Below are 141277 nucleotides of genomic sequence, written 5' to 3'. Positions count from 1 at the left end.
GACAGGAAAACATTGCAGCAGCAATCCTTCAGTTTGACATTCATATGATTCCACTGAAAAGGTGTCTCAGAAAATCTTTCTGTCAACGTCATGCCCTGTGACAGATATTCTTCACATCAACGTTAACTGTTCTTCAAAACAGATAACAAACCCTTGAGCAGACTTCCTGAGCTGATAGTAAGCAAGTGTGGGCAGCCACACACACCTCACCATGGTTACCAACACCTTACTACAAGAGAAAGAGTAGCCGACAGAATGCAATCTATTGCCATGGCACCCAGCACTGGGGTGACGGGAATCTAGACCTGAACACACATTTTACACAATTTTATTTTCAACCTTACCATTCACAGAGACGTCCTTCAGGATTCACTAGCAGTTCCTCCCAGTGCCAGTTCAGCATAGCTTCTCACAGGATGCATCCTTTTGTCTTGGTGTAAGCAGTGACTGTGATCAGAACAGAGGAGGGACTTACCATGCTCCACACAGCGGAGATGGCAGGTAGAGTGAGCAGCGGCAGCAGGGCTAGAGGAATCCCCCAGTAGCGTGTCTATCTGTGCATGACTGTGTGTGTGTGTGTGTGTGAGTGAGTGAGAGAGAGAGAGACAGAGAGATAGAAACAGAGAGTGCGCGTGCATGCATGCGTGTGTAGAGTCAGGGCTGGTACAGCAGATGCGGACAGCGCTTACCAATGCAGATGGAGAGGGACGAGAGAAGGATGAGAGTAGAAAAAGAGGAGGGGACAGCAGTGTGTGCGAGTGTGTGTGTGTGTGTGTCAAAGAGAGAGAGAAATAGTCAGATATCAGAAGAGCGGTAGGGTCTCTTGCAGGAGCCTTGCAGCATGACATCATGGGCTGCTCCTGCAAAACGGTAGGCTTGTGGGGGTGGGCTAGGCTAGCCTGGGGGAAGGGGGCGGAGAGTCTTCAAGCAACGCTGTGTGCGTTTGTGTGCTGCCGACCACAAGATGATTATAGTGTAGCCGATTACTGCAGACGGTGTTGTCATGGTGAATGCTACTGGGACTGTATGTGTGTCTGGGTCTGTATATATGTGTGTGTGTGTGTATGCATGCACTTGTACTCATACATATCTCTCTACAATAAATGAATATTGTATTTCTATGCTTCACATCAGAGATAATCCCATAAGCTTTCACTGATCAATAAATATTGTGCATACTGTATTTTTTGTTCATATTTGATTGTGCTAGCTGGTAACTCTTACTGTAGTTTTTGCTTTACTGAAGACCAGACCATCCAATGCGATATAGCAGGGATCTGCAACCTCTTGATATGCAGTCAAATGCTACTACTGAGCAACATCCAACTTTCGACTTGGTAGAGTTAAGATTTCAAGTTCTTTCAAATAAATCATAGTTTACCAACATCACAGACCTTCATGAGTGCCCCAAGAGATGTCTCAGTCTTTCCCATTATAACCAAATAACTTTGGTTATAATGGGAAATTAACCCTAAATAACCACCTAGCTAGCAACACATTTTTGTTGTCATGATGTTAGTTTGTTAAATTGACCTTATATTTCTTCCATTTACACATGCCAAGTAAAGCATCTTTGAATACAACCCGCACCTTCCACCAAGTTTGACAAAGAGCAAGCTGACAACCTGTTAGGAAAGCAATGACATTTCAGGTGAATCATACACAGATTTAGCTGTCTCTGACACACTAACTCTCCAACCGGGAGGAAAGCCCTGGCTTTTCTCCGACAGCAAGGATCACCTGTCTTTGGTTAGTGTCAAACCTCAGAGAGAGAGAGATGCATAGATACAGAGAGAACACAGAACAAGAGCAAAAGAGAGTTAGCAGGAAACCATGACAGCCATTTTTACATGTTTCCTCTCTCTGTATTGATCTGCAACCGGCTCTTGTCAGTCTAAAAAAGAGATAGAAATAAGGCAGAAACAAGGCACAAAAAAAGAGAGAGAGAAAATAATGTCCTCACATGGCTCTAATAATCCTGTTCGAGATTTTCAAAATAATGCATAGCCTTCTGGGCCTGACAGGATGTATCACCAAGCCACATCCTCAGCCCATATTACTGTCATATTTTTCAGAAGAGATAGGCTGTTTCTGTGTTTAGAACTATATTACTGCACAAGAGCCCATTGGCCTTTGTTTAGGACCGAACAGGTTTAAACACATGACTTCGATCAGCACATTAGCAATAAATTGTTGTACCCTAAAGTAATGAGTGAATGATGAGTTTACTCTCTTCAGTCTGGTTTTGTTGTCATGCTGTTGTCAGAACTGAGGCCATGTACTGTATGTGTCTCCTACCAAGATCCCCATTAGATATCATAGGATTGCCTTTTAGAGATGCAATCTTAGCCAATTATTTTTGTGAACTGACATCAAACGAATGTTGATCTCACCCATGATCTGCTCGTTAACTTCCACATGAGAGAAGTTGACTTCAAATCTTCCATCTTTTATGTGGTGGACTGTCAGGACCCCGATCACAGGAAAAACTACAACTCCCTGTGGCCTTTGTGTCATAACCTCGATGGCAAAGCCAGATGTGAATCATTCGTGCATCGTACACAATATATAATACATACTGGGTCCTTAGATAAATGTCTTGCAAGGCGTAAATGCAGATTGAGAGAAAATGAAGAACATGTTTGAGGGATCAGTAACACATTATGCCAAGAGGTTTTGTATCAAAAGGAAAAAATACCAGACAGAATTTGATTGGACTACACTAATTTAAATCGAAAAATTGTAACAACATAGCAACCACATATTTTGTATATTTTTTTACATATTTATTTTCATAAAGTGGGCACATTTTGGACTAGATTGCTTATTATGCGTAAGTTTCCTTCTTGGACCAATCATCAATCCTTTGGAAAAACAGGATCCTGCCTTGATAGGAAGGGGTCGTATCTTGAGTCAACACTGTGACGGAGTTCCCAGGCTCTGAAAACTAAGAGGCAATTAACCCTGCTGACGCCAATGAGAGTGACCAACTTCGAGAGAAAATAGACACGTTCTGCTAACTGGTCAACCTGTGTGGTAGAGTGAGGTTCAGTTACAGCATATGATATGCAGTATATGGAGTTTCTACTTATCAGTGTTCTACTACTATAAGTACAGCAATGACTTCATAGGGACATGCCAAGATAATAATCTTTTGACATTCTTTTCATAAAGTTTTTGTCAAGACACAACAAGTAATATGATGTGAGTGAAGTTAAATTACTGATGTGTTGCAGTTTCAACAATTCAACTAGAGCGGCACCGATTTTCAGACAGTTGGGTAAAATGATATTGTGACAGGGCCAGAGAACTCACTGACCTTTCTTCTGAGTACATGAAAAATATTTCTCAGCATACAGTGAGTGAAACTTGGAGACTTCTCTCTCTTTCGTATTCTACAGAAACTTCCCACCACCAGTTCCTCTTTTTCCCCCTCCCCAAAGGTTCTATAGAGCAGATTAACGCACAAAGGTGTCCACTACCATCCCCGGTAACCCCATCATCCCACAATCCCTTTCTCTCACCACAGTGTACTGTTTCTCTGTTGCCGTGGCAACTCTGTGGCCGGGTTCCTCTCTCCGTACACTGGCTGTTCTGTTCGTCCCCCAGGCTGCTTGGAAGGGGATTCACTGCTGTGAAAGACGACTCCATCTGCCTCCTCTCTCTTCCCAGTCGTACACCTGCACAGCCACAACAAGGGAATGGGAAGGGCTCAAATGCGGCAGAGAGGGCTTTTTGGAAACCCCACCAGAGACCCACAGGTCTGTTTCATAAAAGGTTTGGTTACATCTCCAGGGTCTATTAAAGTCATATATGGTATTTTCAGCAACTAAGAGGTAAAGTCTGACCAAGAAGTCAGTGTCTTTGGTTTAATTTTCAGCAAATAAAATAGGTTGGTCTTGTGACCTTGAACAAACCTTTTTGGGCTAAAACTGAACTAGCTAATTCAAATCTAACAGCTTTGTATTCAGTTCATTCAAGTGTCACATCAACTTTGTTAATTAGTGTATCTGTATGCAGACAAAGTCAATTAATAAAAATTGCTACTCTAACTTTAATTATTTTGTCAAGGTCAGCCATAAGATAGATTGTCCTCAGTAAATGCCAGGATCATGCATTCTGGGTAATATCAAAAGTGTCCAGTCTGCAAATTATTTTGTAATCTCCTCCATGGAAGGCAAATACACTACAATACCGACTAAGCTAGTCCTTCCTGGTGTTGCTTCTAAAAGCTGTAGGGTTCAGTCTTTACTTATGGAATATTGTCATACAATCCATATGTCCTTTAACTGTAATCAAAATCTAGTATGTTCAAACAGTAGTTGATATTAAGCTACCAGCTGTTTCTACTCTGTCTTATTTAGTTGGGCCAAAAACATTGTACATTGCAATATTCAGACCAGGGGCCCTATCCCACATTGTGCAGCAACTGATTTAATGAAGTGTCAGGAGAATGGCCATCACTGTCTCTTCATGCCTATAACTCATTGGCTTTAATTGCCTAGTTTGCCTTATAAGAACTTTTTCTTATTGGTGTTTTTCTTGCTGGAAACAGACAGTTCTCCTCAGGCAGAACGAATTGTTCTGGTTTTAACAAGATCACACAGTCTACCAGAGATCTCCCTTGGTCACGTTCTTCAGGACCATAAGAGGAGCCTAGCCCAAGCAGATGCAAGAAGGAGTGTTTCATCTGAAGGAGAGGGAGAGAGATGGAACAGGATGTTTGGACCTAAATCAACCACACAATAGTCCTCTGGGAAACTGGGGAAAAGACAAAACATGGACTTTCCTGACTGAAACAACTGTTCAACTTTCCTTGGTAATTTAGTAACTTTACTTTTAATACTATAGGTCAAACTTTTGTCTCTTGAAAAATGCTGCTGAAAAGTATCCATAGAAGAATATGTCAAACCTCAGTTATGTATACATTGTATTTATTGCTCTCTATTTTTAGTGTTTTTTTTTAATCTTTGTTTCAGAATTTCTCATACAATTCTATCCACAACATACTGTAAGAATCGGAAGGTTCCCCTTTTACGGATTACGAGAGGCTAGGCTGCCCCTGATCCACCTATATTATACAGCTGATTGCCTTAAGCCTGGCGAACTCCAGTTTATTCCTAAGGCCTCTCTGCGCCAACACTGCAGCAGATGAAGGGTGATCAGGTCAGCTGGATTCTCTGTCCTCAGACCCTCAAGAGGAGTGCAGCTAGTCAGGTGTAAGACAAGATGAAGTTGAAGGGATTTATGGCAGCATTTTGCTGATGGAGGCCGTCTTTTTCTTGTAAACAGGTTGAATAAGGTTGCAAGGCTGGGAATGCTTGGCTATCAGTTGAATCTTGTAGCAACACGTTTTTAAAGCGTGAATACTAATATTAGCCTATGAACATTTTCATGGTGACTGAGAAAAGATACTTGCTCCCTTAAACTAAGTTCTTTACAAACCTGAAACCATGACTGAGAGAGTAGGTTGGCACATTTTCACACCCACGTTTTGAACCCCCAATCTCTGAATGCTGTAGCATTCAGTCACCCCAACCTTTTAGCTGCTATGTATAGGACAACTCCCCTACTCCTAACCAATAACAAGAGGGATGTTTTCAAGTCAACTGGAAATGCAGTCAAGACCTTGCGGGTCTCCATAATTGGCTGTGTCGAATCTGTCAGGGTCAGTGTTAAATGTCAGCATGGTCACATTGGTTTTAGTCTGAGTGTGAAGGGCATAAACTCTCAAGAACTAATAAGACCTGTCAGCCCACTGCAGACCCCTATTCATAGCGCTATGGGGTAAGGCCTAACGATTGATTGGCTTATTGTAACCAATGTGATGTCAAGGGGTGCCCACAGCGGATACCCCTGATGCATTTCAAAGACGCATTGTGCACGGGGCTGTCCGAGGCTGAATATACACCCTCCTCATCCCAGCAGACGAGACCCTATACACACCAACAGGGAGAGGAAACAGATTCAGATGTCTGGGGCTGGCTGTGATTCTTGATTTTTTCGTGTGTGTGCGGTTGATCGGTTTCCCGTGATGTCAGCCATCTGAGAGTTCTCATGTGGATGAGGTCAACTTCCTCCTGGCTAAGCATGAACAGAGCTCCGTGTTCAACCAGGGTATCGGACGTTCTAGAGTTCCCTCTCAAGGCTGCATGTTCCGAATCACTGCATGACTTATATGGTAACCGTGGGAGAGAGAGAACATGGACACACTGGTGGAAATGAGTCCTGTCATTTGGGATGAAAACATACAGAGATTTACATTACATTTGCGAAAGATTATGCACCCTGTAATGGTGTTCATCCTTGCGGATAGGCCTCAGGTGAAATTGAATGATTAAGTAATAGACAGGATGTTTGAATTCTGCCAGGAGTCATAGCAAATTCCAAAAAAAACACTGTATCACACAGTAAAATCTAAAAACAAGGCTGTGAAAGTAAACTATTTGATCAGATTTTGCTCTACAAACATGACCTGATCAGCACATTTACATGAACTTCAATGTGTTGCTGTAGGCTTGAGAAAGCAAAATGTTTGCATCAATGCTTTGAAGCCCATCGTAAAATAATATGAAAGAATAAACATTTATTTTGACTCCTTCATCATTGACTAAAGGAAAATGGGCAGAAACATGCAACAACAAATTCAAATTGCAGTTGCACTGTCTTTTAAAGCATTATGGTTGTGACTTTTGAGGCTACATTTCCAGTGTTGGTGTTATCCATGTACTGTGGAAACAGATGGGGCCATTACAAAACAATTGGAGTTACAGCTCTAAGAACTGAAAGAGGCTTTTACGGTAACATGTTTCTGGGAATGGTGTTAAAGGGAGGAAAGCATTGGACTGAAAAAGTATTGTTTCTGAAACATAGGCTGTCTGTATTCGAACACAAAGACACAGCCAGCATCTGCACTGCATGTTCTCCTCCTAATCCACACCCAGTCCTCAAGGAAGGCATACAAAAACAAGAGGACATTGTGGTTATTATTCATCTATAAAGAATTGATATATCAACTTTTAATTTCTACACAATCACATTGCCTCAGAGAGCTGTTGCAAGTGTTAACATCTTTTTTTGTGTGCATTTGGACCAGGCCTACTGTTGGATCAACTCAACAGCTATCAAGCTGCAGGTGAAAGATGAGAAAAATGTGAGAGGGACACATGAACATCTGAGAGAGCGATGGAGAAAATTAGAAAATGAGACAGTCTGTGTTAATGTGTGTGTGTTAGTGAGTGTGTGTTAATCTGTGTGGGAGAGAGAGAGAGAGAGAGAGAGAGAGAGAGAGAGAGAGAGAGAGAGAGAGAGAGAGAGAGAGAGAGAGAGAGAGAGAGAGAGAGAGGGGGAGAGCATATAATGAACAATCCTTGCTCTGACTGGTTGTTATTGAACAGAAAGAGTCACTCTAGCCCAACCCCAATGAGTGTTTGATTCCAGATGTAAAATGATGATGCACTGGATGCACAGGAAATGAATAGTTTTGGTCATGACATGGGGACTGTACAGTATATCACTGGACGTTGATGCCAAAAGTTATTAACTTGTCCCTTAACCACTTTGTTAAGTTAAGTTTTATGAGAAGCTTGTCACATTAAACAGATTTGTTTATCCATACTAAAACTGAATTAAGAAGAGTAAAGACATTAGCTTCTCTGCTTTCTATAACATTTACATTTAGTCATTTAGCAGACGCTCTTATCCAGAGCGCCTTACAGTAAGTACAGGGACATTCTCCCCTCGGCAAGTAGGGTGAAGTGCTTTGCCCAAGGACACAACGTTATTTGGCACGGCCCGGGAATTGAACCAACAACCTTCTGATTAATAGCCCGACTCCCTAACCGCTCAGCCATCTGACCCCGATAAGTCAAAACAGCCTCCTTGCTTATGTAACAGTGCACAACTGACTACAAACATCTGGCCTTGATTTTATAGTAGCCCTCAAAGCTCAAAAACACATGTAACATGCACACCGTACACCAATGGTGGTGTGTCTGAATATAATTGTCAAGGGGCCACCAGTGACAGACTCTGTGATCACACAGGAACACCTCTGCTGTTTTTACTGTAATACAAGTCTGCACCAATCAGAGTTGTCTGTTTAATGAACGCAAATGCAATGACGGGGAAATCAAACGTGACTGTGAAACACTGTGGTTTTCATAGAATACGCTTCCTGTGACATCACAGGAAGTGGGGCATCAAAGTGGATCAAGAAAAAAGATAATGGCTTCATAATGCCTAGCCACTGTCCACAGTAAAAGGAAACGTGGTTGTCAGGGGCCTTCTAATGGGTACAACTGATTGACAAAGGGAATAATGACTCATTGGCTGAATACAACAGAACACTGAGGCCACAATCATCTTTTGACCCACAGGATCAGATGTCCTACTATAATGAGATTTAACTCATATCTGATACCTCCTACTCTCCAATGCCCTTATGAGACACCCTGTTTGAATGTTGCCGATCAACTAATGAAGAAAAAAACAGCCATTGTTGTATTCCAATGGTCCAGGATTAATGAAAATTTAAATTAAACTGATGAGGTCAAACTCTTTCAAGGAACATTCAATTAAAACATTTATATTTCTGTTGTCCTTTTGGCTTTTCCTCTGCTCGCTCAAACATGTTCTGCGAAGAATAGGACAAGAAAGAACTGGACTAGAGAGACTAAATAAATATTTTTCCAGAAAACATGTTTTTTTTCTATATCCAGCTACTGTAGATGATGGTATCTTTCAGCTGCATGTAGCAAATCCCAGAGTTTTTCTCTGAAACTATGCTCCCATGGGCATGAGGTGGGCCTGTCATGAGACACTCCAAGGTTCCACCTCATATTTTCGGCTATGGTGTGTTGCACTTTTCTTCTGGAACACTGCACCTGACTCCTGCAGCTCAACACAAGCTCTTCAATCTCATAGACTCATAAAAAATAGAATATCAAAGGTCCTTGGAAGATTTAACTATTTCCTGTCAACACACATCCACTAGTATATTGTACCACCATATACCTGAAGTTTCTTATGTGCTGCATACATTGTTCTTTGATAAAAATTTGCCTTTTAATTTAGATTTCATGTACATTTTAACAGGTTTAATAGCTTTACAGTAAAAGAATAGAGAAAGATAGTGTATCATAAAGTCATTATTAAAGCTGGGTTAGGTAGGTTGGTAGGTAGAGAGACAGATAGTCCGTCCAATCATTAGTTGGCATAACCAATCCTTTGGGTACGGCCAAAGGATTGGTTGTGTTTATTACAGTCTTACGACGCCCACAGATGTCGGATTGATTTAATTTTACCGTCAAACCTTTATATGTATTGGTTGCCATCAAGATGTGAAGTGTATTTAGGGAACAACAACATTAGATGCCCTGCCTTTAATACAGATTTTCTAAGAATTTAAACAACGTAAACATTTTACTGAAAGCATACTAGTAAATTAAAACTTGAGTCTTAAATTGGATGTCTCATGTTAAATAAAAAATAATAAAGTCCCTTTTTTGGAAGTACAGAGAGAAAGAGTCCAAAAGAGATGTACTTTCCCTACTCAAAAGAAAGTTCCACATCAAACAAAAGCAATGCCTGCACTGGGCTCACCTCAGGCAGTAAACAGTCTCTCTTCAAAGAGAGGGGGAGAGACCAAACAGGTGCTCAGCTTATGTTCTGTCATCCAATGAATCACTATGTTTCTATCAAAGCTGTAGACAGATATCCACCCTCCACTGTTGCAAGAACCAATCCTGTTTCTTTCCCCTGTCGAACAAGACTCATAAGTAAGCTGCCCACGGATCAGAGAAACCACAGTGACTCCACAAGACTCAATTGCAACAAGGAGAAGAGTTGAAGTCCTTTTGGTTTTTAAACATTTTCAAGTAAGGTTTTATACTGTGCATAGCACTTCAAAGCCACTTTGATTGCCGTTAGAGTCCTCTTTCTGTCCTCTGTCCCTTAGGACATGGCTTGATGTCTCAGCTTTAATTCATAAGACTTCAAAGGAACTGTCTTTCCCCAATCTAACTGACACATTTAAAAAATGTCTCCCACTACTCATCATAATGCAACTTCTTACTAAAAACCCACTCTCTGTTCTATGGGGAGAATTTTTTTGCAGCTCTGAAACGATCCCCACGACCAATACTTTTTTGTATGACAGTAATTGCTTTGAACTCTGTTACCTCGAGGCTTGATTGGTCAAATGAGTCAGTAAACATAATGGGCATGTACACTACTCATTACCAATCTGTTCAAGGAAAGAAAAAAATGTACTAAAAAGTTCTATTTAGTGATCAGGGTACCGAGGCGACAGAGAAAAGGTGCCATGTGAACAATGAAGTGCATAGAGTTTCTCCTGTTAGTGCTGATTACAAACTACCGCTTTCAAGGAAACTGACAGGTCAATGCTATTGTTCAAATCCTTGTAATGAGGATTTCCTTCACAGACATGGGGCCAGTTTCTTTATGGTAGAAAAACACATTAGCCAATAGCCATATACAGTTCACTGAAGCTCCATCAGAAAGTGGAGCAACCAACTTAGATAACTGTCTTTTGTTGAAAGCCTGACAATGTGGCTTAAAGAAACCAGGAAATCCAAAGCAGATTAAGGTGAGATATGTAGAAAATGTGTTCCAATCATGGTATATTTTCTGTTTAAGCGCTAGGAAATACTGTATGATGTCATGTCCTGAGTGACAATAAAAGTATTCACTGGTCTGTATTGTCCTGATGATGACCCTGTGTACTAAGTACAATTACGTAAATGACTGCAACTATAAAGACCCACTGTTGACTGCCTGTGGTTTCCAGAGTGTGTGATATTCCTGAACACACTCCTGAAATACTTCTACCCTTTCCTGTCAGTGTGGGGCTCCATGCAGGTGGACACTGTAGGAGTTGGATGCCATTGTGTTACAGTAATTACTGCTCTCACAGTAAGGGGGGTGGAGGCGGGGGGGGGGGGGGGCACTGTGGTTATTTTAAGCTCTCTCTAATGGTTGTGGGATTCTTAAACCATCCTGAACTCCCCTATGGAATTCACACAACAGTCCTATAGGTCACACACACACACACTTGGCCTGCAACCCTTGAAATGTACGTATTATGAGCAGTAACACAGACTACAGACAGACAGACAGACAGACAGACAGACAGACAGACACACACAGATAGACAGATAGACAGATAGACAGATAGACAGATACATAGATAGATAGCATACAGCTGGCTTCTTTGGGGACTTGATGAGTAGCAAGCATGTGAACTTCAGCTGCCCCAAACACGCCCCGCACATCCCTGGAAAAAACACAGAGGCCTGTAGAGGACGCATGAGGTAATATTGTTACACCCTAATAAAACAAGCCTGCAGCTGAGAGAGGCAGTGCATGAACCAGTATTATGAATAGCAAACACAGCCAGGCAAACAGCTCTGTCAATCAACACTGTTCATCTGTATGTCCGAATTAGAGTCAGGTGGCTGAGCGGTGAGGGAATCGGGCTAGTAATCCGAAGGTTTCCAGTTCGATTCCTGGCCGTGCCAACTGACGTTGTGTCCTTGGGCAAGGCACTTCACCCTACTTGCCTCGGGGGAATGCCTGTACTTACTGTAAGTCGCTCTGGATAAGAGCGTCTGCTAAATGACTAAATGTAAATGATTCCAAAGTCCAGGTTTGTTCTTTATGACACATCTCAGCGAAATCCATAACTTATGCATTGAGTATTAGCGTTTTAGTCATTGCCGCTCTTTGTCCTCCTGAGACTGTTTAAGTCTCGGCCTACAGGAGAGATAGGGGGAGGTCTGGTACCAGGGCCAGACCAACGGTAAAGGTCACGGCAGTCTAGAACTTTAACCCTAACCGTAGCCCGGGCCCTAAACCCCAACCCTAAAAACAGGTTCAGGGTTGGGCTGTGGCTAACCTTAACCCCCCCTTTAATTTTTGTTACGTATATCTTAGCATCAAATGATTCTTACTGCATATCGAAGGGGACTACTATGAGTAACCACAGTAGGTTTCAGGCATCTCACACTTTCCTAGTCAAAGTTAGCAGGGGGTGCAATTCCTGGCAAGGCCCAACATAGCCCTGCCCAGAAATGCACACCCCCTAAAATGTATTTTCTGTAAATCCCGGCCAGTACCCAGCTAGCTTTCAGTTAGGGTAGCTGATAGTGGTAGTGCTTGAGATGTGGAAGGTGGAGTGTTCAATCCCAGGTGCCAACAAATGTTGGCCTATAGTAACATTTTGCGGTGTGTCTGTATCTTGGCACAAGAGGTCACATATTTTGATGGCGGTCGTCAGGTTGAATTTTTTTTCTTTCAATTTTTTGGGGGAAGGAAAGTAAAAAAAAACGGTAAAGGTCACAGAAGTCTAGAACTCTGACCTTAACCTGGGCCCTTAAACTACATATTCCCTAAAATCATCTCAAATACCACACTCACTATAACACCTTACAGGATGACATGAAACCGCCTGGACTTTACCATAATACAGACACTTACAGTTAATGATGATCATTACATTTAAATGCTGGACCATGGCCCAGCAATCTTTTCATTCAGATCAATGCATTTCCAAATAGAGGACAGAATTTAATGGCATGTTCAGCTGCCAAGTCTACCTTCTCATAATATATTTACTGAAAAAGCAAGTGCAGCCAAAGTGAAGTACAGGGTGATGAGGCGGATCTTAATCATGGTCTAGACAGCAGGGCAAATGTGCTCGCCTACACAGCTATCCGCAGGGACATGTCTATTTGTGCTTTAATTTTTTTTTATAAAAGGCAAACAAAAACATTTAATGTTTGTGAAAAGTCAGAAAATTTGTCAGATGTGAGACATGGCCGAGAGGAGAGCGGGATGTTGTTGTCTTGTAGTTTGGATGTGGCCGCAACGTTTGACTGCAATTTTCAAACCAATTGTCGTTAATTATTAAAATGAGACACAGCTATCACCATCAGATCCATAAACCTCACATATATAACTGTAAGACAAAGGGAAGGTTTTAGACAGATTTATTTGATTTTGTTAAAACATTTTAGCATGTTAATGTTGTTTGTAAATTATTTGCCATCATGCAGTATTGGATCAAATATAAACATTGTGAGTTAACAAGGGCTTTAAGTAGACAATTATTTGCAAGAAAATTATATAACCAAGGTCATAACTGTGCATCACATAATACTATGCTTAACCGATGAAAGGACAATTGTCTGGTACTGTACAGTATGTCCTCACTCTTACAATTTCTGGATACCCTTGAATTGGTTGCAAAATGATCAATAAAGTCTCAGACTGCACCAAGTTGACTGATATCAGATATTGACATTCTCTACACACTTGAACCACTCACAATTGTAGGGCATCGGTCTGTCTTGATAAAATAAAAACACCTGTCAATCATACTGCCAATACTTTTATGCTATTTCACTGGTAACCTTACATCTGGAATAATACCAACTTTAATGATTGCTATAGAGATTTACTTTTGCTGTAACACGATGCTTATGACAACACAAGAAACTCAACACAAGGTCAAAGGTAACATTTAAAAATAAACTGACTCAATTGTCTCATTCACACAAGTCTTCATTCTGGCCTGCTTGTTGAATTTGCCACAAGAGTACGCAACATGCATAGAGCTTTTGTGCCCTCTGGTGTCTCTTCTATGAACTGGTACATTTAAGAATTTGGTCAAATTGATTTTTGGTAAAATGGTATTAGATTTGACAGTATATCTACAGTTATAATAGGAATATTGACTAAGGTGGATTTAATACTACTGTTACAGGTGTGTTTGTGACCATTTGTGTGTCTGTTGTTGGTGTGTTTCAGATGTTAAAAGTCCATAATTTGCGGTGCTAATGAAAAATGCCGTCTGCACCTTTAAGTGTCTGTACCATTATGTTAAAAAAGAAAATCTGTGCATGTGTGTGCATGTGTGGGTACATACAACGATATGCCAGAAAGATGTACATTTGTGTAAATCCTACACAGTGATATTATATATATATAAAAATAACATTACAAAACAGTTCTACCTTAGGTTGGTGTATTCTACATTTTTGTCGACACAAATTGAATGAGCGAATTAGAATTCCTGTGGTCTGGGCCTTGCCCAATCTCTCCTGACCTGACATTTTGTAGGCAAAATAAACATAGCGCCATCTAGTGGTACTCTACTATTTGCGGCTGGGACAGATACTGTAAATCGTGAAAAATATCGCTATCAAAACCATTGCTATCATAATATCATAAGTTAGACGTTATTATGGTAGTATGTGTTTCTGAACTATTCTGTATTCTGTTTACAGATATACAATAAATTATACGTATCTGTTATGTAAAAAAAAAAATCCAGATTAAAAAAACGAGTTGTTTGTTTTAATTTATAGTTGAAAATGTAGGCCTAAGTAAAAAAGACAGAGTGCTCTAACTAAACAGCATTCCTGTTTTACTTCTGGCAGTAAGGAGGAGCTCACTTGTTTATTCATTCACGTCACCCCTCTTTCATTCCCTTCTTCCTTCCTTCCTTCCTGCTACACACAACGGGGACCCACCGTTGCAAACTGTTTTTTTAATATAAGAAATTACAATAATTACTTCGCCACCATACACCGCTTTTGGAACCAGGTGAGTTGTAGATTTTATGATAGGTGGAAATAGAGACCGAATGCACCACCGGCCGGCGAAGCGAGTGTGTTTTCTATCGTAGCTAACTTAACCAAATTCCTAACTAGCTACAGCACCGAACATATTTATGAATGCACCGCTATTTTTTCAATCCATTGACGTTTGTGTTTCGTGATATTGGTGACGGTTTATGATCGCATTGTGAACAATTGCCCATCTAGGTCAGTACTAGAGTCAAAATGTCGCCTTTTCTTACTTCCACATTCTCTCATGCCACAAACAGATGGCGTCGCGAGGGGGATGGAGAGAATGAAAAAGAGACGCATAAAGGAGTAGGCTACCACAGGCCACACTCGTCCGCCTCTCTCCATCACCAAAATATGCCCTCTATGCGACTAAGAGGCCGAGCTCAAGCAGTCTTCTGTAGGCCCGTCTTGAACAAAGTTTTCTGTCAAGTTGTCGACCTTTTTAAAGATACAGCGCATGTTCAGAGGAATAGACTTAATGACCAACCGATTGAACAAATCTGCTGCTCTATAACGACTGTTTCATGATTGCTTTTTGGTAGGTAGTTATTAAACATGTTATAACATAGGTGGGGGTGGGGGGTGGGGGGTGGGGGGGCTGCCTCGCATTGTACCAAAACGTTGCCAGCAAATAATGCTTGTGCTGCTTGGTTGAATGAAGACTGATATGCGTCACTGTCTGTCCAGCTACATATTACAGCCGTTGTAGCCCAGAGCTCAGTGTCATAAGGTTGTACCCGGGACTTCTGTACTTGAGTCCAGCTAAATGTTTTATTAGGATATCCATAGAGCTCAAAACCAGTATTAGTGAATGGAATCATGACCACACCAGGCATGTGAAAACAACTAAAGTGGAATACAAATTCCGATGAGGAAAAATTGAATGTACAAATTAAGGTATTTTTGGCCCTCAGTTTGTTTACAGGTCTTAGAATTCTGAAGTTGTCTCCTCCTAGGTTTTGGATGTGAGCTGCAGATATGTCCAGGTGCCTCAACAATTCAATGCCACTAAACACATTATTTGCATCAAGTGTTGTTATATTATTATACTGCAGTGTACTATTCTGAAAAGCTTGAAAACAAATTAATGCTCTGCTTGGTGTGTAATTTGCAATATCATTTTGGGCAAAGGGATTGAAGGAGTGCACTATGGCATCAGCAGTTTGTTGTGCTTTGCATAGAAGGCAGGGTTAAAGGGACTATGACGATTCTAGAATGATGGCCAGAGTTAGGGGCCTGTTGGTCAGTCATGCTGAACGAAACCTAGATGAATTATAGCAGATTTGTTTGTAAGCACACAAAGTATGTAAGCAAGTATTTTATAGCAGTTGTGTTGATAGGCTATCTGAAAAACACAATTGTTGGTAAGTTAGGTGAAAAACCTTAAGTGTGTCTGTGTGCTATGCTGATGTAAAATCTCTTGTTTTGCTGGTCTGGCTTAATAGCTTCTAAAAGGCTTTTGCGGGTCGAGGTCGTTATTCTAGGTTGTCTTGGCAAGTGGTCTCAATCCCTCCAAATCCAGCCAGATGTAGGCCTGCCCTGGATGGTAAATCCTTGGCTAAACTCACTATCTACCATGTCTGGGGAATTGTAGGACAATGTTGGTGTTGCTGTACCTTCAATGTTGATTTTAGCTGTTTGCACCAAGTGTTTTATCATTTGTTGCTGCTCTCTGTCCTGAAATGATGACCTACCTGAATGATCTGGCGCTGAGGCACGTATTACAACTGTACTAACACTGATTTGAAATCTCATAAATAGCCTAATGCGTTTTTCTGTGTAGGCCCTCTAAAAATCTCAAAAGAAAATAAGTGTATAGTTTACAGCATAATATCACACTGCACAACTTCTAGACTATGCTTATGTTACCTTTCAAGGTACAAGTATTGTCTACATGTCTATTCAGGTAACTTTTTTTTTTGCTGAATGTCTGGAAATGTCATGCTTACCCTACCACCATTGTAGCTAGCTTGCTCTCTATCTATCTCTCTCTCTTTCTCTCTGTCTCTGTCAATGACTGCTCTTTTTGTCATGGCTCTGTGTCACCCTTGTGGAACTGTTATTGTAGCATCATCACAATGGTCCCACTGGGGGATGTTTGTTGAGCAAGTACCAACAGTAGATGTTGTTATCTGGACTGTTAGCTAAGGCTACTAGATACCGTAATTTAGACTAGGCTACATCTTCTGGTGAATGACCGCATCCTAATTGACACTGTAAAACCCAAAATACTTTCAGTGTTGTTTTTAGTTTAGTTTTATTAGCCTATGGTATGTCAGTGCCCCATGCTGCTATGTGGGATGTGTAGGATAATTGTGACAGCTGCCTGACTTAATATCAACTAGCTCAGTCTGTAATTGAGAAGTTGAAATGGATAGGTTTAATAACTAAGGGCTACATAAGAAACAACAAGTTCTATAAGTTTAAGTGTTGCAGGATAGGCTAGCTAGGACTGTGGGAGGACCGAACACAGCTAAATGTCCCAAGTCAGTGTCAGTTGAGATGGAGAAGTTGCTGTGTTCAGATAGTGTCATATGAACTGGGGGAGAAATGGAGTGAAAGAAAAGGGTGTAGCCATGGAAACATGAATAAGGAGTGATGGAAGATATGGGGAAAGCAGAGCTGAGAGAAATAGCTTTTATTACGTTAAATAGTATTCATTACACAATTGGTTATTTTGATTAGGCTACACTTAGCCTTTAGCAGTGTCTAGCTGAACAAGCTAACTGAAACAGTGGGTTCATGGACTGGGTGACCGGGATCTAAAGGTCAAGGTGGAAGGGCCTGTGTTTGGATTCCCCTCTGAGACACATTACAATCAGGGTTGTGAATTAAGTCGGTGACATCTTCAACCATTCATTTGAGGTTAAATGTTCTACTCTACCAATTCTGTGGGACTTAGTCTCATGTCTAGCCTATATTCATTGACATCAGACTATGTCTGATTTGTAATGTTTAGCATAGTAAATCTAAGGCATAGTATACCTCACGGTCCCCCTTTCGGTTTGAGCTTGAAACAGCACTGAACATAGACTACACCTGAAGGATGTTTCTTGACACCAGAACCTTGTCTATGGAAAGTACAGACTGTGTCGATCACCCTATTTTTATTTTTGAATTCAGGAACTAGAGAATGCTTTATTGGTTAATACATGGGTTAAAACCAATTGTAGTATTGTTAGTGTATTAAGCTGTTTTTGTTACAGCCATGTTTGTGTAACCACATTTTGTAGAGCTAGCGATTTCTATTGCCTCTCTCTCTTTTTCTCCCTCCCTCCCTCCCTCCCTCCCTCCCTCCCTCCCTCCCTCCCTCCCTCCCTCCCTCCCTCCCTCCCTCCCTCCCTCCCTCCCTCCCTCCCTCCCTCCCTCCCTCCCTCCCTCCCTCCCTCCCTCTCTTTTTCTCTCTGTCTCTCTCTCTCTTTCCCCTCCCCCTCTTCTTTCTGTTCCTCTTTCCTCTCTCTCTCTTTCATTCCCCCTCCCTCCCCCTCTCCATTCCCCTCCCCCCTCTCTCTTCCTCTCTATAGCTCTCTATCTTTTTTTCTCTCTTTTTTTTCTCTCTCTTGCTCTCGGTTTCCATCTCACTCTTCCCCTCCCTTCTCTCTTTCTGTCTGTCTCTCTCTCTCTGTCTTGCTCTTTCCCTCCCTCTTTTGCTCTCTCTCTCCTCCCTCCCCCCTCTCTTTTCTCCCTCCCTCCTCTCTCTCACGTTGCACCCTGCCCCTCCTTCTCTCTTTCTCTCTCTCTCACGTTGCTCCCTGCCCCCATCTCCTCTCTCTCTCTTTCTCTCTCTCTCTCTCTAGCTCTCTCGCGCTCTCTCTACCGTTCTCCCCTCCCCCACTGCTGCTGCCTCTCATTTTCTCTCTCTTTTCTCTCTCTCTCACTCCACCATTTCACTCACTCACTCCCCCTCCCCTCCCTGTTCTCTTTATCTCCTCCCCTCCCTCCCCCCTCAATCCCTCTTTCATTCCATGCAATCATCTGTTCTCTCTCCCTCTTTCTCTCTCTATCTCTCTCTCTCTCTCTCTCTCTCTCTCTCTCTCTCTCTCTCTCTCTTTCTTTCTCTCTCTCTCTCTCTCTCTCTCTGTGCTTCCTCTATTACGCCCCCATTTTGTCCTCTCTAGCTTATCCTCCCTGCTTTCCTCTTTCCTCCATGTTCTCTCTATCCTGTTGTTTTACAAACTCAAAATATTCATGATAAACTTTCTTTACACATATTTACAATTTCATGAGACATTGGTTTTGATAAAACGTTTTATGGAATGTTACACATTTCAGCTTTTAAATGAATTCATATAAATGGAACAATTGCCAATGTCATTTGGCATCCAACTATACCCCCAAAAGGTTGAATACCCTATTTGTGTATGTATATACATTTTGTCCCACAAACCCACTGCATTGATGTCTTGGTGATGTTACATGATAGAGGTTGTTGTTTACATGGCAATGGTAAATTTATTCAATTGGTATCTAGTAATAGACTATCACAAAAGAGGAGTCATACCTCCAGGAATGTAAACTACGTGAACCAGGTGATTGCCTCCACACCCAGGTTCACAGACAAATGACATATTTGGACAGTTTCCGTCTTCTATCTGACATCAGCTGGGAGGATTCTACAGATCCCTCACATACTCACAGGTTTGAGATCCTGCCCCGTCTCTGGGGGCTTGAAAACAAAGATGGCCGCCCTGTTTTTGAGTTCACACTTTGACACCTGACAGCCATGCCTTTTGTATGTTTTGGTTTTAAACCAATGCGCTCAGACTGCATTGAAGTTCAAACGGATTCCAGGAAGACCAACTTACTTACCTTAATGTTGTAGTCATTTTTAAGGTTCAGTTTCACCGTGGAACAGCATCCTGAAGAACTGAACGTTTATTTGGTCTGTCTCTCACAGACAACCTATACGTGGCTGCTGTTTGAAATGACCGCAATCAAGGGTTTTACTCAAGGCCAGAGCACGCTAATAAATGTATGGCAGTGTCTCTCCAAAGGTGCTTGGCGAAACCTGCACCTGAGGCAATGGTTGGGCTTGGAGTATTACTGGCCTTGGTTTGAGTTCTGGTAGGTCCTTTCCACACACCTGCTCGTAACCTTGGATGCTAATCCACCATGGTTGACATGATGGAAGGGTGACACGAGACAGAGGTTATGTCCACCTCCAAACAGGCTTCTGAAGAGCCCAGATAGGTGTTTCTGTGGCCCACACAACACTACTCTTGTGTCTGTCATGTGTATGTGACCTTTCGGCGCTCAGGGGTACGACTGACTGGTTATCAAATGTTTCTCAAATAACGTTGTTGTCTGGTTGGCTCTTCTGAAGAAACAGGAAGGTGGCGGAAAATTAGGCCTAGTCTATATACATCAGTCAGCATCTTAATTGGGCCTTTGTATATTTAATTCACTTGAACATGTTGACAATGAATTTGGTGCATCGTTAAGAGTTGCCGAAGATAAACACACAGGTCGAATGCTTACCTCTTTCTGGTTTGGATATAATCTCAATGTTCTCTTTTCACTCTGCCTCTGTCTGTTTTCATTCTATCCTCCATTTCTTCTTGTTCTTTTTTTACCGCATTCTGTTCCTCTCTTCCCATCCCCCCCCTCTCTTTCTCTCTCGCCCTTTCTCTCTCTCTCTCTCTCTCTCTCTCTCTCTCTCTCTCTCTCTCTCTCCCTCTCTCCCTTTTTTTCAGTGTTCTTTCCTTCCCTTCCCCCTTCTCTGCCGTCTCTCCCTCCACCTCTCTCTCTTTCTTCTCTCCTCCATTTGCTCCTCTCCTTGTCAGTCACCTTCTATATCTCTTTCTCTCTTCCCCTTCCCTCTCTCAGCTCTCTTGCCATATACTTGTATCCAAGTCTGCATGAAATAATCTCTCTGTACTTTCATGTTCTCATAACCCTATCTTCATCAACTTGAAATATGAGAGAGACTGAAAAGAGAGAGAGAGGGGGGGGAGATGTGGAGAGTGGGGGGAAGGGGGGGGTGCTGGGGGGAGAAAATAAATGATGAAGGGAGAGGAAGAAGCATAGAGCAATTGAAGGCTAGGTGGCAGAGGAATATTTATACAAAGATGGACACTGTGTTGATTGCGACTCCCGTGTTTCTGTATTGTTGTGTTTGCAGCTTTTGAGATACTGATCTATTGCTTGACTTTCAAACAGCCTATTTGCATGATATACCTTTGTTTGTAATGGATTCTGTGTACTCTACATGTGTATTCTGTGGCTCTAGATATATACATTTATGAGTGATGTTTACATGTGGGTGTTTGCATATGTTTGTATGAGCACAAGTGTAGGTTTTACCACAGTCACTACTGAAACCGTCTGAGGGGGGAGGAGCTACAGGGCCCGCCCCCCTCTCCTCGCATAAATAGGAGCAGAACACAGCTCTCTCTCACTCACTCGCATTGAAGAATGAGATCCTTAAAGCACCTGAAACATCACAACAGGAGGAATGTGGTGAGTTTCTTGGCATGGTAGCAGTGGTATTCACCCATGGCATGTTAAGTGGTAGTTTAGTTATTATCATAGATAAGCATTAAGAGTTGAGAAAGGACAAAACGCTCCTTAACAATTCTTTGAAATGTATCTGACAAAGTTGTCGTTAATATGTTTGCCTACCTTGTAGGTAAGACTTTTCTTGCTTTAACACGTTATCAGTCCCAACAGCTTTCGGCTCTTTCAACTCTCTGTTCCTGTTTCTCTCTTGTCTCTTTCACTTCATCATTTAATCTTTCATTTTGTCTGCCTTTCATTTTGTCATTCTCTCTCTCTCTCTCTCTCTCTCTCTCTCTCTCTCTCTCTCTCTCTCTCTCTCTCTCTCTCTCTCTCTCTGTTTCCCTCTCCCCTTCTCGCTTTCTCTCTCTGTCTCTCTCTCCCCTTCTCGCTTTCTCTCTCTGTCTCTCTCTCTCTGTTTCTTACTGCCTCTCCCTCTCTCCCCCTCCCTTTTCGTTTCTCTCTTTCTCTTGCTCTCTTTTGCTCACTGCCATGCTCTCCCCCTCCCGCCTCTCTCATCCTCTCACTCTCTCACTCTGCCCTCCCTTTTTCTCTCTCCCTTCCTCCCTCCCTCTCTACCCCTCCCTCTCTTTTTCTCCCTCCCTCACCAGTGTCTTTCTCTTTTCTCTCTCTGCCTCTCTCCCTCCCCCTCTCCCCCTCCCCTCCCCCTCCTCTCCTTATCTCTCCCTCACTCTCCTCTCCCTCCACCTCTCTTTCATTTTTCTTTTTTTCTCTCACCCCTCCCCTTTTCTATTCTCTCATCCTGCTCTCTCATTCTCCCTCTCTGTTTTTGCCTCTCTTTCTCTCTCCCCCTCTCTCTCATATTCTCTCCCCCTCTCTTATATTCTATTCTCTGTCTATTGTGCTCACTCATTTTCTCTCTTGCACTCTCTCTCTCTCTATCTCTCTCTCTCTCTCTCTCTCCCTCTGTCTCTCTCTGTCTCTCTCTCTATGTCTCTTGCCCTGTCTCTCTCTCTGTTCTCTTTTTCTCTGACTGTGAGTGAGTGAATGAGTGAGTGAGTATACCATCAAGTATACCCCCCCCCCCACATCCACTGCCTCCCATTGGTGCACTAAACAGAGAGGATTAGGATGTGGTTTCTTGTAGTTTTTATTATTTCTGCGATCTGAGATGTATTCTTCATCCACAGTTCTAGTCCATCCACAGTCAGCATCTGAAAGTGTTGCCCAGCAGACTTCCTATAGATGTTCACCTAAAGAACTGACAGGTGCAGTTAGTCTCTCCTGACATCCAGCTTAACTGTGAAAGAGAGCATTTGGAAGTAGGTGAATCGGTGGTCGACTGAATGAAACATTCTGATAGAAGGACAGCTAAGATCTACTTCATCTGTGTACATAAAGGACACATCTCTAATTAATTTCTACAGACTGGGTACTTTATTTGGGATGCTGGTATCACCAGCCATAGATATTCAAGGCTTACTTTTGACATCAGAATTGTTTTTGCATTTAATGTATTTATTAGTATTTTGTTTTTAAGCATGTTGTCTCCTTATAAAGCAGTGATAATAAGAGTATTAGTGAGGGTGAGATTGCTAAGGGGGATGTTTGATGGCTTCTGCCTTTTCCCTCTTCCTAAATTTGACTCTCGTTATTGATGGCCTCTGAACACAAAGCTTCAAAATAGGCTGAAATAACAGTAAGCGCTTGCTGTGCCAAAGAAGTCTTCCTGTACATATGCATACGTCTTTTCCCCTACAATTGCCTAGGATGAGAGAGAGAGACAATCCTGGAATCCCTTTGCTGTTGACACCTAGGCCTAATTTGCCAGAATACATTCGATTGTGAAGACGGCCTAATTGCTCCCCTGCAGTGATGACTGACTGTGTGCGTGTGTGTGTTTCAGGAGGAGGCGAGCCGGCGCCTGGATAGATGTGAGCCCAAGGTGATGGCCAGGCAGGTGGACGCGGGCACACAGACAGACCCCGTAGTAGTGCTGTCTCTGGCCCAGGCCGCTGTTCTGGGTCTCATATCACAGAATGAAGTATTTGGTGCCACTATTGCCCCCAACGGATTCTACACTGGAGAGCCCAAAGAATCGCCCGCACCCCCAGTAGACGGAGTCGACTACGAATACGCAGACCAATTAATAGGGGCCAACGGAGACTATCTCGGAGACAACATAGGAGAAGAAGGCCACATGCAGCCCAGTTGCAGCCAGAGGAGGTGGCAGGGGCCTCCCCCAGACGGAAAAATGGTAGGGCCTGACCGCCATCCAGGAGTCCACATAGACGGATCGTCCCATGTTAAAGGGGAGGTGGTGAACTCCGGCCTGACGTCCTGTGTTCACATGCTGAATAACCTTGCTCCCAGAGGAGGGCTGGTGCAAGTGGACCCGGCGACCCTAAGAGGCGCCCACAAAAACTGCTCAGAGTGTGAGAGGGACGCGCAAACCCAGCAGGCAAACGCTCATCCACACGCTCCGGCGCAGGTGAGCCACCGAGCAGAGACGGCACACCGGGGTGCGCAGGGGCACCACCGGGGCATGGGGCCCAGCCGAGGGCGGGTGGAAAACGAGGAGGTGGAGCACGGGAACAGCATGATGAAGCCCGGTCAGGAGGAGGAGATGAGCAGCTACTTCCAGTCGTCCGAGGTGGGGAGCTACGACTCCGGAGAGATGGGCATGGCAGGAGACTACGACGAGAACAGCCAGGGCATGATGTGGAGCGAGGGCGTGGAGGCGAACGGGAGCGGAGCCAGTGTAGCACCTCCTCCTCACCGGCGCCACGGCGGCCGGAGGGTCGACCGCCTGGACATTAACATCCAGATCGACGAGTCCTACTGCGTGGACGTTGGGGACGGCCTGAAACGCTGGAAGTGCCGCATGTGCGACAAGTCGTACACGTCCAAGTACAACCTGGTTACCCACATCCTGGGCCACAACGGCATCAAGCCGCACGCATGCCCCCACTGTGGCAAGCTCTTCAAGCAGCCCAGCCACCTCCAGACCCACCTGCTCACCCACCAGGGCACCAGGCCTCACAAGTGCACCGTCTGCAAGAAAGGCTTCACCCAGACCAGCCACCTGAAGAGGCACATGCTGCAACACTCGGACGTCAAGCCCTACAGCTGCCGCTTCTGCCGCCGAGGCTTCGCCTACCCCAGCGAGCTGCGGGCCCACGAGGTGAAACACGAGCGCGGCCGCTGTCACGTCTGCTCGCAGTGCGGCATGGAGTTCCCCACGTACGCCCACCTCAAGCGCCACCAGACCAGCCACCAGGGGCCCCACACCTTTCAGTGCACCGAGTGCAACAAGTCATTTGCATACCGTAGCCAGCTGCAAAACCATCTCCTGAAGCACCAGAGCCCAAGGCCTTACACCTGCTCCCAGTGCGGCCTGGAGTTTGTGCAGCTCCACCACCTCCGGCAGCACTCGCTCACTCATAAGGTACTGACACCGCCGGACATCGCTCCCATTCAGACTCAATGACTGCTGTGGCCACACAGTGTAATGTAATGTGTTGTACATAGTCTGTAGACTGTTAGGTTTGTTTATGACATGAATTACAGTGGCGAGCGACCAAAAAAACAAAAAAAACGGGAGCGCCAAATGGAAGGCAACACTTCAATTGTCCAATGGGCTTCCTTTGTTCATCTTCTGTCCTTCATCTCCAGTCATCTAAGTGAACTGGACAGGTAAGACCACATGCCCTGACAGTCCTCCGCCATCTCCCTTCCTTATATGTCTGTTGTCTGGCCAATCCAGACGAAGATACGGACATGAAGAGAGGAAGGCGACCAAATACCATTTGAGATTTTGTATCTGCCGTCTGTTCCCCGTGTTACATTAGGACCTTCTTAAGTGGAAAGTTAGTCCTCCTTGTCATGTCCTTCATGAAAATGAGATGAAATCATCCCTACCTAGCTGAGACAAAAGACAAATACACGAGTCTTGTAGTAATTTCCAGCAGTCCACAACATGAAACAGTGTATAGAATGTGGGCTTCTAGCTTTATGAGTGCTTAAAAATCTAAAAGGAGCCAACGATAAACCCAGTGCAGTGAGAGTGTTCTCCTTTGTGGTGATTATTTGTCTGGCAGTGAGACTGGCAGTCACTGCTCCTCCTGGTGGTGGTTTAGGGAAATGGTTTGAGAACATACAGTGGGTGGAGTGACAGCTGGACTGATGTCTGGCAGGATTGGTAGTCAAAATAAGAAAATATATGAGTCTTTGATCTTCATAAACTAGACAACACAAACAAAATATATAATTAATCCGTTATTTTTTCTATTAACTACACCTGTTATTTTGTCCTAAATGTGAAATTAATTTGCAGCTGTATTTGGTGTTTGATCCCCCCTCCTGATTGACCTTTTTTATATTTGTGTTTGTCAGGGCATGAAAGGGCACAAGTGTGATGTGTGTTCACGTGAGTTCACGCTGTCTGCCAACCTGAAGAGACACATGCTGATTCATAACAGCATCCGGCCCTTCCAGTGTCACGTCTGCTTCAAGAGCTTCATCCAAAAGCAGACCCTAAAAACCCACATGATCGTCCATCTACCGGTCAAACCATTCAAATGCAAGGTGAGGTCAAATGTAACTCCAGGGACATTGATAGTGTTGAAGTGGTATCCATGTTTCTTATATACTATTATTCTTCATTAGACCAATACTCTGTTCTTATTGGTCCAGAGAAGTTCTAAGAAGTCCGCAAAACTGTTTGCAGACTTCTGAAAGTTCGCAGAGGTCTGCAAACGTTTTTACGGACCTAGCAACGGTTGCCTTGGAGATTTTGACAACAGGGCGTCTGCTTTTTCGTTTTTCTGCCAGATTTTTGTTGTAGTATATAAGAAACCAAATATACACTATGGTCTCGGTCACATTTACATTTAGCAGATGCTCTTATCCAGAGCGACTTACAGTAATTACAGGGACATTCTCCTGAGGCAAGTAGGGTGAAGTGCCTTGCCCAAGGACACACTGTCATTTGTCACGGCCGGGAATCGAACCAGCGACCTTCTGATTACTAGCTCGCTCAGCCACTTGACTCTCTCCCGGTCAACAAACGTTTTAACAAATCTCTGCTTACTAAGGCGTTTGCAGACCTGACGAAAAGTCTATATTTGCAGTTTATGTCTGTTAGAGACACTCAGAAAATAGATAAAGTGTCCTTTATTGTTTTCCAGGTGTGTGGAAAGTCCTTTAACAGAATGTACAACCTCCTGGGCCACATGCACCTCCATGCTGGCAGCAAACCCTTCAAGTGCCCTTACTGCTCCAGCAAGTTCAACCTGAAGGGCAACCTTAGCCGACACATGAAGGTCAAGCATGGCATGGATGTCTCACCAGATGGCCCAGGTGAGGTTTACTATCCTTGTTTTATTCACGTGCCTATCCATCTATACACTATTAGGTGTGGTTTTGCAGGGGGTTGTTCTTCTCACTGCCAGATTCAGTGCTGCTTAGTAAATGCTTTGTTTATATTTTTTTTTACAGATAACCTTCCTGAAATGGAAGGCCAGGGGCAATACTCAGAGGACAACTTTGGCTTTGCATCACCTGACAGTATGGACAATAGCGGCTCTCAAAACCTTACTAAACTTACTACAGCCAACATGGATGACATGGAGGAGTATTATAACTTTGGGAAGGACACTAGCAGCTACACTACACCCTAAGTAGTGTATTCTGGATTCAGAGAACTTGGAATTTACGAGACAAAATGGCTACCCTGGCAGTAAGACAATGGGTGGGTTTCAGCCCCCTCCAAGAGCCAGAACTAATGGACCCAAATTGGGGGTGGGGGGGGGGGGGGGGGGTTAGGCTCAAGAAGATGCACTTCAAGGGAGCCATTTGGGTTTGTCTCTGATGGGAGCGACTGTGAGACTGTTGACTGTCTGGTGGCTCTATAAATAAACGGACCACCATTTCACTGAACAGTTTGAAAGGACAGTCCAACCTGTACCTTGATATGTTGTGTTCTATGTATCGAGTACTTAACATGAAAAAAGTTAATGGTTTTGCGGAGCCATCCTACTTAAATTTGATGTGCTAGAAGTTTGTTTACCATTTCATTATTCACCAAAATGTATGCCCTTATATTTTTTATTGAAGAAAGTGCCAGATAGTATTTTCAACAAAACCTACACCCTCTGAAAGATATTTAGACACGTACTATATGTGTGTATCAGATACAAAGTCACAACATATTCAGTCATAGATTTGAATGCTTCTCTTACTCAAAACGTCCTAATAGGTAAGTAGTCACCTTCATGAGCCAGGAACAGAAGGAGCCTGTTAGTGCACATGACATAGGTTTTGTGAGCTGATGTCAGGGCTCCACTTACCAAAGTTGCTATTGCTTCATGTTGGTTACTACTACAACCACTGTCAGCTGACATGTGAAGCTCTCCTACTGTACAAACAACATTGCATTGTTCAGTGTTCACCACCACACCTTTCTTCACTTGATTTAGCTATACATTAATCCTCCCTGTAGTGGAAATACTGTGCTAGTTTTTGAATACTTACTGATTACAATGCACTTTTCATCAAAAGATTTTCAGTGAAAATGTTCTTCGAGGTGACCCTGAGAGAACTTGGCCTTTAAGGAAAAGAGGAGCGGGCATCAAGTGTATCCCAGCCACCCTTATGGCAATATTCCTTTATAAAGACAGTTCTGCCTTTTTCAATAGACTTACCTGCGGTTTTAATTATCTTGAACTTTCTTGTTGGTAAAAACAAATGGTAACTGAGCCATTTGGAGGGAGAATGAGTGGTATGTTTGTTTCAGTTACAGCACTATGTTTCCGTTTTGGGGAGACACCTTACTCCCCCTGACCTGCCATGCAGGTCAGCCTTGATATGCACACTAAACATGAGAAATGGTATACTAGTCTTTTTGGAATGAGGAATATCAAACTGAAAACCTCATAGAAATCGTTATTTAATAAAGGTTCTCTAGTTTAAATGGCTCGAGTTTGTGTCTGCATAATTATTTTCTACTTCATGTAATTGTGTATGTGTTGGTATGTCTGTGCCTCTCAAACATTCAGCCGTGCAAAATTAGTGCTGGTAGTAATTTCTGACAAGATTATGACAAAATAGCCCCACCTGCTGTTTAGATTTGTATATAACACTATGGATAAGCTGTCATCCGAAACAAGTAAACCAGGTCGCGATGGCCTTCAGTGTGCCCCCTTCTGGTGAACTGACTTCCAGAACATAAACGTAGCAGTGAGCATCAACAATGAACAGTGACATGTTTTTGTTATGTTGGTTCATTAGTCTTAGCTTTAACTTTGAATTGAAACTTTGACAGAATTTAATGACTATGAGGTTAGTGCAGAAATTGAATGTGAGCATATTACTACACACAGCTGATTAACTGTTTAGAATCAGAAACAAAAGAAATTCAACTAAAACTATTTAAATATAAAATATTACAAATATTGAAACTCCAGTCCTCTTTTACATTTAGAGCACCACAAGTCTTTGTGTCCTTTACTCCCTTTTAGTTGCTTTTTATCTAACTGTAACCTGGCTTTTCTGTTTTTCAGCTTTAAAAGTAGTTTGCAATGTGCAATATGTTTTGTTGGTTGATCATTGGCCTGGTGCTACACTCAAAAGATTTTCTTGTTAATAATGAACCAAAAACTGATTTGGGCATGCCAAGTATTTTTCATGAGCCTCAACCCACCCACATTACATAGCACGTACACTGCTATGTTTCCCATGTCACATTCTAACACCACTATCCAAAGTCAAATGCGAAGCCTAGTATTTGTATATAAACAGCTCTTATGTCAAAACAGGTCTTATACACCTGCTCAATGAAACGGCTGTGGTAATTTCCACAAATAATTGTACCCTAAAATGAAGGCAAATACAAAAGGTGTTAGAATTTCTAATTAGTTCATCTAAAATGGAAGACAAGTCCCCCTTTCCACCCTATAGTCATGGTGGCATAAGGTAGAAATAGACTCATTGGTAAGTGAACAGAGAGGTACATATATGATGTACATGACGCTAGATCACATGTAGCGTCCAGTCTTATCTAAAGACACACCTACTAAAACATGTGGGGTTAGCAGTCCAAAGGTGTATGATTCAACTTGCAGCAAACGTTTTCAGCTATCCAGCTAGAGACACAATCATGTGACAAATACAAAAGCTGAACTTTCAAACTTGATAACGCATTAATTCATAATGTTGTTCATACAGCATTTATTTGGAATGAGTAACTAGTTGAACATACAAGAATTAAACTTCATCGTAATGGTCTTTCAAGTTAACTCAACAGTTAATACAAAAAATACAGTATTGGACAAGTATGTTTTTACAAAACACCTTTAGTAAAAGAGAAGGCAGAGGAGCACCAAAACACTATCTGACTCTTCAAGTATCAAATGGCACAAACATTGTTCCTTCAAAACAGGATACAAATATTCCTGCAAATGTGGAGTAGAAATGAGGTACAAAACTGCAGACGGATTTTCTTTTAATTTTTTTACTTTCCCAGTGCTTTGTCCAGGTTGGTCTTTATGACATCCAGGAAGTCAGATGTGTTGACATAATGTTCATTGAGCTTGCAGCTGCAAAGACACAGAAATACAGTTTATTTAGAAACTAACCACCGTTTATTGTAACTTGTTTAACTGCATGCTCTTATGGTTCTTCCCTTTGGGGCTTATTTGGTTTTCCACAATGTATGCTTCATGTTTTGGCTGCCCGCAATGTTCGGGGCTATCTCGTTGTTATGATCAGTGACCTATGCACTTTTGTAAAGCTCTCTCTTGGAAGTCGCTTTGGATAAAAGCGTCTGTTAAATGCATAAATGTAAATGTTTACCAATAACTTGGGTCTACACACTACATGTTGAATTGGTAAGTCAGGAGTTCCCAAACTTCACATAAATCAAAGATTTTTAAATGAGAAAGTCACAGCCTCAGCATATTTTTTGCAGCATGAATAACAGTTGAGCCACATTCTCATTTTGAAAGACTTTGTAAGAATTATATACAAATTGAAGAATGCAACAACATTTTCTGCTATACATCAGCCATGGATCCAAACACATTCAAGGTTCATGTTCTGTTTTCAACCATTTGAGGCCATTATTATACTTTTTTTAAATTTCAGAAACTTTCAATGACCGTGGGAACCCTGGGTCACTGAGTAGCATTCTAAAACTAAAAAACTCACTTGGCAAGGCCATGGATGCAGCCTGCAAGGTCCTTGGTCATCACACCACTCTCCACAGTCTCCACACACACCCTCTCCAAAGTCTTAGAGAATCTGGAGGAGAACATAGAACAATCAGTGTTTGTTTAATGTTTACTGTCCCCGCTTTGTAAAAAGGCAGTTACGCAACTGTGCTGTAGTTGAAAATGAGTATCTCCAGTCATCACTTTATTAAGTCAGGGTTTCCATCCAGCTTCCCTCTGTGCTCAAGACCCCTTGTCCAAGCAAAGATGCTGGCAATTGGGTTGGTGCTAGTGGGCCGTCCCTGGAATAGAATTAGAAAAGCATTCAGAAATGGTTAGAATTGCGTGTCAAAACCATCCGGCAGTGTTGACTGGGCCTTACCCTCTGGTGCTCGCGGAAGTGCCTGGTCACCGTGCCGTGGGCCGCCTCGGCCTCGATGGTCTTGCCATCTGGACACACTAGCACTGAGGTCATCAGGCCCAGGGAGCCAAAGCCTACAGACGTGTAGAGTAAAACAAGACTAAATCAATACCTTGTAGCAGATCCAATCCCATGGTAAATCAAGTTCATAAAGGAGGTAGAGGGTAAGTCCACAGTGTTTATGATGTGAGTAACGGAGTGATGTGCAGTGGATCCATGACAGGTTATAGAGTGGACGTGGCCGCCAATTAAGGCATTCGGCACTTTGAAATTCAGAGACAACAAGTGGGTAAATCTGCGTAACTTCTGAGGTTAAGCTTGATGGCCTTCTGCCTCACCCTGAGCAAGAATGTCTGACTGAACGTCTCCATCATAGTTCTTGCATGCCCACACAAAACCTCCGGAGGATTTGAGGACCTGGGCAACCATGTCATCAATTAGGCGGTGCTCATACCAGATCTTCAGGCTGTCAAACTCTGGTTTGTAGTTCCTGCAGGAAACGGTCTATTTTAACATTATACTCGGTTCACATGGTAGTGGGCTTTAAGTGAAGTATATTATCACGCAAGTCTTACGCCTCAAAGATTTCTTGGAAGATGTCTTTGAACCTCCCATCGTAAGCCTTGAGAATTGTGTTCTTGGTGCTCATGTAGAGAGGCCACTTCTTCTGGATAGCATACTGGAAGCAGCTGTGGGCAAATCCACTGATGGACTAGAGAAACAAAAAAGTAAGTAAACTGTGACCTGACTGACAGCTGTAATGACATTGATTGGCAGCACCTGTAATTAACATCCAATAAGACCACGCTCACCTCATCAGTGTTGTACATGCCCATTCCACAGCCACCAGAGGGGAAATCATACACCTCCCACTCTTTCCCTTTGCTTCCATCACTTGGGGTGAACACCATTTTAAACTTTCCAGGCTGGGTAATAACAAAGTCTGTGGCCTTGTACTGTACAAAGAAATGAAGTCAAATACAGGCACCTGGCATTCTTCAAGAATCATCAACATCCTCAAATAGTATGCGCATAGTGTTGAAGTTAATCTGCTGAATGCTGCCAAGCATCAAGTGACCAACAGTTCTCGGGCTCCAAGTTTAGAATCAGAATCAGAAAGGGATTTATTCGCCATGAAAGTTTGCACAGACAAGGAATTTGCTTTGGCAGGAAGGTGCATACAATAAACATATACCTAAAATTTAAATATGTGGACTAACTATACTAAGGGTACATAAACTAGCAGTACTAAGTAAGTATTAATACAAGCTTGCAGGCAAGAACAGTGTTGCAAAATAGTGAATGAACACAGTCTTTCGTGTAGCATGAAAAGAGCCCTATCTGGCTTTCCCAGATATGACCCTCAACTAAGGGTTGTAAATCAGGTGCTAGCTCGTACTGTTCCTTTTCACTCCCAACTCAGGAGAAGTTATCAGTAAACCTAAATAGTCACAGTCCTTAAAATGTATACATCTTTGTCCTACTTCAACACAATCTATAAATCGTATAACTGACACTTTTTTATACAATGGCAGAGGCCTACACGTTCCAATCTAGGTTACATCATTCCAATCAAACCTCTAAGTATATACTTATACAAATCATCATAACAGGGTTATATTCACTGTATGCACTCATTTACCTTTTAACCATCTCAAATAAACAGAAGTATAATTGCAGGGCCAATTTGGTCATTCCCCAACAATAGCTGACTTATCTACAGTACCTGATCACCAAAAGCATGTCTGCCAATTGTGATAGGCTGCGTCCAACCGGGTACAAGACGGGGTATGTTCTTGCAGATGATAGGCTCACGGAAGACAGTGCCTCCCAAAATGTTCCGGATGGTTCCATTGGGGCTCTTCCACATGTTTTTCAGCTTGAACTCTGAGGATATGCATTAAGATTCATGTTGAGAAGGGATGCACAATTTTATTTGACATCAATCTTTTGCCAGCATGGTGGCCAGACAACATACCCTCCATTCTGTCCTCGTCAGGGGTGATGGTGGCACACTTGACTGCCACGTTGTATTGTTTGGTGGCAAGTGCAGAGTCAATCGTGACCTGATCATTAGTCTGGTCACGATATGGCAGTCCCAGATCATAGTATTTCAGCTCCACATCAACATTAGAGAGGATAAGCTGTAGAAGCACATCGCAAAGTAAATAAGTAAAAAAGAAAAGATGCCTATAAATATTTTTCTAGGCCTACCCAAAAACATAGTTTTTTGTCTACGCCCCTGGGTGTAGATGCAACATAATTACAACTGGGCTCAACATGAATAAGATCCTGATAGTTGTAAGTTAGGGTACCTTCTCTTTGATGAACTCCCATATGATGCGTGTCATCTCATCTCCATCCATCTCCACCACGGGCTGGTCAACCTTGATACGTTTAGTAGCATCTATAATGATTCAATATGAGATTTTGACGTGCAAAATATTAAGAATATTCTGATTAGGATGTTAGGGAAGGGAAAAAGGGCATAAACCATTTTTCTACATATCTCATAGTCTACAACTACATTTGTCATAACTTGTCCAACCAGTCAATTATACGAAAAGAATGGCGCACCACACCTTACATCTGCCCATTCCCTTCCTTGTGCCAGTTTGACAGGCATCGATATCCTTTACCCTCTGCCAGTTTCTACGTTTGTTTAACTACTTGGTCACGCTGCCCAGTAGGAAAAACACAAGCTTGACAAACTGTTAGTTACCTTTCCCGATGTCTACTTGTCCTCACGTGTGACTGTCTGGAGTAAACCGTACGCTAAATGTGCATTCTAAATGCTTGTCAAGCTTATTAGATAACAGCCTTGAGTTAAATGTGGCTTGTTAGTGAAAAATAGGACTGCCTTAATTGTATGGTTGTTGTTTTTGGAATGGTTCGCCTGGCTAATGTATCATAATATAACGCCACGCACCATAGTGTACGTGCCACGCATCATATTGATAGCTATCTGACCCATCTGCTACCTTCTAATGTTTGGCTCAATATAACGATAGCTTTCTGACATTTTCAAAACAAAAGCAGAAGACATTATTAAGCTCATTCAAACAAACTAGCTGAACACAAACTACCCTACGTGCAACATGATTCAGTTGACTCACAGTTCCTCTGTTGTACATTTTGGTAAACTACTGCAGGCGCGAGCACTGCGGGATTTTCCGACAGTGAAGCGGCAGCACATCTTGAGATGGAGCAAAGAGCCCTCAGGTACCCTGCCATGGTCGACTGCAACTGTTTTCGGACACCGCTGAACTAGATTGGCCACTTTATAAATGAGTTAACAACTAACCGGTGAATAAAAGAGGTTACAAAAATATATGGGCGGTTATAATTCACACCACGTCAGCGTCTACACAAACGGAAATTCTCATGGCCAATCAGTTACATGCTTTCGACATTCATGCATTTCTCGTGCTCTTTCACGTTGATGTCCCAATTAGTAGGCTATTATTTAAGTTAAAGTTTTTACGTTTCCAGTAACCTTGTTTTGTTTTTTTGTTTAACTGACATGACTGGGAATTTCCTTATCTGATAGTAAACCGTTGAATTGCCAAAACTTTACAAATAAATATACTACCGACTCAACTCGAGCCCTATGAAGGTAGGCGTGGCTGACTGCCTCAAATCTCCTCGTATGCTATATCCCCCTCTACAGGAACATGGGAATATACAGTGTATTAAGTAGATACGTCAATAGCCATAGAGACGTTGTACTGGGACAATTTTATATGACTTTTAAGGCCACTACGTGTTATTTTATTGGGACTGGAATGTTTTAGTGAGAAGGGAGGCATGAAATGTTGCATCTGCTACCACTTGATGGGGTCATGTAGATTACACACACACACACTGAAGTTGTTCAGTTTATAATGTGGTCTGAACATTTTAAGGTTGTAAATTGTCATCATAGGTACTGTGTCAGTTTTGGATAAAGGATTTCTGTCATAGAGTTTCTAAATAAAAAATCAAATAAAAAGTACTTTCAGTAAACATTTTATGGCTTCGGAAATCTGATGTGAATTAAAAAAATAATACAGACCATTCAAAAAAGGATAATAAAGCACATTTAACAAATACTGGTACTAAGAAAAACATACAAGTATGTATGTATGTATGTATGTAACAGCAAAACAAAAACTATATCTTGTATTTAATTGCACTTACAAACCCCTGATCAGGTTATGATGCTATCATGTACATTAAGTGTATGTTCAAAAGATTCCAAAGTAACAAAATGCAAAGATTGCACATAAATTAACATAATCAAGTGAAACATAAAACAGCATCATATAGCACTGAAAAATAAACAAGCCAGACATCGCTCTTTGGTAACTAATCATGTGCCACAATTTTTTCTGAAATAGTTCAAACTAATTTTACATAATGGGTAAAAAAGACAAAAACCAGCTGAGAACCCATTAAGTGCATCTACAATGATGTGCTCTAAGAGTTGCATTTTTTTAGGGGATGAGAATTCACAACTGTATCGTACTACAGATATCCTTATCAAGTAGTTTTGTAGAACCATTCAGATTGCTTTAACGGTTTCAGGACCATATAGTTCAAAGGAGGATGGCCAAGTGACTAAGTGGGGGCTGCCACAGTGCCTTTTTTGTCACCGAAGAAACTTTTAAGCATCAGGACTTGCCCGATGCTGACTGCAAATAGAATGAAGGTCTCTCCAATGGACCAGTAGCTCACTCGTTCATGAAGGTCTTCTGCCCGGATACGGTCATGTGCCTCCCGTAGCCTGTACCACTTTTGAGAGTCAGACACCACCTTAAGAATTTCATGGATAGAGAGGCACGCTGACTCCATCTGAAATATAGATTGTTTTGAGAAAATGTAACTTTTTTCTAATATGAAGCATTAGAGAGCCTTTGAGCATTACATATGAAACCTGGCAACGCTTAACGGACAGTTGTTCTGAAGTTTACCTGGGTCAGTGCTGTGTCTTTTCTTGGGAGAAATTGCCTTTCATCCCCTGCCCGGAAGTCCATGTAAACTATTTTGTGGGCAAATGTGGAGAATTCATTGCTGAAGCAGACTTTGTAAACACCTTTCATGGTTGTGGTGTGAGAAAAACTGTCATATTGCTTCTTCCTATCCTGATAGAGGACATTGCTCAAAGGATCTGTGACAAAGCAGTCCACATCATAATTTCCCCCTGCAATTACCTAAAGAGGAAGGGAGAAAAGTATTAGGAATATAAGTCAACCAGGGTGTTCAATCCTTCATGTAGGCTACGTGTTTAAACCTTGTCTAGACAAAAATCGAACTAAAATCAACCACGCTAAAAATGAATATGACTCCAAACAGCGTTATCTAAAATCACTTACTTGAAAGTCCATGTCAAATCTCACGCCAATCTCAAGTTCTTCATAGAAACATTGCTTTTCGTTGTCCGGTAATTCAAACGTTAACTCTGTGCTACAAACAAAGATAACATGTAACATCAAACTGCAAAGTCCAAGGTAACGCATGATGCAGCTAAATAATAGGAGAGCAAAACTTTAAAATATTTACTGTCACAATTACAAGGTACACCGTTTTAGGAGACAGAATTATTCCTTGCAGTGAATGTGACATACGAGGCTCAAAAACTTTTCTGACATCAACCTCAACTGACGTGGCATGGTATTAAACCCCTTCCGGGTCACGGTGCTTCTTCATAATGTAAATAAGTGAGCCTGGTTGACGCGAACGCTGACGTTGACTCACAGCAAAGAATTCTTATGTAATGTTTCTACTTTTTCTATTGTATAGTAAAATTGCTATTAATGAAAACATTGATTCATAAAATTAAAAAAATAAGTTAAAAATGTATTACAAAAAGACTCACAGCACAGGGACAACTACCGTGGGAGGGACTTGACCATAGCCTCGACAGTTTACTATGAAAGTTCAGTGGTGACTGCAGTCACAGATAGCGGTTTGAGAGGTAGGCTAATGCATTACTGTTTGAGAGAGTGTACCTGTAAATTGACAAATGGCCATGTCTGCATTTCACGGAATCCTATATGTTTACAGCGTTATGTAATGTTAAAGTTTAGATTCAAGTTGTTGAGATGTTACGATGCAGAGCCTGTGCTAGATAAGTCGTTCAGTGGTCAGTTTACTTGTTTTCCTATTTAAACAGAAGAACATCCAAATCAAGGCCTATATAATATTAAATATGCAGAACGTGATGGATTTAAAGCAGTTTGCGGAGGAACATGCCACTGGTCTTGCAGTCGCCCTTATCGCAGGTAAATCTAACTTTGTAAGCTACAGCCTGTATTAGTACATCAAATGTAGGTTGGACGTTTGAAGATCTGGATTTGTAATTATTTTTTTCAATTATCTGACAGGAGTGAGCATTGTGGCCTTGCGCAGATGGAAGGCCGGGGGAATGTGCAGGAGCAAGGCCAGGCTGGATGGCAAAACAGTCCTGATTACAGGGGCCAACACTGGCATTGGGAAAGAGACAGCCTTGGACATGGCCCGCAGAGGTGAAACCTTGCGAATTCCCCCAAAGTTGTTCTTTGTAAATCCCCACAAAGAAGTGTTTACTGCTGGTACCCTAACTGCATGCTTGCATGTGTATAGGGGCCAGAGTGCTCCTGGCCTGCAGAGACATGACCAGAGCCAACAAGGCAGCAGACGAGATCAGGAAGAAGACCGGTAATGGGAACGTGGTGGTAAAACATCTGGACCTAACCTCACTGCAGTCAGTCAGGGAGCTGGCCAAAGATATCCTGGAGAACGAGGACAGGCTTGACATCCTTATCAACAATGCAGGTGCAGTACAGTACCACGATTTAGCCATGGCCGTAATCATAATATTTATATTAAAATCTGGTCAAAATGTCCCCCCCAGTATATTGATATAAAAATATAAATACAAATATAATTGTGCTACGCTACAACAGGCAAACACGCACACTTTCCGAAATAAGCATTAAAAAAGATATTCATCCCCCCCAATGTTGATTCCATGGCTACAGCCTTGCATTTAGCAAATAGCCTTGATGTCCAGGAAAGTCCAAAAAAAGTCTTATTGTTCTGTATACTGTGGACTCTTGTTTTTCCAATCCGTTAAATTCAGGAATCATGATGTGCCCCAAATGGAAGACTGTGGATGGCTTTGAGATGCAGTTTGGTGTAAACCACCTTGGACACTTCCTTTTGACCAACTGCCTCTTGGATGTCCTGAAGAAATCCACTCCCAGTCGGGTTGTTAACGTGTCTAGTCTGGCCCACGAGACAGGTAAAGGGGATTCATGTAAATTCACTAAGAGTTAACAGACCAACCTTAAAAAAAGCATGACAATTTGGTCTGAAAATGTTATTTTAGCTCAAGATTTTTTTATTATTATTTCTTTATTTATGAACTGTTAATCATTGCATGTTAGCTTGTTTGATGATAATACAAAACCGTTTTTACAGGCAAGATCCATTTCGATGACATTAACCTTGACAAAGACTATGACCCTCATGTAAGCTACCTTCAGAGCAAGCTAGCCAACGTTCTCTTCAGTAGAGCGTTAGCAGCCAAACTAAACGGTGGGTTTAACTATATAAATATTTGAGCCCAGACTAAATACGATATTTGAGGTCTCTTAACTTTGTGTATTTTGTTATTTTATGGCGACTTCTCCACAGGTACGGGTGTAACTGTGTACAGCCTTCACCCTGGCATCATCCGTACGGAGCTGGGCCGTCACTTTTTCCCCACCCTAGCCCTGTGGAAGAGGATCTTGGCTGTGCCATTAATTGCACTCATGAAGACGCCCTGGGAAGGGGCTCAGACCACCATTTTTTGTGCTGTGGATGAGAGCCAAGCAAACGTCACTGGCCTGTACTACAGGTCAGTGCATTAGCACTAAATGTTTGTGAAAGGGAATCCCTTCTGTGACACCATTATTAGGGGAATGTCCTTTCTTAAAAAAAACAAAAACACATTTTGAGGTGTTTTTCTCAAACCCTTATTGACCAACAGTAACGAAAACTGATTTAGTTCCTTTTTAATCATGTTTCAAAAGGTGACGTCCTACTCCCCCAAAAAATCCTTCACGTTTTAGAATGAGCAGCTGAAAAAGTTTAGAGTCCGTTGTGTACAGATTTGATTTAATTGATCCTCTTCTCTCTGTGTTACCCCGGGCAGTGACTGCGCCCCTAAAGAGGCCGCCCCACAGGGCCGGGATGACGGAGCTGCAACCCGACTGTGGGATCTCAGTGCCTCCATGGTGGGCTTAGCCTGATGGAGTCACTCCACCCATATCCTCAAATAGGTAAAGCTACTGGCACTATTGCAAGCAAGTTTGGATATTTTAGGATCTAAATAAGCATGTTATCAGTGCATGGCTGAAAGAACCACTTATGATATCATTGAATGATGAGATATTGGTTGCTCCATTTATATTGCTAAAGGAAAGACTTCTCTATGGTTCTCTGTATCTACAGCTTGCTCTTTGTATAACCTACCAGTATAATGTTTCCTGATCCAGTGGGTTGGATGTCAAACATGCAGTGAAACATGATAAAATACCACTACTGGTATGTTTATATTCTAGTTGTAATCCAGTGGTAGGATCATCGTTGGATACCTTTAATTTGGAATACATTATTCTTTAATAGTGATATTTTCTAAGATAATTCTTGTATTTTCTCATAATTGATATCAGTTAACAGTTGTTTTTTCTCATGAACATATTCTGTTTTATCTAATAAAGGACAATAAAAAATGCATATGAAACATGGTGGTAGAATCACAATTTTGGAGATAGGTTTGCATGCTCTTCATTGGGTATCTCTTTATTATTTCTCCATACAGTTTACCACCATGTTAAAAATTTGATATCCATTGTTATCACAGATTTTCTCAATCATAGGATGAACCCACCTTCAACTGGACTTAAATGTTTTAAGTCTATTAACAGAAACACCACTTATCCTCTTTTTAGTCAAAAAGTCATAACATTTGTGGCACACACAAAGTTTGTCTTTTTCACATCATTGTTTTGGCCACAGACCATTTAACACTGTGGTATAAAATCACAAAGAGATTGACTTAGGTTTGATCACTTGAAAACTACAATAACCCATCCTGCTAAATGCAAGTTTCAGTTTGAATTTGAATGATAAAGAAAAAAAGTTGGATGAAAATTAACTTTAAAAATTAAAATAGTACCATCTTGTGTACAGTAAAGTTACTGCAACCTGAATTATATTTGTGGACAAAGTTACATCAGATAGTTAAGCAACTTGAATACAGTAAAGATCCATTCTTTATATCGTTCATAACTTGCATCAAGTCAATCATAATAGTGTTTCAATTATGTCCAGTTCTGTATTAAAACATATCTTTGCACATTCTTGTAGAGTGGAACATGACATATTTCAAATGTATTAACAACCTCTAATGACCAACCAGTAGGTAAGGTCAATGACTATGTTCTATTCCCAGGTAGATATGACTTACCTTGTTACGTGTTCTCATTCCCTTGTTCATTTGTACAAAACTCATAGCTTAATAATCAATTACACTTTGTTTGTACAAAATATCTCTGAATGGCCTGTAATCCAACTGTCTTGACTTAGTTACATAATGTAACACACAAATTCAGTCAATGACAGTAAAACAGAAATATAGTTAATTTGGTTCTTTCAGTATTATCTACAGTACATTTCTCTACCTGTGCCTGAATGCGACCGAATACAGGACTACAGTCTGACCCAAAGCTTTTCCAGTTGTGTTCATAGCATGTAGTTAATGTCAGACACATGCCCTTATCAGTTCTCCGTCCAACGAATACGGAATCGATAGCTGGGCTGGAAAAGTGATAAGGAGATGTGAGCGACCATAGGTTCAACAAAAGCAACAGCCCTAGCAGACTGATGGTTACTTTAGTGAGACTCCAATTTGCCCTCCAAAGAGCCAGTCTCACAATGTCCATAAAATCCTACGTATTGCCTAAAACTATTGTCCCATTGCATGAGCAAATAAGATATGTCCATTCCTATCAATCTCTGCAAATGTCTTTGGAAAAAGTCCCTTTGTGACTTTTTCAATAAATTCTGTTCTGCTCCATCCTCAGGAAGGTGTGCAGAATGAGGCAAAAAAGACTTAGGTCTGGATCCGTTGCTTGCAGGGAGCAGTGACCAAGGTTGGGACCCACTCAGTAACCCCTCACGGTTTGACTGCCTACCTTTTGAGACACACCCCATTGATGAGTTTTATTTCACTGCAACCCCGCCTGGCTCAGAACAATCTCTTGGCTGTCATTGGTTCAAAATTAGAACTCACCATTCCTGCCCCCTGGGGCCTGTGGATTTAAGCCAAATAGTTGTCTTGCCTGTCAATCACAGAGAGGTCGGCCAGTAGTATTAGAGAGGCCAGGCTTGGTGGGCGGGTTCCACACAGGTGTGGCTTAGAAGCACATTCCAAAATGAACATACCTGTCAGCTCTGCTCGTGTTCCAGAACAGAGAGACCTTCTCTGGGACTCACCCCCCCCCCCCCCCCCCCCCCCCCCCCGCCCTGTTTAAATGGGTTCCATTGGAAAGCAGGGCATCAGTCAAATTCCAGTTCTATTGAGCTGTTACATATCCAGATGTGGTATGAACGAGCTTCACTTTGCTGTGAGAAAACTGGCAGTGAGGCTACCTTTGATATTTTCAATGCTACAAAATACCTTCAAAAATACTCTCCTTCGAAACTCCTCTTTATTTTTTGTAAGAATAAGACCATTAGGTCATAATATTTGATATTGTCCTGCAAATACGGTACAAGCTCATTGACCATAATTTGTGCTTCTCTACCCAGTTTTAATGAAGAAACAGATGTTCACAGTAGGAAAAACATTATGTTCTCCCATTACATACAGTGACTTAAAGGACAGATACAGGCAGTGGCATGTGCATTTTCCCTCCCAGCAACTCTGCTCAGATCATCTACGCCTGCTTGCTCACTCTGGAAATAAAAAAGAATGTTTGTGAAGTGGATGTTTGTGTTAGCACGAAAAATGTTTCTGCTTTCTGTGTCTCTCTCTGACTACAGAGGTGAGTGAGTGAGCCTGAGGCAGGTGTGGGAATGCAGGTTTGCTGCATTCATGGGACGAGGAGCAGCCGCTGTTCTCACTACCTGTGTGGACGAGTACAAACATGCAGAGAGCTGAATCAGAGCAGCCACAGTGACTAAGCTCCTCTAAGTCATCAGTCTCTAACTCACTGCTCTGCTTTTGGAATAAGAGGGTTCAGGGCATGAAACTCATTTGTCTTGATAGATTTGAGGTGGGGCTAAACTGTAGAAAGCAAAAGATCATTGCGTACTATTCTTTATTTGCCACAGGGAAACACAGTTCCTTTGTTGCGGTCTTCACATGTAAAGGATAGCCCCAGTTTTATGTTTTTTGTTGAGGCTTGAGGGCTTTTCATTGGCCAGTGTGTAAAAGAAGGGTTTGTCACTAAGGTAAAGGTGCTCAGGGTTTCTGATCAGTGAGCAGTTAGAAGCATGTGGCAAAAGCAGGCAGGTCTTTCCTGAGGAGCTCAGTCCAGAGCAGTGAGCGTGTGCTAAGCCGGGCGGACAGCCGACTCAGCACCTCCCCTGCTGTCTGTGTGTTCAGTCAACAGCATCTTTATCCCTGGCGACAGAACACCACCCCGGGGCCTGAACATCCCTCCCGGCCTTCAACAAATCCCCACTGTGGCCCTGAAATTCTCATGGACCATCCTGATCCACAGTAAATACGCCCTTTACGGGAAGAGCAAGTATCAGAAGTGCAGATTGTATAGCAGTGTTGTGGATGTGTTGTCCTTCTTGGTTTTTGGTTATTGTTAGGTACTACGCCAGATCAAGACCGTATGAAATTATTGTCAAAAAAACAAACAGCTAAAGAGTTCTATGCACGGCAATATAGATCAAGTGATATTATTTTTTATTGTTAAAACATTTAAACTCCACTATTGATCCAGGAGGGGCCTTGCTGCCAGGCCCATGTGTAGCCATGTGACTCGACCTCCTTCCGCCTGGCTTGACATGTTGCTCTTGATATTCTGTGATGTCTTAGCATGCCATTGTCAGAGGAAAGGCCATAGTCGTCTCGACTGGCTTTGTGGACGATTATTTAGTTGAGTTCTTCCTGTCTGTGTGAAAGTCTGGCACTATGCAAACAGGGATCATCGCCTCTTTATCCAGTTCCGGCGTTCCTCCGCACATCAGACGACAGGGCCACTCATGTGGACCAGAGGAGATCTGCTAAAACATCTTCTGTCGCTCGCTGGCCCAGGCACCGGGATTAACCCAGCTACATTCCCAGCTCTCTCTGTCTCTCCCTCCCACCCTCCTTCCTGAGTATTTGCCAATAAATAGTTTTAAATTAACCAGAGAGATGGGAAAATGTGTTTTTGTAATTAACTACTCCTGATGGTTCATACTTTGGATTATATAAAGGCTTAGTGTAGCATGTGGCTATTGAAAAGACCCGGTTGATTCTGTGGAGCATGTTGTTGACATTGTATTATTTTATAACACCTTCTTTATCCTCGCATCCTACGTAAAGTGTTTGTCCTGTGTTTGTCCAATAATTACGCACCCATAGTGAAGAGCGGCTCTCCACCCAGAGTGTGTGTGTATCTGTACGGTTGTGTTGCCTGTGGGAGGTGATGTAAGGGGGCATAATGTAAGAGGAAATCCATCTCCCCTCAGAAAATGCTCTCGCTAATTGTGAAATGATGAAAGGCAAATGTGTGGGAGAGACACGGGGGACTCTTAATTTCCGATTCACTCACTGCTCTTATAAGGAAAAGGGAAATAGCAGTGAATCTGGGGAGTCAGGTGGCTGAGCGGTTAGAGAATCGGGCTAGTAATCAGAAGGTCGCTGGTTCAATTCTCGTGTCAAATGACATTGTGTCCTTGGGCAAGGCACTTCACCCTACTTGCCTCGGGGGGAATGTCCCTGTACTTACTGTAAGTCGTTCTGGATAAGAGCGTCTGCTAAATGACTAAATGTACTAAATGTAAATGTACAATCTGAGAAGGCTTGAGGAGGATGACTTGTGTTATGTATGTTTGTGTGTTGTAGGGTGTGTGTGTGTGTGTGTGTTTGAGTGTGAGAGAAACGGGGGGAGAGCAGTGCATGCGAGCAGACACTATCAGACATCCTTGCATGTGCACTCCTCTGTAATTGCAGTTGGGCATGTATTGTATGTCACGTGTTCATGGGTTTGTTTCTGTTCATTCATCACAATTAACACAATGAACTGGAGAGAGAACTACTAACTAACTAATGTCCCTTGCTGCCTCCCACCGCATGACAGCCCAGGTAGTCAACATATGATCCATGGATTCTTGGTACTTCCAGACCACCCCCAATCCATTTCGGCACACTGAATAGCACTCAGTTGCCATGGACACAGATCATGTGGGGTTTTGAATAATGTGTCCATGACAACAAACTAAAGCTCTCAGTTTATGTGTTTGAGGCTGCGAGTGTGCGTGTGTGTGTCTGTGTCTGTGTGCGTGTGTGCACCTGTGTGTGCATGTGTGTGTCTTTGTGTTCTTTTGCATGTATAATATAAGCCTTGACAGAAAGAGAGAAAAAGAATGTTCTTTACTGCTCTGTACTGTGTGCCATCTGAAAAAAAGGGGCTGCATTAATGGTTAGTGCAGCACAGAGTTGGAAAGATGAGAAGCGGCTCTGGGAGGCCTCTAGTGTAGGAGCTGCTGTTGTACTGCGCTACACCCCTGTTGTCCACTGAAGAATGAAATGTGATCATGGAGCGCTGCCAGTACACATCAGGACCCAGCACTTGAATTGGTAAGGCAATGGACTGAGACATCTCACAACCGTCAACAGCACACTCTTACCACTAGAGGCCCCCACCACCACCACCCCTCCAACCCCCTCACCTCCACCACCACACAGACTTGTGGACCAGCTTGCATTTATGAAAGACAAGAGGTTGGCTATATGATTCTTTAAATAATTACATTGTGAACTGATTCGGTGCAATTCCCCTGAGATCCTCTGTCATTTTATGCTTATAGAAACACCTCAAAATAGATTTTCTGAAGCAATTTCTTTGTTTACCCTAGTGTAATTCATCGTTTGCAGTGTGAAGAATGACTCTTTCTGTCCACCAGAGGGTGCTGTCTTTCAAATAACCTGCCGACACAATTTGTTAGCGTTGCTAACTTCTCTGTATTTTGAGTATCCATGCAAGGATTTATTTATTTGCCAGGGATTCAAGATCCTGTGAGAATATAGTCATGCAGTAGAATACATACATAGACGTACATCATATGCTTTAATGTATTCTTTTAAACTATACTTTGATTTAAAGAAGGTTCAGTTTTAGGCTGAAATATTTGTTGTGCTTAAAATAACTGTTGTATACATTAGTCTTAAAAAGCTGTGGCTGTTGACTAATGCTCGAGTGAGTTTTATATTTGCTCATTACAATTTGGGGGTGATGATAATGGCGTATTATGCATGTATTGCTCCATATAACATGTTGAATTTAGTCTTACAATAGGAAATAGCTTAAAGCAAAATAAGGAATAATTTAAAAGCTTCATTGCAACATGCCCTCAGAAATAATCTGTTTATACTGGCAAATTAGTCATCTCATACATTGTTAAAATTGTGGTGCTTGGTGTGTGTTAATCTGAGTTTTTAGCACCTATGACTTCATTTCCACTGAAAGAGAGACAAATGGCCTATTACTACATATGGGTATGACTATAACGAGGACATGTGTTATATTACCGTCACTTTTTGTTTGTATAAAAAAAAGAGCTTGCTTTTACATCGTCTTGGTAGCTGGGAAAGAGATTCGACAAAGCAGATTCTAAACCAAACGTTCCAGCCTGGTTTTGGGATCCAGACAGTGACACGGCTGATGTAGAAGCACAGAGGACATCTAGAAGAGTCTAAGCTGGTCAGGTTTCTTTTCCTCCGCAAGAAACGTCGGCCCTCAGTGCGCCGCCGTCTCTCAGAGGGTGCGTGTGTTGTTGTGCACTGCGGGCGGCGAGCGCAGGCTCTCTTGCAGCTTTGAGTCTAAGCGAGGCAGACTGTGAGAGGGTTATTAGTCCCTTCTCCTTCCTCAGGGCATGGCAAAGGCAACTGTGGCGAGACTGAGACACAAATAGATTTTCTAAATATGGGGGCCTCCAATAAAGAGAAAATGCAGATTATAATATTGGGCTTTTGAATCAAACATGTTGGGTGAAGAAACAAAAAGAATCCGGGACGAATCGAACCATAGGTGACATTTTCAGGATGTGTCTGTGTGTCTGTCTGTGCTTGTATGGATTTCCATTTTGTGAAGCCACTTTCCTTAGCTGGCCCACATTTAGACTGAATTGGTTTTAATTTGATTAGTTTGTAGATTGTGTTAAACAATATGTGATGCCTGTCCATTCACAAATACTTTGAAAGACCGTGGATGACAAGAGACGGTGGACCAATCTGCCTCCATCCTGGAGTGAATCTAAATGTCAGGGAGGCACATGGCGGAGCAATGACTTGCAGGGTTGGAGAGGGGCAGAGGAGGGGGTAGGTGAGAAAAGAGGGCTTTGATTATTAGCTGAGAAACAGGGGTGTTTGTAGTACTCTCACTAAAGCTTGTGACATCTCAGCCGTATGTTGGGGTCTACTTTGGCAACCCTGAAGTCAGGCAGAGGAGCTGTCATTCAACGACGTTACACTGTCGGGGAAGTCTGTGAGGGTTACGAATCCCTGCTATTCTTGCAGATTTCATTGTACTTACATCGTCATGATCCTGCATTTGACTGCGCTCTCCTCCTTCCTCGTTCTCCATCCAGGAGGTGGGAATCTGTCACAACAGATGTTGACTAAACGCTCAGTGGTCTCGGGCGAAGCCGTCCTCTGACCGTCAGCGACATCTGAAAATGCGGCAGCCTTGTGTTCAAGGACAGTGCGCTTCTCTGTCTGATTATGACACTTCCCCTTTCATTAATATGCTTAACCTCCAGCTTGGGTATATGTCATTTGCATGGCATTAGCATATATCTGAGGCCCAGCCATTTGTAGCTGCAGAGAATGGGGGTGGCGGGGTTTTCGGAATGGCACCTGTTAGGCAAGGGGACAGATGCTGCTCCGGCAGGTTCAGAGTGGGGCCAGCAGGGGACAGAGTGGGGACTGAGCGGATGATTAACATTGATGAATCCACTTCCCTTCGGGTCGCTCCCTTCTCGATTAAACTTGTTTGTAGTATTCTTCAAACGTGGATGAGTGGAAACGGCCTGTACTTTTGCTCTTGATACTGCTGATATCTGTCCGTATTGATATGAAGCAGTGATGCATGTACTGTAAAGGAAACTTGTAGGATTTCAGTGGGATTATCTCTTCAGGGCTAGCTGACATAGGATAACAAGTCATGCTGATTCTGTTTGTGTAACAGTGCTGATCGTGGCTAGATGTACAGTTATTTTCTAGCATGCCGGACCTGCTAAGCAGTTTTCTTTCAACTCTCCTAAAATGAAGCCTTACTGGTAAAATTAGACATCAGCAGAGACACACTTGAAAGTCCCTGGAGGATAACAAAATGTTCACTTCTTGTTGTGTCTGCACATCTCACTGTCCAATTGTTGTGATGACTGTGTAGTGTGTACCATCATATGTTGCGCCATCATAAATAATGACAATCATTTTATAACAAAGTGACATCTGACAGGATGGAAAAATGAAAAGTGTGGGAAGCCCAAGACACAGTTTTTCTGTCTAAGCAATTGCTTTAAAATAACTTTGTTTTCCTCTACATCAAGAGCTTAACCTTCCAACAGTATTCAGGCCAAGATAATACAAAATCCTCTCCATCATTTTCAAACAGTGACGTTTTTTCAATTCAGTGACTGCTTTGAGCAAAAGGTCTGACTCACGATTCAGCAGTGCGCTCCTGTGTTTGTGTTCGTTTTGACCATGAGGTAACGTGTGGGCGGTGGGGTTGGGTTGAACCCAATCACAGGCTCACAGTGGCAGTCTGGTGGGCCTGTGTTGGTTGGGTGGAGGATGCTGCAGCCAGGTGGTGACCCTGCATGCAGTATCTGGCACATGGCACTCTGCCCAGGGCTGGGGGCCAGGGCCACAGCCAAATCTCTGAGTAGCAGACTCTGAGGCCACACAGCCACTCACAAAAACAAGACTGGAAATATGGACACTGTCATTTTTTTGTACTGTCATCCTCACCACGACACAAAACAGTAAACACTTCACTTATTTTTGTGTATCTTCGCTGTGTGCCGACTTATGATAGAGATTAGAAAACCCTTGCTCTACCATGTGTGGATTTGTCTATCTCAGCCAAATAAAACACTCAAAATAATGGCATGCTGTTTAAAATTGAGCTGGATGGTACGATCCGCTATTATTAGATCAAATCAACCATAATGTTGCAATAGCACTTACCTATGTGTTTGTGTGAGTTTCTGTGTGTGTTTGTGTGTCTATGTACACACGTGTATGTGTGAAATGCTACATATGTATACACGCATGTCAAGAACTTCTGTCAGTGAATTCCTATTGTATCGTGCCCAGAATGATCAGACAAGCTGCGGCTTCTGTTCCCCCATCTTGCCTTCCGACTGGATCTATGAGAGAATCATACCCCAAAATAGGACGCTGCTGTGACATCATGATATTACTTTCTCAAGCAAAAAGCTTGATTTGTTATGCATGGTCGAGTCTGATAGAATGGGGCAAATTTCAACTGGCCAGAGCCTGCATCCCTTCATGTGGTGCAGTGTGCCTATCTCAGCATGGCATGACTTGGCATCACAGAGAGAGGCAGTATGATGATACCCGGCCTCTCTCTTTCATTCAGAAGATTACGTGACAAACAAACCGACTGGGAACTGTTAAAGGCGCACACAGAAGTTTGTGCATTGAACCTAACAAAAACTGCGATAACATCTTGTAGCACTTGCCCTTTCAAAATATTTTTTTCAGTTCCTCATAGTCTTCCCCGTTTTCAGCAATTGTATATTTATGATCGACAAAATATCACAGAGCTGGAATTTAATTGATGTGGCCCAAGATGATTTCAGTACATTGACATAATGATTGTGATCCATGCATTGCTGGTACCAACTGCTTGTTGGCATTTCATAGGGAAATGTCAGAGTGACAACAAGGCTCGCCTCCCACCCTTCTTTGCGTCTGAGCTCCATCCCTGTTGACTGACAGGCTCTCTAATGGGCCTTGACTCCCGAAAATCGGCCTGGTTGAAGGGACACAGCCAGATACAGGGACCGGCCCCTTGCCACAGGAACACCAGCAGCAGTCCGGGCTCCAGTGAGCTTACCTTACATTACATTTACATTTATGCATTTAGCAGACGCTTTTATCCAAAGCGACTTCCAAGAGAGAGCTTTACAAAAGAGCATAGGTCACTGATCATAACAACGAGATAGCCCCAAACATTGCGAGCAGCCAAAACATGAAGCATACATTGTGGAAAACCAAATAAGTGCCAAAGGGAAGAACCATAAGAGCATGCAGTTAAACAAGTTACAATTGAACAACATGAAACTCCCCACAAGAGTGCAAGAGTGTACCTGTAGAAAAAACAATCAACAGTAAAATATTTCACAGCGAGTACAAGAATTTGAAACAGTTACAACTAACCAACAAGAGCAACAAGTCTCTCAATACAAGTCATTGTGATCCTGGAGGAAACTAACATCCGATCCAGCCAAGCATTCCTAAGTGCCGTTGTACTCCCGGAACAAGTGCATCTTGAGCCTTAAAACACCTCTCTGTCACTAGCTTTAAACATTGGTGCTCTGTCTGGCCAATACCAGACCATGGCAGTGCCAGAGTAATGTCAATGATATTGTCACACATCTGATAGAATACCTTTTCTTTTTTATAAACATGACAATACAGTGCATGTCACAACCATGGGTGTGGGGGCTCTATTTCATCGTTTTAATTAGTCTTTTAACCTACCATAAGGAGCTGGTATTTGTGAATATAAAGAATATATTCCAAAACTGTAATGTTTCACTGAAGTCATAACAAATACTCTGTTGCAAGGCAAGAGAACACTCTTGCTACATATTATGCCACAAATGGGACTAGAATCACCTGCTAGCACCATTCTCATCTAGTGTCACCTCAGTTACCTTCACTTCATCCATACCTTAATGAAACAACAAACGGGGTGCTGTGATCCAACTAAGGGATCCCACTGAGGGTTATCTTGGTACAATGATCTCCCCTACCGCTTTCTGCACAAGAGAATCAACTATTGTTTGTCCTCGCCCCATATGCTAATCCCAGGTTAATTATGGTCCAAACTTAATGAGCGCCTCGCCTTTCCCCCTCTGATATGTAAATGTATGAGCTGTGCTGGGAGGAGACTGCTCTGCTCTCTGTGCGACAGGCAAGCTCCTGGTGTGACCAGAGCAAGTGTGTGTGTGTGTGTGGGGGGGGGGGGAATTAGGCAATGGAGCTAAAGTCCTGTAATGTCTACTTTGAAGCTGGGGGGGGGGGGGGGGGGGGGGGCACAAAAAAAAGATAATAATGCCAAATTATTACTGCAATGCAGCTCTCTCTCCTTCTCTGTCTTCCCCCTTTTCTTCCACTTTACACACCCATACATTTCCTCTGTTCTTTCCTTAAATATCCACCAATAACCATTTCTCATTCCCTAAGGTTTACCCACAATTCAATCCTAAAGAGAAATTGAGAATTCTAGAATAATGACTTACTGAATCCCCAAGGGCATCCTTCCTATAAAATATTGGAAGATACCAAAACCTTGAAAACCTGACGAAAGAGGACATTTATCATTGTAATCTAAATCTTCAACTATCCAGATTTAACATCTCAAAGACAAGGAAGAATAGAATAGCCCAACACCAGATGCACCTGTGTCTCAAGACAGTTGTAATTCCATGTCATTTTATGTTGACCTATTTTATGACAGCATATTTTCAGACTGAACAATTAAAGTTAGGCTGTATTCCTTAAGTGAGAACGTAGGCCGAGCCTCCAGCAGTGCACTCACATGCCTCCTCCTCCCTACACGAGATGTAGGGGTTGGGGGAGGGGGGATCTACAGGAGGTGCGGATCCTCTCAGCTACTACAGAGATGTAAAAAAAAAAAATGCTGATTCAAACACTTGGCTTACTAAGCCTACTACTCCACGCTACTCAACTGCAACAGTGTTAAGACATCGAAATCTCACCTATTGTATGCATGCAAGAACCATCTAAAAGCAAACCTGAAGTAAAAATAACATGGACTTTCAAAGCAGACCAGTCCAGAATCAGTGCTGGCAGCAGGCATACAAGCTATAGCATTGGCAAATGCAGGTATAGATAAACATTACAAGTAATTAAACGAGTCACTAAACTTACATTATTGTAGATCATTGGCGAAACGAATAGAAAATGACAGCTTTATCTCGGTTGATAACGCTGACAGGGGAGAGCAGAGTGTCAGAGATGAGTTTGTTTACTGGTTTATTGGGTCTTGATCGTATCAAATTAAGGAAACATGTGATCATTGTTCCCTCTTTAAAATCTAAATGCATGCTTTTGCATTGGCATTTGATATGTGACACTCCATCTTAACTTTCAAACGGATCTCGTCTTATTAACCCTGATGCTGTGACCCCCTCGTCTTGATAGTTAGTGGCTCTGTCCAAGGTTCTGAAATCTGTGTCTCCTGGGGTACGTCACATGATTGCGCTTCCTCCCTTAGCGCGAGCAAGATGCGGTGTGCGGGCACTTCAGTCATCACCATGAACAATTCGGGTCAATGGAAAAGCGCTTTCAAGACATCGTCCGGTTTAGCACACGCTGAGATTATGGAATTTGTTGTTTAGGACCATTTCTTTCTCGGCTTTGCAGATTGTAGATTGTTAGTCTCTTTCCTTTTTTCACTTGAGCATGGCAGCTGTGGATGGGCACACAGGAGTGCTACTGAATGCTGCCCAACAAGTCGGAGACTGTTAGGAGGGTGAGGTGCTAAGAACATGTAAGCATCTGCAAACATTTCCTCTGGTTGGAATCAAAGCAAAAATGCAGAAAGGAATGCGACTTAATGATGGCCATATCACCTATCTGGCTCTCCTGGCAAAGAAGGATGGCACGAGAAGAGGTTGCCTGAGTAAGAAAAGCTCAGATAACACAAAATGGCATGCCAAGTGGTTCGCTTTGTTGCAGAATATGTTGTTTTATTTCGAGAATGACTCGAGCTCGCGCCCCTCAGGACTATACCTGTTGGAGGGATGCGTTTGCGACAGAGCGCCGTCACCTAAACCGTCTCTATCAGCGAAGGAATGCTTAGAGAAGCAGGTAAGACTGACATTACAAGGAGTTAAGTTTAATCATTCTAAACGTGTTTTTGAGATAATGTATTGTCTAAAGGCTGAGAAGCATAATTGTGCATGATGGGTACCCGTTTTACACAACGGTTGCCATTCTAATAACTATGCATTGCTAAAGACGGTAAAAACTCATGACACTTCCTGTATTATTTCCATGTCTTGAAAATAAAGTTGAAAAGCCTTAACTAACTACAGTTGTAGCTGCTTATCACGTCAACAACTGGCCAAGGATACTTTGATTGCAGTTTACTTGGCGTTCAGTGTTACGTAATAACAATGTTATCTTTTCATTAGCACATTCATTGGTGAACTTCACACAGTAGGCTATTACTTTTAATACAATTAAGATACATTGCTGTCACAGACACCACAGAGTTGCATGAAAATCAAAATTTAGAAAAAAGACGAACAAGTTCTTGTGGTCTGTAGTTTTACGTCCAATTTGACATTTGAAATGTATGTTTTCTTTCTTTGCATAATCTTCTAAGCACATGAGCACGCTTACGAGTGATATGACAAGGGAAATCAAAAACTTAAACACTATCCAAACTTCGTGAGTCGCCATCTTGTGGATAAGACATGCCCCATCGCTGTCCGTTTGACGTATTGATTTAATTCCTCGTGCTGATATTAATAGCATCCTACCTTGGCAACTGCGTCTCCTCGGTTTATAGTCGCTTGCTTCGTTAAATATCCCTTTCATTATCAGAACCACGCTAACCAGAAGCCAAGCAGACCAACTATGGTCATCCCTTTGTTTTCAAACCATACGACTAAAAAGGACATGCGATCTTAGGCCTTTATAAACGTCTGAGTTCCTCGTGATTAGTGAAAACATAAACCTTTATCAAGATTGCATAACTAGAAATCGCCTGAAGATGACCAAAATACACAACATTCAAAGTATCAATAAATAACTTTAGGATAAGTGGTGCCGAAAACCTTTCTACACGAACAATTAAATCGTCAGGAAAGTCACTGCTCACAATAGATGCAGAAGCTGCCAAATAGCCAAATGCTGCATGGGACCGCAGTCACCTTCCCAAATCTACGCGGATGGCTGAAGTCTGCTCAAGACAAAATATCCCAGATTTGCAGTAATGTGAAATAATTTGACACATTTCCTCAGGGAAATCACCACACTTTTCAATCCCTCACCCACATTGCTAGAATACTAGTTTTCATATATTTTACAGTGCTAGAAAAAAGAAAAAAAACAACATCACAACATGTTTATATAAAAAGTGAATCCATTACCAGGGCTACAGCTTTGTTTAACAAAGTGAATTCCATTCACTATATTGACAAGTGCAAGTCGGTGTGGCCTGTAAATGATTGCATTGAGTGATGAGAAGCTTTGATTAACTGTTGATTATGCAGTGGTTCTGATGGGTGGTTTCAGTCCTCTGCCACATTCATGCTGTTCCAAAATTATGATCCTCAGACATAAGAATGGGTGAAGTAAGCCTTTAGTTCTGGCAGAAAGGGAACACTTGCATCTCGATGTATCAGGAAGCATTTTTTTGGGGTTCTGTTGCTTCTGCTGTTGCCATGGAGAGAAGTCTTTAGTTTTGTCATTGCAGTCTTTAAAACAATGATTTCGTCTTTCCTAATTTGATGTTGCTGTCCAATGTGATGAAACAGGCATCTTTTGATTGAGGCAAAAAAAATCCTACCTTTTGTTGATTACTTTTGGCTTCAGTGATTGCTTAAGCTAACACAATAGAGTGAAGTATGGATGTTGTCATTCACTCTGATGCATCACTTTGTTGTGACTCTGACTAGATTCATAGCTCTGTATTAACTTTGTAGGCTTATGATTTGTTCATGTCTTTTTATTTCTGCCACGAATAAACTGTGTGAAAAGCTAGTCCGTAGATACTTTGCCGTGTAAACTGAAAATGCAGGTATCTACACCAGCACATCAATTCATGTCAAATGCGTCCACTGGCAATCTAATTTGCTATCTGGAATCACAAACAAAGCACAAACAAAACTACAAACAAAATGTCATATGATCATCTGAACAGTATTGAAAATGACAGCCATTGATGCAGCTTGTTTTTACTTCTCATTTTAACAGTGAAATCAATTGTTTTTAGAGAAAATATGTTACACTGATTCTTTGGTACCCTACTTAGTTTTTTTCTGCTCAGTATGCTTTGCCTTGACACAAAAGGATTTCCTTGTCAATAGGATTACCTTTTTTATACAAACAATATGTTTATAGATTTTTCAATAATAACAAAAACAATGTATAGAACAACAATACATCTGGAGACAAAGAAAGGGAAAGTAAAACACATAGTGCATATAGTATGTACCTACACTACGTATACACACAGTCATATGTAATATCAAGCATTGTTTTGGAAAGGCTCAGTCAGAATGACAAGGAACGTAGATCAATAAATATATAAAGACATAGAAAACATAAAGAAAAATAGGTTAACCTTTTGAAGTGACTGTGTGGTGTTTGTCTGTGTCTGTGTGTGTGTGTGTGTGTGTGTGTGTGTGTGTGTGTGTGTGTGTGTGTGTAAAATGGATGCATTATGTGTGTGTGGTTGTGTGTGCAAGTTTGAATGAACATAACATGATTGCTACATTGTATGTTCCTCCATGTCTCAGTGGGTGCAATCCATCAATCCAGACAACTGCTAAAAAGTTTAAATGAGGACACAAGTCATCAATCATCTGCAGCACATGGCACATGCCCCAAGGAAAGTGAAATAACACACAAACAGTAATTATAGTATTAAAAAAAGTAATAACATTGGATATTTTTGATGAATCTATGTTGGTCTTTCAAGCTGTTTTCTATCAATTCTACAGTAAATGTTGACACAATATCTATGAAGTCAGTGACTGGTTGATGGTGCAATGGTGTGGGTTTGTTTGTGTTGCCTGTTGTTTTTAATCAGACGGTGTAGGGGTAGACACTGAATGTAAATCCCAGACCAGTGGTCTGTCCCTGACCAGCCAGCCACAGAAAACCACAAGAGTAATGGCCAGTCTGCTGGATCTTATCTGTGTGTGTGACACGGTGAGGGACAACACAGAGAATGGATGCCAAGCCAACTGCCACCTCACCTCACACGGCTAGGGCTTTTTATAGCCCAGGGTTTTTCTTTCTTTCTTTCTCTCTCTCTCTCTCTCTCTCTCTCTCTCTCTCTCTCTCTCTCTCTCTCTCTCTCTCTCTCTCTCTCTCTCTCTCTCTCTCTCTCTCTCTCTCTCTCTCTCTCTCTCTCTCTCTCTCTCTCTCTCTCTCTCTCTCTCTCTATCTATCTATCTATCTATCTCTCTCCCCCCCCCCCCTCTCTCTCTTCTCTCTCTGTCTCGTTCACACCCCCAGTCCCTATCTCATTTCTTATTGTATTCTTTGAGTGTTCCACTTTTAAAATGTTCTTATTCCCTATTTTAAAAGAGCTGCATTTAAGCCCACAGTTACTATGGCAACCCCTATTTGCATCTGAAAAAGTGTGTTTGAAGGGCCAACAAAATGTGCAACATGGCTTGGCATTGTGCTTCGCTTAGCAAATACTCTGCATTTGTTCAGAGATGCATTTTAATGGGGGTGGTGGTGGTGGTGGGGGGGGGGGGCAGCATTTAATAAAGGATGATATGTTCACTATCTGAAAATCAGAACAAGTGGAAACGATTGATGGGCTGTGATGTTTCTCTCCAACAGATAATGTCTCTGGCACATATAGACTTCTGCACGCTAAAAATAGCTCCCTAAAAGGCTTGACACATCAATTCACAGGAAGCATAGATGGAAACAAATTATTGACAAACTGTGTTATGCTGCTTATCAGGAAACATGGAACATTACCTCTCACACACAGCTGATTGGCTGCTTAAATCCAATTTAATCTAACATGTTGGATTAATACAATGTGAACCCAAGTAAATATTATGTTATTTATAGTGTTTAGGAGGCTGCCTCGCAAAGCTAATATTTAAGATTAGCGAGAGTGTCGTTGATGTTGACTGGTGGAAAGGCAAGAGGGCGTAGAGTTGGGTGATTGTGCTTGTGACTATGTGGAGACAGAATATAGCCAAGCAATCGCAGCAAACATGGTACTGCTCGCACCGAGACAGAGGTGAGTTGCCAGGTAACAGATGGAACATACAGACGGTATGTAATGAATCTCCCAGGACTTCATCTGCTGATGGCTCCTCTCCCAGGAGATCAGTGTTGATCTCCACACATCCTCACCTGTTTGACCTAGAAAATATCCTGTCTTGACCTTTTGTGCCCCTACGAAACGTTCTTTTTAGGTAAAGACTGCAGCAAAATGGAACATTATGCAACGGACTAACGCAAAACAACACTGTAATCCCTCCCATGCTTCCTTTATATTGGGCTGAACCATATCTAGCAAAAACACAGTTGAGCCACTCGTGTGGAGGCTGTATTTGCGAGGGTTTTCTACGAGGTTAACGATGCTCCTGTATGCCTGTGTTTCAGTACTACTTCACGGTCACTTTCAACCATGACAACCAGAAGGCCCTGGAGCTAAGGACAGAGGATGTGAAGGACTGTGATGAGTGGGTGGCAGCAATAACACAGGCCAGGTACCCTGGTGACCCATAACCCTCACCTCTGACACCTGAGTTCTTACTAAAACACAAGGACGATGCCTTTACTGAGAGCAAGAGGCTAAGCAAGGTTACAATAGTTGAGAAATACCATTGTTGTTAGTGTCAGGCACAACCATTGAAACACAGTTAAAATATATTGATTTCTCAGATTAATTAATAATCTTGTTGATTTGTGATCACTCAAAGACAGGGCCATTTAATGAAGCAGGGTTTTATTCAAACCCCCCCGATTTACAGTATTTTAATGTGCAGAGTGTAATGTACAGAATTACCATTCATGTTTTAGAGCCAGATAATACACAGATTTTGCTGAAGGTTCATAGTATTTTGCAAAATCTTGCGATGTGTGTGTGGCTTGGTGTTGGTTTGCTTATAGAGCCTCTATCTGGCCAAACACACATTGATTTTGAAGTCTGGCTTTGCTTTGATAATCCCATCATGAGCCATGTGTACTAATGAGGTGCTTACCGTGTGTGTATTGTGTGTGTGTGTGTGTAGTTACAGGAACCTGGCTACTGAACATGAAACCCTCATGCAGAAGTATCTCCACCTACTCCAAATAGTGGAGACAGAGAAAACAGTTGCCAAGCAACTTCGACAACAGATAGAGGACGGTGAAATTGAGATTGAGCGTTTAAAATCTGAGGTAACTTCTATTGTAATTTAATGCTACTCTGTGTATTTGTATATAAATATCACGCGAGGGCATGTTAGAACATGTGTGTGAACATCTTTTAAATACAGTTGAGTTCTGAGGGAGACTGGAAGCACGATATGTACTGTCTGGTTGAAACCTGTTGAAACCTATAGGAAACCTTACAAATTCAGTGTTGAATGTTATGTTATGTAAACCAGATCAAATACTTTCCCTTCTCTTTAATGTGCTAATGAAGAGCACCAAATGAAACGTTGTGCTCAATATGCATGAATCAGGTCCTATTGTACCTGCTGTAGCCTTCTCCAGAGTATTATAATGAACAGTCTCTGTCCTTACATAAGCCATGGAAAAATTTAAGACAGCAGCGCCTGCCACTTATTAGCTCCTAGATTCAGCTTGGTAATGGCTTAAGGCCTACTGGTTGTCTAGAATGTCATTTGTACATAATTGTTTTGCCCGAAATGTTCTCTTTACATTTTTCGATTTACAATTAAACTGTTATTTTGACAAATTGCAGTGCCAGACATGATGTCTCTCGTTATTTTACGGAAAGACTTGAGTGTGTTTTGATGGCTTTGGTTAGATTGCTGGACTGCTCAAGGACAATGAAAAGATCCAGTCGAGCCCAGAGGTTCCCCCTAGTGATGACGACACTGAAATCAAGAAGATCAAAAAGGTACATTTTGGTCACCACAGCGTCCACAGCATGCTCATAATCACCACCTGTTAAACCACCTGGTTAAACCACCTGTTAAACCACCTGGTTAAACCACCTGGTTAAACCACCTGTTAAACCACCTGTTAAACCACCTGGTTAAACCACCTGGTTAAACCACCTGTTAAACCACCTGGTTAAACCACCTGTTAAACCACCTGTTAAACCACCTGGTTAAACATACGTTAGTCTGATGGGCGAGAAGGTTTACAAGTACAATCAGTGAATATTATTCAGCAATATACATATCAGCAATATGTATCAGTAAACGATACATATAAACAATACATATAAACAATACATATAAACGATACATATCACCTACAGCAATGCAAACGTCTCATAGACTTGACCAGTCAACCTCCAATCTGGATGATGTTTTCAACCTTTGCTGTTGCTTTGCCCTTGTTTACCTGGGCAGGTCCAGAGCTTCCTGCGAGGCTGGATCTGCAGGAGGAAATGGAAGACCATCATCCAGGACTACATCCGCTCTCCCCACGCTGAGAGCATGAGGAAGAGGAACCAGGTGGTGTTCAGCATGCTGGAGGCAGAGGCCGAGTACGTCCAGCAGCTCCACATTCTGGTCAACAACTTCCTGCGGCCCCTCCGCATGGCCGCCAGCTCTAAGAAGCCACCCATCACCCACGATGATGTCAGCAGCATATTCCTTAATAGGTTGGTGAAACTTACTAAGACAAGTCATTTTGGAGTGATTCGTAAAGTTTAAAAGTTTTAAACCTAATTGTCCAGAGAGTTCCAATGATTTCCCCCCTTTTGTTCTCTCTGCAGTGAGACCATCATGTTTCTCCATCAAATATTCTACCAGGGTCTAAAGGCCAGAATAGCCAGCTGGCCAACTCTTGTTCTGGGTAAGAACTCTGTGTACTGTATGATGGCTGAGAATTTGTCCAAAGTACAAGTTACTCTGAGACTTTTAGCTCAAACTAAATAATAAACTGTCTGATAAGCAGTCCAATTTAATTTACCAATAATTGCACTACCTATTTTCCAGAAAATCCCACAAGTTAAAAGCAAATAGAAATATTCCCCAATATAAAATATATATAATCCACAATCAGACAAAATATTTGTTAAATATGTGTTTCTATGAGAGATGAGGAGATTGTTGGACAGTAATCTGATGGAGGGCCTCTCGTCTCCACAGCTGATCTGTTTGACATCCTGCTTCCCATGCTGAACATCTACCAGGAGTTTGTGCGTAACCACCAGTACAGCCTGCAGATCCTGGCCCACTGCAAACAGAACCGGGACTTTGACAAACTGCTCAAGCAGTATGAAGCCAAGCCTGACTGTGAGGAGAGGACCCTGGAGACTTTCCTCACCTACCCCATGTTCCAGGTGAGAGCACTGAAGCACTAGTGTAGCCTGGCTGTAGTAAAGTGATTCACTGCACTGTGTAGTGTCATCATACACTTACTCTGTATTCTTGGAAATCGTTGACTTTGGTCTGTGTGCTAACAATTAGTTTGGGGATACTCTATACGTGAAATCTATAAATTCTCAGTGAAGTCCAGGAGAGGGAGATGTGTTAACACATGTGTGTCTCCCTGACCAGATACCTCGCTACATCCTGACCCTGCATGAACTCCTGGCCCATACACCCCATGAGCACGTAGAAAGGACCAGTCTGGACTATGCCAAGTCTAAACTGGAGGAACTTTCCAGGTACAACATAACTCTCCATTGCTAAAGATTGAAAGTGCAGTACAGTAAAAATAATGGAGCGCTGATTTGATAAAGTATTCAAAAGCTTTACTTTTCCTGTACACATGACAAATTCAAAGTACCTAAAGATGCGTACTATTGTCACCTCAGGATCATGCACGATGAGGTGAGTGAGACCGAGAACATCCGGAAGAACCTGGCCATCGAGCGGATGATCGTGGAGGGCTGTGAGGTGCTGCTGGACACCAGCCAGACCTTTGTCAGACAAGGTGAGGCCAGAGGAACCGCCAGGCCACTGAGACACCATCGCTACAGGGTTCTTTTGATCTACGCTGGTGACCAACGTTGTGTGATGGAAGCTCATCTCAATGCATGTGTGTGTGTGTGTGTGTGTGTGTGTGTGCAGGCTCCCTCATCCAAGTGCCCATGAGTGAGAAGGGGAAGATCACCAGAGGGAGACTGGGCTCTCTGTCTCTGAAGAAGGAGGGAGAAAGACAGTGTTTCCTCTTCTCCAAACATCTCATCATCTGCACCAGGGGCTCTGGAGGGAAGCTGCACCTCACTAAGGTACAGTCATCTACATACAGCGGGTATTCACAAGGCTAGAAAGTTCATGTGTCAATGTAAGATTTTCTCTCCTGTCCCACCCTTCCACCCAGAATGGAGTTGTCTCCCTCATAGACTGCACGCTGATGGAGGAGCCAGAGGGAACAGATGATGAGAGTAAGTCAAAAGTATTTTCTTTGTAAAAATGTTTTACTGTTGTTGTATGGAGGACATTAACAACAGTGACATTGTACCATAGACAACAAAGTAAAAATAACATAAACATCCTCTGGTCACAGCCAAACCGGAGAAAAGTGGCCAGGATACAGAACACATGGACTTTAAGGTCATCGTGGAGCCTAAAGACAGCCAGTCCTTCACTGTCATTCTGGTTGCATCGTCACGGCAGGAAAAATCGGCCTGGACAAGTGACATCAGCCAGGCATGTCCGGATACATCGCTTCACCCGCTCAATTTGCGTCTTGACTTGTGTCACCCAGCTAATGATGAGCTAGGCGTAGCATCCCTTCCTTTGTGTGCTAACAGCGTGTGCCTTCTCTTTTGTCACGCAGTGCATCGACAACATCCGTTGCAATGGGCTGATGATGAATGCGTTTGAGGAGAACAGCAAGGTTACAGTGCCCCAGATGATTAAGTAAGAGCCAGACACTAACGCAGTAGAAGCTCTCATAAATCCTTTCAATATTTCTGGATAATGAAATGAATAAGACTTTATTTATATAGCACATTTCATACAAGAATTGCAGTTCAAGGTGCTTTAATGCGCTATATAAATAAAGTCTTATTGTAATTAAATTAGACTTGTTGGTTAAAATGACGCGTAAATCCATGTGTTCACACCCGTGCGTGTTGGGGTGTGTCTCTCCCAGGTCCGACACCAGCTTGTACTGCGACGACGTGGACATCCGCTTCAGTAAGATGATGAACTCCTGCAAGGTGCTGCAGATCCGCTACGCCAGCGTGGAGCGTCTGCTGGAGAGGCTGACCGACCTTCGCTTCCTCTCCATCGACTTCCTCAACACCTTCCTGCACTCCTACCGCGTGTTCACCAGCGCTGACGTGGTGCTCGACAAACTCATCACCATCTACAAGAAGCCCATCAGTGCCATACCTGCTCGGTGAGAGCCGGAAAGCATTCTGTCTGGGTTCTGCCAGGGTTCCCCCGGGTTCCTCAGTGAGGCTACTAGGATTAAGCTGGAAATGTACATATCTTGCAAGCTATTTGTGTATTTGTTCTTTCTTGGGAGTTTACCTGAATCACTAGAATCCTTTATAGAATAGTTTGACACACAAGGAGAAGTGTAAACATGTGATCTAGACATACGATCCAGCTGATTTGTCAGCTTGTGGTTTATTTGGAGAGCTTTGAAGAATACTGTACTGTATGTGTCTACAAATGATAGGGCCTGTGTGTTTTCAGATTCTCCGTAACTGGCCCACTATGCTATCATATCCTCAGAGAGTGAGAGGGGGATAGGGGGAGAGAGGGGGAGAGTAGAGGTGGGAGGGGAGACAGAGAGAGGTCACACAGTTGATTCACTTCTGTGTGTTCTACTCGCCACCATCGTAATTGGGCCCTGCACTCGTTTTTTTCTCACTGTCTTTTTCTCAGTCTCTCGCTTTCTTTTTCTCTCCCCCAAAGACCCCTCCCCTTTTACTTTATCAATCTCTCACGCATGCACACCAGTGTGTACATACACACTCCTTCTCTCTTTCTCTCTTGCTTTATTTCACTCGCTTTATCTCTCTTTCCCGCTCTCCTTTTCTTTCTCTCTTTCTCTCTCTTTGCCCTCGTCTGACCATCCCTCTCTCCGCTGCACCGTCACCATAGCAACCAATCACTCTGCTGCAGGACCCCACCCTCTCCCTCTCTCCCTCTTTCCCTCTCTCCTTCTCTCCCATCGTCTGCAGAGGCTCTACAGTATTAAATATTGATGGCGGTGCTTTGCGCCCAGACCCCCCTCTCCTCTCCTCTGTGATTCAACCGAGGAGGAGACACAACATGGCCGCCGCCACTGCTGCAAACGCCACACAGGGCTGGAGGCTCCCCGTTCGCCCACTCCCAGCAGCCCCCACTGTGGTGGAATCCATTCCTGCCCTCTTCCTCTCCCCCCACCCCCCACCCCCACCCCTCTTTTGAGCTCGAGCTCGGTTGCTATCTCTCTCTGTCTCTCTCTCCACCTCTTTCCCCTCTCCCTCTCTCGGTGTCTCAGTGGGCCTCCCCTGGGCTGGTTGCTGTTGGCAGCACCCGTGCCTCCCACACTGTCACTTGACACACTATTTATAGGCCTTCAGAGGGGGTGGCTCTCACTGCTAGGAGGAGGCTGTCTTAAACAATGTAGCTTAAACAAAAGAGGCAGAAGCTCCCATAGAGCCTCCGTTGTGAACACGCTCCCGCGTTCTAACGCCACAGCCCCGTGATTCTTCTCGCAGTGTCTCCTATTTTTGTCTAAGCGACGACTCCACACAGCAAACCCCCCACTCTTCTGCATCCTCGTGTCCTGTGTCGATCCGCGTTTAAAACAAGCACTATTGTTGATGTCGATTTCTCTCTCTCTCTCGTTCTCCTCCTCCTCCTTCTCCTCCTCCACCAAGGTCCCTGGAGCTGTTCTTCGCCAGCAGCCAGAACAACAAACTCCTGTACGGAGAGCCTCCCAAGTCCCCACGCGCTAGCCGCAAGTTCTCCTCCCCTCCCCCGCTCTCCATTACCAAGAACTCGTCGCCCAACCGTCGACGCAAGCTCTCCCTGAACATCCCCATCATCACAGGGGGCAAGGCTCTGGACCTGGCTGCGCTAAGCTGCTCCCCCAACGGCTATGCAGGCATGCACTCCACCATGTCCCCCTTCAGTAAGACCACGCTGGACATCAACAAGCTGTATGTGTCCAGCACCATGGCCAGCAAGATCCCAGACGAGGGGGAGACCAAGGCCGACGGCAAGGCAGAGGAGGCCATCTTGAACAAACAAGGTCCGAGCTGCTTTGAGGAAACACCAGTAGGAGTCTGGTTGTAAGATGTTATGGGGTCACTTAATGGCTTATATTGTGTGTGTGTGTGTGTGTTCAGATTTGTCAGTGAGGGAGGAGTGTGACGTGGATCCTACCCAGAGTGACGAGGCTGAGACTGAGATGTCACCCCCCAAGTCCCCCACTACACCCAAAAATGTAAAGTCCAAAAACTCAGGTGTGTATATGTTTACGTATCATAATCATAATACGTATAATACACATAATACGCATAATATGTACCATAATATCAACATACGTTCCCCATTTCACAATACTCTTTAATGATGTAATCTAATCGATATAAAACTCAAAATGTTTTGGATAAAAAAATCAACCAAGCCATGAAGTGCACATCTTCGTAGATGTATCTATATTTATATCACTTTGTATTAAAGTTTTTGTTAGTTTGTCACTGTGTAAAACCACACCCCCAGCTAGTGTGCAGGGATGGGCCCAGTAGTCAAGCAGAGTTCATCTTCAGTGCTCACTTTCACAGTGCTGGATACAAGGGATGCCAGTGCTTTTTGTGAGTAGGAGGAAGGAAACCTTGTACCTTAGCAACCATGTGCGTGTTTCTCTACGCCGCCCCCGGTGTAAGGAAGGCAGGCAGGCGGGCAGGGAGGCAGGCGGCCAGGGAGGCAGACGGGCAGGGAGGCAGACGGGCAGGGAGGCAGGCAGGCACGGCACACTGGCAGGCTGGGCAGGCAGACAGGTGGGCAAGCCGGCAGGCAGACAGACAGGCAGTCAGGCAGGTGGACCTGCAAGCAGGTAGGCAGACATGCAGTCAGGCAGACATGCAGTCAGGCAGACATGCAGGCATGTGAGTGGGCAGGCATGCCGGCAGGTGGGCATGCATCATGCAGACAAACAGGCAAACAAGCAGGAAAACAGAGGTGGTTAAGCCTTCTGGATTCTGGTCAGACAGGAAGGTAGGCATATAGGCAGAAAGACAGATAGACAGGAAAGAATACTGGAGTGCAGTTCTAGCTGAGGGGGACACGCGATGCTAAGGTTCACAGAGTATTGAGTGTATTGAGTCGTGCACTCCCTACACCCCCTCTCCATTGTTAGCGTGTATATGCCTGCGTGGACTGCTCCTCCTCAGTTCCACCCACTCCTGCTCTGTACATAGGAGACAAGGACAAAATGCTGCATTGTGAGGCGGAGAGCAGGATCACATCACCTTTCATGTACGGGAAAAGAGAGAGGAGATTTCACGGACAGTTGAAATCTCAAGCAGGCTGTTGTCTTGAAATGTCATCCTCCAACTATCCTGTACAATAGTTCTTCACAATCTCTTTAGAAGTTGAGGGTATGGCAGCATTATCAATACTGCACATGTTTTCAGTGGAGATATGGGAATGCATATGACTATAGTGAAGGTGCGATGTATTTTTCTTGGATCTGTGCTGCTCTCTAGTGGCCATGACTTATAATTATATAATTATAATGACTGATCATTTTCAACATTTATAGGCCAAATATTATTGTTTCCAAAGACATTGTATTGTTATCCCCCACCGTGGATGGAATTGTGTGTGTGTGTGTGGGGGGGGGAGGGGGGAGATATCGGTCTGCCTGTGTTTGTTAGTACGTCACATTGCAATGTTTACTTTGTGCCACAAGGGGGCAGTCATTTTGGCTACAAGTCTGAAATAAAAGTCTAAAAGCATCAAGCTGCAATATAAAGGCAGTTTTTTGTAAAGATTGTTCACATGTTTTGTACTGTGTTCCATCCCCCAGAGTTCTCTCTGTTTTCTTTCAACAATGGGATGGTTGTGTCATCGTGCCGGGAGCTGGACAACAACCGCAGCGCTCTCTCTGCTGCCTCCGCCTTCGCCATCGCCACCGCCGGCGCCAACGAGGGCACACCCACCAAGGAGAAGTACCGCCGCATGTCCTTGGCCAGCACAGGTTAGCGACTGTTCCGCTCCCTGTTCAAAACCTCGGCCTTCCAGAACCACTGTCTCTATATTGCACATGTACAAGGGCGTTGATTGATGTCATGTTTTTTATCTTGGCCGTAGGCTTTCCTACAGACCAGAGGAATGGGGACAAGGAGTTTGTCATCCGGAGGGCTGCCACCAACCGGGTCCTGAACGTGTTGCGCCACTGGGTGTCCAAACACTCCCAGGTACACTGAACACAGACTGTGAACACCTAACATCATCAGTGTACTGTAACAATGCAGCATGGTTTAGCTTTCACTTTTAGAAACCAAAAACTCAAGTACAAGTACAAAGCGTTTGACAACTCTTTACTCCTTTTAACAACATAAACCTCAGTGTGCTGTGCATTTTTCATGGATCCTCAATGAAAGAAAGCAGCCATGCATGATTAATCAATAAACTCCTGGATCTAAGGGCTTTATGTCTCTGATACAATCCAAGACTGATACAATCCAAGACTGATGTCTAACATGTTGTCGTTTTGTTTCTACAGGACTTTGAGCTCAACACTGATCTCAAGCTAAAGGTCATCAGCTTCCTGGAGGAAGTGATGCATGACCCCGAGCTCCTGACCCAGGAGAGGAAGGCTGCTGCCAACATCATCAGGTTTGACCCAACACAACTAGAATATGCCAACCTTTACACTTTCAGCTGGACTATTTCCTTTCAAAGTTCGTGAATGTCTTTGTTTTGTGTGAAGAACGCTGACACAGGAGGACCCGGGAGACAATCAGATCACTCTGGAGGCGGTGACCCAGATGGTAAGGTTAAAGAGGCAGTTGGTTCAGAGTGATAATCTTATAACCAAGATAGACGTTTGGCTCTGACAGTGTGTGTGTGTGTGTGTGTTGTGTTTCTCCCAGGCTGAGGGCAGTAAGACAGAACCGTTTGAGAGCCACTCGGCCCTGGAGATTGCTGAGCAACTCACATTGCTGGACCACCTGGTCTTCAAGGTCATCCCCTACGAGTGAGTGTGAAGTGGAGACAACACACCGGGGCTGCCGACTGTCACGCATCGGCCATGAGACGCACGGATTCCAACCAGTTCACACGCTCTCACGCCACACCTTGTATTTCTCACGCTGAGAAGGCAACGGCAACCAAGTAGTCCTGCTAACGTTGTAAACAGTAATGGACGAGGGGCAGGCACATGGAGTGTGCGCGAACACCTGTGAAAGCTCACCTCGGGGGGGGGTCTGGGGGGGGGGGGTCTGGGGGGGGGGGGGGGGGTCTGGGGGGGGGTTGCTTTGTACGCAACAAAATTTGGGCTGGCCCCACCAACTTTCACTCCAAGGTTGTTGATTTTTTAGTTGGCAGCCCTGACATACACATTAACGCCCCATGTACACACACAACATACAACGGGGGTATTGTGTCAATTGTGTCAAACTGATCAGCCGGGCAGATAACTTGCTTGGATATGTCGCATATCCTGCTGTCTGGAATACTCCCAATAACAATCCATGAGGTTAGGTTGCCGTTGACTTGTTTTTTAAAGTGCCTCATCCTGTACTCCACAGAGAGTTCTTCGGCCAAGGCTGGATGAAGAACGACAAGAACGAGAGGACTCCATACATCATGAAAACCACCAAGCATTTCAATGATGTAGGCACCCATTTACCTCAACCAAAAATCACCTCCAATTCGTATTCTATCTCGATTCCACATGAATACATTCTTATTTGCAGATTAGTAACCTGATTGCCACTGAGATCCTGAGATGGGATGATGTGAACATGCGGGTGACGATCATGGAGAAGTGGGTGGCAGTGGCCGATATCTGTCGCTGTCTCCATAACTACAACGCGGTGTTGGAGATCACGTCCTCCCTCAACCGCAGCTCCATATTCCGTCTGAAAAAGACCTGGCTCAAGGTCTCTAAGCAGGTAGACATACTTGGCAGACTTGCAAAACCTACAGTTGTGATCCGTGGTGTGATGACAAGCCTTTGAAATATTGCTTTAAAGGGAAAGGGCCTTTATGTTGGACCTGTCCTATATTCCTGTTGACATACTGTTTTACTTCTAGACCAAGACAGTGATTGACAAGCTACAGAAGCTGGTGTCATCCGAGGGGAGATTTAAAAACTTGAGAGAAGCTTTAAAAAAGTAAGTATGTTAGCAGCACGTTTAGTGTTCTTTCATGTGTGTGTGTGTGTGTGTGTGAGTTTATGTGTGTGTGAGTTTATGTGTGTGTGTGTGTGTGTGTGTGTGTGTGTGTGTGTGTGTGTGTGTGTGTGTGTGTGTGTGTGTGTGTGTGTGGATCAGTTCTGACCATCTCTGTGACCTGTTCCTCAGCTGTGACCCTCCGTGTGTTCCTTACCTGGGCATGTACCTAACTGATCTGGCTTTCATCGAAGAGGGGACACCCAACTACACTGAGGACAGTCTTGTCAACTTCTCCAAGATGAGAATGGTAATCCATGTTCCTTCATGATACAATAACCAGTTGTACAGTGCTCCTCATAATATGACTACAGACTGTTCAACTCTGTACTGTTCTATACTGAGTGTGTTTATATATTTTCTCTGCAGATATCTCACATTATCAGAGAGATACGTCAGTTTCAGCAAACAGCCTATAAGATTGATCATCAACCAAAGGTAATACAGTATGTTATGTTCAACTGTTTAAAGTTTACGGTAACTGCACATCAGGTTTGGGACTGATACTGTAAATTGACCAATTCTTTCTCTCTCACCTCAGGCGGTGCAGTATTTGCTGGACAGCAGTGCTGTCTTGGATGAAGAGAGCCTATATGAAGCGTCTCTAAGAATTGAGCCCAAAACATCTTCTTGAAGTGGGCCCTGCTCTCTTCAAAGCCTATGGACTGTACAGGGACATAGTGTACATAGATGACTATTTGTATTAGATTATGTTAGAATGTGTCCCAATAGTGTGTGTTCCCCAAAGGACTTGTGTATAGAGTCGTTATTAGACATTCAGTAGAAGGCTAGCAAGATTTTATTTCTACAGTTACACACTACTTTCTATGTTATTTCCTGTATTATGTCTTAATTCATCTTATGATGTTATTTTTCAACCATAGATAAAACAATACATCAACATCAGAGTACAATATATCAACAAAATGTGAAATATATATGTATCTAAATGGAATGTTCAGTGGGGTTCCCCGTTCATGAGAATCGTGGGACACAAAGAGTATAATTATGATAATCAAATCCCACATTGTTGCTTATGCTACAACCAAGAGAGAATTCCTTAATATCTTTGTATCATACGTTATGACATCAGATGTAGCCGTTTGGATTCATCCAGTACAAAGTAAACACGTGATGCTAACATGAGTCACAAGTAGGTTGCGATTATGTTGCTTTGCAACCAGCAAATGTGGCTTCATAGCGGGTGTCTTATTATATCCTATTGGACAAGATGACTTTGAAATGTAGGCAATGTATGTAGCAAATATAATCAATTGAATCAAACCACTTAAGGAGCCAGAATGCCCACATGTCACTGATATAATGATGACAATGGCCATGGTTTATTTTCTCTTTACAGTGCATTGTGGTTTATGCCTTATCACAATCAAATTACAATAACTTAATAAGACTATATCACATATATGTAAAATATTTTGTCCTACACTTTGCCAATGACGCTGAGATGTGCTGTGTACAATATTGTGTACAGGCAGTTTAATGCATTTCCTAATGTGTAATGTGTTGAAAGCATATCCCTAACGATTTGTTATCAAAATGTTCCAACTCTTTTATGTGTATGATATTATATAACACAAATGTTAAAGACAACTTATAAGTGTAACACATACTGTATCCTGTCTATATAATTGTTTTAGCAGGAATATAGTAATATTGTGCTTATTCTTTAAATATTTCTATGTATTTTTTACAAAGCTTTGTATAGAAAAAACACCCAAAGCTCAAGTGGCAGGCATGTGCCACTTTCACGTCTTATCCAAACTATATAGAACAGTATGTGTAGGCCTACTGTATTGAATTCCCACTCATGCACATGTGAACATTATTTAACACAGACGCGTAACATGGTTGCAATGAGCAATACCCAGTGGTATGACAATTATATTTCAGTCCTATTTTAACAGCTTGAGAAGTATTTCCAGTTTTGTATAAAACTGTTTTCTTTCCTGGTTACCTCTTGTTAATAAATCTATTCTATCTCAGGGGGAGACGTATTTTCAAGTGTGTCAATCTATTGTGTCTGTGTGTGTCTATTGTTATCACAGGCAACGTTTGGGTAACAGTTTGGTCTACGACATCGCTTTCATAACTGACTGACATAACAAAAGGAGTTGGATCTCCATGTCATGTGATTCATAACGTGCTTTCGAAAGCATTAAATAAGTATGGCGCTGTTGAGCGCCACGTTGTTTACGCTTGCTTTTTTTAATGTGGCAAATTTGACTCCTTTGAATTTACCTGAAGGTAGGCACATTTCAGAAAATTATATTTCTCGTTGCATTACGTAGCTGACCTGCATGGAAGCTCGGAAGGGTATCACGTGACCCCTGTGCAGCTCTTGTTTTGATAACTTCGTAAAATCATCAGATAATTTGCTCTGAAAGGACAGGTTTTGTTATATTTTACTCTTCACTTCACACAAAGCGCCACATCTAATTGTTTTGTGCTTCTTGCAGATGAATATCGGTTCAAAGAATGGATGTTACAGGTTTGCAGTAGGCTTGTTTTTATGAGCCACAATTATAGGCTACATTTGTTATGTTAAATATTAGGCCTATGTATAACATGAATCTATAGCTTGCCTTTTACACTATTAACAACAGTATTTTAACACTACTTTCCACGTACAGTACAATAGAGCCTATGACTTAGAAGACTATTACCATCGGCTGCAGATATTCACCGAAAATAAGCGAAAAATCGACCGTCATAATGCACTGAAGAACTCTTTTAAAAGTACATAAACATAGCAATTGCAAACATTTGACTATTCCCTATTCATATATGTTAAGTTTTAAACATTTTTTTTATTTGAACTCTTAGTGGGATTGAATCAGTTCTCTGACATGACCTTTTCTGAATTCAGGAAGACCTTTCTTTTGACAGAGCCACAGGTATGTGCGCGAATTTTTATTGAAACTAAAGTCATTTAGATTAAACTAATGGTTTTGATCCAAGCTGAGACCAAGCAATGAGTAGCCAGTGTTTGTATTCATCAGAACTGCTCAGCCACGAAAGGGAGTCATATCAGTGGCAATGGGCCTTACCCTGACTTTGTGGACTGGAGAGCAAGGGGAAACTTTGTGACCCCTGTAAAGAGCCAAGTACGTTGAATCACTTCTCTTTCATATATTTAACAAATGTATGGACTTGTTTAACACACTCAGAAATGAACAGCAGTAATTGGTTTTACTGATATGAAATGTTCTATTCTAAATCCCGTCAGGGTCACTGTGGAAGTTGCTGGACCTTCTCCACCACAGGATGCTTGGAGTCTGTGACAGCTATTGCCACTGGAAAACTTCCACTTCTGGTGAGATTTATACAATATTGACTCACCACTGCACTGTTCTTTGGTTCTGAGGAATACAGTGGCCAATTTTTTACTTCATATAGTCCCCTATTTACAAGATAATTGAGCCACACACAAACAGACAGTCAGAGAGTCCTGCCTTTACAGTTAGATGTAATGGACATTCTACACATCAATAGAATGGTTTGTTTGCTCTCACCAAAAGTATACACATCCTTCACAAGTACAGATACTAATGTTTAAAAAGTACTGACTACACCTTTTCACTCAAGTTAGAGTATAGTAGAGTCCTCATCAAGTACTCAACAAGGATGCAAACCTATTTTGATTATGAAAATATTAGTTCAACTTGAAAGGAGAGGAGAGAGGAGGAGAGGAGAACAGATAAGCCTAAAACAGAGTAAAGCAGATTAGAGCAGAGTACAATAGAGTATAGTAGAGTCCCTATCAAGTCTGCCTTGCTCCATGGTAACTTTGTAGACTAGCTTACGTTTGTTGTGCGTGATAGCCAGGAAATGAAAAAAGGTGCGCAATGACAATAAATAATATTGCTCATGCCACCAAATACAGATTAAAACTAAAGTAACGAGCCTGGCTTGAAAATGGAAAAAAGAAAACAAAGAAAGATGAAAAGATAAGTAAAAGATATGTCTAAAGAATTTAAGGAGTGAAAGTAAAAAGTTGTCAGAAAAACAAATAGTGAAGTAAAGTACTGATACCAGACACATCTACGTAACCCTTGTGTTATCTTCGGGTCATTCTGACCCATCAGTCATTGTGACCCACTGTCGTATTGCGACAACTTTACCGCATACAAAAACAAAGTGAATAATTTTCTTTTAACCGTTGGGCTGTCTCAGACCCCCCACATTGCGAAGGTTAAAAGAACATTATTTGTATTTGTTTTTGTATTGGGTAAAATTGGGTAAACACAACGATGGTTCGTTATGAACCTTTGGGTCATGTGACCCGAAGGCAGCACAAGGTTATTAAGTACAGTACAGTAACAAAGTATTTGTACTTTATTACTTTCTACCTGCTCACCATTATGTGCCCGCTGCATGGTGATTGGAGGTGCTTTTACAGTACGATAAAGATTTCCATTTCCATTATCATTTCAGTCGGAGCAGCAACTGATTGATTGTGCCCAAGACTTCAACAACCATGGATGCCTGGGGTTTGTGACACTTAAGACATGTTAATATGATCAGCCCTTTCTATATTAAATTTTTACTTGGACAATCTGACACAATGATTGCAATACATATGATGTGCTTTTTTCAGTGGACTCCCGAGTCAGGCATTTGAGTACATTAAATACAGCAATGGACTTATGACTGAAGATGACTATCCCTACGTAGGGCATGTATGTAATTTGTGTCATCCATGTGAACCTTCTATTTGAATTTTGTTTTTGGATAATATACTTAAGCCATTTTCATGTATTTTCAACCTGAAGGACAAGCTTTGCAATTTCAAGCCCGAGTTGGCAGCTGCTTTTGTGAAAGACGTTGTCAACATAACAAGTGTGAGTATGATCTGATTGTCCCACAGCTTTTATCTGCAATACACACCACAGCCTTTCATTATTTTGTTCATTTACTTTTTCATTTTGCCACTTTGCCAATCGCAGTATGATGAAAAAGGCATGGTCGATGCTGTGGCCACACTCAATCCGGTCAGCTTTGGCTATGAAGTTACGTCTGACTTTATCCACTACAAGGAGGGTGTTTACAGCAGGTTGTTAACATTTTCTGTCTTTGCTTTAATCAACTGTGTTTCAAGCAAAGTTAACATGAGGCTTTCTTACTTAATATTACAGGTCACCTTTTGTGTAGTTAGTATTCCATGGTCTAAAGTCATTACTATTTCTCCTGTTACTTTTCCAGTACTAAGTGTAAGAACACTACAGACATGGTGAACCATGCAGTGCTGGCTGTGGGATACGGTGAGGAAGATGGCACCCCATACTGGATCGTGAAAAACTCATGGGGATCAACCTGGGGAATGGATGGGTAAATAGACTAGCCTACTTCTGTTTAGGTTTGGGATGATGTGATTATAAAAAGGACTTATGTCCGGTGGTCATTCTGTAGTACATCACTCTAGCAAGCAGGCTTGTCACGGTTTTGTAACCTGTTTCTTAAGAAAAACATTATATGTGAATACATTCAGATTTTTCTTCTCCTGTTCCTTCCTCAGATATTTTAAAATTGAACGTGGGAAGAACATGTGTGGACTGGCAGCTTGCTCCTCTTATCCAGTGCCCTTGGTGTGATCAGTGATGAAGAAAGTGTTTTGTCTGTCTCTTCATAAACGGAGTGACTAAGTTCAGTTGAGTTCTGGATTTTAATAAGTATTTATCAATCTGCAGATTGGGAGAAAAAACCAGACCTCTGACCATAAATGACAACACCAGACTTAAGTCTCAATCATGTCAATCATGGCCGGAGGACCATCTTTTATAGGGCACAAGAATGTAAACACAGATAGTGACAGTCAGGCAGTTATGACGTTACATCAGTCTCAGAGAAAGATTCACAGCTCCCAACACATGACAACTCTCAGACTAGAGAGATCATAGTTGGAGCCCTCCTTGTCAAGGGACGTTTACCCAGTACTTTCTCCTGACCCCGAACATCTATTAACCCTGACACATAGACACAATCTACTCTTATTAATAGCAAGCTCACATGAGAACATACTAACTAGTATCCAATGACTAGTTCTATTGATTAGTGAATAATGTAATCACACAGGAAATCCCAATTTCTTCCACATCAGTATCTCAAAGAACATAGTGTGCTGAACTCAGGAAAGATCTGTCCAATAAGATACACACTGAGTGAAAAAGACATGGTACAGTAGGGCCTACATAATTGTAACTGCAACTTTTCTTAGACTTTGTTAAAGGTATAATGTAAGATATTTTCTGTAAAATAAAAGTTTGATCCCTTATAAACATATTGTGTAAGCTATTAAAGACCTCAGAGAGTGGTTTAGCAACACAGACAGCTCAGTGCCAGGGGAATGACGAAATCTCCTCTACGGGGAGTCAGATGCCTAAGCGGTTAGGGAATCGGGCTATTACTCAGAAGGTTGCCGGTTCGATTCCACCTGTGGAAAATTACGTTGTGTCCTTGGGCAAGGCACTTCACCCTACTTGCCTCTGGGGGGGAATGTCCCTGTACTTACTTGCTAAATGACTAAATGTAAATGTCTAATATTGGAGCCTCCCTTACTTTCCAATCAATTATTGTGTTCTAGCCAATTGTCTTCGGCAAAGTGTGGCTTATTCATTGGTTTATTTTGTGAAGCCACTGTCTTTGAAAAGCTGGTTCGAACTTAATGAATGTATTAATTACAAGTGTGATTGTGCTCGACATGTTCTCCAAGCTCAGGTTATTTAAAGGGACAGTTACACGTCAGATGCTCTGAAATCCGTTTTGGGACCTGGATGGCCTGTACAACACAGTGTTTACACCAGTTCTCAACAGACACAGCAACATATAAATCAAGGGACACAAAACTAAACTTATTACAGGTCAACATGATACGTCACACAATGCCTACTACTACTTAAGATCCAAATGATTTGAAAACACTGGAAATGTATTACTTTTTCTAGCAAAGGTACAGGATTGGGCATGTATTGAGTTTCTGACACCAGCATAATTTGTGAGTAGGCAATATGCTGATACATTTTATGCTTTTCATGCTTCATATGTCAGGGATTGATTACCGTAATAGTTTGATCTACATAAGCCTGTCTACTGTAGACTAGGTGGTTACGTGAAATGTTCGAGATGTCCTGGATGACGTTCATGTCCATCCAATCACTTTTGTGTTTAGGCTACAAAATTCTCACGCCCATTGATAGTTGTGATCTCGCCACAACAAAAAGGTTCGCTAGCTCCCAGTCAACAGAAGCTACCGTCAAGACTACATAACTTTCGTGTGACTGTATAATGCTGTGAAGCCTTTGTTTCTCACAAATTATACATAAAAAAATCATGAACCATATTAAGGAAATGACTCCACCTGCGGACAATGATGATGTTGGTGGACTCCGACGTTCTACAAGAAATAAGGCAAGAATGAAGCTTACAATTTTCGCTCCAACGACTGAAGTATTTACACGAAGGAGAATGAAGTACAGCTCCAAAGACAATAATAAAGCAACTAAAAGAAAGGTAAGTTTATGAAACCTGTTTAAGATGGCGAATTGCTCCAAAGTCTGACAACAATCTAAACTTACATTTTTACCTCACCATTTAAAAAAGGTGACGCATGTGGACTCCTATATTGAAAACAGCGATGCCGTAAGTCATTCTGTAAATATTAAATAGGCCAACACAAAGTTTGATTTCTTATAGGTGAGCTATATTGATTAATGATCTGTTCATTATAGGGCCGACCTATAGGTCTGTCATCTTATGAACTCGAACGATTAGAAAACATTCGACAAAACCAAGCTTTTCTGTCTACCATCAAACTGTTTGAGGTATGTAAAAGAAAATGGGCTAGTATATTATTAGTATTTCATTGATCCATGCAAGAAAATGTCCTATTCACAATTCTAGAGATGTAATTGACCAAGTCATGTTTTTCCCATTCAAAGGCAAGAGAGGACCTGAATCAGACAGCCACACCAAAACCCTCACAGAGAGGACGCAAGAGGTGGGTTGGCTGTATGTTGGTGTGTGCTATGTCCCTGTGTAGTGTCACTTTAATGATTAGTTCCACACTGTGCAAGATAAAATGGCATATAGTCATGGCAGGTTTGGCTAACATGAGCATTCACCATTTGACATTCACACTAAGGAATCCTGTGTGCAGCAATTCAAAGAGCTCTGTGAGAGAAGTCTTGCCTCCACGCAAGTCCCTGCGCCTACAGAACAAAGATGCTGAGTCACTCTTGCTGCCCCCAAAAAGGCATGCAATGACGTCCAGTTATAAAGTAAGTGACTGACAGTCAACTCATATCTGCTGTTAAAATAGTGCAACTTAACAAATGACATTTAATTGGAAGCCTTTTACACATTGTAAAACCTTATTAAACCTGCATTAGAAGCCTTCACCAACTCAGAAACCAGAGGGTCCTATCCTAATGGTCCCACTTACCCAGGAGGACTGGAGCCCGCTACCCCCAGAGCTAATAAAGCTGTGGACTGAGGTGGGAATTCATTTGTTATCACATGAAGCCAAGTTTATCTCCAACTTGCTACTTGGTCTGTGTAATGATGTTGCTGTATCCTCTCATTGGTTAGGTCTCGGTAACAGAAGAAAAGCAGGCGTTGGATCTGAAAGGGTAAGTTCACAAATACTGAATGGGATTTATTTGGTACTGCGCTTGCTCTGCATGACATTGTGTATATTCATTAGCTTCTTTTTTTCTTGCGATATTGTTGAGTCAATTATCCCTTATGTGTCCACCTCTAGCTAGTTCAACAAACTGATAAAAAATAAAGGATGTCATTATGACAGACGGTAATGTGGTCCTAGGTACAGTGATGCTCTGAAACGCTTGCGGACGGACAAGGCTCGAGTGGTGAAGGTGGTAAAGGATCGGATTTTCTCTGCAGCCTTCCATCCTTGCAACAGCCGCCTGCTCTTGGCTGCAGGAGATAAGTCGGGTCATCTGGGACTGTGGAGTCCTGTAAGCTTCCCTCTCCATGACCCTTTAGTTGTGTATGCCGTCTGAGGGCATCGATAGTGCCATGTTAAAGTTACAAGCTGGGCATGGTAGAATAATGGTGATCATATGTGGTGTTGTACGTCTAATGCTCTCCAGGACTGTGACTGGGGAGGTGATGGCGTGCTCCTCTTTGAGCCCCACCTGCGTCCGGTCAGCTGCATGGCCTTTTCCGCATCGTCCGACCTGCTGAGTCTCAGCTATGACGGCACGCTACGCAGCACCGACGTAGAGAAGGCGGTTTTTGATGACGTACGCTGGGACTGGGCTCGCCGTTGCGTCTTGTTTTAACGTTCCTTCTCCGCATTCACATTGGTATGCCTCCTCGCTTCCTCCACCTAGGTGTATCGCGTCAGGAAAGGATTACATACCTTCGACTTTCTGTCTCGTGACTGCTCCACGCTAGTCGTTGGTGAATGGAATGGGGATGTCGCAATTGTTGACAGGCGGACACCCGGGTAACTTACTACTTAACTTATTTATTTGTTTTCTCTTGTTTGAACCTGGATTTAAGTTGCTCATCTAATGGGATAAATCTGGATGTTTATATTTACACAGAACTTCTTACGAATCCCTCCGTACGCTGGATTCTAAGACGATTCGCTGTGTCAGTGTCCATCCTGTTCACAAACAGTACTTTGTGGTAGCTGAGAACTGGTATTGTATTACATAAGCATGGAAGATCCTCTTGAAGGGCGGGGCAGAATTCCGGTGTTCAGGACATTTCTAAGTCAACGTTTCACGTTGACTCCATTCAGGCACGTGAGCATTTACGACGCCCGCTTCTTGAAAAGCGACTCGATCCAGGCGGTCTCTCAGCTGCACGGTCACCCACTCAGCATCTCCAGTGCCTACTTCTCCCCCAACACGGGGAACAGAGTTCTCACCTGCAGCTTCGACAACAAGATCAGGTGAAGCTGTCTAATCTTAGTTCATGCTCCTATCTATAATAGCAAAAATGGTACTAATTGCTGTAGGACTGGCCTGGTTGCATTCAAATGTGTGTTTGATTGTATTCAGGCATAATATGTATCCTTCTTTTTTTAAAGGGTGTATGACACTTCCATTATCACCTCCAATGCTCCACTTCTGACCTCGATCAAGTACAGTAAATCCGTCCACTTGCATAAACTTCCTCTCGGGCTCAGGTTCTAAACACCAGGGTTATGTATCGTTACAATGAAAGGGTGTATATTTGTTTGTCTGTTTGTAGACATGACATGCAATCAGCGTGCTGGCTGAGCAAGGCATCCTGGGACCCGAAGCAGGAGGACTGCTTTCTCGTGGGAAGCATGGAGAGACCGTTTAAGGTGCAGGTTTTCCACGAGACCGGCCAACTCCAGCACTCTTTAAGGGACAAGGAGAACCTGACCACCATGCAGTCTGTCACAATGTTCCACCCCAGCAGGAATGCTGTTCTTGGGGGCAACTCTTCTGGACGCCTTCATCTCTTCACTGACTGAGAAAACCAGAGCCGCTGTTCTGGATTAAAAAACACGAAAGTGTTTGTGGAACTTATTGTTCAATGAATTTGTTCGCATTTATTGTTTTCATTAACCATTGTGAATTCAGTTTTTTTATTCGTATACTTATATATTAAATAAATATGAAGTTTTCACTTTGTTGTGATTTCAGTTTAGTTGTGATAATAAAGGAAACTGGGGTGTGCTACAGTGTCTTATCGCTAGATGGCAGTGTTGCAACTTGTACCAGTACGGTATCCAGTAAAAAAAAAAAAATACATGAAAGAAGAGCCTGGCATGTACAGCAATTTAAGAATATATTATATTTATTGATAAATCAATTGGATACACCAGTTTTCAATCTGATTAGAAACAATGCAGTCTTAGTTGAGGGTAACAAATGTAGAATACGTGCTTATAGGATCATCTGTGGGACAGGATCAAATCTCCGAGTCACAGCACTTGGCTGTAATTGACTGTCATAAATAGTGGATTCATTGCAACGCACATCCAAATCACATGTAAATACACTACCACTGGGTGGGGTGGTGCCACAGGTCAACTACTCTGCAGTAACACACACAGGTCATCTGATGTCATAGGAAGTTACATTTAACTCATCTGTGGCACTGATGGAATATAGGCAACCTGGAACGCCACTTAAGAGACATGCACTGATCGGCAAGTTCATCGGGAGAACATGACAAACACCTCACTTGTATTACCATTGGGTCTTTGGAAAGATATATTTGGGAGGGGGGAATCAAACCATCCATGTATGACCATATATATTTAAAGTTTTCTATATTGATATTATTGCTAAATTATTGTCAAAAATATTTTGTCATATACATGAACACAGAATGGTACATAGCCAGAACTATACAAATATTAATCTGTTGCTTTGTCATTCTTCCACAGTTTCAAACAAATAACTTGATCTACATCCATCGGGAATCAACTAAAATCTTTAGAAAGGAGAAAAGTACTTAGAAATATTAGCTAAACTCAGAGTAACCACCGTAAGGTAAAAAGGGATTTCTATTCAAACTAAATGTTAAATGTCTTATTTAATTGATATGTCCAAACGATTTATTGCATTGATGAAATCAATTCTGGATGTTACCAGTATCTGATTTCATAGCAACATGTGGAACATGTTGGAGGACATGTTTTAAGTCTGTAGCTCCACTGTCGTTAGATGAAGACCATCAGACTACAGAGGAATCTTTGGTAGACATACAGTAGCAGGACAATGTCATAGCAGACATACAGAAGGTAGGCCCACTAGGAGTGAAGTGCAATGTGAACATGATAATGACTGAAAACCTCAAAGATTTTAACCTCATATTTCTGCAATTGTCCATCTGGTCCACAGTGCAGAAAATGTATAATTACATTTCCAATGATAAAAAATAACATATCAATTGTTTAAAATATGTTATAAAAGAAAACCTTTCTACATATTAGGAGACACTACATTGTACAAAATAAGCCAGCATGATTTCAACATTATTTAGCATTTATAAATAATCTAATGCACCCCAGGTTTCAATAATCTAATTTGAGAAAACAAACAGTCAACAAGTGTTCTGAAGCACAACTTATTTCTTTTCTTATACTATGGGAAATTAACATTATTAAACACTTTATTTGAGGGTAAACTTTAGGAAAGTAAAAACAACTTGTATCAAATACCCAATCTTGGTTTCCAGTGTTACAGTATTGCACATCTAGTAAAAAGGTCTATGGTATCCAATGTAAAGAATAACAGCAAGCACTCCGCTTCTCTACAACTACATTTCTATGTCACAAAACCCACACTTTTACATCTAAGGTAATTTATATTTTGTAAAAGTTTGTTTCAAAACTGATTGCTCATCTTCAAACATTGATTTGAATTATTAATAACTGTTTTATTTCTGATGTTTGAAAATCTTCAAATACAGTACAACAGTTATATTTGTCTTTACTAAGGCTTAGATTATGATTTGACGCTTGTTCACTAGACAGTATTAGCAGTGACAGCATGAACAGATTTGCATGACCATGGTTGAATTGGTGGAACCTAGAAAGAGCATAAACCATTAGTCACATTTATTAGAAAAATATTTTTTGAACAAGCCATCTTGCGTGACAGTTTCTACATTCAAAAATTATCCTTCTGTTAAAATCCTTTCCACCTCTTCTCTGACTCCAGACCATTACTGTACAGTACATCCATTGGTGGTGGTGTGTATTCTAATAAATAGCAGCTTTAATTATGTTAGTTTTCTGCAATGTAATGACTATCATGAAAGTTTATGGAGGTAAAATAGAAAAGGACCTTTCTCTCTCTTTCACACCTCAACTCTTCTAACTCGACATGTACCAGTCCTCTTCTCCGCTCAGTGCTCAACACATGCCTCATGCAATGATGAATTATATTAATCAATAGAAAATAAAGGCAACTGTTTTCCGTGATTGAATGTGTTTCTCCTTCAAGTCAATGTAGACTTTGTGACCCTGTTGCCTTGGCTTTGTGTAAAAAAAAAAGTTCCTTGTGATGACCTGAAATTCCAAAGTAAAACATGAGCATTGGAAATGTCCTCATTGTGATGGTTCGAACAGGAAGCTCTTCTTCTGAGCCCACGCAGGGGGAGGTCCTTGGCTTGTGAAAGGAGGTGCATCATGGGAGAAACTAGGTTCATGTTTAGATCAGATCTTCCCTCCCTCCTTCCATCCTTCATTCCTTCCTTCGGTCCTCCCCTTTCTCAATTCCCTTGATGATGTCCTCTTTACGGTTTTGTCTTTTTTTTTTTTTACTTTATGTCTCCCTCTCTCACTTGGTTACAAGGAACCCTCCCATCCAACGGAACTGACATGCAAACCATCTCCGGAGAGGACAGAAGTACTCAAAATGGAATTGCTGGAATTCAGGTGTCTTACGAATGTCCCTCAGGAAGGCAATGTCAAGGTCTGACTCTGTTAGCATGATGAGGAGAAGCAACAGGGCGAACAGCAGTCCTATCGTGACCAAAAACAGACGTAACACACTCAGGATGAACTTATTGAGCTCCTCCACATCGCTAGGGGGTGCTGACCTGGTCCTCCCCAGCCGCAGCACCCTGCCGTCAGGGCCAAACTCGGCCACCTGACCGCCCAGTGGTGTGCCAGCCTCCGACTCCCTCTCCTCCTCGATGCTGCAGGGGGCGCCATTGAGCTGACGCGCCACGGCCTGTTCCATGCTGTGCTCACCCACCGGCGTGGGAAGAACACTGTCCGAGGGGCTGTAGGCCTCGTCAGAGATGACCGACGAGCCTGCCGCCTCGCTGCTGTCCACCGCTTGGCTGCGGGAGCGTGGCATAAAGGAGTCGCCATGGGAGACGGAGCGAACTGGTGTGGAGTGGGCGCTGTCTCGCAGGGACTCCAGGCCTGGCAGGAGGAAGAGGAGAAGCAGGCCATTCAGATACAGATATCAGATGAACATAACCTTGAGACCAGCATGACCACTGAGGTTTTACACACAGTGATAGACAGAAATCACATGCGGACATCAAACCAGATGTTTGAGGTGTTTTAAAGGCACGAACAGAATTGGACCACTGTAAAACATCCATCCAGACGCAGCACTACGACACCCCTAATCCATCAATGCAAGCTGAGAACCAAAGCAGACTGTCTTCATGTTTACTTGAGACGTCATCATGTCACATAATACCTGCTTAGGCTAAATACTTCTGTCTAGCCTCTCGTGCCCCCCCCCCCCCCCCCCCCACAAACCCCCGCAGTGAAACATTAACACACAACATGAGAAGAAGTCCCTGAAGTATCACTCTTAGTCAAGTCCCTCTCCAGCCTAATGACTTTCAAAGCTGGACTTGAGTTGAGTGAAAGTCAAACACAGAGATTTGCTTGCTCCGTGTGACTGAGGTGATAAACCAAATCCAATCCAGTCCTTCTGAAGTGTAGTCCTTTACCTGCAGAGCTGTCTGGCCGTCTGTAGCCTTGCCCAGGACTGTGAAACTGAGGTGTGACACCAAATCTGGAGGAGGCTCTGGAGGTCTCCCCGGGGCCCCTGGGGAGGGCTGGGAGCAGAGGCATCATCCCCAGAGCCTTCCCCAGCAGCCTGGGCCCCAACGACAGCACGCGTACCTTCACATCCCGGTAGCAGTGGTTGATCATGCACAGGTGTACGTTTACCGTGGTCTTGATTCTGATCAGGCACTTCACCATGGTGGCGGTTCGAGGTGGCAAGCGAGCTCTACGCCCCGCAGTGACCTTGCCAATGTCCTACCACCCAACCCCTCTCTCTTTCTCTGTCTCCCTGTCCTTGTCGGAAGCTTTCTGGCTGTCTGGCTAGCAGGCTGTCCGTCCTGTGACTCCAGGCTTCTGTTGTCCCTCAGTCAGGCTGGCTGGCAGGGTCAGTTTCAGGGTCCTGGGAGCAGGAATGTGGTCTACTTGTGGCCAAGTGGTTACCTACCCTCCCATTGCTGACGTCCCTGACATACATGGAGAGGCCCTGACAGGGGGGCTATTTTCAGATAGGATATTATTATCTCTGCAGATACCAATGCCGACAGGGCAATAGGAGAGCACAAGAGGTGGTTTGAATGTTTGACAGCGGGGTATCAGAGTACAATGAGATGTCGTATGATGCCACATACATTGTGTTAAAGACGGGCAAGTTCACCATACTGCACCTCACCCACAGAGCAGGATGTAACTGAAACCTTAGAGTTGACAGCTATTCACTTAAAATGACAATTACTGCCCTTTAGAAACACAGGGACTCTCTCCTGCAGTAACTGCCTCAGCATGACTACTTAAAGGAGAGTAAGAATGACACAGAGGAAGATAGATGGGTGGCTGCTGCACCTCACTGTATGTGTGTGTGTGTGTCGGTATTGTCTGACTCAGTGTGGAAGACTACTGACGGGGAACGTGAATGACAAACACAACTGTGGCTCTGTTCTCATGGAAAGGCACTCAGGTTACTTCACACGGCGAGAAGTGTGCATCTGTCAGTCTGCGTGCGCGTCTGTTTGTGCACATCAAGCAGTGTTAAAAGCCCCAAGAATAGAGCTAATGTAGGGCTCTTATCCACACAGATACAAAGCATGTCAGATATCTTTGATTCGGCTTAGTGAAATGATCCCCAACTATTCACATGATCTAAGCATAGAGCCTTTAGCACTGGCTCACATCAGTGGGTTTATCTACACAATATATATAACCTTGAGGTCCAAATGACAGACTGTTTGTGCGTGTGTGTCAATGTGTGTCAGTGCGTGTTTTACCCTCCATGATGGAGATGTGCACAGCTCTCCGTCTGGTCCTGGGGACACTGGTCAGTCTGGGCCCATGCGTGATAGACGGACAGCTCCTACTGGGGACCAGACCAGCCCTGGGGACACACAAGCACACGGAAACATGTCTCACGACTGGGTCTCGACCGAGTAACCCAGCAGGTTGACGCCTACTGAAGTGTCAATAGATTAGCAAGTCTCACCTGTGAATTTCAGGTGGCTCCCGTTTGATTTTGGCACTTTGCTCCATCACTTCTTTGGCGACCCTGCCACTGAGAGGAAGATGCGGTGAACTCAATAAACCGTCGAAAATGCTCAAAATCAAACCCCATTACCTCAGTGAGCCATATCTATCCGCTCTAATATCATACCTGTATCTAAAACGACTTCCCTTGAAAAACAGATTACTGCTGGAGACAGTTCGAACCTGGCTGGACTTCTCCAACCTGCAGGCAATCAAAAAAAAATGCCGGGTTGGTGTAAGGGAGAGATCATACACTCTTATGATGAAGATCAACTTCCACACCATGGATATATGAGTTGGCTGGCGTGACTCACTTATAGAAGGCCTGGTGTTCCACCCCACACTTCCACAGGTGCTTACAGGCCTCCGGTGTGGGGGCGAAGTATGTCAAAATGATCTTCTTGTCCTGTTGTTCAAAGAACAGATCATGAGTCTCAGAAGCGGCTGTGTTTCTGCCATTTGTAGAGTGTGAACCTACATCTGATCAAAATCCTTCTTCAGTCATGTCTGGTTACCTTCTCTATTTAGGGCTACATCACACTCCCAGCCCCCCAAGGCAGGCCTTTCATGCATAAAACAAGGCCGCAATAATTTTTTGCCCGGCAAGGGAAAAAGAAAGCCGCATAAATAATGCACGCACCCACCTCTTTCTGATTTGCATATATATGGAATGTCTTGGCCTCAAACTTCAGTTTAGTCACCTCGTCCCTGGACAGGAGAGAAGGCCCCAGTTAGAGAGGTGAACACAGAGATGGGAGGTATGATCGATTAACGCTCATTTGTAAGCTGTCAGTCCAGGGCAGAACACTGCAGGATGCATAGGATTAGGAAGTGTGTTTTGTGCATTTTATGAATGTCTCAAAAAATACTGAGAAAAGGTCTTCACCAGCACATATACTGTCAATTCATATGACAGTAAGATATTGTACATAGTTAGGTAACTGATAAATATCTCTGATGGTGAAAGATAACCAGGCACCTGGCATGCTGCTTGATGGAGGCAAACAGACGAGACAGAAAACAACACAGCCATTTAGTAAAGAGGGTGTACGGAGTGTGTGTGTGTGTGTGTGTGTGTGGGGGGGGCATTTGAGACTATTAATCTGTACTAACCACTTGAGGAAATGGACTCTCCTGTTTCCCTGGAGCACAGTAAAGCCAAAGGGAGTGAAGGCCAGAAAGGCGGGGTTGCCCGACACATCCTGATAAACATCAGGGGAATTGTGTCAGCATTTGATACGAGCTACTACAAGACTGACCAAGAGCTAATGTACAGTACATTACAGATAATGGCTTCCTCTTGTCCTGGCATGGCTACCTTGCATGGGTGAGGGTCCACACCAAACGTCTCCAACATCTGAGCCTTCTGCAGGAAGTTCAGCTCTGAGGTCTCTGGACTCTGTCCTCTGGAGGAAACACAACTTTTCATCAACCTGTCCCCTGGGGCCCATTATATAAAACATATTTGCAAAGAATATAGTGACACTGTATTCACAGGGGGGCCAGGAACACCACACCACTAGAGGGTAGTAGAGTACAGGAAATATACTGTCTGCATGTGATGTTCCGTCAGTGATCTATCTGGACTTTTTGTAGGTTAAAAATAATGCCTAATAGCAAAGAGAAAGAAAATGAGAAGAAGAATGAGAGAGAGAAAAATCTAATGACACAGCAGTATCAGAAAACACACACACACACACACCCTTATATTTCAAATACACTGCATATCATATCAAGACCCAGAACTAGACGGATAAAACATTGCTAGAAATAGAATAGTCAGCATATCAAGTGGCTATGGAATTGAATATCTGTGGTCCTGAATACCTATTTATTCATATCGTATATAATTTCGTTAAACAAAGACGACCTTGGGAAACTATGTGCTTTAGATTTTATTGAAGCATGTTAGTATTTCTTCTATAACTCTTTCCTGTTTGATATGTTACCTGGTATCTATTGTAAAATGCATAAAGTACCATGTGGTCATTAATCCCAAGGAAACCAGTACCAGCAGATAAAAGCAACTAATTTCTAATCTTTTCTCCTGAAACCTTGAGGAGTTTGAAATCAGGCATTGGAGATGACGGCCAATTTAGCGTGGACAAGAAAAGGGTGTGGCGACCGTAGAAGCTGGTTGTTGTATTGAACAGGGAAAAAACCCCACAGAGGTGTCACCTTACATCAGTTCTGTCTTGTGGATGTCCGAGATCCTTCTCTCCAGTTTCTCCGAATGCTTGGGGAAGAACTGGAACTTGGAGCTGTAGCCCTCGGGGTGCTTCCCCGGGTCATAGTCGCCGATCTCCGCTGGGAGAGCAAGGACACAACACACACGACTTAAGGAAGGCAGCAGGAGACAGTTTGGAACTCTAGTCATCTTCACTAGTGGCAGAGGTGAGTCTACTCGTTGTGAAGGGCTTTGGGCGGTAGATGTTAAACAGGTTCAATGTATCTATCTTATTACTTTGAAATACTAAGTCATTTGTATGGATCCTGTTGTCACGGCAGCAGAGCCTCCGCACCGTTGCTTAGCCAAGATGTTTCAGCTCAGCTTTTTACGCAGCGGCAGCAGCAGCAGCATTGAGATTCTGGTAGAGCCTCAGACAACAAGCTGGGTGTGAAAAGGGGAGCCTGTCCTCCACAGAGAACTGCCACCTGAATGCCAATGAGCCTGCTGCCTGCTCACCGTCCCTGCCTGCTGTCTCTCTACCCTGTCTACGCAGCCTGCTGTGTCTCATGCCTACCTGCCTCTTGTCCTCGTCTGCCTCTCCTGCCTATCTGTCTCGCCTGCCTGCCTGCCTCTCTGGCCTGCCTGCCTCTCCTGCTTGCCTGCCTTTCCTACTTGCCTCTATTGCTTCTTCTTCCTACACACTTGCTTGCCGGCTACGGTGGCTGAAGTCTACACAGCAGGCCTGGGCTCTCCACTGCACAGCCCTCAGATGTGATCCACACCACCACAACGCTGGCCTAATATACTGACAGATGTTCGTTATGAGCCTGCAAGGTCATCCGAGGTTACTGAGGGAAGCTTATGGATGCCAAGGACTTGGTATGATACCCTCGGGCGTGAGAGGGAAGAGTGGGCGTGGGGGTTGTGGTGAAAGAAGAGGAGGGGAGAGGAGAACAGAGAAGCTTAAAACAGAGCAGAGTACAATAGAGTATAGTAGAGTCCTCATCAAGTACTCATCAATGATGCAAACCTATTTTTGACAAAAAAAAGAAAATATGTTTTCAACCTTTTGAAAAAATATAGTTGTTGAACCTTTCTAAACCTTTAGCCAAACGTTTTAAAAATATATATTTTTTCAACCTTTTTTATAAGAGGGGAGAGAGGAGGTGTGCTGCTACTCCTAGGTGCTTGCCTTGAAGTATGTAGGCAGCCAACATGGCAGCATCGGATGTCTTGCACAGGAGGCGGCCATGATACAGATCCCTCTTGATCTGCAGGAAGACGAGATATCTGCACAGGAACACAACATCATCAATGACTCACAGGACATACAGTGCAAATATTTGATCAAACGGCAAAGCAAAGAAAACAAACAACTCCTAACAAAACCATTTGTTGTTTTCTTTCATCAACACTGCTTCCCTCATTGAAATGGATATCTAGAAACCCTAGAGGTTCTTCCTTCAGTATAGCATTCCCTCTGGGTACGCTCTCAACAGCATAACACTACTCATACTAACAATACTCATGTATAAGTTGGTGCGCCTAAAGTTGAGAAGATTTCTGACGCAGAGTGTTTGAGAAAGGTACACGGGAGAGAGCCTAAGGCTGAGCACTGGGGAGTACGTGTGAGTTTGAGCTCCTGCCTCTGGCCTCGGGGCCCTGGAGACCAGGAGTCCTTTTGGAACAACACAAGTACAGTAAAACAACACAAAGGAAAGGACGTCTCCTCTATTCAATCATGTACCTCATCACTCTACTCCAAGAAGGATGAATTCCCCTCACCAAAACAAATCACCTGCCAGGGAGGCAGCTTCCTAGATGTTATGAACACATCTTAAATTAATCTTACATTTACATTTAGCAGACGCTTTTATCCAGAGCGACTTACAGTAAGTACAGGGACATTCTCCCCGAGGCAAGTAGGGTGAAGTGCCTTGCCCAAGGACACAACGTCATTTGGCACGGCTGGGAATCAAACTGGCAACCTTCAGATTACTAGCCCGACTCTCTAACTGCTCAGCCACCTGACTCCCTTTCTTTCTCCCCAACGCAAAGGACAATGCTGCATATTGTTGAAAACATAATAACCTATTATTTAAGTTTTGCAGGTTTGCATCACGTATGCAGATCTACACAGCTATGAGTGTGTGTATGTGCCCAGGTGTTAGGATGTATTAGGATGTATTCGTATTGTAGCAAGTGTGTATAGTCAGCAAGGGCCCCATGCCAGGTCATTCGTATAATAAGCAGACAGCATACTGTCCTCTGCCCCCTCTGTGACTGGGAGCACTCTATTCCCAACAGTGTGCTAATTTTACCTGCCGCAAGTCTACCTACCTTATCTAATAAATATATGGAAACCAGGCTTTTAGTCCCATCTCTCTATAATTAATACATTAGACAGTCTCTTCTCCACTCTGAACCATTAGCTGCGCCTCCAACCACTTACACCACACCCATACGCACGCTCAATGGAAAACGGTGATCAGTATGGAATGAATATTTGGATTCTTCGTATGACAAGAGTACATTCTCTTGGTATCATCACTTGTGATTCACATTTCCTTTTCTTTAATTGGTTTGGTTGTGGCCCTTCATGAGTCATCCAGTAATTCTAGTTTTCATCCTTTGGATCTGGTCAAACCCTTAAAGTCTGAAATCAGCCAGTGTTCATTTCACACCCCACCGATTTCTCTTCTCACACAGCAGCAATGCAATAAATACTGTTATTAATCATTATCTCAGATATGTTGGAAGTGTGTGTGTGTGTGTGTGTGTGTGTGAGAGAGAGAGAGATAGAGAGAGAGAGAGAGAGAGAGAGAGAGAGAGAGAGAGAGAGAGAGAGAGAGAGAGAGAGAGAGGAGAGAGAGAGAGTAAGAACACACAGACGGTTCCCTACGAAACCGCAGGAGAGACTATGCTGGCTTCGACAGATGGTAGAGGATTTTGAAGTTTTCCTGGCTGCTGTTATGAGACAGGAGAAGGGAGAGACCGGCTGCTGAATGGCTGAAATGTATGGTGGATGTATTTGTACACTGTAGATGCACTGTGTCAAGCTCTCCAGAGTACTAATCTGACTGTCATAGTGCCCTCTATAAGCACAGAGTAACCTGGAATTGTAGCTTGTAACAAAAAGAGCTCAAAGAGTACGGTATTTGATACTTACTCCAAAATATGCTTGGTTTTACCTGAAGGAAGAAACAGCATGAGCACCTTAAGCTACATTATTGAATGTCAAATTGTTCTCTTGTGCGTTGATAAGGCAGTGCAGACATGCCTCCCTGCGCTCCTTTTTTTGAAGATCTTTCCATCATGCCTGCCAGAAGCTTACCTAGTGATTTCCTCCTTAAGGGCGGCAGGGTCAGGTGGGTAGAACTTGACTCGCAAACACATGGTGAAAGGAGGCTGGGCTGAAAGGAGAAGGTCACAGAGGGGTTGTTTAGTTTTTTTAAAGACTTGAAAATGAAAAAGTAGCACATCACAGTCAGTTATTTGGGTTTAAGCTACTGTAAATGTCATGCTCTATCAAAAAGAGTGAATATTATCAAATCTAATACTCACATTTCATTTGTTTGGCAATTGACTTTGTAAACTCCAACCAGTGCTGAAAGACCAAAGATGAAAAATAACAACGTTCAGAATTCTTTTTTAGACCAGCGTGTTTGCTAGGAGCTAAAACCCCAGGCTGCTGGCTCCCATTTCCAGGACTTCAGTCCAGGCTAAACTGACAGAACAGGCTTACTGCTCAGCAGCCGAGCACGATGACTTGTTGTCTGCAACTGGAGGGCATTCCAGAGCCACGCTCACCTACTCCTCGTTCATTTACATCAAATGTTAAGGACGTTCTCCCACCCAGGGACTGTAGGGAAGATGAAAGCCAGCATTGGAGGACTTTCAGAGAAACACTTGTTCTCTGTCAGCTCGCTAACCATTAGGAGGAGAAACGCTCAGAGGGCTGAGGGAGGCATTGCTTTATGTTGACAGTGTGAACCGCATTTCCCAGCTTCCACCTGTCTCTTCCCATGATGCTCTGCTGTGGAAGGCTGAGAGAGCTTCACTGGTACACTATGGCAGTGAGTCATCATAAATTTCACTGCCTGATCAACTTCTCTAGCTATCTGACAGCCTGTGCAGGACATTTACAATGGTTCTAAGGTGGGTTGAGTGACAGAGAGCTTGTTCAGTTTCAGAGCCTTGATTGGAGATTTAATATCATTGCATCAGTATGCTACAAGAAGGGCCTATGACACTTAAAGTTAAACAACTATACTTAAACAGTAGTTAAAATCATTATTGTTTTGACTAAATTACATAATTCTATACATTCAGCCAACGCCTATTGGCCTTGGCAATTAGATATGGGCATGTAGGTAATACTTAAGCATATTCAGGACAGACAGAGACTGTACCTGACGCAGTGAGAAATGGCATGCAGCTCCACTGTGAGATCCTGATACATCTGTCCAATAGCCGGCTGCCCTACTCTGGTTAGTTTATGGACAGATGAAAGTGATAGATGCCAGACAGAAGAACATCCCTCTGTCTACCTTCAGGCCATTTCTACATAAAACCCTCCTCCTCAAGGATGCAGTTCTAAACTAGACTACAAAAATGTGTGTGAGTGTGTGTGGGGAAGAGAGAGAGAGAGAGAGAGAGAGAGAGAGAGAGAGAGAGAGAGAGAGAGAGAGAGAGAGAGAGAGAGAGAGAGAGAGAGAGAGAGAGAGAAAGAGTGAAGAGGGGCAGAGAAAGTGAGAGAGAGAGAGAAAGAGACAGAGGGAGAAAGATGTACAGTACACTACTATTGTGACTGCAGGCCTAAAATCCATCGTGGACATGTGTTTGCCAGTGAATGCTCATGAATCAGTCAAGAAGACAAGTTAACACACACACACTAATCACCCCTGGCTGGGATGGAAAACCAAGATGGTGTTGGGACTGCTGGAGGGAAACGTGAAAGAAGAGGAAAAGTAAGAAAGAGAGAAAGAGGAAGAATTAAAAATGTAGTGTAAGAAAATGAAAAAAAAAAATGCAGTTGAGTGGAGTGGATAGGAAAGCAAGAGAATGCTAGAGATGCTCTGTGGCTGAGGTTGGGCTGTCTGTTGACACTCACCCTCTGTTTGTCTGGGTCCACATATCGGATGCCGAAGTAGTCCTTCTCCAGTAGGTTGAGGTGGTGGCAGATGAGGTCAAAAAGGTATTGTCCTTTTGCATCACGCTGCAAGACAGCAGAAAAAACACAATAGATGAATCTCAGTTGACTCAGCAATTGAATTAACCAAATGACACATCATAATTGTACCAGACTGTAAATTATTGAAACTATCACAAAGGAAACAACTAAAGAAGAATTTGAGGAAAACACGAATACGAAACATGGACATGAAAAATATTTTTGGACCAACTGTACCCTTTTTTGAGCTCAGATGAGTTAAATTTCAAAAACTGACACCAGAAAGTGGTTAATATTTTAGCACCCCTCAGGAGATGTCTGAGTATAATCAAATATTCATAAATGGCAAAAGCCATCTGTGTGATGTGTCAGTGCAATCTCCTCTGCTTGGAGCCAGCATGGAAGTAGATGGAAGAGGTGTAGGTGAGAAACAGCAGAAATGGAGTGGAAGCACACTTCACCTGCAGTGCAGTGCAGTCAGAGGGAAATGGAATGGGCCCGCTGCCCGGGCATTGGGTGACTGGGCTGAGCACAAGCCCCTGCAGCGTTTTCAGCCTGCAGCATGTCTGGTGGTGGTGCACAGCACAGCCCAGCCCAGCACCTCCTCTCCCCTCCCGAGCTGTGTAATGAGTAAAGACACGGTCTGACACAGCAGCAGCTGGCCACAGGTGTCGTCTCAGCTTCCTCTCTGGCCTGTTCTGCTGTTGTTGCATTTCATGCTGATGGATACACTGGCCAGCACAGAGGCTAGAGGCTTTTACAGACAGTGTGTGTGAGATAGAGAAACTGAGAGAAAGAAAGAAAGAAAGGGGAGAGATAGAGAGAGACATAGAGAGAGAGAGAGAGAGAGAGAGAGAGAGAGAGAGAGTGAAACGGAGGTAGAAAATAAAGAGAAAGAGAGGGGAGTAGGAGAGAGAGAGAGAGAGAGAGAGAGAGAGAGAGAGAGAGAGAGAGAGAGAGAGAGAGAGAGAGAGAGAGAGAGAGAGAGAGAGAGAGAGAGAGAGAGAGAGAGGAGATGGCCAGAATGCAAGACTAATTCAGTCTTGCAGATTGTGCCAAAACAACACACAGAATAGCCTATTTCAGAAGCTACACCAAACATTCCTGCACATATTAGGATCTTTTCTGTCCCTCTTAACCCTGTATCACAGTCACAGCCATACCCTGTTAAAGGATTGTTGACGGTTAACAGCCTTTTGACAGCGCTACAGCAACGCTGGGACAACATTATCATTCATGTCAGGTAGGAGCTGCAAGAACGAGTGCATGAGCTCTGGTCTGGTCTGGTATAATGGCTAGCCTCAAGGCTCAACTTTGGAAAATGACTACTAACACTAAAACAACATTAGAGTAAAAAAATACAAATAGCTAAATGAGAAATACCATTGGTAATTGACTTTGTAAACTCCAACCAGTACTGAAAGAGCAAAGATGAAAAATACCATCCTGACAGTATTCAAGCTGTCTATTTACTCAACTACCATGTGAACCATCATGGATACATCAAGTTGCCTGGCAAAAATAATTGGTAATACAGTAGACCTTCAGGCTACTTCATGGATATCAGTTGACTGTGGGTAGCCATGGCTGACCATGTGGCTGCCTCCATGGTCTGACCTTTTCCAAGGGTCTCACATGTACTCGCCCCTGTCACTGTCCCTGCATGTCATTGTCCCCATGGACTTGAGCAGCCACGACAAGTCCGCTGACTGGCTCTCCTTATAAATAGAAGCCCGTTGCAGCACGTAGGTTCACCAGTCCCAAGCCTCCATCACTGGGGAAAAGAGAAATGCAGAGAGATAGATGGATGCATGTACACTATCGGAAACATGCACACACACACTCATACACACACACACACTCATGCACACACACATACAGAACAAAACCATGCCTCAAGCACCTCTGATACCTGTAAGGCACTTGGGTAACATTCCTTGGCTGCAGACTCACTCCCACACTATCCATCTGTCTCGCCCTGTCACGTAAATTTCACCAAAGCCAAGAAACACCCCACTCACCTATTAATCACAGTGTTTGTGTGTGCATGTACACGTTTGTGTGTGACGTTATTGATGGCCGTCCATCCTCTCTGGACTAACTACACAACACAGAGAAAGCCCTAACAATCTAACAGTGAACAATTACAACAAAGAGAAACAAACCGAGGACAAAATCTGCATAATTTGTTCATTAGACTCAATGGGTTTGATAAAACAAGCACAGCAGTGGCCGCATAAGATAGCCTGAACACCACTGCACAAACAGCTGACCTCACCTGGCTCACTTCACATACTAATGAGGTTAATTCAACGCACAGCACTTTAGGGACTGAAACAACAATGCTAAAGCTGAGATGTATTGATCAGAGGTAATGTGTTTTCTATAGCATGACTATGGTCCTTTAGACCTAGTTCTGCAGAGTGATGGAAAATTATAATAAAGTGGATGTCAACAAGAAAGTTGTTATGCTGCTTAATGACGATTATGGAGTGTATAATGAAGTCTTGGGGATTTCTGTCTTCCAGTAATGGCCAGCTTCTGCAGCAAGGCGTTGATGACTGGGGTTATTAAAGCGTTAACATGTGGACTAGCAATTGAACGTCAATCCACATCTCATTTCAGGATAAGCAATAGACAGCTTTGACTTTGGCATTTATCCTTTAAGGCCACGTAGTGTCATTGTAGACAATAAGGAATTATTTGTGAGCTTCACTCTGGCCCAGTTTGATAATTACAGCAAATTACTGAGGGCATTAATCCCAATCCCAATCGAATTTATCCCAATCCCTTCGCTTAGTTTAAGCAAGGGATCTTTTACAAGAACAGCCCACTGCATCGTCTAGCCCCTATCCCAGTGTACTTTCACCAGATATAATTAAGCTGCTCTCAATTTGGCATCTCCTCAGCAGTCACATTGGTCCTTAAGCCTTGCTTTCAACTTCTTCTAAGATTGTCCCCTTACTCCAGACCAATTAATACCTACAGCAAGTAGTTTCCAGCTTCAATTCAATGTAATTTTACCGAGAGAGGGTTCTCTGTGCTAGGACTATACAGAGAAAGTAGGGAAGTGAAAAATAGAAGGGAGGGGAGGAGGCGGTGATGGAGGGATGGGCAGGGTGTTAAAGGAATGAAGGTGAGGAGAGAAATGGGGTGGGGTACAGGAAGGTAAGTAAGGTAGGGGAGGAGAAGGTAAGGGAGGAGAGTTCATTTCTGTGAATCATGATTTCTGTGAATCATGAGGTTAGTGGGAACAGTGTTAATTCATGCAATCCCTTCATGGCACGGACACATAGTGTGTGTGTTTCATTCACCCAAAGTGCTCTCTGCTCTTGGCACATTCTCAAGGAGTGGGGTGCCAGTTAGAGTGTGTGTCTGTTCATGTGTGAATATGTGTATGTGTGAGACGCAGGTTGTGGTCTGCTCTGCCCCTGTCTTGGAGGTGGGGGTGTAGGGTGGGCAGCCCTGACATCAACCGCCGTGACTCATGGGTAATGGGATTAGCAAGGGGCTGTCAGGGAGGAGAGGAGTGGAGCGGAGTGCCGTCACTGCTCTATGGAACGTGCTACCGCTTAATCATAGCAATAATAAAAGTGACAAATAGAAAGAAAGAAAAAAGAACTGGGGCCAAATGACTCGACTGGTCCTTAGTTAGGGCGTTAGCATGCTTCCCTTCGCCCGGCTAGGCCTGTCGCTGGATTAATTATTAAAATGGGTTCCATATCAGACAAGGAAACACAGCATCAATAAATGATGGTCCGATCTTAAATCGCAGGATGGAAATCGTATCAACTGAGGAAAGGAATATAAAACGACACGCAGCGATCTTTGAGCTCGGGGGAAGAGAAGCTGTTGGGAATGTGTGGTTACATTAGCCGCTGATTATGACAATTTATCATACACAGCTTCGGGAGTGTGTGTGTGTGTACCCCCACCGTGTCATTAGCCGTGTCAAAATGACGTTGTCCTTGGGCAAGGCACTTCACCCTACTTGCCTCGGGGGAATGTCCCTGTACTTACTGTAAGTCGCTCTGTATAAGAGCGTCTGCTAAATGACTAAATGTAAATGTAAATATACATATATGCTGCCTTGCCAGTCATCATATATGTGCCACTGGGATAATCTCTTAGTTGCTCTCTGCACTAAAAAGTGGTATTTCAAGAGCATGCACAGCTAAGCCATTCGACGGCTTACTTTGAGGAATTATCACATGATATGGTTTGTATTTATTTCAAGTTCATGAACCAAAGAGTATAGGGAAAACACTATACTTTATCATGTGCTATAGTGCTATTCAAAAGAAGATGTAACATTCTGTAGGCATGGAGTTCCTCTTCACTGTAAACCAACAACAACATTCCAGAGGATTCCCATGAAGGACGTCATCACACACAATAACAAAGTCATATAGTACCACAGCACTAACTGGGTCATTCACTGAAGGCGAGAATAGCGCATGGCAAAGCTGTGCCCCAGAAACATTATGCTAGGCTTTATTTCACGAGCCTTTGATCAGCCTGGCCTTGGTGCAACTGAAGGAGCTGGGAAGATGCCATTGTTCCTTGGGTGACACAGTTTCCATCCGGCTCATCAAACACACACGAACGTCAATTTTTGTGCAGTGATGTAGGTTTGTGAGAAATTACATTTACATTTAGTCATTTAGCAGACGCTCTTATCCAGAGCGACTTACAGTAAGTACAGGGACATTCCCCCCGAGGCAAGTAGGGTGAAGTGCCTTGCCCAAGGACACAACTTCATTTTGCACGGCCAGGAATCGAACCAGCAACCTTATGATTACTAGCCCGATTCCCTATCGCTCAGCCACCTGACTCCCAAATGCTGAGTATGGATGAATATAAACCCATGCAATACCATTGGGATCATTCAACCCTATGGCCAGGGATTAGAGGCACTCATCTGCACATAATTCCTAAGGATTGATGTCTACAAATCTATATTTAGCAGAACAGCTATTTTGTAGATTAATTTGATGTATGATGGTGATCCATACTTGCCCTATATTGCTAATCAACATCATCTCTCTCTCAGACAACACCATGTCAACAGGTCTTCTGTACAAATGTAGAACTTGTGATGAAAAACCACTCTCACCACACCCGAAGACAACAAGTGCAGTCTTCAGGTGGACAATCATCGATGCATGACGCTTAATGCCTTCTGGCTCTCAACAAGAACCATGTTCGCATTCAATGTCTGTCCATTAGAACTCTCAAATGCTAGGAGGGGAGATGGAAGAATTCCTCGAGACACAGTGCATCTTTAAGAATGAGCCATGTTATGCATGCTATTTGGCCTTGAAGTGGCCCTGTGGGACTAAGCATCACAGGGTATTAGTCAAAGTCAGTATGGCGGTTCTTTAAGTCATTTCTCCAGTGAAGAGAGTGGCTGTCCTTGGGGGCTCCATTAGGGGGATGATATGGCGGGACCACATAGTATCCTCCCACGCATGCATGTGCAAACACTGTTGTGGGCAGGGGCCAAAACCACTGTTCCTGCTCCTTGTGGCTGGATGCATGCTCTGTTAAGAGATCTCTCAGGGGTGACAGGGGAGGAGAGGAGAATCTCCTCCTTTTTTCCTTTACCCTTTTTCTTTTAAGTGCCTCACTCAGTGTCCAGGGGCTCGGCCTAAGAGAGGGTGGGAAGGTGGATCTCAGAAATGGAGCCTATTAATTCAGCATCTGCTTTCTCTATCCTTCCTCTCACTCTCTGGCCCTCAGGTCTGAGAGCTCTTACAGCCTGTTAGACCCACTCTACATTATGTCATAAAATATATCTTTTGTATTCCATTCCTGGTATTGCAACATCCCTCAGTAGTAGAGTCATTAACATAGATATATAAAACCACTGTCAGAATAAAATAGTTGGACTGTGTGGTATGTCTCTTATTGGTGACAAGGTTTTAATAAAAGCAATTGTGGTTAAACTGTAATCCATATGTAACATCGGGAGTCTCTTTCAGTCTCAAATACCGCTCTCCATGTTCTCATTTATCTCACTGATAATGTATAGCACACTTATGCACACATACTGTACTTAGAGACGCTAACATGGTTCAGGCCAGGAGGGGTCTGGAGGCGTGTGTCCACTTCGAGTGTTAATCTACAATGAGTGACTCTCTGTCGGCTTGCATCTCCTCCACACACTCTGAGCAGCACATAGCCGGCGTGGAGGTTAACATCCCGACGACGGTACGACTCACCATCAAGGTAGAGTACAACGATGGGGGCTGCCCTCTGAATGGAGGAGGTCACAATGACATTCTCAGGACTAGACAGGCAGAAACCTATGAAATAGCCTGGATGCAAGAGTCTCACATGCACGTCCATACACAGTGACCTTGCAAGGTGAGGAGATCTATACGGGCACTGTGACAGCAAACATTCGTAGCATTAGAGAACTGATGGTAGAGATGGGATCTAGGTCGTGAGAATGGAGATGATTGAGAGCCGTTTGGGAGAAACAATGTGGTGGAACGTCATATCTCCCCTTGAGATTCTTAAGAAATCAATACATCATCACTCGTGTTTTATTAGATATTTTTGCTGGTGGCAGTGAGGTCCTTTTCAACTTTGTTAAAGCCAAAGAAAAACCAAAGCCCTCGAGTCTAGGGACATAACTTGCAAATTATATCACGTCTGAGCATTGCCACTTTGAATGGCGCTATTTCAGGAATGAAAGGTCATTCTAAATTGGACCCACTCAAGGACATTAAACTGTGCTAAAAAATCTGGAGCCTCGCCTCTAATCATAAGAGACATGCTTCAAATAGGTGTTCCCAACCATTCCATGGTTTCAGCAGTTAAGCTCTATTGAATCATCCTCTGTTACCTCCAATTACACTACTCATTATGATACTCGGACAAAGGAAGCTGGCCCAAACTGTTCAATCTTAGTTTTTTGTAAAGGGGTTTGTTTAGTGTCTGACGGATTTGAATCAGGCCTATGCGATGCATGAAATCATCCATTACATACATATGAAATAACATATATACACTATATTCTCTTTTGCACATTCACTGTTCAACAGAATCTCACAAACAAACCCTAAATCACATCCAAACATACCATGCCCAAAGTTGTTGTCTGAGTGAGATGATATGCCAATTCAGTAAAGACAACAGTATGCCATCAATCATAATAAAATACATGTACACAAACAACAAGGCTTCATTTCAACCCCCTGAGAATGATGACAAAATCCCTTTGTAGTAACCAACCAGGGGATGTCAGTCAACTGCACAATGTTTATGCATGAAAAACAAGACGATGATCCGGAGATCCAGGTACACACATGGGACTAGCTTTCTGATTTAAATGATAGGGAAGGCAGATTTGAGTCTGAGAAAATCTCTGCTCAAGATCTGCATAATCAAGACGTGCTACAAACAGTAGGTTAAACATGGTGAACCGCTAGGAGCTTTGAGAGTTGGCCTCCACAACGCTTTGTATTCTGAGATCAAATTCAGGAAAATAACCCTTCAAAGCCTCAACTGCACACAACAGTGGCGCTGACACACTTTCATTTAGCCTGTAGGATGTGCAGATACATCCAGAATCCATCCGAGCCGCAGTACCAAATCAGGCCAGGGTAGGCACGACAGCAATGTCTCGATCGACGGTAAGATTGCGTTTTTAGGTGATCAATCAGTATGCAAATGTCTGATAACATTCGGTATTTCTTTACTGATGGGCTTGCGAGGGCGAGAACAAATGTCGGGCCTTGGAGCTATAGCACTAATTCCAATAAAGTGCATGCAGTCATACGCTCAGTCGCCTGAGCATAGCAAGAGCTGATTGTTATTAGCCTGTGGGCTATCAGAGCTTGCAGACACCACAGACTGAGTCATTATCTCAGTGTCAGTGAATGACAAACGGCCTAGCATGGTTAATGTTTTGAAAAGATGATGAGGGAAGAAAATAATTTATTGTACTAATGGAAGGGTCTGTGGAAGTCTGGATTGGGAGATATGATCTAAGCTAGACTAGTCCAGAAAGTACACCGTGGCCAGTTGTCCAAACACACCTTAGTCTTATGAATGATTCAAGACACTGCAAAGCCCTGGGTACAAGATGCTATTGGCGTCATGTTTTATTAAAGGCAGCAGCTTGGACGCATATCTGGGTCACAGGTAGAGACATCCAGGGGGTTCTATGGCCTCGGATGTCAAGAAGAAATCGAAACCACATAAAAAACAAGAACTTCACTTGACTTGCTCCCTAAAAACAAAAACAATTGTTCAATTACTCCTAACCAAAGAGAGAAGCACTGTATTCCTGAGGCTCTAATGGATCACTTTCTGAATTAAAGACAGCCTTGTTTTGACAGTAAAAGAAATTAGGGAGTCAGGTGGCTGAGCGGTGAGGGAATCGGGCTAGTAATCCGAAGGTTGCCAGTTCGATTCCCAGTCATGCCAACTGACGTTGTGTCCTTGGGCAAGGCACTTCACCCTACTTGCCTCGGGGGAATGTCCCTGTACTTACTGTAAGTCGCTCTGGATAAGAGCGTCTGCTAAATGTAAATGTAAATCAGCAAAAGCCAGCCATTCCCAAGGGTAGGTGGCCAGTTGTGAATGATCTACAATGGCAAAAGTAGGATGAAAAAACAGTAACTATAACAGTAACTGTTCTCCACAATAAATCTTGAGGTAGAAGATCTCAATGTTGAGAAAATCTTCCATGCCACTGACAACCATCAGTCAATTCAGTCACACACTGAATCTCATCAGTTACAGACAGGCCTACAGAGACTTATAATACGGAAAACAGTAGCAACAGATTTATTTTATTAGGCCTAGTTCTACGCCTCTTCCAACAATAAAACAATTCTACACTGTTAGGGAAAATATCTGTCCAACAAGGAATCCTTATAAGGATATTATCTAATTCTATTGGATTTGAATCACTCCAAGGGAGAACCATTTTAGAAGTCTCACTAAGAATTAAAATACATCATATTTGATAACTTCCAGAACTGTTTATTGCTGAAAACACCATTAAAAGGGACCAGGGAGTCAGCTTTAAATGAAACTGCTTTGTCATCTTCTTTTTAATATAAGAGTTTCCTTAACTCCAGATGTCTTATTTTACGAACATCTTATGGTGAGTCCAAGTATGAAACCGACATGTTACTTGCCAAGCTAAACACAGGAAGCATTTGATTCGATGTACTTTAAGCAACCAGGAGGTTGTGGGCAGTATGTTGTCTTGTATAGTGGCTGATCCTGTCGGAACTTTTCTTCCATCCCACCAATGTAATCCTGCAGATTAAGCATGCTTTCAAGGGATTGCTTTCCAGCTCAGATGTGTCAAAATGACAAATAAGCCACAGAGTGAAACTGTGTCCTGTAGCCTGAGCCTCTGGATACCTTGGCAACCTTGAATATATTATATTACATTTACATTTAGTCATTTAGCAGACGCTCTTATCCAGAGAGATTTACAGTGAGTACAGGGACATTCCCCCCGAGGCAAGTAGGGTGAAGTGCCTTGCCCAAGGACACAACGTCCTTTTGCACGGCTGGGAATCGAACTGGCAACCTTCAGATTACTCCCTCACCGCTCAGCCATCTGACTCCTTGTATATTTATATATATTATATACTGTATATTTAAGGTGTTTCTCAGGTCATTTAGCATATAGCCCCAAAAAATCGGTATAAAGATTACATAGAAGTCAAGTTGTCTTCAAACATTTGTAGACGTGACATCACAGGATTGTAAACTGTAAACTAAATTCTCTGACATTCTACAGCCTATCATGTCTTTCTAGAAGTAGTCACACAGTAAACTAGTTGAGATCCCATTGGTACAATTACCTCACAATATCCACAGTCTTAAAAGTTATTCTATAATTCTTTGTGGCAAGAATGAGCGGCTGCCCTAACAATGCAGTAAGGCTAACGGGAGCAAAATGCCCAAGGGGCACTTTAAAAAACAATTACACTCCGTGTTAGGCAGTGTAATGACAGTCCATTTAAAAGATTAACTCAGGCGTCACTTGAAATAGAAGCTATTACAAAGCTGAGTGACTACCTCTTCTTCAATCAATGCTGAGGTTTTCAAACATGCTGTTAAGCGTGACACTCGATAAACAAAACGTAGTTAGCAGTTCTGTCCGACTTGCCTGTCAAACCATCAGGAATTTTATTTCACTGCATTGTAGTTAATTCCACTTCTCATAATTAGTACATAATCTCCTCACTGTGCCTCCACAGCAGCACCTAGCTAATCTACAGTCGTGGCCATAGATTTTGGCAATGACAAATGTTGTGTTTTGCAAAGTTTGCTGGTTCAGTATTTGAGGAAAATGTTTTCACATGTTTCTATAGAATACTGGAATACAATAAGGCACATTTCATATTTTTTTAAGCTTTTTTGGGGCGAAAATTTTCAATATATCAAATAGTCCCCTCTTTTACAGCAGTCAATCTGCTCTTAAAATCCATTCAGAATGATAGAGTGATTTCACCTGGCTAGAACTACTTTCACCTGTGCTGATGATATGACTTACTGAAATTATGTTAGCAGTCATTTTATGCAAAGGCCCAGCAAACTTTGCAAACACAAAATGTATGTCGCTCCCAATACTTTTGGCCACGGCTGTACATCTGAGAGCACTGCAACTAGAGGCTGTCTGACACTGTAGAGGTCCTTCCTCTGCAAAAAAGTGCCAGCAGTCGATAATATTGCCCTGACAGAGCAGTCATCAGGTCAAACATGTTACTGATCACAGCGCATGATGGAGAGGGCGCCCCAGCATCTGCTGTGCTTGCAACCTGACAAGGAGCCAGAAGGACATGAGATCCGAACCACTGGCCCCAGATCCAACAATCAAATGCTCTCTGAGGAACAAAGAACTTGACAACTTTTTTTCTGCACAGGCTGTAATTATTTGGGGGGGAAATTCCCTCTACAAAATAACATACTGTATCTTCAGCAGTACCGGTAGTACAATGACGTATGCTGTTCAGTTGTACCTCCAGCTAATCTTGTCCCATCTTTCTGTGGACAGTGTGAATGTCAATGCATTGTCCAATACTCGGGATGCTGCCAAAAAATTCATTGTGGGTAAACTGAGCCAGAGCAGCAGTGAAACAATTTACACTCTTGCACCAATCTATTACAGGGCGCTGTACATGGAACTGCAATAGGTGGGGAAACCTGAGAAAAATTACCTTGTACTTGTACAGGAAGTACGCACAAGCTAGAACAAAGAGCATCTGTTTTCTACTCTTCTATCACTTCAATAAATTTGCTTCAAAAGTCCAATTCATACAACACAGATTAGGTTATGCATATTGCGAACCGTTTTGCCTCTACATAAACTTATGTAAATGTGTGATTTGTAACATAAAGACAGAAATAACAATGGTAGAAAATGGAAGTGTGGCTTTGAACAGTGAGTTTGGGCAAATCTGAGCCAATTGCCTTGCGGTTAATATCAACCATTTGTGTGGGTGTGAATAGCAAGAGTCTAAGGAAGATTGCTGTCCTGTGTGTATGTACATAAAGCAAAAAAAGACACATTAACCAGATGAACTAAAGCCTACGCACCACTCTGCATGACCCACAACCATTCAAAATGGTCTCATTTAGTTTGGTAAAGTTGTAAAATCAATCATGACTTTTATATGTCTTTTTAGTCTTTTACAGATGAAAGTCTCAGAATTTCACTGAGGAGATTCTGTCAGTGTAAAGATAATGGTTTGTCTAAAGCCATGGTGACAACCTAGACAGGAGAGTAAGGCATATTCCTGCTAGAATATGACCTGACCATTTGTTATATGTACTTAGTAGTGTGATGTGTGACCTGTTGTTTTTCCCTGATGCCTTCAAATACAATATGTGTCTCAGAGATTTATTCTAATCAGCGGATCTCAGTGAACCAAATGCACATATTGATTCTTTACCTCAGATTTGAACCATAACTTCATCCTCGGGTACCAAAAGAAATCCAAGGAAACATACACTAGCCACGATTTAGTACTGTCTATTGTTTGTAAAACTGCTGGCAAACTCACCCATATGACTTCCGTGCTGACTGGAATAATAATAACCACCCACACAAGACCTTTAACACTGCATATGGAACGTAATCTTTTTTGAGGCAAGCAAAGCACCCAGTCTTTGAAAAGCAGGATAGTGTAGTATCTGGAAGCAGTACAAACCTGAGGTTGATCAGAAATGCCGAATGGCGAATATCCAACCTGAAACTAACTACAGTAAGCCGGCGGTCTTTGCTGAACGCTCACTGTATTCTACAGATTGCGTTTCCCCAGATTCCTCAGATCGCGCATGCTAGTTTGCAAAAAAGGAATAAAAGAAACAAACGTACATTAAATTAAAAGAAAAACTATGTTAAAGATAGGATAATCCAAATACCTGTGTTTTATGAATGCTTTTTTAGTGTAGAGATGGCTGTTGATTATATGGTTTACATCAAATATTGTCTAATATGATCAAGAATACGGGTAGGCCTATGTGATTAACAGTAAGATGATGTTGTCATGGCACGTGATCCTCAACATCAAACACCTGCTGCGTCTATATAGAGCTCCAGATAAGCACAGGTCTTTGTGCCCACGAGACAAACACATTATCAAAGCACTTTTTATTCCCCCTCGCATTATGTTGAGCTGTTTGTGGCCATCCAAATCTTCTTGCCCTCATTTCAGAAGTGTGCCGAGGGGCACTGCTCTGAACATAAAACCTTTTTCCAACTAGGCTTCTGGAGTTGTAGCGTCTGGTTTATTTTAAGACACGTTGTGTATTATTTCCTGATATCCTTGGTGTGCCTTCTTACGTCAAGAAACATCATTCCATTTAACACTCCAGCACTCTCATTTGTCTCTGAGCTTACAGTACGACAGGAGAACAAGTCAATGTTGAGGTCGAAGGGAGAGAACGTGGCGAGGGTACGACAGGATGACTAAAACCTGCCTCGTCGTCTCCAGGGAATCAAAGCAGGGGGAAGAGGCAGGACCTGTTCGAGGACAGGATCAGTGCTCAAGGAGCTGCCAAGAGGAGAGACGTATTGCTTCTGCTTGGCACGCTCCAAACAGGGACCTGCTTGAAAAGGCGCTTTATTTACTCTGGGTGGTGGGGGTGGGGTACTCTGCCAGTTTGTGGGTAAACAGAAAAAAGCCAAAGACGCGATCAAGCGAGAAGGGGCACTGTCTCCCCTCTTACGTTCTGAAGCCTGGGAATAACTTCACCTAGCAAAGAGCCGTGCGCAGTGAGCACCCAGTTGCCTTTTGAAATTCAAGAAGAGGGCGGCATGTACTTGATATGCTTGGGAGAGCACGGTTCTATCACTGTAACATACACTGCCACACTGTGCTGTAGTCAAAGAAAGTGAGTCCATTTTGTTCTTTCTCATTCCTTGGACCAGAGTCTATGTTTCTTTAGCTCCTTCCAGCTACAGGCTTCTTCCAACACTGTTACATTTCATCCATAGCTTTCTGCATATCTTTGATGACAAGGGTTCCTCCAAATCATGTCGTCTTACTAGATAAAAGTCAAGTCAAATTATATAAATGAAGTTTAGTTAGTCTGCCTACTAGTAACTAAACTCTGCCTCAGATTTGCTATATAATTCAACAAAACTCATTTAAAAAAAACATGAAATGCCAGATTTAAACATTGGTTGAAATCCTAACCCCCCACATCCCTCGGTATCCGGCAACAATAAAAACCAAACATGCACTGACGCAAGCCTCTGAAAACAAGGTAAAGGAGAGAAAGATTGGGTCCCAGTTGGATGACATCCTGTCTCAGTGTCCATTATCACACTCTTCAGTGGTCCTGGCCAGTGCTGGTGGTGTATGAGGATAACAGGAATGGACCTGCCTCTGCGCCTGTGCCTGAGATGTTTAATAATGAGAGCTGAGCTGGCAGGCTCACAGGGATGTATCTGCGCATACTCTACCCCGCAGCCCATAATGCAGAGTGACACACTGGAGGAAGACATGCTCTTAGATTAGCGGCACAAAATGAGCATGCCTCACAATGGTGCTCTTGTGTCACCATTGAGAGATAAATTGTGTTTTTAAATAAGCAGTTAGAAAAAATAAAGGCAGCTCCAACTGCAGCTCAAGGCCACAGCAAGTTCCCCTTTCAACAAAACATTTCCATAAAGTATCCATCACCAGAGATAGGTGTTATAACTTGTATGTATGAATGAATATATTCTGGTATGTTAGCAAGTAATTATGCTGCAGTACCTTTCTATTGTTTATCTGTCATAAAGCCTGGGCTCCAGCCTGGACGAGCGGCAGCTTAGCTTTGGGTTGAGAATAATACGTTTAAGAGACGTTTGGTTGAGCTGTTGTGTTCCGCCATATTCCCCAAAGAACAACCCAGAACACCTTCAACAAGTGAAAACAATATCCAACCAACAATGAAATGATCATTTGTCAGTTTTTTAAGGCAAACTAAAATCCATCAAAACGTTATTACGTTTTATACTATTCATTTTATTTTATTTTTAGTGTCCTCAATTCAATTCAGTTCAACTCACCTTATTAATCCCAAAGGAAATTCACACCTTACTAAAATAATAATAAAACACAGGTAACACACAATATAATATACACAATAGCATCTATCAAATTTCAACATAATTGAAGTGTCATATTCTGAAAACAGGTGAAATCAGCAGCCAGTGTATTTTGGCCATACATAATATATACTTTTATATGTTTAGAGAGGTAATAATCTAGACATGGTAATTACATCAGGATGTCCTTCTGGTTCTGTCTCTGCTTGATTGTACATTACATATTGGTCTGATCTGGATTAATTCAACTGGAATTGAATCTGAAGAACCAGCTTCACCCAAGTATTGTGCCAGCTGGCTTCAGGAACAGGGCACTGCCCAGCTGTTTCCCTGCCATAGCAAAGTAAATTGGATCTTTTTGTACAGGCACAGACAAAGCCCCCCCTGCCCCCCCCACACACACACACACACACACACACACACACACACACACACACACACAGGGACACCCAAGAGCAAAGCCAAATTGTGGCAGTTAAGACAAACTCTTATATGCTATAGTCCCAGTAGACCTCAACAGAATGACAGACAGGTAAACTGGCACAAAACCCAATTTCTTTTTCATAAAGAAAATGGGACAGTTCCGGAACTCTTCTTTCCTGACACATCTTGTCATAGTCTCTCATATCTATCTGCCAAGTTAATATCTAATATATCACTGCAAAGTTAAAGGCAATGGTTTCAAGGCATCTGATTCCCCATGATGTTTTTCAATAAAATCCCTTGCGGATAATGGAAGAGGGTAGCTAGGTTCACGTCACCAACTAAAGGGAAGTGCAATCACTGAGAGCAGGCACTCCATTAATGACGGACACTTAGGACACCTTTCAATTAACAACTCCAATCCCTATAAGACTGCAGTCAGTGGACAGAAGGAGGATTGAGGAGAGGAGAGGAAAGGAGAGGAGAACCAAAACAAACTTTAGAGCAGTATATTTCCACACGATTATCTTGTATCTCTATAAAAGAGTTGGGTAGTACTGTTGCTTGGCCATATTCTATCCATGCCATGTTACAAATGTGGAGTTATTTCGGCATAATACAGAACTACTGTTATACAAAATAACCAGTCAGTGTAAACCCCCCTCTTAAGAATCAAGAATATGAAGCACATCATGAGGCAAAGTAAAAATAACAATTAAAGTCCTATCAAAATGTCCTATCAAAATGAAACTTAAAAACACATAGGTAGAAGAACATCTCATATTTCATTTCATAACAAACTCCACAAGCTAAAATTATTATGATTGTCATAGTCCACGAGACAGAGAGCTTGCCAATTCAACAAACCATGAATCTGTATTGTTTTCTGTCTTCGTCTTCTCCTTTTTCTTCTTCTTCTACTTCTTTTTCTTTTAATGTCTTTGGCCAGGCTGGCCTTGTGGCCTGGTAGTGACATGGGGAACCTACAGAGTTTGTCCTCATCCAGTAAGTAATGAGGTTTGAAGGTGCTTTGCTGATGAGCTCAGATGTCAGATGAAGGGACTGTCAGGGACCAATCATGCTCACCTAAGCAGTCTCCTTAGACAGGAGCCAGATTTCTCCCATAAGCACTTTCATGGTAGTCAGACTCCATACGAGAACAAATCAATTATCCATCCGTCAGGCACATTTGGAGGTGTAGGGAATCTGGAGGGGGGTGTTGCCATTTTGCATGGTCAGCTTACTCAACCGTTTGGCATGAGACACTGACCTCAGCGTGTGTGCTCGCCTCACTTATTGTAAGCCATGTTCAATCCTTTCTGTATGTTCACACGGAGGCAGAAAATTCACACTGAGGATACCCAGAAAAACCAAATGTGCCAGGAATTTAAATGCTAAGATACATATTTCACATCAGTCAGACAAAACTAGACTGCGGTCCCTGATGTCTGACAATGTGAGTCAAACAGTACATTAAAGTAGAAGAGACACAGTATGCACATCTACATTTTGCGGGGTATTTTGCTTTTTGTAACCAAAGACAAGACCTTCTATTGCTTTTAGGAACAATTCTTTGCATCCCATTGACAGTAGTGCAACCACAAGGTTTTCATCAGGTCTCCAACAGAGCCTAACCACAGCCTTCCTTACAGGTAGGCCTGGAGAGAGCGTTCTAGTTATTTAATTGCTGGGTTACGCTTCATTAGAGCACAGGATGATATCTACACAGATAAGACATGGTACCCTCTCCTCATTACAGAAGAGCTGTGTTCACCTGGAGGTGCAGTCCATAATTAACACATATGTCCATTTCCTGCCTGGTAGAACCAGAATATAGAACTGTAATAGGCTTATCCCCAGACTAACTCTACATTTTACAAAGGTCCATCTCTGCTTCAATGAAGCAGTCCCCTCTCTCATTGATGACTGGGTGATGGATTTTAGAGGATGACTGAGGAGCTTTAGACTCTAGACACTGACGCAGGACGTGTGTGGGTTATTAATGGTGGATATTTATATCCGGTTTGGCTATATCTTTATCTGTCTCTCTCTTGGTGTGCTTGCTCCAGACACTCTAACCACGGAGACAGGGGTGAGGGCTGGCACCGGCATGCGTGACACAGCCCTCCACTCTCTCTTTGTGCTGCATTATTCTCCTCTATCAGGCCATTTTTATACATTTTTAATTTCCCCCCATAATGCCTCGCTGCAACCGCACATGCTGACACCCCAGGTTTTATTTCATATTTTTTTTGCTAAAACATCAGAACCTTGGTTACATAAGCTTTGTATGAACAAGGCAGGATCTTTCCTGTCATCAGAGCCCCACCCGCTCACACTAATAGGGTTATCTGAGGTCCCAATGGTGAGGCGAGGCTCCATCTGACGGCAGCTCACCTGGCTTGTGTCTCCTCCTGGAGCCAGCAGCAGCTGGATGCAGAACACTCTGTGCACATTAATGGTTCATGAGCAGAGAAGGCGTGGTGAGGACAGTGTCCAGTCAGGCAGCAAGGTTGCAACGACCTCCACAGAGGCGGGATGCATGAGGAGCCCTTTGGGAGGAAGTGTACCGTCAGAATGATGATTGGCAAGAGCAGAGGGTGCGAGACAAAGAGAAGTTCTCAACCTTGCTTGATCTTGAACAAGCAACCAGCCCCGGCAGGTGCAGTAAACAGTCTTCAAATCTGAGGTACCAGACTGCCAGAGCATCTCTGTCTGCACGGGAGAATAACACCACCACACCCTAATAGAACCTCTCTCACACAGACATCCATCAAGTCCCCTCTGTAGGGAGGCAACCCACTGGAAATTGGGCTACGACAGAACATTAACCCCATTTAGGAAGTTGTTCACTTAGGGTCTAACCTTCCCCGAGGAAAGATCCAAACTGGGGTAAAGACGGCCACACACCACAAGTAGATAAACTGGAGCACCTGACTGTCGGCACAGATGACGGCTTCACTGCTCAAATGCTGTCGACGGGTCACGGGGAACATGTGCTAAGCACATGTATTATTTCAGTGGGTGAGTAGGCTATATGACTACAGAGTTGTGAGGTGCAGTTGTCAACATCAGGAGGGCCAAAGTACCTCAGTGTGTGGCCGGAAGAGGCTGCCAGATTAGGCCATATTAGGGAGGCGGGGTGTTTGGCATGCATGGTCTTGTGTGAGCAGCGTGTCACCGCTGGGCGGCCGCAGAGTCTGGGCTTATAGCAGTCTGACGAGAGCAGCTGGAGAGCAGTGACGTATTAAGCTTGTTGCCATGGAGACCTGTGGTTCCCCAGCGTCACTGAAATCCAAGGACAGGACAATGTCATCATCACAGCCTGGCATCCTGGGAGGCATAACTGTGACAAACTGATTAACATTCACTCAAACAAACGTTACAAATGTTATATTGTGCCATGGTTTATTCATTGGATATTGTTGTAAGCTTATCTTCAAGCTACAACCTCCATTATGCAATCCAATACAAAGTTATCCAAATTGACAAAAACGTAATTATTTCATTAGCCAACACTTAATGCAATGCTTACAAGAGCTTGGGGGTAATGTTTGACATGGAATGAATTTTCCCTAGCCACCTCAATCTGTTCAGTGAGAAACTGATATAAAGGTCATAAACGTGATGTTTTTATTTGCTTCACCAAAGGTTTCTGCCTGTTCATATTGCATGAGAGCACCCTGCCATCTTAATAATATCACCATACACAACGACATTTTGCCTTTTTTCTACACTTTACAGCAGCCAGCACCTTGGGCGAGTTAAGGATTCATAAGGCTATGTGCCATTCAGTATGTATAGATGTATAGATGTTTTGCAATGTACCCAATAAAGAAAAAACTAAAACTAAAATAATAACCTTGTCACTTTGTATTCAAATCTGCTTCTTAAAAGTTACATGAAGAAACCTTTCCTCCCTGAAGCCACAGCCCCTAGATCCAGTCTGGGTTAAGTCTGTCCAACTAACTGAGTTCCTTGTGAATCTTTTGACAAAGCTCATTTGAGAGCTAGATGGGACTGGAAAAAGAGGACAGCCATGGACAACATTGCCTTGAATCTCATTACTGTGCCAGTGGAAACATTTAAATTAGGTAAAGAAGCGGGGCCTCATGTTACTGTTGATGCTATGCAGACCTGGGAGGATTCATTTGAAAAAGTCTGTTATATTCATTCAAATGCTGGGCAAGCCTGTTTCATAACAAAGTACATAGCCCTTGTTGTACAAACCCATGTTTGGAAATCACGATATTTAACTTGGCTGTTCATGACGCTACCCTTAAATATACTGTAGTCGAATGGCTGGAATATAATGGAGAATTCAAAAATAACATACTTGATAGTTTCCTTCCATCACTCTCGTTACATGATGTTCTTCAAAAATCACAAAGAGAGAAATCCACTGCAGCACAAATTACATTGCAACACATTACTACTGATCAGTGCGGTGCCAATCTATCCAATTTCTGTGGTGCCTCCCGATCTATATTTGATACTGTGGCCTGCAGTAGCTGCAGTAATTAAGGAGATGATGGAGAACGTGTCTGGAATGTATTCACCCCCAGCTATGGCTCTGATGATTTACAGTCCAACTATTGTGTCTCTGTCTAAGGAGGAGGCTGGAAGAAGTTAGGAGGCGGGAATCAGATGGCTGAGCGGTGAGGGAGTCGGGCTAGTAATCTGAAGGTTGCCAGTTCGATTCCTGGCCGTGTCAATTGACGTTGTGTCCTTGGGCAAGGCACTTCACCCTACTTGCTTCGGGGGGAATGTCCCTGTACTTACTGTAAGTCGCTCTGGATAAGAGCGTCTGCTAAATGACTAAATGTAAATGTAAGTTATGGAACAACCAAAGACACACACGCACACACGTACAAACACACTCACATCCACACTACAACTCCAGTAACAGGTTAAGCTACACTTTAGAATCAATACCATGTCTGTACTTAGCAGTTTCTGGAATGACAAATAAAGTAAACTGCTTGATCTAGTCTGCTGTATACCCTTTTATGCACCTCAACAGTATGTAATACAAAATGTCAACATATAAAAAAGGGAAACGCTGATACAGTACCGTATATTACAATAAAGAACCGAGTGAAGCTGTCTGTGACTGTGAGTCATTCATGCCATCCACCTATCTGAGCTGAGAGAAGAAGATCTCCCACAGGCTAGGCAGACACCCCCACTCCCCTTTCATCTCCTGCTCAACACACACACACACACACACACACACACACACACACACACACACACAGACAGAAGACAAGAAAGTGGCTAAGCAGCCCATATAAAGTCCTTCTCCCAGGGAAGTTTGGGGGTTACGAAACAAGCCCCTCTCCTTATTCAATGCAGTGCCTGTAGCAGGAATAGGCGTGGGAGAGACTAGCCGACGCGAGAGACACATCGACAAAGAAAGAAAGACAAAGACAGACATAAAGAGAGATAGACAGAGTGGGGGTATACAATGAGAGGAGGGAGGCGTAATAAGAGAAAGAGAAATAGACAGAGAGAGAGACAGAGAACTTCAGTGAAGTGTCTGTTTGTTGGATGGGTGAGATATATCAATTGAGGGTTTGTTAGGGAGGTTCCTAAACGTGCCTTTGTAGAGCACCCTAAGATTAAAAAACAATTTGGCCATGGTGAGCCCCAAGTCTACATATTATTACAGAAATATTATTAATCGTGCCCATAATCATGCAATGAATGATTGGGTATAAATGGTTCCAACGCACTGGGATTGCAAACAGGGATCTCTATACATTGAGCTTTGTACAGAAAAGTTACACTGCCTAAGAATCCAAGCACTGGAAAAATTTTCATTGGCACACAAATTAAACTCAAAATACACATTACAAATTATGTAGGTAAAATAGAGGCAGAGAGACAACCAAACGATACACCCCTATACAGTATACATCTTGCCAGAGTGATGATTTTTCACGTCTTGACTTATTCCTTGCTCAAACCACCAGAGTCCAACCAAGATCCAACCAAAGTGTTCAAAAAAATGTCTTGCAAAGACTCCGACACTGTGTGGAAAAAAATACGGAATTAATCTAGGTACCAACTGCAAACAGAAGTAGAGCCTTTCCCTGCTGAGTTTGGGTAATCTCAACACAGAAAACTGAGCAAATGAAGAGGAGTGTTTCAACAGGAACACAAACATATGTATTTTAGGGATGATGTTGGCGTTAAGGAGTGCTGTGAGTTAACAAAAAGCCAGAGGAAGTCCATCTATTCTGCTTTGGAACTGATTTCTCGAATCAACGTCTCAAGTCATCGTTTGAAGTGGCAATACAACAAGTGTTGCCAAATCAACTAGAAAATTACATTTCAAATTTGTGTCTGTAATCCAGTATAGTCCTATATCCAATGACCTACCTTTGAGGGTAACAGGAAGGAAAATGGATGGTGGGATATTGTCTTGGGTAAAAGGAAAACCGATCCTTTGGAACTCTGTGAGAAAAACAGCTCTCGTGCTTTCCATGTTAATCAGTCGAATGAGGGTCATGAGCATGGCCACCAAAAAATCTGAAGACTAAATCCTCAAACGGCTCAACATAATCAGATTTGATTAATTAAACATGAAGCACGCAGAAACAAAACTATTTTCAATTTCAGTAATATTGCCACCATCATTTCAGAATCACCACTGTCTCTTAGCTGTTTTCCAATTTTCAAAGATACTGTCCTCCACAGCAAATTACAGCACCCTCAAATCCGCCCCGTCACTCCTTTCAAGTTCGACATGAAAGCAAGAGCCTAGGCTGTATAGCCGAAACACTGACACTGCACTACACTATGGGATAATATATAATTTCTTTTTGCAAAATGGTACCACTGAATGCATTTTAAGATGTTCTAATGTGGTTTAATTCCAACACTAAAGGAAGAAGTTCTTTCAATTAAAGTCAGTCATGGTGAGAATCTTCTGTCCACTTCTCCAGCAGTCTGCTCGCTATCAGTCTCTGAAGATCTGCAAAACCTCTAACAAACACTCACCTTGGTGAAATCTAGTTTTGTCATCCTCAGTACCATTACATATTGGTCTTGTCTTCAATAGTGTGGAACAATTGAAAAAACTAACGTTCATTAAACGAACCCAATACATAAGACCTTGCCTTTTTGGCAATATTTTAGGCAACAAAAACATCCCCACATCTTTTTTTAAGGACATAACTTGAGAAAAACATTCGTCAAGCGAATGACCTCTCCACTCCACATGCTTCGGTTTAAACGGAGGAATGTCAGACCAGTCTCTGTGATGGATAGGGACATGTACTCTAGTGACAGAAAACACGGCCTCTTTCTCTAATGAACCATACAGTGGGAGGGGGAATCAATGGAGCTTCCATAACCTACATGTAACCAGGGACTCAGAAGCCAGCTTCGAGGCCCTGTAAGGTTGGCGCAGGATCTAACCAAAAATGAAATTAGGTTTCATTTCTAGGGATGTGTACAGAGAATGCATGATATGAAAAGGAAGGGAAAGGGATGACAATATAAAGGCCAGAATCACAAGAAAGAATTTAATATAAAAGCGAGTGTGTTTCTGTGAGAAAGAGAGAAGTCATTACAGCGTAAGAAGTAATCCGTTCCTCAGATTTCCACTGACCTGCAATAGGTCTGTAATCTTTGAGATGCAACAGTTCTCATATGAGCCTAGAGATTGTTTAGCAGTTTTGCTGGTCCTTTTTCCCATCTTCTCCTGCATGCCTTCCGTCATAATAAAATACATTTGAACATCAGCTATGGTGAAATGATCCAGGGAGTTTGATGCTTACAAGGTAGTGCACCAAATCAATAAGTAATAACTATTGTAATTACTTTGCATGAACATTTAATTCACTAACCCTTCACCAAAAAATCTATTATTTGGACTAAACTCTGTTCAGTTTGTTTGCATTTACTTGTGAGCTTGTGATTGGACCACCAATGTGTAATCACGTTGCCAGACCTCCACAGTGTGTGTCACTGAGCATTTGTGTGTGAGCACACACGTTTTGAAGTGTGTGTGTCTGTTCATGATGAAGATAAGAGTGGGACAATGTCAATAGTGATGATGACCACCATGGTCCCGAGCCAAACATAGGCCATCTGTTTGGGCCAGGCTGGAGAGGAAGCAGTCAGAGGGAGGGCAGGTCTTCTGGGTCACTGGCACACAAAGCTCTACGAGGAGGGAGACTGGCCCCCAGAACGGCACAACACAAGAGGACTCAGGTCATGTGATTAATGTATACATATATAAAGGGTTATATATATTTATATTATTTATGTACTATATATACATGCACTTGCTTTATTTGATCGAATCGGAAATTATGTTTGACTAGAGAGTAGATTTTTCAAGCCATAGCCTTGGTTTGAGTAATGGTATGTCCTCAGTGAGCAGCATGCAGTGTCTTTATTGCTGTGTCATGTACAGTGTGTGTGTGTGTGTGTGTGTGTTTGTGTGTGTGTGTGTACTGTAAAGTCCTGTGGTGTCAGGTTCTCCCTAGGATGGCTCATTAATCTGCAGAGCTGCAGTGCTAGAGAAGAGAGAGGAGGGGGTGGGACAAAGAGGATTCTCTGGTGCTGAAGGGCCAGCCAGGGACCAGGATCTTAGGGACGGCGAATGGAAGAGGGTGACCAAAGGGGTAAGGAGGTTTGGTGTGACTAAGTTTCCAACTGTAAGTGAAACTTTCCTTAGAGTTATTCATATCTCAAACGTACCCTCGGGCTGCTATGGGGACGTTTATTTGTATGACGTGTGTCTTATAGTCAGTCTAGAGAACGTCAGGCAGGACTAACCCCTGAAAATGATGCAGACAAGTCTATTTTTCTCCAAATAAATAGGCGCCTCTTTTGCTGCTCTGTGAAAGTACAGTACAAACCACCACTGCTGACTGCTGAATCCTTTAGGCAGTGCAGCAAAGCTGCCTCTGTGACCTCACCATGTAGCCGCTGTTGCAGAATGAGGAGGCAGATTATCCTATTGCTGCTGCATCCCAGGCTCAGTGTAAACACCACCAGCAACATGTGTGCTATCGTAGCACTCGAAGTTAAGGCCCCATTAAAAATTTACTCCTGGCACACATTTTAATAATTAATGTCCGGCAAAGCAACAACGCTTGAACCCTTTAGCACGCTTTTTTACCTCACTCTCGGCCATAGTTTCTGAAAAAAGCATGACAAACAGATAACTGTTATTTGTGTTTGCTTGTGAACAGATAATGTACATGGACATCTAGTAGGAAGCATTTGGCTGTCTTCAAATGCTTCTGGATCACCAGGGAATGTGTGGTTAAAGGTTCCCTTCTGGTATGTTGGCAAAATATGAAGGTTTAAGGTTTCGCATTATGTCTTCCCCAAAGCTGGCACTAAACCAGGATGTTCTCGATGTGAAGCCTAGTGTCTTTGCAGCTACAGTCTGCAGCTCAATATTAAGACGGAGCTCAAATCTCTTCAGATGCATTTTTGTAGAATGAGGGGAAATCGCATTAACGTATCAGTGGCTTCACGACCAAACATCCCGAATTTCAATCATTTCTAATAATCAGAGCATATTTGCTCAATGGAGATCCATGGGTATCATCAGTACAAGTTACAGAAGTGACATCTTTAGATGTACACTGATGCACATCCAATATGTAGGAGATTATTTTTATTTTTCTACATTATGGATTAATATGTTATTTCGTAGGGTACCTTCAAATCTAAAAGACATGTCTTTCCCAAAGCTCAGCTCAACAGCCTAGCTGGCGTGTCTAAAGCACATCCTACTTTTATTCTATATTAAGCCTGAGTGGTTAGAAAAAATCAATATAAGGGTTCGGCATAAGCAGTCCGTGGATTATTACGGTCAAACACTCCCAGCTGAATACCACGTTCATGTGATATATACATTTTCAATATTCAATATAGAGTGAATATGATCAACAAGGTAAGTTTTCCGGACAAGTATATACTGAAATGGATGACAGACAAAGCTGTTACACAGAAATAGAATGAGTTTTAAAAGTTAAACAAGACTTCTCAAATATTGGTAACATCAATCAAGATTAAAAGTGGGAAGAGCCCATTTAGTAGACAGAAATCCATTTCAATAATGCCTTCAGAATCCTAATGAGAGAAGCTCCTTCCAATTTTGCCATTTAGCTTTCAGAGAATTCGTAATTATATTTGTGCTGTGACTGTGTCCTGTCATTTCTGGGCAAGGTGACTCAGTTATACTGATGTGCATTGCCTCTGTGGGATCAATATTACAACTGAGGCATAATTCATTTAACGGTGTATCCATTTATGAACACTGATATCAAGCAACAGTACAAGGCCTCAACAGTGCATGGACATACATTTCATTTGTTCTAGTTTAAACAATGTAAAAAAGAATAATAACGATAATAATGTGATAAGTTCTAGAATGTTTCCCTGTTCAAATTCTATAGATATACACAGTGAAGTCCACTAACATGCAATTCAAATGAAATATACAAAGTTGACTAACATGCACTCAAATCAACAACTGGAGAGCTAAGTTAGTGCTAAGGTCAACTGATAATGGTCACATTTTATAAAAGGACAAACCTCTTTAGATGCTTTCACCTCAATGTGTCTACACTGTATCAGGTTTTTCTTGTCCTATCTTTCCATCCTTTCAGTCCATATTTCCCTTCCTTTTTTATACAAGAGTAGTATGGATAGACTACAACGTTTTGCTAAGATTATAATTTGACCAGCAGGAAAAGGAGAATCCCTTCTACCTTTTTTCTCTGCCTCTTTCTCTGACTCTATCTCTCATTCACCTGCGGTCTTTTCATTGGGCCAAAGGGTTGGGTTGTGCAAAGAAGGCTTGTGCGACATTCAGTGAGACACTGTTTGATGAGAAGAAAACATCCTATTTCTGCATGACTAAATGGAACTGCTTCTGAGATGGATACTAGGTGGGCTGAATGGAACTAATGAGGTGTGGCCCCTGTTCTGCTTTGTCACTTCCCAGGAGGCCACTCATTCGGGGCCATGTCTCCAAAAGGAATCAGGAAAAGAGAAAAAGAAGCTCTCACTTTAAATTGCCATAAAGAACTGTATGGGCAGCAATTCACATCGTCGATTATCTAACCACTGATCATAAAAGTCCACAATTGATGATCTCAACACCAATTGTTGAGGCACTGTTTGTTCACAAGGTGGCAAGGCTAGTAGACTGGAAGGAAATACAAAAACCTTCACAAGATTGGTGTTTGATCCTGTTCCATCTTCACAATAAATCAGCTAAGTGTCCTTGTCACATTATAAAGTAGGCTTTCTTTGCGTTTGTTGTCAAATCATACAAATGTGAGACTGGTGTTGGTCTTTTTGTGTTATGTCACTGCGAATACCTGTGAGAAAATCTTTTAACAACTATCAAAGAGCAACTGTCAGATATCAGGAATCCAGGCAGACTAGAAGAACACAATCTCTCTCTCTCTCACACACACACAAACACGTACGCACGCACACACATCTTTTTACGGATTCAGGTGTAGATCATAACTCTACTTATTGATTCTTTCCATTCTAATATAACACAAGTACTACAATTTATCAGAAATTTTTTGTAAAGCTCCGTTTAATAGAGCAAGATATGGGACGTTGGAGACATATATAAGGAATAGAAAACATTCAGATTGTCTGTATTCAGTCACAAATATAATTGACTAGCCATACGCAATGCAGATAAAACGTATTCCTGTGTTCAAATTAATGCTGCCGTCATGTGATGTTCACAGGTATCCGCGTCTCTGACGAAAGCGGCATCTGTCCCACAGGCGCAGAGCGACAGGCGAAAGATACCTAAAGCGTCAAAATAGGTTAAATAAATATTTGTGTAACTGACCTGAATCGTGCAGGTGTATTCCGAATCATCCAGCAGCCTGACGGTACAGTTGTATTCTCTTTCCAAATTCCTGATGCTGCCACTCATCAATCGACTCAGCATCTTTGTCTGCGTGTGGGACCACAATAAACTGTTCACAACAGAAGTATGTCAGATTAACGACGTTCTTCTTCTTTGGTCCAACACCTGGATCGCAGCAAATGCAACCTTAGGCGGAGATTAGGCATCGTTTTCAATATAGATATCCTCACAGTGTGTTCCTGGTTGAACAACCACTGAATGTATCAGTAGCTAAGTGAAAAGACGGTTATGGTTCAGTCAAACACTTGTCATCATACCTTTACCCTCGTCTCGACTGCTTGAAATGATACTGGGCGGGTCTGCAGGCGCTGAATGACGTGCCTTAAAACCAACGACAAGCGACGCCTCACATTTCTTTTTGGCCACAGGTTGCCTTCTACACACTGTAAGCCTTCCAAACCGCGGTAAGGAAACATTCTAACTACCTGGTGGATGTTTCATTAGCGCAAATATCCTCAACACTCATATTACATGTTCATGGCCTTATTGTGAGTAGCTATTAAGTGCCTATAGTTGAAGTAAAACACAGTTTTAATGCCAATAGTTGTCGTCATTTTGTTGTAGGCTACTCTGTCACAGTCACACGCATTTTTTTTAACCATCGAGCGCTTGATGACACAAGACGTGATAGATAGACTATCTCTCTATTAAGTGATGCCCAAAATATGGTGTGGAAGATATAGCCTTATAAATTTAGAAACAGATTTTAAAAATGAAAAGCTTTTTCACAATTCCTTGCGTAGCCTACTGGCTCCCTCTGGTGGTCAATGAAGCTATACAAACGAAAGTTGTCCTCATTTTGGTATGCGTATTCAATCTTTAGAAGTAGGCTAACTTTCCAACCCAAAAGTAGTATGGTACGGGCGGACTACTGCTTTTTAAAGAATTTGTAATCAATCTTGAACAAAAGCGAACCCATCTGCCGTGACATTGTTTCGCAATGCCGTGACCCGGATTCGAACCGGGGTTGCTGCGGCCACAACGCAGAGTACTAACCACTATACGATCACGGCGAGCTACGATAGGCGTTCGAATCAACTGATCAATTTAGACACTAGACCTATCGGCAGGGTTCGATTTACGGGGGGGGTGCATGGGGAGTGGTTGGGGGGGGTTGACCCCCCTAATTAAAGACTTGGATCCCCCCAAAAGAGGTACAAACAACAGGTAGGGGGGCTCGATACACGCCCTGGAGAAGAAGTTGACCCACACTCTGATTGTCATTGCATAATTCGCACTCTGCCTATCGGACTACAAAAAGCGTTTGGATTTAGTGGACTTGAACAAATGAGTAATTTCGAATTTATTTGTTTATCATGTTCATTTTAACCGTAATAAAGACACGAGCATCGCCTACCGGCAGTACAAAGAAATAGCAAGAAGAGGACACCAGAAACATACAACATATCCCAAATGCAGCAAGATAATGAAGTTTGTCAATTGACACTTTTTTCTCGTTGTTTAGAATTGTGTGCTTGAGCAAAAATGGATCCATCTGCCGTGACATTGTTTCGCAATGCCGTGACCCGGATTCGAACCGGGGTTGCTGCGGCCACAACGCAGAGTACTAACCACTATACGATCACGGCGAGCTACGATGGACGTGGGCCATCCTTCATCAATTGAGAAAGTAAGCCTATCGGACTACAAAACGCTTTTGAATTTAGTGGACGTGAACAAATGAGTAATTTCCAATGTCTGCCGAATATATTTGTTTATCGTGTACATTTTACCCTAATAAAGACACGAGCATCGCCTACCGGCAGTACAAAGACATAGCAAGAAGAGGACACCATTCAGAAACATACAAAATATCCAAAAGGCAGCAAGATAACAAAGTTTGCCAATTGACACATTTGTCTCGTATTCTTCTATAAGGCTATAATTGTTTGCTTGAGCAAAAGTGAGTCCATCTGCCGTGACATTGTTTCGCAATGCCGTGACCCGGATTCGAACCGGGGTTGCTGCGGCCACAACGCAGAGTACTAACCACTATACGATCACGGCGAGCTACGATGGACTCGGTTGTCGACAGCGTCAAAGATGGCGTTTTAAAACTCACTTTCATGTTGTATAGTGGTTTAGGTAAGGTACGACTGTAATGAATGGCTCTATGATTGAATCTAGATCACCTCCGTTTGGTCATACGTTATTTGCTATTTTACAATTTTAAAATTACAATAAAATTAATGATTAAGGATTTCGGAGATTTTTCACTTAGGTTTACCGATGACAGAAACAGATTAATCACGCAGCCTTGTAATTATATGTGTAAGTAAAGTTTGATTCTAATTGTGACAGGTACTCGCTTAAAAGAAAATCATACAATTGATATAATGCCAAATATAAGTCAGTTATTTGACTCGTGACATAGCATACAAACTTGTATTGTTTCCCTTATTTCGCCGCTAGAGGCCAGTCTATTTCAAATAGGCTAGTGTCTTTCATCAAAAGTTGCTGTCGTAATTTTTTTTAAATCGACTTAACAACGTCATTTATAATCTTTAAAAGAAAGGTCGCTTATATTGTTGAAATGACGAATGAGAATAGCATGCAGACATAGTTGTTTTTATTGTTGTTGCAGTTTCACCAACAATTAGTGTAGCGATATTATCCCCAACCGTTTTGCAATTATAAATCATTGGGACAGACTGGGACGTAGGCCTATATGTTGCACCATTCTGGTCAAATCATGTCTAAAAAGATATCAGATTGCCGTTTTCAAGGAACCATCGTCTTTTAGAACTTAACTGTTGATCACATATTTCCTGCACTTACAATAAACAAGCTTCATGACCATTAGAAGTCAATTGTTACAAAATATTGACCATAAACGGAACACAGCCCTTGCTTGTGATAGTGTTTGTCATGTTATTGGTTAATGGCAGTATGGTTGTTTATAGTAGTAGTGTGTGTGACAGTAACGGTGTGTTTCTAAGGGTAAGAGTAAGGGTGACGCTCAGCTGTCAAGTCATCTCCTGTTTCTGCTTCCTTGGAGGTAACACTGGTGTGGATATTCAGTGGATGATGTCACAGTTTTAACACCCCAGTCTTACAAATCCAAGCCTAGTTTCCACAGAGACTTGTCAAACATCAAAATAAGCTGCAGAATGGGGGTGGGGGTGGGGTAGAACACCCCAGGGCAGCCAATGACTGTAGGGCAGCCAATGACGGTAGCTCAGATGTCAACACATCATCATACAAACAAGCTTGAATCTAAGACGTCATGTCCATTTAGAACGGAACAGTCTGTTCTGTTGATGTCCCCAATAACAAATCATATGTGTGCTGGGCACTACTGAATTATGTTGGTAATTCAGTATTACATCTTCATTTAAGGATCTATTCCCTGGCATAAGCTTGTTTTATATATTGTATCATATATTCATCATGATCTCTTCAGTGAACAATGTATACACGCCAGAGTTTGTCAGTTTGGAAACCCCCCTTTTTCTCTGACGTGAAAACCACGTCAGAGAAGGCAATTCCAAGACCAGTTCCTGTAGTGGTGAAACAGCACGCAGAAGTACTGATGGCACTTCACACACAGCACCTGTCTGTAAGCTCTTTACAGAGGTTGCACCTGCCTGAAAGGATGCAATTGCTCAAATTGTATAGAATTGCAGGAGTGCTTTTTTGTCCACACATTTTTCTCGTGGTTTAATTTGCTTACGTTGTAGGTGGCCCACACCTGTTTGTCTGATGCACTGCCATGCTGTAAACACTATATTCCAGATGGCTTTGAGGGTATTGATGTCATCAATACTAAACAACAATGTGTTCAATTAGCAGATGTTTGTGTCCAAAGCAAAGGGGTATTAAACCTGTGACATTTTGTTTTGCAGTCCAATGCTCTACCTCTGAGCTGCACCCATCCCTTCTTAGATTAAAGACCTAAAGAGCACATCACACAGTATTCCAAACTGATAAAACAAAAATTGGCATGTCTCACTGTGGTTGGAGTTCCCTGGTTGTACAATTGTTTTTTTGCAGTTGAAAGAAAGCTTAGTGAAAATGTCATAGCCACACAGTAAAGGTTACTATTTCTGATGTCTATGTAGTGAATTAGGGCCGTAGTGGAATCGATATTAAATTACAGTGGTTTGGTCAGCCACATAACCTGCAGCCTTCCGTCTCAGGTTCTCCTCCGGGCACAGTCCTCTGCTCATGTTAGACTGTAAATATATGGTGGTGTGAGGCCTTTAGGTCCCCAAGGTCCTTGTTCATTAACTTGCCTCCCTGGAATGGATGAATCGGCTGTTTACAGTATGTGTCTCAAATGGCAATTTAGACCTCTTATCTACATTCAAGAAAGACACACTTAGATGGTTTTGCTGTAGTGTATCCTGTTTGAAGGAGATTAGTGCAACCCTTTTGAATAGGCGAAGTTTTATAATAAAGCTAAGCAAGTGCCAGTAATGTTGTTCCTATGTCCCCTATAAATCTGTCAAACAAAGCCACTGGACTATAGGAACTGCTATATTTAGCAATGCACGAGGCAGAAAAAAAAAAATCTTTCTATGCGACCATTTATAGCTATTTGCTTCTAATGAGTTCATATGGTAAATAACTATGGAGAATTCAACACATTATAAAAGTTTTTTCTTATGCTGTATGTCTTGTCACCAGATAACATCTTTGTTGGTGAGTGATTTGTGGGAGAGAAAAACTAAACTATTCCTTTCTGAGGAAAGGCGGTGCCCCATGGCACAACCTTTCAATGTCTAAATGCTTTAAAAACCCTGTTGTGCTTTGATCAGACCTAACACACCCCTTCAAGAATGCCCAGCTGAGAGCCACCATCTTTGTCCCTGTGGCTCCAGTCAGAGAGCACTGAACCAGCTGCTGTGGGAGGCTCTGCAGATCATGTTTGTCCATCATACGTTCCATTGGGTAGAAGTGTGCTGAATTATTAGGCTTGATAATAAGCACAGTCACTGCATAGGCCTCCTTCATGTGAAAAAATTTCCTTAATGTTATTAAGGACAAGATGGGAATGAAAAAAAGAAGTAAAAATAGCTGCACTGTAGTAATAGATGCATGTGTAATTTGATAAGAGTCTATGTAGAGTAACATCAGAGGAATTCTGATTAGTAGCTTTGAACTTGATTTATGTTTCAAACTTAAGAAGCTGGAATTCATAGTGATAGTTCCAGTTACAATCAGTGCTGTGAGATGTATATGTTGAGTTGTCAGTATGCAAAAGAATAAGATGAAAAGTGGTGGTTTCAAGTGAACTTTGAGTGCTCTTTTTTCAAATGTAAATTACACAACATAAATAGCAAAGTGGCACCCAAGTGTTCTTGAATAGTTAGAAGAACTATATAAGGCTGTTCTATTCCTATTGTTTCTCCTCTGGGGGTCTGTGTCCATTGCAAGACAATTAGACTGCAGGCCAGCCAATGGGCTGTCCCACACCATGTCATGACTACTAACTAACTGGGCAATTGGATAATAGAAACTGGCAACAATTTGATCGCATTTTTTACAAAGTGGTAGTACTTCTACTTTAGTCTATCCTACTGCTGTCATATGTCACAATTTTCCAAGAGCTGTTTCAGAATCAACAAGCTCTCCTTTTTACTTAGGAAGGTCAGTGTAACCAAGCACTTTTATTTTGGAAAGTAAAGCAATGTGACGGGATGCTTAAATTTACAGCTCATTTTAATGGGTTTTTAAGGAGGGTGTCATCCTTCTGATTGACAGGATCATATGATACTTCAGGACAGACCTCATCCAGTCCGCAGCATGCCCTTTGAGGAAAAAAACACATCCTGGTTTTAGAATGAATTGACGAACGAGGAACAACATTTGCTGACAGTCTAATGATTCCATTCCATCTGAAACTACCTTGAATTACAGGATCTTACCGTGGAATCAAAACCTCCAAAATGCTGGAAAGAAATATCATCATACTCTCCGACAGCCTGGTTATAAACAGCGTTTTCTTTTCAGTCCCAGGATATTGTAGTTATCAAAACGTTTGGAAGACCAGTTTTGGAAAATGTGATGTGCTCTTGTGCCTATTTGCAGGCCTGCTATAAATAGGGAGAAGGGGCTACGCATGCTCATGTTTGATTGTAAATTGCAGTGGCTTGAGCTGAAGCAAAGGGGGGGTCTCTTCTGAAGGACAAAAAGCAACTTTTGAGTTGGTGAGTTGACTAGTTACAGAGATCGTATGGAAACTAGCTTTATTACATTTGGCAATGTCCTGGATGTGTCAACAAGTGGAGGACTCATTCTAGCAACTTATTTCTGGAAAGCATCTCCCATTTGGATGTATGATTCAGTGTTGTGAGGGATTGTGTTACACTTGAGTTTCTGAGTTCCTGCTCCTCCTATCAATCCCAAATTATAAACCTTTTTTTTTTTTAAGTCAGTCGAATCAATTATCCAAGTTCTTAATGTGACTTTCTCTTTTCTTTCAGTTGCTCCCTGGTTTACATCAGACAGGGAAAGAAGACAAAACACTTTGTAACAGGACATCTGAGGAATTTCTCCTGAAAACAATATCGGTGGTGGCCTAAACTTTTCCCTTGGTGGATATGGGTTCCAGGAGGGTAGTAACACGCTCTTACTCAGGAGATGGAAGATCTGGTTTTAACAATGGGGATGATGTCACTGGAAGTAGCAGAGCCAGTGGTCTCAGTTACCTCTCTGGTGTCAGACCAGAAAACAGGTAAAACTCTCCATTTGGATAAATTATTGGGACACGAAAAACATCTGTATCACATATTCTCTTTAAATCAACTGAATGGTTACTGTGAAACTATGTTTGCATACTTTGGCTGTGTTTTGTTCTTTGTTAGTTTCCATGGTGTTTGAACTGTTTGAATGCATAGTTGATAAGAAACTCTCTAACACTCTGCACTTGCTTGTAAAAAAAAAGTGACTGTGAGGGTCAGCTATTTATAAACTTCATTGCATTGCCTTAAAAAAATGCTTAACATTCATCAAAATGTCTTCAGTACAGTATATTCAAAAACAGGACAAAAACCTTTTGCAGCCTACTTTTCTACTGGGGCCTGGTTGCATGACCAGATTTAAGTAGGAATAAATAAAACACATTCATTGTAATTTAACTGAAAATAAATCCGTATTGAAAAACAAGAGGCAGTTATGTAACTCCTGACAGCATTAATAAGTTGTATTTTTTCATTTTTAGAGTTGTTGTTTTGTTTGGTTTCCATACAGGAAATTGGCAATGTGAAGTCATGCAACGTTAGCACACTGTCCTTAAACAGCACCATATCAGAGTTAACTGCCCCTGTGACTGAAATAGATGACAACACCAGACAGAGATCAAGTGACCATACATAAGCACCGAATTAATGATGCAGTCCTCATTATAGGCTTGAAATTCATCAATGTTCTGTCACCCATGGGATGTTATTTGCCGCATATAAGCATGCTTCAATACATTCTGTATTGAATTCATCAAACAGATGAGCATGTATGTCTCATCACTGTAAAATGATTTCATATGGACAAAGATTTGGCACAGTGTAAGCGATTGAAAGATCTACACCTAAAACCCCTCACATGTACATTACAAACGTACTTACAATTGGACAAAAGTGTACAATTTGTTAATGACTGATGTTGTTATAGATACGTTGATGTAATTCAAATATAACTTTGTCCATATGTATATCTTAACATGTCTAAACATACATGCATAATGCCTGATAAGCTGCTTTTATTTGCCTCCCCTCTGCATAGCCAATCACGTCACAGGTTTTCTCAATACAGGCAATCAAGGTACTGTAACTAAAGCAATCGCTCAAAAATCAATTTGACCTAACCCTTTCACGTTGTACTGACACTTGACATATATCGTGTATGTGGTGCTGCAGTATAAACCAAAAACAAAAAGCTGAAGTTATGTATCAGACTAACCATCTCAATGGTTGCAAAATTGCCTGAGAATGAGATTGAGAGACTGTGTTTACAGTTCAGCTAACCAGCTGGCTGTGTTTTTCAGGAGTACCTTCTGTAGTGTTATGGCACATTTAACGGAGGAGACCCAGCCATCCTTTGAGTCAACCTTAAAATCTAGAGCAGTGTCTGAGGCCAGTAATGTGAAATTCATCTGTGTGGTGACAGGTAAACACTCAATGGTGCAACACTGTATCTGTAAAGTTGTTTTTGTATTTGTAATGTCAAATGTCCTTCTTCAGATTTTTTCTGTGTCTGTTTATTGTAACAATGTACTGACTTTTCATTTCTTTCCAGGTAATCCTGCTCCCGAAGTCACATGGTATAAAGATGACATACAACTGGACAGATACTGTGGACTTCCTAAATATGAAGTCTCCCGCAATGGACAGAATCATTCCTTGCACATTTACAAGTATGTGATTTCACAGTTAAAATGTTGTTTAACCTTGTTGACTGAGACATTGTTTGCATTTGCTAAAACATAAAACAATATTCCCTGTAGTTGCACTTTGGAGGATGCAGCCATTTACCAAGCATCAGCACGGAACAGCAAAGGTATTGTGTCTTGCTCTGGGGTTCTGGAGGTGGGAACAATGAGCGAATACAAGATCCACCAACAGTACTTTGCCAAGCTAAAGCAGAAGGCTGAAAACAAGCGCAGGGACCTGGAGGACCCCAAGCTGTGGGAGAAGGAGGACCATGGGCCTGGACGTCAAGAGCAGCTACGGACCATCAGTCCTGACCGCTCCCAACGGAAACGGCGGTCCCCCATGGAGGCCAGCCTCAGCACCCCTAGTTCCATCGAAGAAGAGGGGGCTGAGGAGAACATCTCTGTCCCAGACAGAGAGTCAGAGGTCAGGCTACAGGAGACGTGTACAGAGGGAATCGAGAATTCCATACCAGTGACTAATGGGACCGCATCCTCCATCTCTGATGGTCAGCCTGCAAAAGAAAATGGCAGCAATGGCCTCACATACATATATGATTCAGTGCAAAAGACCTTCTCTGCACAACCACCCAAGGCACCGTTTGCCAAGAAGAAGATAAAGATCTCTAACGGAGAGGGGCATGTGAATTCTGATAGCCAGGTAGAGATAGTGTCTGAGGACAGAGGCACAAGTGAAGAGGCCAGTGTGTTAACGTGCCAAATCGATTCTTCATACTCACAGAGAACAGATGATGAGGCAATGGAAGTAGAGAGTTCTGCTCCAGATAACATACAAGAGAACAACATCAGTGTGTCTGTGTTGCAGGAAAAGGTTCAAGTTGAAGGGACGTTGCCAGCCCACTTAAACAAGGATCCCTCTCTTGACCCTTTTTCTGCTGTGTCTCCATCAGTGAAGGAAATCCAAGGAAAAAAGAGTGGAAATGATGTGGAGAAGGAGAAGACTCGGAATATAGAATCTAAGGAACCTAAGGTGAAACGTGAGGTAGAGTCTAAGGACATTTTAAAGAATGTGGGTGCAAATTCACCCATCTCGTCAGAACCAAAACCTAAAACTTCAGTCACACCCCTACAGGTTTTGAATACGTCAGTGGTGGAGGTTAAGACATGTCCAGAGGATGGTTCAATCATGGAGGTAGATGTGAAGCCATTACACAAGCCCTCACAACTAAACCCCATAAACAAGCCCTCATCATTGGAACCCACACACAAGTCCTCATCATTGGAACCCACACACAAGCCGTCATCACTAAAACCCATTAACAAGCCCTCATCAGTGGAACCCACACACAAGCCGTCTTCACTAAAACCCACACACGAGCCCTCACTACTAAAACCCACACACAAGCCCTCAGCATTGGAACCCACACACAAGCCCTCACCACTAAAACCCATAAACAAGCCCTTATCAATGGAACCCACACACAAGCCCTCATCACTAAAACCCACACAGAAGCCCTCAGCTTTGGAACCCACACACAAGCTCTCACCACTAAAACCCATACACAAGCCCTCATCAGTGGAACCCACACACAAGCCCTCATCACTAAAACCCACACACAAGCCCTTAGCATTGGAACCCACACACAAGCTCAGAGCATTGGAACCCACACACAAGCCCTCAGCATTGGAACTTTCTGAATTAGAGTCTATACACAGCACTCTTGTAAATAAATCTAAAGTTACTGTGGAAGACCCAGCAACAGTTGGTGTTGGGGGTTTGAGTTCTGATACTTCCATTAATGGAGCTGCAGCTATCATGGGCCCAGACTCTGTAGCGACCCCATGTGACAGAGAGAATGGATTTCCTCAGCATCCGTGTGAACAGTCAAGAGATCAGCTGTCTGGGAAGGAAACGAGCAGCAGTCTAAAGAATGCATCTGTGTCTCTGCCTCCGCTGCGGGCTGAGGTGAGTGGCCCTGTTCCCTATGAGCTCATGAGTGCTTTGCGTTTCCAACACAAGCCAGATCAGTAACACAAGCACCCCATGTCTATTTATAGGCTTTACAAGTATGCCTCGAATTGACAAGACGTATGAGTTGTGACACATGCGTTAACAAATGTAATAGGTATATTCCCGCTACACATATCACATGGTTGAAGAGCATGAGCACAGATATCAGTGAGCGGAAAGGCCACAGGAGGTATTTGTTTACAATATGTGCTTTGTGTAATCTAGATTTAGCTATTCATAATCCTTGTCTGACAGCATAGCAACTGTTGGTAGTCTTGGTGAAGAACCATTGAATCACAATGGAACAGATGGTGTTGTGATGACGCTTTAAAAGGTCTCAGATTTGCTATGAGAGGGACCACTTATGACCATGACATTTTCTACTCTTGAAGGATGAATATTGTTGCACTGTAGCCAGTAACTACATTTTTAGTAACTGGCATCAAACCCCCTCCTTTGTTACACTGCTGTGATTCAGATGGATCTTATTGAGGAGCTCCAAAGCGCATTATCTACATTCCATTCTCCTTATGCTAAGTCTTGAAATACCCCCTCCCCCAACTGAGTCAAGGCATGGCTTGTCCAGTATACCCTTCACTGGGCTAAATATGCATCAGTGAACCCTGAGGTGGAGAGAATCTGCTGTCCACTCCTTAATGTTTAAATGTATATGAATCCCTCTGTATCTCTATGTATTCCAAATGTAATATTTTGATATCATGTATTCCTAACCGAGTTTGATTCAAAACTTGATGTATTGCCCCCTCACCTTCCTGTCTTCAGCCTTATTTGTTTGTTTATTTTTTATTATGGCTCAGGTAACATAACATAGCAGCGTGTCAGTTGCGTGCAGGATTCAGGGGTTGTCCCATTCACAGATGGAGTGACACATGACAGAGGCATCCAATTAAAACCTATTGTGCTCATCTTAATTTCAGCTCCCTTGCTGCTGTGCTGAGTATGGATTGGAGTCAATCTTAAAACAACTGGTATCAGCTTTTCATGGTTGTCCCAAGTGTGACAACAACATAAAACATGACAGTCCTGATAACACTAATATTTTCATATTATTATGGATTATTCTAGCTTGAACGCTGGCCTTGTGCTTTCTATCCACAGTGAAGTATAAAATCTGTGTTTGGACATTGAGGTTAATTCAAGATCAGACTGATTTACAACTTTGGAAAAAAGTGTTACATCATGTTGTTGAGTAGGTGCCAGTTAGTGTGTTTTTCAGACGGCGTAGTGCTCAACACGTGAAATAAATAACAAGATGAATTGCGTATTTTAATATATGTAGATGGATCATCTTTCTCCTCTCTGCTTTAATCTCTGATTTACTGAAGCCATAGCGTCAGCCAAAAACGCTTGATATCCCTTTCTACTGAATATACACATCATAAAGACAGACTAAGCAACAAACAATTAATGTGTATAAATTGCTTGTATATTTTAACATTCTAGAATGATAACATTTCTAATTTCTTACAGTTTCTGTTATATTTGTTTACATTTCATACTGACTATGATCAGTGTCAACTGTTTTTTCCATAAATTTTGATATCTGTCGCTTTGGCTATGTTGTTACCGCCTTTATAGTTATATGTGTTTATGCATGTCCAGCATAGTTATGGATAAAGGAATAAGTATTTACAGCATGGAAACCTCTGCTTGTTTGTGCCTCAAGGTTACACAGCCCCACACACAGACGAAGAGGAATGAAGCACCTGTCGACCCAGAACCGTTAACCACCCGCAGTGAGCTGGATGTACAATCCCTGCCACAGCCTCCATCGGAGAGAGAGGTCACGACAGATGCCGACCAAACTCCCACTTTGCACAATGCTAGCCGAACTGCCAGTGACAAAATGACGCAGAGCACATGGGATCATTCCGGAGGATCAAGAGAAAGTCATACAGTACCTTTTAAAGAAGCACTAAAGTCACCCCTCGAAAGCCTGGGGGAAAGTGAGAACTCCTTAGGGTGTAACATTTCACCCACACTCCTGCCAGGCCAAGTTGAGAAAGATATAAAAACTGTTGGTGGGACAAAGATTCAAGATGAAAAGATCGTAGAGGGCACTGGTGGACTACGAGTGCAGAAAGACAATTTTGCCTCTTCGGGGGAAAAGGCTGAAAACGAAACTAACATTGAAATGGAAAGAACTGTAAATCAAATAGAAAAGCAAAATGGTAACAATATTGTGATGGATGTAACAGGTGTAGAGATGGAAAAGAATGTAGCAGTATTGAAGACTAAGAAGTGTCCGGTTATACAAAAAATTAATTCTCCACATCTAAGCCTTGAGACCATCCCCGACAGCACACAGATAACAGAAACACATTCAAACCCTTCAGCACAAAAACCAAATGACTCTAAAGACCTTCCAAAACCTGTAGCCAGTGTCATGTCGGTTGCTGACATTTTAAGGGCACAATTGAAGGCATTTACCTCTACACTGATTAGCTCAGCGACACCCATACAAAACCCTGTTCACTGTTTTAATGCAGATCTTCAACCAACACTCCCCCAATCAGCAGCAGTTCAAGATATTAAACCAAACCCAATGATAAGAATGGATGACACAGAATTAATTAAGAATTTGGGAAAACCTAAGATTGGGAAGGAGACCAACAATTGTTCTCTTTCTGCTGGTTCTGATGTCCCGTCAGGCCATGAGGAACATAGACGTGATACTGGAATTAAGCTAGTGCAGTCCACCAGCATTGTCAGTCCCATAATTGAGACCTTAACCACTGAGTTTGATATTCCTTCTATTTCTATTAGAGACAAACGCAACACTTTTGAAAACAGAAATCCCAATATGGCAAAGGAAAATTATTGTGTTATGGATACAGGACAGGATGCACCTTTGGAGCATAAACCTAATATGTGTCTAATTGGGCCTGAAAGTATACAAATAGACTCTGCTTTACTTACTCAAAATCATAAGTTGGCCAGTGGCGTTACCCCAATATCAGTTCCGCCGCTCAGGATTTTCCAAGAGCATAAGAAAGTCCAAGAAAATACCACAGAGGAAATTGATTCTTTACAGTCTGTACTGCCAAAGGTCAGCAGTCAACACAATCAGGTTTCTTGTCCTTCAGTTCTCAGTTCACTTCCTTGTGACACTGAAAAACTTTCATATACAAAGAGGCCAGAATGTCTGATAAATACGACCCCAACAGTGCCACCTGTCAGTGATAACTGCTTAAAAAACACTCAACCAGATACAGCAATGTTTGTAGACCAACTAGAGGGACATCAACATGATATGCCACAACTCAGTTCACAGACAATGCAAAGACTGGACTCTCATGTGCCTGCTTTGGGTCCTGAGACACAGGAGCCAAAGATTCCCACTATTAGTCTGCCTTGCTCCAAAACCAAAGATATCAAGTTGGAGGATACCAAGATGGACTATTTGGTTTCTGTTTCAAATATTGAAGAAAACTCTTTGTTACGAAAAGGAGATAGTGCCTCTCCCCTTCCCTCAGCTACGCCACAGGAACTGGCCTCTGGGGCTCGCCGCAAAATTTTCATCCCCAAATCTAAAGGGGACGATGCAGACACTGCACCACCACCTGACAGCCAAAGTCCAAGAGAAGAGGTCCCTAAGAGGACCAGCAGGCTGTCCCCTGACACCCCCTCCTTGTCCCCTAGTTTGTCCCGCAGGTCACCCCTGCTCCAGCCTCCGAGCGGTCAGGCCACCCCCTTCCCTACAGAGAGACGCTCCCCTCTGCCCAGCAGGAGAAAAGTCGTTTCTGACGCCCCCAAACAGATGCAGGAGCCTGCTCAGACCGACACTGCCAAACCTGAGGAGAAACCAGCAGATAAAGACAAGCACAACCCATTTAAAGGTGAGACTTCTGTCATGTTGATGCAGTGTCAAAATGATGGATTGTGTTGTTCTGTGTTCCGGAAGTGGTTTCCTCAAATGAAGGCAGCCACTGCGGCATTCTTTTCTTTGGCTCAGTAGGAAGTGTTATGGAGAGCCTCTGTTTATCCCTCTGCTTGTTTGCTTTGACACTGTCATGCAAAGGGGGTCAGCTACTCGTCAGAGATTAACGAGATACGCTTCATTGATATGGGATCCATATTTTAAGAAGGTGCAACATGAGGATGTGTATATGTTTACCTAGTTGTTCCTGCTGGGGGTCCCTGTCTCATTGCAGCTCCTCAGGTTATCCGTAAGATTAGGGGGGAACCTTTCTCAGATGCCTCAGGACATCTGAAACTGTGGTGCCAGTTCTTCAACGTGCTCAGCGACTCTAGTATCAAGTGGTACAGAGATGATGTGCAGATTGCTGAGGTTAAAAGAAGGTACTGTAAGCCTCAAGTCGGCCTTTAAAAATAATTTTTCCAAAAATGTTGTACTGTACACCCTTTGCCGTTTTGGAATATATATCTCCCATTTCTTTCCCAGTGCAGGAGATGAGACTCAAGTAGCATTAGCCATTGTCCAGACTTCGAGCAGAGACTGTGGCGTTTATGGATGCACAATCAACAATGAATACGGAACAGACTCAACAGACTTCCTTCTTAGTAATGATAGTATGTTATCTGATTTATATCTCTATAAATTCCAAATATATATCATTACGTTGGAAGTTCCACTAATGTTTTATTCATTCTTTCTCCAGTTCTTGCCGGCATGTTTTTGCGTGAGGATCTAGAGGGTAAGAAAGCATTTTTTGTGAATTTGACCGATTGTGTGCTCATTTCTTTTTCATTATTACATCTTACATACTATGTCCTTGTTTTTTCCCCTGTGTAGTGGGAGAGGAGATTGAGATGACACCTCTGCTGTTCAACAAGGGACTGGTTGACTCCGGGCTCTGGGGTAGCAAGTTCTTTGGGCGTATCATGATGACAGAAAATCATATTGGTGAGGGTTGCTCCCGCAAGACCTGTAGGGCAAAGGTCATCTATGGCCTAGAGCCTGTGTTTGAGTCAGGGACCACCTGTATTATCAAGGTGCGCAACCCGATTGCCTATGGAGCCAAGGAGGAGGGCAACCTGATAGAAAGGAACTTGGCGATCACCCAGCTGGTAAGGCCCATTTATTATTTTTTTCCTTTCCAATGCGTTGTGCATTTTGTACATTACAGACATAGATATAATAAGACATGACACAAGTTATCAATGCTGTGAACCTCTCAACAGAATTGTTTTGCAGTGCAAATATTGTGTTCCTCAACAGGAATGTAGGATTCACAACATTGCTCGGGAATACTGCAAAATCTTTGCTGCAGAAACCAGAGTAATTGAAAACTTTGGGCTGGCACTGGAGTGAGTATGACATAATTTCAACACTAGCCAAAGTATATACATTACTCATTCACTTTACATCAGTACTCATTCATACCCACTATTATGTTTTGAAGAGTGATTCCACTCTACATGATGTACCGGCCTGCAAACACCATCCCTCATGCCACAGTAGAGGCAGATTTGACGGGGGTTTATCTGAAGTACTGCTTTCAAGATGCTACAGGCAGGCTCATCATGAGGGTAGGCTCAGAGGTAGAACAGAAGTGCTGTGCTCTCCAACACTGGGTCCACCAATGGACCAATGGCAACCTACTGCTCACTCATCTGGAAGGTACAAAGTGGGGTCCAGCTGAGCTGATTGACATAACTTCTCATTTTAGGTATGAATGATGAAGGCTGTGATTTCATTTTGTTTTGTGTAATTACATTGCAGGTGTTGACACCAAGATCAGCAACATTGGAATTTCCATCCAAACAAAAGGGTTGGTATCTCGATTTCCTGGTGTGTTGCTTTCATAGGAAAAAGAGCATTTGACATCATTTCAACTCTCAAACGCTTTTGCATATTTATAACAAGTTGCATCTTCTTGTGACTAAACCAAACATTACTAAACTAAAACATTTCTCACTATTGTCCGACACAGGTATCAAGGTCTCACTGCTATGGGGAATCCCAAGGTTTTTGAACAGTTTGTTTCTCAGCATCAGTGTAACTACTACTGCGGCCTTCTTAGCCTGAGAGCCCTAAAGGCTGTGGAATCGCTGCAGACACCCATCAAACCAAAAGGCTCCAGGAGCCCCATGCTCCACCGCAAAATGACACCTGGCTCCTCCAGCCCCCTGACACCCAGAAAAGCCACAGCCAGTCCCAGAGTGTCAAGAAAGTCTGAATCTGAAGACACCAAGGCCAACACCAAATTCAAGGCTGAAGAGACTCCCAAAGTTGTCGGGTAGAGTTACTTTATTGTCAAAGGCTTAATTAAATTAAATTGATGATGGTTATATCTTCATGCGTAAGCTTGGGCGGATCTAGGAGCTAGCCTGAGACTAAAGGCTGGTGACCCTGCCCCCAAGCTGTGACTGAAATATGCAGAGTCCTGGATCCTCAGAGATATCGGAAGATGGAAGTTTTAGAACAATATTACATTTCAAAGACAATGGGTTTAAAGAATGATGATGATGATAATGATCTTCATCACCATCCAAATGTAACCTGTTGATGCACTCATTTCATTGCATATACGTATTCCCAAACAAATTGTCTGTACTCTAAAAAAGGTTTATATTGTACTGTATATCAATTATCATTGTATATCACAAAGTGTGCATCCCAGCTTTGCCTCAGGTCTCCAAAGGTACATCAGGTTGGTGTTATTTGTACTGTTTTGAATTGATCTAGTGGTCTGAGTTATATAAATTTATGAGCTCTTTTTTTTATTCAAAGGGATAGCATTGGGATCAGAGCGAACAATCTTTAAAAGAAAAAGTAGCTTGGACTCTGGATTCTGCAAAAGTAACAATAGTATGTAAGCTATAGCTCATCTGAGAGTCATATTTCATGTAGACTTATTCCATGACACTGTTATACAGTGGAAAATGACTGTGCTTTTTATACTGTAACTATTCTAACTGGTCTTGTTACAGTGTTTTCCATTTTTAGAGTGTGTCTCGTTGAATAATACGCTGTCAAAATAAAATACATCACATTTCAAATGAACTTTTTCGTGTTTCGATGCAACTCGTTTGTCTATGAGTTTGTTTCAAAGAATTTGAGCGACCTGTAAAAACATTTAACATGCCTCAGTCATGGGAAATATTTAGCAGGCAATGCCAATGTAATCAAAAGCATCCTGCCTTGCCTATCTGACATAAGTTGCCTTCAAAATGTATTGTCTCAGTAGGTGAGGTTCTCAGTATCTCACTGACCTCTGTTATCTGAAAGGGCAAAGTCACATTCAGTTCTGTCATCACATAGCCTTGATATACTGCACCACAGTGTCTATGAATAGGATTGCTATACTGAAGCATGCGACTGATAATAACCCAATCATTTATTATCAAAACATTTTAAAGCATTACAAGCATGAGCAACATCTGTGAGAGACAAATACTCAAAAGTAATACAATTACGACGTTTTCTAAGGACATTAAGAAGATAAGGACATTTTCATATTTGGTGTTCATTCTCAACAATAACACTACTGTAATACATATTTTATGAATGTATCCACTCACTCAAATGTTAACATCTAAATTGCTGAGGTTGGCTACACATTATGCCCAAGGGCATGTATACCATATCTCCAATCTGAATTACATTCTGCACACTAGATGTCAGACTCACTCAAAGTCAATTCAGGTCCGTTTGCTATGTTTTTCAATTGCAATTTAAATGATCCTTTTAACCTCCTTGCTTGTATGACTGTTTTCGTTTTTTTCTTGTGTCATACCAAATTACTAACTTCGTCACGATCATCATTTGTAACTTTTAATTGCGTATGAGTCACTGATCACGTAAGCAGTGGCTGCGCTTGCATGTGTCCACCACATGGTGTTCCCCTCCTGGTCTTCGTCAGAACGCTGTGTCACATGTGATAATCGTTCTGTTAGAAGGGGTCAGGGACTGTCAGCAGGAAAACATGATTGACTGACATATCTCCTTGATGCTGGCGGATTCCATTAGACAGAAGGCATTACTCACTTCAGGTATGAATACATTTGAAACATCTGAAGGGGATCTCCTTGACAGCAAGTCGTAAATAATAGAGCTGTGGTGTCTTGTTATTGGATGTTTGGTCTGATAGCACTGCTAGCAGCAAAAGAGGGTTCGAACTGATGAAAATCACAGGCTGAGCAGTCCAAGACAGATGTATTTGATGTCATTGTCTCATACTGTACTTTCCACACCATTATCTTTATGTTGCACACTGGTAAAAGGCCGTAATGATTATAATATATTGTATTACCACTGCTTTGGATAATAAAAGTGTCTGCTACAACAACAAATGTTTATGTCGGCCTAAAGTGTATATAAAAACATTTACAATTATGCTGTGTAATGTCCACATTTTTCAAAGTTGTATCACTAAAATACAGTTCTCATTAATACAGGTCTATATTGTTTGCAACCTGAATCTTTCTCGCGACTCATTAGCAATGTGTGTTTTTCCCACAGGCAGGATAAGAGGTGTCGGAGCTGATGACTCAGTTCTGGAGCACAGAGTTTAGGGACTAGAGAGCCTTTTAGAGATTAAAAGCTGGACTGGAGGTGTTGACAGCTTGGGGAGATTCCAGCCACTGTGGAACATGACACGTCTGCCATCTACTGTTAGTGCACTCACTGTGTCATTATATAAGAAAGGTAAATTAAAGGCATGTATAGCCACTTAATTGATTGTAGACTTGCTTTGCTAACTGTCCTTCGGGTCCAAACAGAATAAAAACATTTAGTTAGTTTTTAGTAAACTTTCCTTCTTCACTTCCAGACCAAACTGTCTCTGCAAATCAAACTAATATGATGGTAAAAGTGTTTGAAAACCATTCAAGCTGGAATGAATACTAAAGTATATATAAAGGAATTGTACCACATAAATACTCATCTAACTGCCTGGTTGCCAAAACCACAATTGTGTTGCCTACAGGAACAAATGTTTGTATATACTTAGACTTAGATTGTCTTGGTGAACCCACAACTTTCAGACCATGTCCACATCAAGCCACTCAGTTGTTAACTCAACGAATGAAACATTTGCATTTACTGTACTGTTGCCTTGAATTTTAAATATATTATTTACACTGAGCTTTGGTTTGGGGGTTCTTCTCAATGGAGCCCTCCCCCAAAAAAGAACATTATGTTGATGCCAAAAATTACTGTCCTCCCATCTACCCACTTTGTTCAGCGGAGAACAGAAAAATCTTATTTTAAGCCCACTCAAACATCTGAAAATCAGACATTCCTTAATCCAGGCAGATTTCTGTAGGAAATTATGAAGTGAAACATGTATTAACATAACTATTCACACTGAACTTAGTGAGAATGATAGGGAGAGGTAAAGAGCATTGACTCAAGTCAATTATAGTAATTTGGGAATAGAGATTCACGGCAAGACACTGCTTAAAGTGAATATTTAACATCTCTACTGATAGAAATACCACACGTACTTAATTTAAATAATTGTCACCTCAGTAGGCCTCAAATAGCCGAGTGTCCCAAGGCAATCTTGACTAATAGGGAAATGTTGAATTTACATATGATTCCATTTCACAGAAGGAGGAATGCGATGAACATGATTATGTTCATCTTTGTGATTATTGGTGACATTGAAAATTATGAAAGTATTCTTTATGTGTTGTGTACAGTAAAGATGTATATCATACAAACAATAAATACTGACATCACTATAGACAATCGCATTAGACTTTAGCAGAACTATACAGTTTTAATTTCTAGATGTATCATTTTAATTATAATAGCAGTAGTTATAAGCAGTAGTTTGCATCAGGTCACACATCTAATTCAGAGCAACATCAATCACACAGTGTGACAGAGTGTATTGTCATTGCATTGTATTTTCACAGATTGGAAAAAGGAAGACTTTTATGTGATTCATAAGGACATGGGTCAGGACAAGGGTCAGCTGCAACCGGTTGGACGTTGAACTCACATTGCAGTGCGTGTCCTTAATTATAATTGGATAGAGGATGTGATTCTGACCATTTAAGCAGATTGCATGGAAAGCATCACACGCTCCTAAATGTCACAGAACAGATGGCATTTGAAAAACTTTTATCTCTAATCCACAAAACGTTACAGGCTGCCATTGTCTCCCCACTGTCACTGGGCTGACTGTCAATGCCAGGGTAATCTACCTCAGCGCAGCCTGCTTTTGCTGACTAGGAAATAATGACATTCTGATACAGATCTCTTAGCCCATGCACTGGTCCCTCTCATGAGGGAAAAGGCTAAATGTTGCAGGGAAAACTAAATATTGACTAATTATGCATTACGGAAATTTTGGGTAATCTTCGGGGGTCATCTGTTCTGAGCTATCACAAGATCTAATCCAACTTCAGTTTCTTCTTCAATTTAATCTTCAACTCGGACATAATTCCCTAAAAACTAAATATGCTCTACTGGATCATCTACAGCATTTTGTGCATGGACTAAGCAAGAAAGGTTCATCAGAAGAACCTTTTCTTCTGCATATATAACAGGCATGTGAGAACATCACCAAAACAAAACCGTGTCTTTAGTATAAGCAGTTTTCTATGTCAGGATTAGAATAATTGTTTACGCAAGAAAATATCTAAAACAGTCATTTTAATTATGCTTTTAAGCCACAAGTTTCTATGCATATCCAATATACTTGGGATATTCTCTCTCAGAGAACTATGCCATGTTCAGACTTTTTGTATTGTAAAAGGTGTTAATCTAGCTCAGAGGAGATACTGCACTGTTTCATGCCAACTCCTAACACTGCCTTCTGCCTTTCTGTATGGGCAGTGCCAGGAGCACTCTCCCTCTCTCTCTCTCTTAGAAATGCATTCGTAAACAAAAACACTATTTCTATGCCCAAGTCAGAGGCTTAAGGTAAACCTAAATGAATGACATCATCACGTTACTCAAACACTGACAGATGCTTTGAAAGTTATGAGTCACACTAATTAAGTGAACATCAAAATACGACAGACTGGTTAACAATTGAAGAAGGTCAATGATTACATATGCGTATTCTAAATGAACTCCTCCAGGAAATTGGATCGCGCACATATGTGACAAAGAATATTTACTTGATATTAATTATTAATCATACTGTTTACATTGTCTTGTGATTGCAAATATATCATATCGTGAATATTTCCACACATTGAGAATACATTCTGCTCAAAAATCAAGCCAAGAAGAGCTTTGATTATTATTATTCTCAACGTAATAGACACGCAGATGCAGTTTTATTTTTTAGGTGATGGACTCAAGCAAGTTATGTCTTTTTGAACTTAAAGTGTGATTTTCTTTTCTACTAACGATGGTTATAACAGTCATCAATAAGATACAATTGTACAACATAAGATAATTTAATTCCAGTAATTATCTTCTAAGTGCCCAAAAAACTTACTCACTTGTTACTGAATTAGCGTTGGTTCCCACGTTTGCTCGAGCCCAAATAGAGAAGCGACACCTCAACAAAAGACATTTCATGTGGGCGGGACTTCCGACTGAGTGTACCCGGAAGATTTGGATGCAAGTTTTTCTGTAACGTGCATCCATATGTCGACCTATTTTATTATAAATTAAATGTAATATAGGTGATTTCTGAGATTTATATCCGAAACAATGTTGTCTTTAGATTTCCTAGATGATGTGCGTCGCATGAATAAGCGGCAGGTATGTGGCTACCTAAATATCGTTCATATAGTAGTAGTGCACAAATGAAAGCAGCTAACGGCTCGGGCTGGCAAACAGGGAAGCTAGCTAGTATTAGAAGCTACCTAGCTAACCAGCTAACCAGCTACTAATAAGACAAAATAGTAGTATCCTACTGTATGACTAACAAGTACACGTTATTCAAGCAAGCGTTATCCAGTTCGTTAGCTAATTTCAAGTTTGTTGATTTTGCTATATTTGTGTGAATACAGCATGGTAATGAATGAACAGGGCTTGCTGCTATTTTTATCTAACAAATAGTACTGTATCTTGTTCGTTAGGCTAGCTAGCAGTTGCATTCATAACTAGCTGCCTCTTAAGATGAAGAGTTTATCTTTAAGTGTCGGTTTTACAGTGCAGACTCATCTAAGGTAATATCAGAAAAAAGAATTGTAACTTGGAAACTCTTACATAACTTGCTATGTAAGTCTAGTCATAAAAGCCTGCATTATTATGGAGCCCCACAATCTAGAAGAATAACGTAAATTGTATCATGCTGGTTAGCAAAATAATTCCATGTGTCTCAACATCACACATAGTAGACACGACTAATACACGATATGTCTCTCTTTGTGTTCTCCAGCTCTATTACCAGGTGCTGAACTTTGGTATGATTGTGTCCTCTGCGCTCATGATATGGAAAGGATTGATGGTTGTGACGGGCAGTGAAAGTCCCATTGTTGTTGTTCTCAGGTAAAGTCGATGTATGTAGTCTAGAACCTTAAAATGAAATCCTATATTCTTTCCACTAACAGTCATGTATTGTTTTCAGTGGGAGTATGGAGCCAGCTTTTCACAGAGGAGATCTCCTTTTTCTGACAAACCGAGTGGAGGACCCCATCAGGGTTGGAGAGATTGTGGTCTTCAGGATAGAGGGCAGAGAGATCCCAATAGTACACAGGGTGCTGAAGATTCATGAAAAGTAGGTTGTGTTAACATTCACAATTTGTCTCATGCATAATTTGACTGCATTATCATGTAAATACTTCCCTTGCTGTGGTGATACCTAGCAGATTTGCAGAACATAATGATGCTGTTTCACAGCATTGATAGCATTGACACTTAACAAAACAACCAATGAACACATTTTTGTTTTTAGGGACAACGGAGACATAAAGTTCCTGACCAAAGGTGACAACAATGCAGTTGATGACAGAGGGCTGTACAAGCAAGGGCAGCACTGGCTGGAGAAGAAAGATGTGGTGGGGAGGGCCAGAGGGTAAGCCTCATTCAAATACAAGGAGATATCTCAGTGGTAGAGCTGGTTCAAATCCCTGCAGATACATTGCTATGGATAAACGTGTCTGCTAAGTGAATACACAATATTACAAACAACATTTGCTGGCTTAACAACATTTGTGTCTTGTACAAATGAAATCATCAGGCTGTTTGCATAATGATCATATTGAACGGACTCCAGGGGGGAAATCAAAATATCTGTACTTGTTAGTTGGTACTTATCTTTTAATCAAGCAGAAAG

At 42.4% G+C, this 141277-nt stretch overlaps 10 protein-coding genes and 3 non-coding genes across 23 annotated transcripts in view; 7 read left to right on the top strand and 6 right to left on the bottom strand.

Annotated features, from left to right (window-relative positions):
* Positions 1-14498: 14498 nt before the first annotated feature.
* znf710b (zinc finger protein 710b) lies at positions 14499-26897 on the top strand. Of its 3 annotated transcripts, none has more exons than XM_067248924.1 (5): positions 14499-14628; positions 23017-24558; positions 25506-25697; positions 26300-26471; positions 26610-26897. In XM_067248924.1, the coding sequence occupies exons 2-5, from the start codon at positions 23059-23061 to the stop codon at positions 26789-26791; spliced, it is 2046 nt and encodes a 681-aa protein (XP_067105025.1). In that variant the 5' UTR covers positions 14499-14628; positions 23017-23058; the 3' UTR covers positions 26792-26897. The 3 variants fall into 3 exon arrangements, with proteins under 3 accessions (XP_067105025.1, XP_067105026.1, XP_067105024.1); XM_067248925.1 differs by having other exon boundaries at positions 14625-14706; XM_067248923.1 differs by lacking the exon at positions 14499-14628 and adding an exon at positions 21069-21113.
* A 2218-nt stretch (positions 26898-29115) lies between these two features.
* Positions 29116-34058, bottom strand: LOC136955169 (isocitrate dehydrogenase [NADP], mitochondrial). Of its 3 annotated transcripts, none has more exons than XM_067248799.1 (11): positions 33323-33344; positions 33056-33147; positions 32719-32884; positions 32467-32627; positions 31553-31696; positions 31316-31452; positions 31079-31230; positions 30702-30814; positions 30524-30621; positions 30318-30410; positions 29116-29707 (listed from the first exon to the last, which is right to left on the bottom strand). In XM_067248799.1, exons 2-11 carry the CDS (start codon positions 33104-33106, stop codon positions 29623-29625), a joined length of 1200 nt encoding a protein of 399 aa, XP_067104900.1. In that variant the 5' UTR covers positions 33107-33147; positions 33323-33344; the 3' UTR covers positions 29116-29622. The 3 variants fall into 3 exon arrangements, 2 of the variants coding, with proteins under 2 accessions (XP_067104900.1, XP_067104899.1); XM_067248798.1 differs by lacking the exon at positions 33323-33344 and adding an exon at positions 33857-34058 and having other exon boundaries at positions 29117-29707; XR_010878148.1 differs by lacking the exon at positions 33323-33344 and adding an exon at positions 33857-34058 and having other exon boundaries at positions 29684-29707; positions 30487-30621.
* Positions 34059-34664: 606 nt separating this feature from the next.
* tmed3 (transmembrane p24 trafficking protein 3) lies at positions 34665-36366 on the bottom strand. The gene is made up of 3 exons (XM_067248800.1): positions 36095-36366; positions 35693-35932; positions 34665-35573 (listed from the first exon to the last, which is right to left on the bottom strand). Exons 1-3 carry the CDS (start codon positions 36236-36238, stop codon positions 35340-35342), a joined length of 618 nt encoding a protein of 205 aa, XP_067104901.1. The 5' UTR covers positions 36239-36366; the 3' UTR covers positions 34665-35339.
* An 86-nt stretch (positions 36367-36452) lies between these two features.
* si:ch211-107o10.3 (uncharacterized protein LOC407663 homolog) lies at positions 36453-39486 on the top strand. Of its 2 annotated transcripts, XM_067248576.1 has the most exons (9): positions 36453-36492; positions 36592-36696; positions 36895-37003; positions 37106-37246; positions 37344-37535; positions 37843-38004; positions 38184-38300; positions 38400-38604; positions 38902-39486. In XM_067248576.1, the coding sequence occupies exons 3-9, from the start codon at positions 36931-36933 to the stop codon at positions 38996-38998; spliced, it is 987 nt and encodes a 328-aa protein (XP_067104677.1). In that variant the 5' UTR covers positions 36453-36492; positions 36592-36696; positions 36895-36930; the 3' UTR covers positions 38999-39486. The 2 variants fall into 2 exon arrangements, with proteins under 2 accessions (XP_067104677.1, XP_067104678.1); XM_067248577.1 differs by lacking the exon at positions 36453-36492 and having other exon boundaries at positions 36535-36696; positions 36898-37003.
* Positions 39487-51789: 12303 nt separating this feature from the next.
* On the top strand, positions 51790-68084 carry LOC136954978 (ras-specific guanine nucleotide-releasing factor 1-like). The gene is made up of 27 exons (XM_067248514.1): positions 51790-52065; positions 56569-56675; positions 57201-57348; positions 57944-58036; positions 58497-58750; positions 58865-58944; positions 59241-59434; positions 59652-59761; positions 59912-60030; positions 60168-60328; positions 60421-60495; positions 60618-60749; positions 60880-60962; positions 61198-61446; positions 62924-63303; positions 63395-63511; positions 65080-65250; positions 65364-65470; positions 65779-65891; positions 65986-66046; positions 66149-66252; positions 66806-66890; positions 66974-67171; positions 67314-67393; positions 67583-67700; positions 67820-67888; positions 67992-68084. Exons 1-27 carry the CDS (start codon positions 51790-51792, stop codon positions 68082-68084), a joined length of 3777 nt encoding a protein of 1258 aa, XP_067104615.1.
* A 1529-nt stretch (positions 68085-69613) lies between these two features.
* On the top strand, positions 69614-73746 carry LOC136955294 (pro-cathepsin H-like). Its single transcript, XM_067248973.1, has 12 exons — positions 69614-69715; positions 69928-69959; positions 70102-70207; positions 70295-70365; positions 70471-70575; positions 70698-70784; positions 71906-71961; positions 72069-72150; positions 72244-72312; positions 72418-72524; positions 72674-72799; positions 72987-73746. The coding sequence occupies exons 1-12, from the start codon at positions 69637-69639 to the stop codon at positions 73060-73062; spliced, it is 996 nt and encodes a 331-aa protein (XP_067105074.1). The 5' UTR covers positions 69614-69636; the 3' UTR covers positions 73063-73746.
* A 988-nt stretch (positions 73747-74734) lies between these two features.
* On the top strand, positions 74735-78113 carry wdr76 (WD repeat domain 76). Of its 5 annotated transcripts, none has more exons than XM_067249099.1 (14): positions 74735-74977; positions 75068-75106; positions 75196-75288; positions 75406-75464; positions 75624-75744; positions 75856-75960; positions 76055-76095; positions 76290-76443; positions 76579-76731; positions 76822-76937; positions 77038-77136; positions 77238-77390; positions 77529-77582; positions 77693-78113. In XM_067249099.1, exons 1-14 carry the CDS (start codon positions 74798-74800, stop codon positions 77940-77942), a joined length of 1617 nt encoding a protein of 538 aa, XP_067105200.1. In that variant the 5' UTR covers positions 74735-74797; the 3' UTR covers positions 77943-78113. The 5 variants fall into 5 exon arrangements, with proteins under 5 accessions (XP_067105200.1, XP_067105199.1, XP_067105203.1 ...); XM_067249098.1 differs by having other exon boundaries at positions 75609-75744; XM_067249102.1 differs by having other exon boundaries at positions 75609-75744; positions 77529-77587; positions 77693-77856.
* Positions 78114-79577: 1464 nt separating this feature from the next.
* On the bottom strand, positions 79578-117780 carry LOC136955258 (FERM domain-containing protein 5-like). 2 transcript variants are annotated; one of them, XM_067248921.1, is made up of 14 exons: positions 117679-117780; positions 90758-90862; positions 89209-89251; positions 88979-89057; positions 86837-86934; positions 85658-85781; positions 84793-84880; positions 84588-84676; positions 84119-84182; positions 83789-83880; positions 83602-83676; positions 83434-83502; positions 83222-83328; positions 79578-81356 (listed from the first exon to the last, which is right to left on the bottom strand). In XM_067248921.1, exons 1-14 carry the CDS (start codon positions 117778-117780, stop codon positions 80764-80766), a joined length of 1728 nt encoding a protein of 575 aa, XP_067105022.1. In that variant the 3' UTR covers positions 79578-80763. The 2 variants fall into 2 exon arrangements, with proteins under 2 accessions (XP_067105022.1, XP_067105023.1); XM_067248922.1 differs by lacking the exon at positions 90758-90862.
* Positions 117781-118700: 920 nt separating this feature from the next.
* trnah-gug (transfer RNA histidin (anticodon GUG)) lies at positions 118701-118772 on the bottom strand. The gene has a single exon. It is a non-coding gene; the product is annotated as a tRNA-His (tRNA).
* A 504-nt stretch (positions 118773-119276) lies between these two features.
* Positions 119277-119348, bottom strand: trnah-gug (transfer RNA histidin (anticodon GUG)). The gene has a single exon. It is a non-coding gene; the product is annotated as a tRNA-His (tRNA).
* Positions 119349-119694: 346 nt separating this feature from the next.
* Positions 119695-119766, bottom strand: trnah-gug (transfer RNA histidin (anticodon GUG)). The gene has a single exon. It is a non-coding gene; the product is annotated as a tRNA-His (tRNA).
* Positions 119767-124304: 4538 nt separating this feature from the next.
* On the top strand, positions 124305-135072 carry alpk3b (alpha-kinase 3b). The gene is made up of 15 exons (XM_067249032.1): positions 124305-124438; positions 125482-125520; positions 125744-125865; positions 125995-126112; positions 126203-127664; positions 127764-128054; positions 129787-131959; positions 132275-132422; positions 132526-132653; positions 132743-132778; positions 132877-133151; positions 133303-133391; positions 133487-133704; positions 133807-133855; positions 134018-135072. Exons 1-15 carry the CDS (start codon positions 124305-124307, stop codon positions 134325-134327), a joined length of 5592 nt encoding a protein of 1863 aa, XP_067105133.1. The 3' UTR covers positions 134328-135072.
* A 4514-nt stretch (positions 135073-139586) lies between these two features.
* The window catches only part of sec11a (SEC11 homolog A, signal peptidase complex subunit), a 2299-nt gene continuing 608 nt past the window's right edge, over positions 139587-141277 (top strand). Inside the window, exons 1-4 of the mRNA XM_067248869.1 lie at positions 139587-139758; positions 140381-140490; positions 140570-140719; positions 140897-141016. Of these exons, the coding sequence (XP_067104970.1) occupies positions 139708-139758; positions 140381-140490; positions 140570-140719; positions 140897-141016 (431 nt within the window). The 5' untranslated portion in view covers positions 139587-139707. The remainder of the gene's footprint in view (positions 139759-140380; positions 140491-140569; positions 140720-140896; positions 141017-141277) is intronic.

The sequence above is a fragment of the Osmerus mordax genome, chromosome 13, assembly GCF_038355195.1.
Source record: "Osmerus mordax isolate fOsmMor3 chromosome 13, fOsmMor3.pri, whole genome shotgun sequence".
NCBI lineage: Eukaryota > Metazoa > Chordata > Actinopteri > Osmeriformes > Osmeridae > Osmerus > Osmerus mordax.
Note: the sequence above shows the minus strand (reverse complement) of the source record. Positions and strands in the feature narration are given on the sequence as shown.

Excerpts from the sequence above, each read along its gene's own strand:
- znf710b (XM_067248923.1), top strand. The coding sequence starts at position 21,069 with ATGAGATCCTTAAAGCACCTGAAACATCACAACAGGAGGAATGTG. Across the intron at positions 24,559-25,505 it reads AGCACTCGCTCACTCATAAG|GGCATGAAAGGGCACAAGTG; the intron begins GTACTGACACCG and ends TGTGTTTGTCAG. Across the intron at positions 25,698-26,299 it reads TCAAACCATTCAAATGCAAG|GTGTGTGGAAAGTCCTTTAA; the intron begins GTGAGGTCAAAT and ends ATTGTTTTCCAG.
- LOC136955169 (XM_067248798.1), bottom strand. The coding sequence starts at position 33,974 with ATGGCAGGGTACCTGAGGGCTCTTTGCTCCATCTCAAGATGTGCTGCC. Across the intron at positions 32,628-32,718 it reads TGACGAGGACAGAATGGAGG|AGTTCAAGCTGAAAAACATG; the intron begins GTATGTTGTCTG and ends GCATATCCTCAG. Across the intron at positions 30,815-31,078 it reads GTCAGACATTCTTGCTCAGG|GCTTTGGCTCCCTGGGCCTG; the intron begins GTGAGGCAGAAG and ends ACACGTCTGTAG.
- tmed3 (XM_067248800.1), bottom strand. The coding sequence starts at position 36,238 with ATGCGTTACCTTGGACTTTGCAGTTTGATGTTACATGTTATCTTTGTT. Across the intron at positions 35,933-36,094 it reads GATTTGACATGGACTTTCAA|GTAATTGCAGGGGGAAATTA; the intron begins GTAAGTGATTTT and ends CTTCCTCTTTAG. Across the intron at positions 35,574-35,692 it reads AAGACACAGCACTGACCCAG|ATGGAGTCAGCGTGCCTCTC; the intron begins GTAAACTTCAGA and ends TCTATATTTCAG.
- si:ch211-107o10.3 (XM_067248576.1), top strand. The coding sequence starts at position 36,931 with ATGCAGAACGTGATGGATTTAAAGCAGTTTGCGGAGGAACATGCCACT. Across the intron at positions 37,004-37,105 it reads TGCAGTCGCCCTTATCGCAG|GAGTGAGCATTGTGGCCTTG; the intron begins GTAAATCTAACT and ends ATTATCTGACAG. Across the intron at positions 38,005-38,183 it reads TAGTCTGGCCCACGAGACAG|GCAAGATCCATTTCGATGAC; the intron begins GTAAAGGGGATT and ends CCGTTTTTACAG.
- LOC136954978 (XM_067248514.1), top strand. The coding sequence starts at position 51,790 with ATGCAGAAAGGAATGCGACTTAATGATGGCCATATCACCTATCTGGCT. Across the intron at positions 58,751-58,864 it reads AGCAGCATATTCCTTAATAG|TGAGACCATCATGTTTCTCC; the intron begins GTTGGTGAAACT and ends TTCTCTCTGCAG. Across the intron at positions 60,329-60,420 it reads GGAAGCTGCACCTCACTAAG|AATGGAGTTGTCTCCCTCAT; the intron begins GTACAGTCATCT and ends CCTTCCACCCAG.
- LOC136955294 (XM_067248973.1), top strand. The coding sequence starts at position 69,637 with ATGGCGCTGTTGAGCGCCACGTTGTTTACGCTTGCTTTTTTTAATGTG. Across the intron at positions 70,785-71,905 it reads CTGGAAAACTTCCACTTCTG|TCGGAGCAGCAACTGATTGA; the intron begins GTGAGATTTATA and ends TTATCATTTCAG. Across the intron at positions 72,525-72,673 it reads AAGGAGGGTGTTTACAGCAG|TACTAAGTGTAAGAACACTA; the intron begins GTTGTTAACATT and ends TTACTTTTCCAG.
- wdr76 (XM_067249098.1), top strand. The coding sequence starts at position 74,798 with ATGAACCATATTAAGGAAATGACTCCACCTGCGGACAATGATGATGTT. Across the intron at positions 76,444-76,578 it reads ATCTGGGACTGTGGAGTCCT|GACTGTGACTGGGGAGGTGA; the intron begins GTAAGCTTCCCT and ends AATGCTCTCCAG. Across the intron at positions 77,583-77,692 it reads CCACTTCTGACCTCGATCAA|ACATGACATGCAATCAGCGT; the intron begins GTACAGTAAATC and ends GTCTGTTTGTAG.
- LOC136955258 (XM_067248921.1), bottom strand. The coding sequence starts at position 117,780 with ATGCTGAGTCGATTGATGAGTGGCAGCATCAGGAATTTGGAAAGAGAA. Across the intron at positions 86,935-88,978 it reads CTTAAGGAGGAAATCACTAG|ATATCTCGTCTTCCTGCAGA; the intron begins GTAAGCTTCTGG and ends GTTCCTGTGCAG. Across the intron at positions 84,183-84,587 it reads AGAGTCCATTTCCTCAAGTG|GGACGAGGTGACTAAACTGA; the intron begins GTTAGTACAGAT and ends TCTCCTGTCCAG.
- alpk3b (XM_067249032.1), top strand. The coding sequence starts at position 124,305 with ATGGGTTCCAGGAGGGTAGTAACACGCTCTTACTCAGGAGATGGAAGA. Across the intron at positions 126,113-126,202 it reads CATTCCTTGCACATTTACAA|TTGCACTTTGGAGGATGCAG; the intron begins GTATGTGATTTC and ends TATTCCCTGTAG. Across the intron at positions 127,665-127,763 it reads CCATACACAAGCCCTCATCA|CCCTCAGCATTGGAACTTTC; the intron begins GTGGAACCCACA and ends CCCACACACAAG.